Source organism: Pseudorasbora parva, chromosome 3 (genome assembly GCF_024679245.1).
Source record: "Pseudorasbora parva isolate DD20220531a chromosome 3, ASM2467924v1, whole genome shotgun sequence".
Classification (NCBI taxonomy): domain Eukaryota; kingdom Metazoa; phylum Chordata; class Actinopteri; order Cypriniformes; family Gobionidae; genus Pseudorasbora; species Pseudorasbora parva.
In genome coordinates this window covers 7176003-7320181 of record NC_090174.1, presented here as the reverse complement: position 1 = coordinate 7320181, position 144179 = coordinate 7176003, and the positions used below count along the sequence as shown (strand labels likewise).

Below are 144179 nucleotides of genomic sequence, written 5' to 3'. Positions count from 1 at the left end.
ATCGTTTGCCGTAATATGCGCTTTGTAATGGCATCTTTTAATGATTTAGCTTCACCAGCAAGTAACATTATATTTAGGCTATAGTTCATCACCACAGCAACCTTGAGTGGGTCCATGATGAACGCAATTGTCGCGTGTGAAAAGTATCTGTCTGTATTACGCAGAGGCGGCAATCGAAAGAAAGATTGATGCATGTAACAAATTATTTAAGATCATTTTCTAATTCTGTTGTAGTTTCCCCTGTAGCAAGTCTGCAGTGTGCACTTTTTACACTGTCCGAGCGCGACTCTGTCGTCATTTTATTTATTTATTTATTTTCTAAAACAACCAGCTGTGAACATCACCTTACCTTAGAACAATGATTAGACTTTAGAAGATGAAAACGCGAGTGAATCGCAGCAAACACAATTACATTCAGGAAAAGCAGAATTGTTTTACCGTGATGGAAGCGGTCGAAATGGCTTAGAATTCTGTAACGAAAATTTTTAGCATTGTAGAATTGTTTCAAGCTGTTTGAGCGATCTATACTAGTGGGCGGGCGAGGCGACCAGCCTGAAAAGCCATCCATGCTAAAATGAAAATGGTCAATGAAAGAAGGTAAATCAGCCTGTATTTATACACCCCTCTTATCGTTGATTAGCTTGATGTGCTCCACTTGTGTTTAATTAGGTTTAATTATATGAGCGTGCTCCTCTTGTGTTTAGTCAGGTTTAATTATCTGCACGTGCTCCTCCCGAAATTTTGTTAATAAAAACTTCACTTAAATATCAAATATTTTAATTTAGCACTGCACTTCGTAAGCAAAAGAAGATACTTGAAGATGATTTGCATTTCCTGCAAATAAAAGCTATGTCACGTTGTACAATGTAACTTGCATTAACTTGTGACTTAAAGTAATTTGATTGTCACATGGTAAGGTTTGGTTTACAATAACATAGTGTAAAGCAACATTTCCATATCTGATACAACAGTTACCTAGCCTGACGTGGTCATACTCAATTCTAGTCAGAATATGAGTCTGAAACTGCTCCATTGGGCTGTGATTATGGGGCGTGTTTCAAACCGAACCAGGAAAGACATCAATTGGATAGACCTACAACCAATCAGAGCAACGAAGCAACGCATTGTCAAATGAAAACAGAACTCAACTACACTGTGTTGCCAAGGCTGCGTTTTCCCCCGCAAATTGTTTTCTATGTCCGCCGGTTGAAGCGACTATGTGAAATATAGACCCATAAGTGTGTGAATTTTAGTAGGCAACCTTGCCAAAATAACACACATTTTACCCCCCAAACACCATTTTTTTCTGGAGAACCCCCCGAGAAGCTATTGTTTAGGGCTAGTAGTTGGCGGGTTTGTTGTAAAAATTTGGCAACCCTGTCACACGCGCTGGAATAAACGATCTTAGCCGGTGTTGTAAAAAAAAAAAGAATTTAATGATACACAGAGTATTTACCCAACATGATCATCATTTTTTGAGAGAAATATAGTGAAGGTGAATGCATATACAAACAAGCTCTCCGTTCAGGATTCGAACAAATATAATCCAAGCCCCTTTGATGACGTAACTGTTGATCATCTGTCCGTCATCGTCTAAAGCCCGCCCTGATGATTTCATTGGTCCGAACAGTTTCTGTTCGGGGATAATTACTCCTCTATGGTTCAAGTCCAGACCGAACCCCCTGACCTAAACATTTTGTGGGCGGGGCTAAGTTCAGCTGGCATCCAGGCTAAAGGTTACCTGTTATCTGTCTCTCCCTCCTTCTGATGCATCTCTGATCAATCTGTCCCCATACTATCCCCTACCCATCACAGAAAACTCTCTGTATTTTTACATTTTCAAAAGACACTTATTAAGAGCTGAAAATATTTGGAATATATTATTTAATTTGTCCTCTGGGAAACCAGTTTTATCACTGTTCTATTTTGTCCTTTTTAACATGATCTCAAAAGTCTGCTGACCTCATTAGAAAGTAGCGATCGCACAATACAAATTTACACAGTCGAAAATTTGTCCTTGCTAATGCTATTTTTCCATGCTTAATTAGCTGCTTTGAAATTCACTAATCAAATGAAATAATACATTATAATTCAATCCCCTCTCTTAATAAGATTTGCAAGGTAAGTAAATGCTGTGTCCTGCTCTCTCGCTCTCTCTGATGCTCCATTTTGTTTTTTTCAACCTTGCACATGGCTGTGGGCAATTCAGCCACGCTTACGGTTGTGAGATAAAAAGGAAAATGGGATTGATTGATTGATTTATAAGAGTCAAATGAAGGACAAAGAGTCAGAAAAGAGCGGCTGAATGAATGAACAGTTGGATGGAAGATCGGGAAACGGAGGGAGCATGGCGAGACAGAGACAAATGGAGGTCAATGAACAAGAAGATGAGGGAAAAAGTCAAATGTGTAGCCAGTGACCTCTCCCTTTTTCTGGGATAATCAATAACAGAGAGACAGACAGTGACAGAGACAGAACGGGAGAACACAATAACAAAACCGTTTTTTTTTTCCTTTTTATATTCCTTGCAGTCAATTCAACCTCTGTGGAATTCTTAACCAAAGTCTTTTTTAAGGATGTCAGTACACTCGATGACCATCCTGGTAACGCCCCTGGGCTTCTAGCTATGTATGCTTGAATTGAAATGCAGGGCTTTCTGCAGCTGGCATGTTAGGCCCATTTCGCACGTGTAAGCAGCAATGTACTGTAACTGCATCGGTAGACTTGCATTGTTCTTTCACACTAAGAGCCTTTACATGCACTTTAAAAGTACGATTTCAGACGGACAAGAAAGGGGCATGCACAAAGTTGTTATATAATCACCATCTACCATCATGTGGAAAAGAGTAAGAGCTTGTGAAAAAGAAGTGTGCTTAATTGCATTGAATGTACACTTTTAGTGTAATGTATATTTTAAAAAGCTGTATTAGCAAATACTATAATATTACTTAAATAAACACATTTTAAGAGAGCACACTTAATATTTCATGTAACACACTTATTAAAAGTGTACTTTGTAATTATGTCAAAAACGTTTAAAGGGTTACATCAGCGATTAGCATATGGCTTTGTATCAGTAAAAACCCTGAAGTATATTCAAATGATTGTGCTTTCCCCCCTCATATCCCCCTGAGACAAGAGATTATTTCTGGAAAAATTCCTCCTATGATGCAAATTGACGATATTTGCATCATAGGAGGAATGTTTGGCCAAAGGCTAAAGACTACAGCCAGCAGAGGGAGCCATTTCCACATGTTTTGAACCCGCGCATGGGGGACGGAGATCACACTCAGAGCTCAGCTCGCAGCTACAGGCACTCATTTAAACGGAGCTATGGTGAGCAATGTAAGTCTTTTAACTTCTCAAATTAATTTCTGTGAAAGTTAAGCTTGCAAAGGCATGAACTGAAACGCGCCAGACTGAACGTGAATGTATGCCGCGAGTGTAGTCGCGATTAGCTCAGCTCTCATCACGAGAGCTCATCAGCTCATTTATCTGACTCCTGCAGTTAGTGCTCAGTGCTGTGATACTCGCACGGTCACTCAATCATTATATTGAACAGACACGTTTAGTTTTTAATTGTAGTGTCTTCTCCAACTCAGTCACAGTAATCCAGTAGGTGGCTTTGGAAGTGGCCTCACAGGGCAGTGAAGCATTCTGGGAATTGTAGTCTTTCATCCCCATGAGACAAAAATACATTTTCTGTCTTTTCTCAGTCTAGAAGGCACCAAATTCAAAAATAATTTCACATTTCTACTACATTGATGACCCAGTTTAAATACAGATTCATCATCCCAGTGCTGAAGTACCCCTTTAAAGTACATTTTAAATTATATTTTGATAATCTTTTGTCATTCTTTTAATTTTGATGTGCCGACTAACTAAAGCATGTTATTCATCTGTTTGTCTTATTTGATATTGCATTTATAGTTAATATATTTAAAACTTACTAAATTGCAACTTCATTAAAATCATGTAATTGTAGATATATTCAAATACATAACATACCAATTTTTAATTAATCCCACCCATGTTTCTTGTTCATTTGCTCCCACTGGTATTCAAGCCCTTAGTTTCCTCCATTCTTGGTTCGGTCTGGTTTGTGTTATTGCTTTTCTGATTCTCCTGCTTATTCTCCTTTTTGTTAAAAGACTCTTGATTCTATTTGAATTTGTGCATGTTTAACTGAACCTAAACATAAACCAAAACTGTAGCTACAATCTGTCCACATGAGCAGCGGTTACAACAAACATTAGAAACTTTATTTCCACTTCAAATTTGTTCTTAATTTTTACTGAAAATAAACACCTTTCTGATCTGATATATGATGAGAAAAGGAAGACATCAAATTCGGCAAAAGACGGATTCGAATTGCTTCAAAACTAAGCGCACCTTACCCCTAGACTATCACGGCTGATAAAAACTGATGGCGTGTTCCCGGCTTTACAGAATGCTTGGAATTTAAGTCTTAACGTTACTTGATGTTACAGACTGTGGCTCCTCCCTTCCTCGTCTCCACCTTGGACCATCGTCCTTATGGCTCTACTTGGCTCCCTCGTCTCTCTGGCTTCGCCTTGGTTAAATGTCGCTCTGCCTAAGCCACAGCCTTCCAGGCCTTCAGCTGAGCTTCGTCCCTCCACCCTTTCAGCTCCATCGGGTGCTGACTTCTCTCCAGCTTAGCCTTGGTCCTCAGTCCCACCGGCTTCGCCTCACTCCTCTGGCACCCAGATTCTACCTCGGACACTCATCGCTGTGTCAGAGTTATGCTTTGGTTGTGTTTAGTTTCAGTGTGGTTTAGTTTAGTTTTCCCTGTGTCTGTGTCTCTTTTCACCATGTGTTTCAGTGGGCATTCCCTGTATCTCTTTTACCCGGGTTCCTGCTCATTAGTTTCCATAGTTTCAAATTAATCCCACATCGGTTTCTGTTCTAGTTCATTAGCTCTCCCTTGTATTTAAGCCCTTAGTTTCCTTGAAATAATAAGTCATCAATCCGTCTTCCAAAATGTGCTTTACTGTGCTTTACCCTAATTCACTGTTAAGCCTGATATAAGTATTTATATTTTAGGATGCTTTCTTAGGGAAATTGTGTACGTCACGTATCTCTCTCTCTCTCTCTCTCTCTCTCTCTCTCTCTCTCTCTCTCTGTGTGTGTCTCTCTCTCTCTCTCTCTCTCTCTCTCTCTCTCTCTCTCTCTCTCTCTCTCTCTCTCTCTCTCTCTCTCTCTGGTGCATGCTGGGAAGTGGGGAGTAAGTGCATGGGAGGGTGAGCGTGCTGGTGAGAGGGAAATATAAAAAGCTGTTTTCCTGTCTTTATTTTCTTACTTACTGTTTCATTAGAGTTCATTTTTTTGATAACATTTTAATAGTGCACAATTGGTTTATAGTAAATTTCTTAAATTACTGTGAACTTGGAAGCCTGACCTCGTGTTTGGGAGGGATGGCGTCTCACCTGAGTGTGGGAACGTCATCCTTGTCACTCAAGCACGGGGTTAGATGTGTTAGTGATGCGGGAGTTCCGGTGGAAGATGTACTGTTGGATATAGGAGAACGAGTGGGACATGAGAATATTATATCAGCGTCACGGATGAATAAGGCTTTAGTGGTGTTTTTGAAAGACGAGCAACTGGTTAACCGATTGGTTGAAAGTGGAATCACGGTAAGTGGCAATTTTGTTCCAGTTCAGCCGTTGGTTTCGCCGACAACTAAAGTTACGATTTCTAATGTTCCGCCGTTCATTCCAGACGCGGATTTAGAAAGAGAACTGTCTCGTTATGGGAAGTTCGCAAGTGGCATTAAAACGGTCCCGCTCGGGTGCAAGAATGCGGCTTTGAAACATGTGTTGTCGTTTCGACGACAGGTGTTTATGTTTCTGAACTCACCGAATCTGAATGTTTCGTTTAGGTGTGTTTTTGATGGAAAGTCGTATATGGTGTATGCTAGCGCTGGAGAAATGCGTTGTTTTGAATGTGGCTCATTGGGTCATGTAAAGTTGTCGTGTCCCTTTAGAAGTGAAGTCAGTGAGGCTGGTCCAAGTAATAAATTGGACGAGAGAGCGGAGCAGCCAGTGATAGAAAATACGAGTAACGTTAGTGAAGCTAAGTTGCTAAATAGTGAGAATCGCGTTGAAAAAAGTTTGAAACGATCTCAAGAGGACAGTGTTACCGGTGCTCAGCTGTGTACCAGTGAAGGGCAGAAGGAAAACAGTTCTGGCAATGTTCAAAAGCAGAATAGTGCTGAGAATGGTTGTGACAAAGGAGTTGCAAAAAGGCTCGGGAACAAATTGTAGCTGAAGAAAATATGGTCACTGAAAGTAGAGGGGCAGAGGAATCTAAGGCTGAAGGTATTGTTTTTCAGTCTCCCAAGGTAGTGTTGGATACTGATAAGGAAATGGTCAATGAGGATGATGATGATGATGGCAGTGTTCAGTCTGATTTTTCAGATATATCTGATGTTTCACAAATTACGTGTGATCAAGTGTATTCATTGGAAGAAATAAATGAGTTTATGGATGAGACTTTTGGTAAACCTGTTGATGTAAGGAATTTCTTTTCTGATTTAAATAAGTTTGAAACTTCAGTTCTGTATTGGCAGAAGAGGGTTGGGGAAGATGGCTTGAGTCAGAGAAAAAGATTCCGGTTAAAAAAGATACTTTCAAAGATGAGAAAAGGAAAAAGTCATACAAAACGTAAATTAAATCGTGCCAAATGAGGTGCACTTCACATAAGGTGACTTTGCTGTCTTTCTTTTTCAGTCTGTCTCTTCTTACTTTTAGCCTTCTTATGGAGAGTATAAGAGTGGGTTCCTTAAATATCAATGGGGGAAGAGACAGGAGCAAGAGAGCATTGGTCGCTGAAATCATACATTTAAAAAATATAAATGTCACGTTTCTACAAGAAACCCATACTGATTATAAAAATGAGATTGAATGGTATAGATGGTGGGAGGGAAAATGCTTTATTAGTCATGGTTCAAACATTAGTGCGGGTGTGGCTATCCTGTTTTCAAAACAATTGGATGTGAAAGTTCTGTCAACAATGGAATTAGAAAAAGGAAGGGTTTTAATAGTTCAAGTAGAAATTAAGGGGTTTGTGTTTTTGTTCATTAATGTATATGCGCCTAACAAAGGGCCAGATCGTGTAGAACTTTTTAGGAAATTACAAAATACATTGAGACAACAAAATGATGACGCTTGTGTGATAATGGGTGGAGACTGGAATTGTACTACTAATTTTTTATTAGATAGAAATGGAGATGAGTCTCACCCGCAATCAAGTCATGAACTTCTTAACTTAACTAAAGAGTTTGAATTAATGGATGTGTGGAGGGATAGAAATCAGATGATTAGGCAGTATACATGGATTAAGATGTTGGATTTAACAATTACTGGTGCAAGACTAGATAGAGTATATGTTAGTAAAAAAGAAAACAACAGAATTATGAATGCAAACATTTTTCCGAATTGTTTCTCTGACCATCATTTGGTAACTATTGATTTTAATATTATGAAAATGTCACGTCCTAATTATTATTGCCATTTTAATGTGAAATTATTGCAGGATATTTCGTTCTATGAAAAGTTTAGTTTCTTTTGGGAAATGTGGAAACTGAATAAGAACAACTTTGAAAATTTGACTCAATGGTGGGAGATTGGGAAAACACAGATCAGGGTTTTTTGTCAAGAGTATTCTTGTAATTCTACAGTCTATATAAAAAAGAAAATATTACAGCTAGAGAAAGACATTCATGACATTGAAAATAAGATTGTTGCGAATGATGTAAGCACGATGAAGGGTTTAAATGATAAGAGAATGGATCTGAGGGCCCTTTTAGAGGAAAGGGTCAAGGGTGCTTTGATTAGAGCAAGGGTAATGTCTATTAAAGAAACTGATGCTCCTACTTCTTACTTTTTTAATTTGGAGCGCAAAGCTGTGCAACAGAAAGTTTTACATTGTTTGCGTCGTGAGAATGGGACATTGACTTCAAATCCATTGGAAATGAGGAAAATGACTATCGACTTTTATTCAGAACTATTTGGATCCACTGAATGTGACTCTGAAGGAATGGATGAACTGTTACAAGGGCTACCAAAACTGGATCAGGTGGACAAAGAAAAACTTGAGAAGATGATTACGTTTAACGAACTTTCTGAAGCAGTTCAACAACTATCTACTGGTCGAGTGCCAGGAATGGACGGTCTGCCTGCAGAATTTTATAAGACTTTCTGGTGTATTTTAGGAAGGGATTTTTATGATGTGATCTGTGAATGTTTTGAAAGAGGAGTACTTCCAACAAGTTGTCAAAGAGCTGTGTTATCCCTACTTCCAAAAAAAGGAGACTTGGGTTTGTTGAAAAATTGGAGGCCAGTGTCTTTAATGTGTTCAGATTATAAAATAATATCCAAATGTTTAGCCAATAGGCTTAAGAAATATTTACATATTGTGGTGAAGAAGGAACAAACATATTGTATTCCAGGGCGAACAATTATGGACAATTTGTTTTTAATAAGAGACATTATTGATGTTTCAGCTATTGATAACTGTGACATCGGGTTTCTATCAATTGACCAAGAAAAAGCCTTTGATCGGGTTGGGCATGCATATCTTTTTAAGGTTCTAGAAGCATTTGGTTTTGGAAAAAAAATGATTTCTTGGATAAGGTTGTTGTATAATAAGGCCTCCATATTGATCAAAATAGGGGGTGGTTTGAGCAGCCCAGTATTTGTTAAAAGAGGCATTAGGCAGGGGTGTCCTCTTTCAGGGCAACTGTATAGCTTAGTAATTGAGCCACTTTTGGGTGATTTAAGAAGTAAATTGAATGGTGTTTTTGTTTCAAAACAGTTAAGATGTTCTGTATCAGCATATGCAGATGATGTAACTGTTTTTATAACTGGGCAGGAAGACGTTCATACTCTCTGTAAGAGCTTAGACCTGTTTGAAAAAGCTTCCTCTGCAAAGGTTAACTGGGGAAAGAGTGAGGGGTTCATTATGGGGGATTGGAGTAATGGTGGGTTACCAAAAATTCCAGGAGGTCTAAAGTGGGGAAAAGAAGGTATTAAAATTTTAGGAGTTTACTTTGGGTCTAAGAATTATAGGAAAAAGAATTGGGAAGGCATGCTGGATAGGGTGTTAGCCAAGTTGTCTAAATGGAAATGGCTATTACCTGAACTATCCTACAGGGGTAGAGTCTTGGTCATAAATAATTTGGCTGCCTCCATGTTATGGCACAGGCTGAATGTGCTAGAGCCACCTGATGGACTGATTAAAGATATCCAGAGGAAGTTGGTGGATTTTTTCTGGTCGGGCCAACACTGGCTGCCTGGGCCTGTTTTGTATTTGTCAGTTCAGGAAGGTGGACAAGGCCTTGTGGACATTAGAAGTCGGATCAACACATTTCGTTTACAAGCGGCACAGAGGTTGCTGTATGCGGAGGAGACAGAGTGGAGCAATGTGGCGTGTGCTTTGCTGAGAAGGACATCAAGTCTTAAATATGATAAGCAATTGTTTTTAATAAAAACGAATGAGCTGGACTTGAAAAATATGACTCCATTTTATAATTCCATGCTACGAACGTGGAACAGGACTTTTTCTGTAAGCAGAGAAATTGATCAACCACAGGGCTGGATTATGGGGGAACCTCTGTTTCACAATTCACTTATCCAGACAAAATGTCTGTCTTCAGGAGGATTGAGGAACTGTCTGATTAGAGCTGGTTGTACAAAAGTAGAGAACCTCAGAGATGACAAAGGGTGGAAAACCGCAGAATCATAACAGGAAGAGACTGGAATAAACTCTTTAAGACTCTTGTCTCAGCTTCTGAAGGAAGTGATTGCAGTTTTACCAGGAGTCTGCCGAGAAGCTTTAGAATTTCAGCAAGGACAAGACAGAGGGAAAGTCTACGAGTTTCCATTGATTTCAGTGTCTGCTGCACCAAAGGAGGAGTACCAAGAAGACAGTGGATCAATATTGACTTTTAAAACACCAGAATTGGGAGATTTTCAGGACATTAGCAAAAAAGCCATATATTCTGCGTGTGTCAAGGTGTCCCATTGGCTTGTTTTGAAGAAAGTCAGGGCATGGAGGTGGTCAGATTTATTTGGGCCAGACTTCAGGGGTTGCTGGAGATCACTGTACAAGCCTCCTATAGAGAAACGTACAGCTGATCTACAGTGGAGACTCATTCATGGTATCATAGCAACGAACAGACACGTGGCGCACCTGAATCCAGAAGTACCGAAATCTTGTCCCTTTTGTGGAATGGATGAAACTGTAGATCATTTGTTCATTCACTGTGAGAGGTTAGGAGGTCTCTTTGATTTTTTAAGAAGTTGGTATGAAGGTTTTGGAGTGAATTTTTCTCATAAAGATTTTATTAGTGGTCTGAAATATAACACTCAGGAACGGAAAAAAGTGTGTTTAGTAAATTATCTATTAGGATCAGCAAAGATGGCAATATGGATAACCAGGAGGAATAAAATATTAGGTACTGGATCACTTGATGTAGAGATGGTATTGAAAGGGTTGGTTGCTGCTCGAGTTAAAGTTGAATTTTCATATTTTAATATGGTTAATAATGTATTAGAATTTTCAAACATTTGGGCTGTTGGAAATGTTTTGTGTGAAGTTGATGATGGAGTGTTAATTTTACATTTTTAAATATTTTATTTTTATTTTTTTAAGTGTAGTTAAATTGAGGTTATGTTGAAGTGAAAGTGTAATGAATGGTTTTGTGATACAATAAAGTTTTGTTAAACCTCTCTCTCTCTCTCTCTCTCTCTCTCTCTCTCTCTCTCTCTCTCTCTCTCTCTCTCTCTGTGTGTGTGTGTGTGTGTGTGTGTTGTCATATCCATAAATAGAGAAAAGTTCATAAAAGGTGAGATGAATACATGACATGGCCACAAAGTTTTGTACTAGAACAGTTTGCTGCCAATATTTTTCACTGTACCGTATGACTATACTATAGTTGACCCTTTCAAGGTGAGATACAGTAATTTGGCAGTATCTACTATGGTAAGTCCTCTTTTTACAATATCACGTGGCATACTGTAATGAAAAAAGCCTATATTTGATGCCATCTGTCTCCCTACCTCTGATTAATCTGATGGTTACACTGTCAAAGATTGTTTCATCTGTCTTGTACTCAATCTTGTACTGCTCTATTCACAAACAAATCTCTCTCTCTCTCTCTAGCCCCTTTCACACTGCACGTCGGACCCGCAATATTCCCGGAACATTGCCGGGTCGCCTTCTGTGTGAAAGCAACCACGTCCCGGCATTGATTACCGAATTGAACCCGGGTCGGGGACCTAGTTACATTGCGGTATTCGACCCGGGACGAGCGCTGTGAGAACAAAAGCCGAAACTAATGCCGCAACGTGTACGTAGTTATCGTGCGACTCCTCGAGCTTGTTTTTTCAATAATACAACCCTGCAGTGCCAGAAGAGCTAGTCGGTGTTTTAAACGCAGAGAGTGTTCGTATACAAAAGAAACTAAAATTAAACAAGCAGAAATATGCGCAAACTGGACACAAGTCGAGACCACGGAGCTCCTTACTATCCGCGCTGAAGCTGAAATCGCTCGCCATTATACGTCACATCAGGATGTCACGTGTCAACTCGTTCCGGGACCGTTACGAGTTGTGTGTGAAAGCGCACATATTACAGTATTTCACTGGCAGTGTGAATGGACCAAATCTAGCGGCCCGGGAACAAATGCCGGGTCGCATTATCCGTGTATTTGCCGGAATCGCAGTGTGAAAGGGGCTTCTCTCTCTCTCTCTCTCTCTCTCTCTCTCTCTCTCTCTCTCTCTCTCTCTCTCTCTCTCTCTCACACACACACACACACACACACACACACACATACTTTGAACATTGTGGTTATTATCTGAGATCAGTCGAGAAGCAAAAAACACTTTGAAAGAAGTGTTTGAAAGATAGCATTTTGAAACTGTACCACTTGCTAGAGAGAATTACACTAAAGCAATTGTAAAAAAATTTAAATAAAAAAAATAACTAAGTATATTTTAAGTAACACGTAGGCTCTAGAACGGCAGGGGTAGTAAGGAGTATGAATGAGGAGAGGGAGTGAGAGAAATGGATGGACGGTAAGATTGTGTCCTCTGGTGCAGTATGGGTTCTCCAGAGAGGCCATCTGTCATGTTTGACTGCACAGCCTCCGGCCCTCTGTCACTTCACCCTGTTACCCAAGCCTACACCGACCCAACATGCCTTTCCCAGTCATCATTTACCTATAGCAGCTGAGTGGAAGGAAGTATGTCTTGCTCCAGCTCTTGTCATCAAGTATGTGACCAGCAGCACAGTATGTCTTTGAATGCCACAATATGAGGGACAGTTGGGGATCTGCTCTATGAGCCTCTATCACTAAACTTTGATCTATCACTATTTAGCATATTTAATCTTATGCTTGGTCTTTTGTTTACTTTTATTTTACATTTGAATCATTGTATATTCACAGAAAACTAGAAAATTAGGTAATTCTAATTGATATACATTTTTCTATGCTCAGCTCTAAAATAATTCTGAATGCAATTTACAAGATTTTTCGTAATTAATGACGCAACTGGCATGTCCGAGATCACATAATGTCTAAGAAGGTACTACATTTGATTTTACTTTTGTTACTGTCACTTGACCTACCAGCGTCAGTTGTGTCACTTCACTTCCATTCACAAATCCTCTCCTGTGGCCTCGTGTGATAGTAAAAGTGTCCATCATTCTGAATCAGACCCAGATGAAGTCTTTGACAAAAATGCTCAGCTTTTTGTCTTACAAATATTTAAACTTACATCTAAGTGCTGATATAAAATAAAACTAAATGAAGCAGTGATGAATTGAGAAATCAACTTTCCCTTGAGCTTTTGATATATAAGGTCATGGTAATATAAGATTATCCTGTAAATTTCAGAGTTGTGAACTTCCTTGTTAGTCAAAGAAAAGCTTTTATAGACACCAGGCCCAGAAAACTATCATGTGCTTCATCCTTACGTCATCGTGCAATGAAACACCGCCTCGCCCCACCCACCGATCATAATATTAATATTTAATATATTAAATAATATTCCAAACAATAGCAGGTGGATAAGAAATAAATCATTGTGTTTGTTTGATAAAGAATCATTTCGGTTGTCGCTTTCAAAACAATCCCTCCCTCATGTGAACTGAACTGACAGTGGAGCTGAAGCTCATTAAATATGCAAATCTTATCCAATCCTAGCCGTGGGCGTTTACTTCCAAGTCTCCAGTGCGTCACGCCCATCAAAACCCAGCGTTCAGAAGAGAGCCTCAAAACCAGTGTAGAAAATAACCTATTACTGATTAGTTATGATGTTTTTGAATGTAAAAAACACACAAACGTCATTAGTTGACCTTAGACAACAGTATAAAAAAATAACCTTATGACCACCTTTCAATATTTTGTTGTCCCCCTTTTGCTGCTAAAACAGCCCTGACCCTTTGAGGGTCCACTAGAGCCCTGAAGGTGTGCTGTGGTAAGATGTTAGCAGTAAGACATGGATCGGACTTGTTTGTTCAGCCGATCCCACAGATTCTCGATTGGATTAAGATCTGGGGAATTTTGAGGTTTCACCCTTCCAAGGTTTCACCCTGGCTGGTCTGTAGCCCCATACGCAACAAACGGCGGTGCACTGTGTATTCTGACACCTTTCTATCAGAACCAGCATTAACTTATTGAGCAATTTGAGCTACAGTAGCTCATTTTTTGAATTGACCACATGGGCCAGCCTCCCCACGTGCATCAATGAGCCTTGGCTGCCCATGACCAGTTGCCGGTTCACCACTGGTCTTTCCTTGGATCACTTTTGATAGACACTGACCACTGCAGACCGAGAACACCCCACAAGAGCTGCAGCTTTGGAGATGCCTTGACCTAGTCATCTAACCATCACAATTTGACCCTTGACAAACTCACTCCAATCCTTTTTAAGTAAATTATGGCAGGGAAAAAGTTAAAATGGTGTGTGAAAATAAATATATATAAATATATGAAAATAAATTTATATATTATGTGTATTGTTTTATTTATAAACAAACCCAACAGTTAGCTCTGGTCTTCTAATCTGATATGACAATCATTGTTACAATGAACAGCAAAGCTTGATGATTTGGCCTTTTTTTGTAGAGGGTGAACAATTTAGCTTATTTCATGTCAATACCTAAATTAAAAGTAGAGAAATTTTGATATTGCTGTTTCATTGCAGGTGGGAGATAGATAAATGTGAAGATAGTAGAAAGTACAGAGAGAGACTGGTATACTATTACCTTTGGACTGTCTGTCTGTTGTGGAAATGACAAACAAAGCCGTTTCTGGTAAGATGAGGAAGGCCATTCATAGCCACATGTGTCGACTAAAAAGAGTAATTTTCAGCAGATTCTTTCCCCACGGACAAGAGGGATGTTGATTCAGAATAATCATTTCAGCATTTCTCTCACCTTTCTCTTATTTTCTCTCCTTCTGTTCAGAGAGGGCCCAGGTGCAGGGATAGACAGAATCGTAGCTCTTCTCTATAGGACTGATGCACTTCTCAACCTGGCTTCACATGCATCCACAGCATCTCTTTGCATTTTTCATGTTTAGGGATTTGAAATATATTGTCAGTCAACAAAATACAAAAATAAAGAAAAGCATTAATTCTGCAAAGGAAAGCTAAGACAGAGTTTTCCCACTAAACGTACACTCTAAAAAATGCTGGGTTAAAAACAACCCAAGTTGGGTTGAAAATGCACCGACCCAACAATTGAGTTGTTTTAACCCAATGGTTGAGTTGTTTTAACCCAATGGTTGAGTTGTTTTAACCCAGTGGTTGGGTTAAATGTTGCTTAGGACAACCCAATTGCTGGGTAAGAACAACTCAACCATTGGGTTAAAACAACCCAATTGTTGGGTCGGTGCATTTTCAACCCAGCTTGGGTTGTTTTTAACCCAGCATTTTTTAGAGTGTAACCAGTAGGGCTATGAATCTTTGGGTAGGCAGCGAATCGATTCGATTCACGATTCATTGTTTTTCGATTCGATTCAAGACGATTCTCATTCAAATTCGATACGATTCGATTAATTAAATTCGATTATGCATTTTCTTATATGATTATTAAAATACTTTCCCTAATGTGTCTTAGTAAGGGTGTGAATAACATTAAATACATGAATACATGAATTAGCGGCCTTCAGAGGCCAGAGAGTGAGGAACAAACCCAGTAACACTTTACAATAAGGTTCATTAGTAAACATGAACTAAAAATGAACTACACTTATAAAGCCTTTATTTATCTTTGTTAAAGGACAACTCCGGTGAGAAATGAACCTAGGAGTAATTAACAGATGGTTACCGAGTAGATCGTTCTCTGGGATAAGTTTTCATGGAAATCGAATGTAAATTAGCTTATAACAGATTAGCTTATAACGCTTGTCTATGGGGCACATGGTAAGTTAAATTAAATCCAACCCAGGCTCATTGGAAATACGTTACTCTGCCTACATTTTTGCAACACCCTAATTATGTACCTCCAGGTACGTTTACCTGCACTTTTTGGGTGAAGCGTCCACCGGAGGCGCTAAGTGGTAATATTTTTTCTCCATTCCCAGACTGATCTCATGAAATGGCATATATATGACACGCCAATTGGTATGCCATTTTGGCGTGCTATCAAGACGCATAATCGCTTTTTAGCGTTTTTATCAATGCCGTTTCATTCTATCCCCTTACACTGCCCCTAGCCCTAAACCTACCCAACACACACACGCACGCACACACACACACACAGCCCCTAAACCTACCCATCACAAGAAACATTCTGCATTTTTACATTTTCAAAAAAACATAATTTAGTATGTTTATAAATCCATTTACCTTGTGGACACACACACACACACACATATTCAGACACATTTTGAACGCGTAGCTCAAACCCTTCCCTAAACCTACCCATTCGAGTATTATAAAAAACAGGATATAACAGGCAGATACGACTGCATACATAATTTATTCAGAAAGTACAAACATTCCAAGTGTTCCGAGGCCAAACGATTGATTTGTGTGAAGAAAATCCCCAAAAGCGATCAGTAACGTCGAATCCATCCGCCAAAGATTAATAATAAATTTCAAATATTGCCGCAGGAAGAAACGTCACGTCAGCTTTGACAGCATTGGCTGTCGTGTGTCTTGTGACCAATTGCGTCATTACATCAGCTTCGATTGTAAAATGCCATTGGCTCTCGTGTGTGTCTCGTAAACGATGGCGTCATTCAACTTGTTGTGTATCATTTGAATCAGAAATATGAATGAACGAGACGAGTGCATGTGTGTTCTGTTCGCAAAGGAGCGCGATCATCATTTCAACGACTAAAACATTAAGATCATCTCTGTTCTTCACATGAAGATATCGTATGACTTCAGAAGACTTGGAATGCAACATGAGTTAATACTTTTATACTGTTTTTTGGTCAGTTTTTGCAATAAATACATGTGACTGTACATTTATTTGCCTGTTACTGTTATGTGTTTTATATTGTTGAGAGTTGGTAGGTTTAGGGTAGGAGTGGAGTTAGTTACTCCAAAATATAAAATTATGCTATAAATATTCATTCTGTGAGATCAGTCATGGTGTCATGTTGTGCATCTGGAATGGAGAAAAAAATATTACCACTTAGCTCCTCCGGTGGACATTTTACCCCAAAAGTGCAGGTAAACGTACCTGGAGGTACATAATTAGGGTGTTGCAAAAATGTAGGCAGAGTAACATACTTCCAATGAGCCTGGGTTGATTAAATCACTAGTTAATACCACTAACAAGGCCCAAAATAGCCTCACACTAACACGGTAGCATAATGAGGGTCCCTACATGCAACTAATTGATTTGTTTTCTATTTTAAAGTTTGTATCTCCACTGAAAATATCATACGAATATTTACCTTGAAATCAATTTCAAAAAAGTATTTACATGGCTTGCCTGTGGCAAGTAGGGCAGCGCTGAGTGCCTTGAGAACAGAGTGAGGCCTGTGGCACAAGTCTTCATGAACGTCACCTGCATGCCACACCAGACTTGAGTTCCATAGAGGAGCTCTGGAAGAATAAAAGGAGGATTAACGAGGAGGAATGCAAGCGTGAGAGGACCAGGCCTGGACTTTATGTTGATTCTTTATTTTAGTTAATGCGGCAGTTGTCCACGAGGGGTTGCCGCTTTACAGTAATTTGGTTCTTTATGTTTATTTGGTGATTACAATTTACATTGGCAGCTGCCAATGATGAGGGGATGGAGTTGTCATCGCTATTCACAGGAGGCCAGACTTGCTGCCTTCTGCCATGATGGGCGAGTAGGCAGAGTGAGGGCACGGGGGGGCTCGCTGATGGGTACCTATTTGAGTGGGCGGCCTGTTCTAGGAAGAGTCCTGGTGGTTCCAAACTTCTTCCATTAATTGATGTTGGAGGCCACTGTGCTCATTGGAACCTTCAATGCTGCAGAAATGTTTCTGTACCCTTCCCCAAATCTGTGCCTCGATTAAATCCTGTGTTGGAGGTTTACAGACAATTCCTTAGACTTCATGGCTTAGTTTGTGCTCTGACAGGCACTGTTAACGGTTGGTCCTTATATAGACAGATGTGTGCCTTTCCAAATCGTTTCCAATGAACTGAATTTACCACAGGTGAACTCCAAGCAAGTTGTAGAAACATGTCAAGGATGATCAGTGGAAACAGGAGCACCTGAGCTCAGTTTTGAGTGTCATGACAAAGGCTGTGAATACTAATGTAGATGTGATTTTTGTATCCCCATTTTTTTTTTTTATTATTATAAATTTGATTTCAGACAAACTTCTTTCACATTGTAATTATGGGGTATTGCTTGTAGAATTGAGGAGGTAAATGAATTGAATCCATTTTGGAACAAGGCTGTAATGTAACAAAATGTTGAAAAAGTGAAGTGCTGTGAATACTTTCCAGACCTAGTACATCCCTAGTTGATCATCTTCCTCCTGCATACTTAAGCTCTCTTTTCTTCTCCATCGTGTTGATGTTACACTGTCCTGTGTAGAGTTTATTATATCTTTGAGTGTATGAAGTATTAATGTAACAATGTTCTTTATTATGGGAAGGAGGCACAAGGAGCGAGAAAGGGGAGAGAAGGAAAAAAAATGTTTTGGTCCAGTTCCCAGACACACTACCGCTTGGTCTTCAGCCAGCCGAGAGACTCTTCCTCATGGTGTACGGCTCGATCCTCCTGTGCCCCCATGGCTCCTCCAGCTGAGGGCAGCTGGCAGCGAGTTCCCCATTTCCTGCTCCTCCTCCTCATCATGGTGGATGGAAGCAGGCTTCACCCCATGGCAAACGCCGGTGAATCCTCCATTCCCTCTCGGACGACAGCCACCACAGGTCAACCCAGGAGTACAGCAGCTAGGGCTTTCTGACAGCATGTCCCTCTTTCCTCCTGGGTTTCGGCACCAATGTAACAATGTTCTTTGTTAGATGAAGAAGGAGGCAGGAACCAGCAAACGTTTAAACACTTTACAGTTTTTGCCCGTTGCTTGAACACTATAGACCCATGCTTCGACTAAAGTAACACAATTTGAAGCTTTTGTTATCATACCTCAAACACTTGTACCCATACCTTAAACAAAAGCGCTGATTTACACTCTAGTTGCAATTCTGCAACACACTTACGCCTTTACACTTGGTCCTGCATACTACACTCTTTTTCATACATAAGACATTTCGTTCCAAAATGAAATCTCAGGGTGCCATTTGGAAAACGCATGTATCCAAAATACAACACACATCGTGCAATTGCAACCACTTAAATACATAACTGAAGGCACTTACTTGCAAAACTGGGGGTCAAATAGGCTATACACAGAACAATATTTCAGATGATATTAGAGCAACTTTGGTGGATCATGTGGTAAGTCATGGCCTGACAGTGAGGGAAGCTGGGCAGAGAGTCCACCCACATCTAAGCCGGTTTACAGTGGCATCCATCATACGGACATTCAGATTGGAAAACAGTAACTCTCCATTCCAGACTGTATCTACAGTATTTACAGTACTGTACCTTATCACTTACTGTATTGCAAGTTGGCTAGTGCACATTTAGTAACACAATTTTTTATTTTTGCGTAACATACTGTACAGTACATAGCACTGAACCATTGAGATTGTATTGTAGTGTGAAGTATAGTACTGTGATGTACAGTATTTGTCATTTGTAACATCACTTTAATTTTTGGTTGTTGTGAAAACCTTTTTTGGAAAAAAGAACAGAAACTGTAAGTGTTGCATTGCTTCACAGAATTCTAAATGATGAACTGAATAAAAACAGTGAAAATGAAAGACTACAGTGTTTTACATAAAGTAGACTAATGTGTTCCCTCTGATCTGAAAGTATATTCATATGATGCAAGTGTGTATCATTTTGTCATCAGAGTTACATTTTGACAAAGCAATGTTAGGTTTTGATAGCAGAGTTAAGGTTTCGATAGTAGAGTTTCAATCTGACACAGATGTGAATGGTATATTTCCCAGTGTTGTGTCACGTTTACTTTTGTGTAGAGGTTTGGCACAAAGTAAGTAGGGGGAGTAGTTCTGAAGTAGAGGGATCACTCCTTCGAGGATTAAACAAGGGACATTCTTGATTTGGTGTGCCAAACTCACGACCAGTCAAAGGCATGATTGCTTGTGCAAAGTCTTTGAGGGAGCTTCGTCGAGTTTGTGGAGTTGGTGACTCACCATTTACTGTTTAAATGACTAATGAGGACTTTGCCACTCCCAATCTTAACCCAGAGCACAACAGTGTTAATTTTGTCAGCCATTTTTTATTAAGTCTCACAGTCTTAGTCCTGTGTTTGTTTGTTTTTTTAGCGAGTTTGTGCTCGGAACAACTTGAAATGTGGTAGTGCGTGATCTTTAATAATTTCTCTTTAACCATTTATAAATTTGGCATGTGTATGATGTTTAGTTTTTAAAAATCTTATTATTCAAGCCCTAGAGTGCATGAAAAAGGTCTGCAAAATCACAAAGCACAATATCACTGCCACATTGAAGACTTGGGAGCAGCACTGCTATGACTGGATAACAGTTTTGCATATTATAATGACCTTAGGGCTCCCTTACTTGTGAGGAATTGTTTTGAAAACCTTCAATGTGGAGAAACGGCAACCGAAATGATTCACCTACAGGACTTGCAAAATGTCTTTACCAAATAAACACAATAACACACACATGTGCGTGCAGCTGTGTGCATCCTTAAGCCAGTACATGCATCAGCAAAACTTCACCTCAGACAAATCAGCATGTTCAAAACTCCTGCGATTGTATTTATCTTTCAGATCACCAGTCAAGACAGTGAACAACGCACATACAGAAAGGAATGTTATTGTGGCAAGCAGCGATGCGAGGGACCGTGAGAGCGGGCCGGTGATGAGTGCTAATTAGTGCCAGCTGCGTGCCACACCGGTCTTGTCTCACGGTGGAGTGATGGAAACATAAAAGGAGGAGCGAAGACAGTGGAAGACGAGAGAGGACCAGGCCTGGATCTATGTTATGTTTTGTTTACGTTTTGTTGTGTGTGTGCGGGCAGTTGTCCGTGAGGGGCTGCCCGCGTTACTTTCATTTAGTTTATTTTTATTTGATTAAAAGTCTTTGAATGTTTGCCGGTTCCCGCCTTCTTCCTTCAATCAACGAACCTTGTTACAGTTATTTTCGCTATTTAAAAGCCCTGGGCCATTCGTGACTGAGTCTGATCCCGAATCGCAGGACAATGAACCAACCAACAACACCCAATAGAAACGATACTCCAGCCTGTGACAGAGTGGAAGATATGTTTAGTTAGACACACACATTTTTAGTAGATTTCGAACATAACAATATATACTTTCACATGTATGTCACAAAAAAATGTACTCACATAATTAAGTTGCATCATTCCTGTCAGATCCAGAATCCAGATCCACTACAGCATTGTTTTTTAATCTCATCCTGTCTGCAAATCCAGTCTTTTGTTTACAAACAAATCCACAGTGCATGTTTCAATGTTTGAAATATGCCATAAGCTTTATTGCTTGGAAGTTCGATCCGGTTTAGCTCCACGTAGGCCTATGTTATTTACCTAATATGTCATGTTACATGCATGGGTCAGTGGGTGGGGCTACATAATTAGGCATTGGCCTTTGAGGCGGCGTTTCATTGCACTCTGACCTCAGTGGGATTCACATTCGCAAATTGATCGTTTGCTGGGCCTGGTGTCAATAAAAGCTTTTCTTTGACTAACAAGGATGTTTTCAGCTCTGAAACTTAGTATATTCTTATATTAACATAACCTTTTATATATCAGAAGATGATTTCCCAATTTAGGACCCCTTTAATACTTATGACCCCTTTAAGATTTTTCAGTAATGATTGCCCACACCAAACACTGATTCCTAAACCTATGTTTTTTGATAGACTTTATTGCCTTTCAAACTTTGAACTTTAAAAAAAAACTTTAAATTTTTTTATGGATGGCTTCCTCAAGCCAACTTAAAATTGGTCTTGACAAACTTTTAAAACTAAATCTGTAATTAATTTCTGTAATTACAACTATAATTACACTGTTGACCTTTCCTCTAACTCTTAACCCATCCTTAAACCTATCCATACCACCAACCTTAACTGTATCTCACTTAAGTAGCAGCAAAAGTGCTTTGCAATACAACATAAATACAAGTGCATATGTTTTGATGTAAATACATAGTATTTAAAGACACCTTATATAAAGTTTGAACAATTATTCTTTTAAAACTTGGGAACAACAAAGGCTAATGTGCATATAACAGATAAAACATACAAGTTAACACATTCACATTGTTTAAAGAACTCAGTCCCAGAGGCAGTTTCAGTACATTTGTCTTTAATCACATAGAAAAAAGAAAGAAAAAAAAACATACTTTATACAAAATAGTTTTTTTTTTTTTTTGTCTCTGAGTTTTCATCAGTTCGACAGAGGAAGTCCTATTTTCAAAAGTGGCAACCTACAAAAAAGACATTCATAAAACAGTTTTTCTCTCGCTGGGTGAGACGACAAATAAACAATCAATAAACAGTCAGTGACCTCATACCTTCTACTTTTAGAAACTAAAACATAACAATGTGATTCACTTGGGCTTTCAGATTTTTTTTTTTTTTTAAATAGTGATAACAGCATTTGTTTGCTCTGATGACATTATCCAACAACAGTTCATTGAATTAAATATGCATCAAACATGAATAACAGTATAAGTTTACTTATAAGGAAAAATATGGTATATGGAATTAATTAAAAATTAATTTGATGTATTTGTGTGCATGGTGTTTGTGGTTTATTGCCAACTTTAATAATCATTAAGGGTTTAGTTCTTTGTAAATCAAATTTAATATATTTGCAAAAATAAATAAATAAATAGCCTATATAATAAATATAGTGGTGTGTGTGTGTGTGTGTGTGTGTGTGTGTGTGTGTGTGTGTGTGTGTGTGTGTGTGTGTGTGTGTGTGTGTGTGTGTGTGTGTGTGTGTGTGTGTGTGTGTGTGTGTGTGTGTGTGTGTGTGTGTGTGTGTGTGTGTGTGTGTGTGTGTGTTAAATTCAGAAAGTTCCAATATGATAACATAATAAAACTGTTATCTAATTAACTGGACTGAATATTATACAAACCCGATTCCAAAAAAAATTGGGACTCTGTACAAATTGTGAAATTGTGGGGGAAAAAAAAGGAATGAAATCATTTACAAATCTCATAAACTTATATTTTATTCACAATAAAATATAAATGACATATCAGATCTTGAAAGTGAGACATTTTGAAACGTCATACTAAATATTGGCTCATTGTTGATTTCATGAAAGCTACACATTCCAAAAAAGTTGGGACAGGTAGCAATAAGAGGCCAGAAAAGTTAAATGTACATATAAGGAACAGCTGGAGGACCAATTTGTAACTTATTGTGTCAATTGGCAACATGATTGGGTATAAAAAGAGCCTCTCAGAGTGGCAGTGTCTTTCAGAAGTCAATATGGGCAGAGGATCACCAATGTTCCCAATGCTGTGGCGAAAAATAGTGGAGCAATATCAGAAAGGAGATTCTCAGAGAAAAATTGCAAAGAGTTTGAAGTTCCACAACGCATAATATCATCAATAGATTCAGAGAATCTGGAACAATCTGGAGAGGGAACAAAGGGTCCCTCTCCAGAGTGGCAGAATATTTCACCCCCGGAAAGATTTGGAACCTTTGGGTCTGGCTCCTGAGGGGGCCAGGTACCTAGAGGCTGGCCTGTCGGCAGAGGTGGTAGAGACCTTACTCAGTTCCAGGGCTCTGTCTACAAGGAGACTGTACAGCCTCAAGTGGAATGTCTTTTCCACTTTTTGTAGGAAGCGTGAGGTGGACCCAGTTAACTGTCCAGTGGCTTCAGGGCTGGAGTTCCTCCAAGATCGCTTCTCTGCGGGTCTAACCCCGTCCACACTCAAGGTGTACGTAGCTGTCATTGCGGCTTTCCACACTCCTTTGGGTAATGGGCCTTTGGGTAGGCACCAGCTGATTGTACAGTTCCTATGTGGGGCTCGGAGGATGAGGCCTGCGGCTTGGTCCAGAGTTCCAACCTGGGATCTGGCAGTGGTTCTCGGAGGGCCGGCTGAGACCCCCTTGGAGCCATTGGAGTTGGCAGAACCGAAGAACCTGACCCTTAAGGTTTCTTGTCTCCTCGCCATTACCTCTCTTAGGAGAGTGGGAGATCTCTAGGCCTTGGCGGTAACGCCAACTTGCCTGGAGTTTGCCCCGGGTGGAGTAAAAGCCATCTTGCATCCTAGGCCAGGCTATGTACCTAAGGTCCCATCAAGGGTGGTCAGGTCGTTGGTTCTGCAGGCATTTCATCCTCCGCCTCACGTGACGGCGGAAGAAGGGAGGCTTCACCTACTCTGCCCGGTTAGGGCGCTTAGAGTGTATTTGGAGAAGTCTGCAATGTGGAGGATATCTCAACAGCTTTTGGTGTGTTTCGGCTCACCCAAGAAAGGGTTGCCTGCATCTACTCAGACAATCAGTAACTGGATTGTCCAGGCGATAACCATGGCCTATCAGGTACGCAGTTTGCCTTCACCTATGGCCGTGAGGGCTCATTCCACTAGAGGCATGGCCTCTTCGGTGGCCTTGCTTTCTGGGGTCCCCTTGCAGGATATCTGCGAGGCAGCTGGGTGGGACACCCCACACACCTTTATCAGGTTTTATCGCCTGCATCTCCCTACGACGCCTGGCGCTAGGGTGCTCAAGTCCTAGTTGTGCTCGGTTTCCGGCTTCACACTAGGGCAGGCGCTACCCTCTGTGTGGCCTAGTGGGTACTCGTTCCCCAATTCGTCGTTCCGACGCAGTGGGAAGTTCCCTCGATAAGGGAACGGCTCGGGTTATGTATATAACCCCTAGCACTGCATCGCGCCGCCACACCTCGGCACGCCTGGAGCGCATGCTTCTGAGCAATAGCTGCCGACATTATGCGCCGGCTCCCCTTTTATACTTCCGGGTATGCCCCTTTTATACTTCCGGGTATTGGACTAGTGTCTATTCGGTCTTCAGATTCGCTGATGCTTAGGGAGCATCCCCATTTTGTCGTTCCGACGCAGTGCTCGTTCCCTCTCAGGGAACAAGGGTTATATACATAACCCGAGCCGTTATTATACTCACCTGGGGTCTCATTCATAAAGCGTGCATACGCACAAAACGGGGCTGGAACCGTACGCCAGTTCCTACGCAACGGTTGTGATCTATAAAAAACAAACTTGATGGGAGAATGTGTGCACTTTTAAGCAATTTTTGAGCTGTGCACACATTCTGGAGACAAAGAGAATTGGTGACATAAGAATTATAAGAATTAATGACATTTAATTTTCACTCCATTCATACGTTGTATCCACATTATCATGAAGACTAAATCCAACAGTGTTGTTTGTGCCGATTCTTTTAGGCTATATTCATCTAGTAAAATCCAAATGTAATTCAAAATGTATTATGAATAAATAAATAAACATAATAATCAGCGCTGCCTTACAGTCACATTGTCCACAACAGGAGCGCATGAGATGGCACGACTACATGTGATACAGAATAGCATGAAATACCCTTTTATTAGAGAACTGCAGAACACAGTGTAAAAACGAAATATTTTCCTTAATGTATATATCATAAAATGTCAAAGTCTGCAAATACAGTCATAAAGCACAATCGCTTCTCATCATCAGTCCTAACTATTACGGTGTTCATTACAAAACCATCATGAAGAAGCATGTGTTCCGTTGCAGCCACACTTTTCTCTTTGTCTCAACCTTGAATGAATGAGAATCTTTATTTCACATATTTTACATACTGTAAGCACATGTAAATAAAACGTTTTGAAAATCAATATTGCTATATATATATATATATATATATATATATATATATATATATATATATATATATATATATATATATATATATATATATAGCCTAATAAAACACAAATGTAAAATGTTGGTAAAAAATTAGTAAATCTTCAGGTCGGACCATTTTTTCTTTAATTTTGCAACTGTCCGTTCTGTCCCACATTGACGGCAGAAGCAACACTTTACCCCTCGCACTGCTTCTTTTTATTTGTGACCCCACTGCTGTGGCCACCATAACACAGTCGTCCGAGCCTCCACCTCCCCTGAATTATTTATCTTTTCTCACCTGTCGCCATTATTCAGAGTAACAGAAATACACGTTTTCACTTTCTTGGAATAATTAATTGGCGGGTCGCATTCCAGTTTTCCAGGTATATATGGGATTCCACTCTCATTTACATGCCGATCAGCATTCATGAGGTGATTTGCATTGACTATTTATGGTTAAAAAGGGGCGTGTACAGGGCAGGATAGGAGGCTGGCTTACTTATGCAAATCTGTGGGTTATCTGTGATTTATAAAGGGAACATTACTTACAGGTGTGCATATGCACGGTTTTATAAATCGGAATATTTTGGGCTTTTGGGCGCATGTAAAATTTTATAGTAGGGATCCTACGCACAGTATTATAAATGAGGCCCCTGGTGAGTATGGTATTTTATTGAATAAATTGTATTATAGCATAGTTCTAACATTTCATTTTAAAGCATTATCTGTTGTGTAGGGTCATTTCATTTAGGTTTGTTTAGTGCTGATGGAATTTGTTCTGACGGAAGTACCGTCTATTAATGGGTATGCTACAGTAACGACTTCAGCCAGTCAGCTTGAGATCCTTTTCATTTAAACTTGTTGTATCTTTTAAGCCTACTAATGAATGTTTTTTAAACAGTAGGATAATCTCCCTCTCTTTTTTAATTATGACAAAGAACCATATTCACCCGCACAGTTATGTACAACCAAAGCACAACCCAAACAATGTTCTTCCGCAAAATGCACACAGTTCTTCTTTTTTTAATCACCAGAGAGCCAAGGTTACACAGTGTTCTTTTAAGCTTAAATCCAACAAATTATTGTTAGAGTTATGCTGAATTTGTTTACAGTTATAATCCTGTTACTATCTGATACCTTTGGTGTTCTGCAACAAAACTTATTATGAGGGGGGTTCTGCTATAATTTCCCCATAACTTCCATAATTTCCACTGCATAAGGCAATGAAATCAATTTTTGAAATCCGTTGAAGCCTTGTACGGGGAATGTTTTCCTATTGTTGCACACAACTGAACTCTATACGCCAGGGGTCATTAACTGCTTGCATACTGTACATCACTTAGACAGCATAAAAGAGTCATATTACACCATTAGCAGATGACTGGTATGACAGCGAGGAAGGCCATAGAGATGAGATGAGATCAGATGAGATGAGAGTGCCCCAGTGACATATAACAGATAGAGTGAGAGGAAGCCTTCAGATGATATTGTTGAGTGACAGGCTCTCACTTTCAAGGCATCAACTACTGCCAAGTTCAAGTGGAAAATGATACCCCAAAATATTATCATTCCGAATTCTTCTAAAAACAGAAGCAGCTGATAAAAGGCCAGATTTGCTAAACAGGGAAATTAGCATGTGGACACAATCTAATAAAGGTGGGAGTTGAAAGATCTGCGGATGATCTACTGAGAATGTAAAAAACGTTTTTTGGCCGCTAAATAATAGTACAGACAACCGCACACTAATACTCTCCTCTCTTAAATTTAGCGGCCTGACAGGACAGGGAAACTCCTACAAATGTATATTCAGTAAGGTCAACCTCTAAAATAATCATGCCCACACAAATTTTCAACGCTGCATGTTTTTTTCGAGCCAAAAGAGCTTACAGTAAATCTGGGTTTAAATGCTCAAAAATACTAATACAGATTTCTTTTGAAATCTGGAACATCATAAGGGTGCTTTCATACTAATACTTCCATTTGACATTAGAGTTTGGTTCATTTGCATGATGTGAATGTTGTTCTCTGAACTCGGTTGCGCACCTGCAAACTGTAAGTCCTTTTTAAAAAGGTGGTCTGGGGTACGGTTCATGTGAACTTCAGTACGGGTCACTGCTGATATAATCATACTAAATCATAGGAGTGAAGCATTATTGATGCTGATGAACTGATGCAAACTGCAAGAATATAGCTTGCATTTAATGCTTGCATCAATATAATGCTTGCCTTTAGCAGAAACTAATATGTAATTTCATAACTCTGTTAAAGTGTACTGCTGAATGCACCGAATTATGGTAAACTAAAATGTTTGTATGTCAAAACAAATGTTTGTATGCTAAAACTTGTATGTCACACATATTTGTAATTACACATTTGTAATGATGAAGTTGTAATATAGTACATATAATATTATTTCATTGTCAAATAACATGTTATTAGCCTGACAAGCCAGACCCACATCAAGATGTTTGGTCTGGAAACTCACCATAGACAGGGCTCAATCCGAGGGGCGGGATAAACGGTTGTCTTTCAAACTCCCTCTGCACGCAATTGGATAGCGCTACAACCAACCAGAGCAGCGAAGGTGAAGCAGAGCTAGTTGAAAGATTAAACTTTCGCCGTATCCGGTTGGCAAAACTCCGAACACATCTTCCCTTCTTAAGAATGACTTCAGGGCTGTTCTTTTGTTCTTTTCTCAGAGAAAAGCTTAACTCCAAGTCTTCCAGAGTCGCGGTCAAAGCTGATTCGAAAGACCGCCGTTCGCCAGTTTCTGTGTTTACTAGAAGCACGCAAGCGCAACTCAGTCGTCATTATGTTAAGCCCCGCCCACTGACTCTATACACAATGTGATTGAAGTGTATTAAGAGTTGCCAGACGACACTCGAGCCAGATTAGATTTGCCTCCGCTAGGGTGCGTCTAGATTTCTAGGCTACCTTGATGGTGGATCTGGTGAAGAAGCTTTCAGCGATCAAAATATTAATTTTGAAGTAATTAAAAAACGATAATTTTGAGAATATGGTTGAAATTGTGAGCATGAGCCGATGCTAACTCTAACAATGACAGTGATGACAGTATATATATATATATATATATATATATATACAGTATATATATATATATATATATATATATATATATATATATATATATATATATATATATATATATATATATATATATATATATACTGTATATATATATATATATATATAATTATGTCTCGCGGCCCTCTCTCTCTCTCATAAAAGCAATGAAAATGCATTTAATAAAAAAATATGACTTTTTTGTTTGTTTGTTTACTTGCATATCATGTGACCAATCTCAATGGGTATTTCATGTAAAATATTTCACATCTAAGGGGTTCGGCTGACAAAAGGTACAAAAGTGAGGCCAGCCACGCTTCACATTTTGCCGCATTCTCCTGAGTCATTCTTACCACGCAATAGGAGTAAACAAAAGCTGCTTTGATAATGTACAAATATCGTGGTTCGGGGAAAAAACTGTGTGAATACAATTTAGTGCAGGATGGGGGGAGAAATCGAAATCGGGCAAGGCCCAAGCAAACTGATCCAAGTATAAAAGCACCCAAAGTTAAAGGTTTTTTCCTGAAAGCAGTGGGGTTAATGGCCAAATTGCTATAAAGGCACTAAGGGACACCTTTATCATCTGTGTAGTGACATGAAAAACTCGAGCAGCAGTATTTGATGCCTTGGGAGTGAGAATGGGTTGTGTGTGAGGGGAAAAGTATTGCTGTTATTGTACAGAATGAGTATGCAGGTTGAGCTTCTGTCTCAGGGGTGACAACAGAAGGAGTGCGTGTATGTTTGTGTATGCGTGTGTGTATATAGTGGAGCGTGTGTGTGTGCGTGCAAAGAGACATCTGCGTTAATGGGGTGCAGGTGGAACAACTGCTGGTCAGAGTCGGCAGGAGATCCTGAATTTGCAGATGGTTTAAATAAAACAGACAGGAAAAATTGCAACAGAAAATACTTTTAATGTACGCCTCCATAGTTTTGAACCCCTAAAGAACATCATCATCACACACGCAAGGACACACACTGACTCTGTAATCCTTCTTCGCACATGCTGCAAATTCAAAGGAAAACAATGTCGGCGGATCAAAGAGGTTTCTCAAGATGGGAGGGGAACGTGAAGACAGCAAAAGAACGCCTGAACATTTCAGCTGCAAGCTGAGATAAAAAAAAAAAAAATGACCTATAGGTGAAATTTGAAAGATCTAGACCCCAAAACTCGCAATCTCATTGCCTTCGTGGGAGCTGCGTGAATTTGCATTACAGTAAGCATGTGGTTATAAAATAACAGTTTATTTAACAGGTTTTAAGTGCTCTTGAGATGCAGTGAATATTTTCTTGAAAGCAGATGCAAATTATACCTGAGATGAATGCAAACAGTTCAGCCAAAAATGAGCTAAGCCTTATCAACCCTCATTCAGTTCAGTTTGGCTACTTTTGATGGGTTATGACACACACAAGAACTCATGGCATCTGGTGTCATTCCTTTCATATACAGTATGAGAACTATTCCGATAAGTGGTATTCCTTCATGTTTGAATGAGCGAAGGCATGAAATAGTTATCATTTATTTGATAACTATTTTAATTGTCATATCTATTCCTCTGAGTCACACATACTGCTTTTTGTGCTTTTATGGTGCCTTTTTGGAGCTTTTGATCTGAAGACAGTTTTCATTTTATAAACATTCTGCTTCACCAATCTGCTAAATTTCAAAGTAAGTCCATTGCTTGTCAATTTCATGTGGAATTTTGAATCACATGAGAGTGAGAAAACAAACAATGACATAATTTCCCTTTTTCAGGGAACTAGTTGTTGGACTTGGACTACATCCAAAAAAAAAAAAAAAAAAAAAAGCAAAAACAAAAAATAATACCAAAAAAGTGCTATCCCAGCAAGAAATTTTACATTTAAAAGATGTCTAATAGCTGTCCAAACACAGCCCTAATGTCTAGGCTAAAATAAGGCAAAATCTGGACTATCAGTACAAATGTAATAGTCATCTACCCAGAACATGATAATGCCAAAGAAATGAAAACAGACACCTTGTAATCACTGTTGACTTTGCTTATATGAAGGAATATCATACATCTTTGCAAGTTAATTTGGCAAAAACTACATGTAACCAAATTCAAGGTTATTTTGGCTAGATGGGTTACTCATAGCCGGACTATAACGGAACGGGTCTATAGTTAACCGAGATAATGAAATGATGGCTATTTCTTGCTGGGATGTTGTCACAGCAATGGCAACAGTGGCTCATTTTCTCAACTTGCCTATAAATAAAAGGCAGAAAACCGCACAGATGAAATGTAAAAAGGCTCATTAAAAGCAAAATGATGTTTTTGCTTTAAAAAGAAAAACGTACTGTGTGATTGTAAAAACCAATTTGTACCGAAATGCCATGAAGTCTTGATTCATTTCCATCTCTGAAGTTAGTAGTAGTCCTTTGTGCAGAGGGAAACGAGGAAGACCAAACGCCAGCACAACAGCAAGGAGATGACAAAACATTTCATGCACAGTTCAACACCACACATTCCCTTTCAGTTAGGCCCCTGCTTCAATATCAAATCCATGTTTCATCTGTATAATATCTTGGTCTTTTTCAGTGCAGAAAATTTCTCTCTCTCTCTCTCTCTCTCTCTCTCTCTCTCTCTCTCTCTCTCTCTCTCTCTCTCTCTCTCTCTCTCTCTCTCTCTCTCTCTCTCTCTCTCTCTCTCTCTCTCCATCCGTCCTTTCCTATTTTTGACAAGTACAGTACATTGCCAAATAGCACATAAAATACAAGGCAGTGTAAGCTGTCTTAAATTCTCCACAAATCCTCAAATACATAAATACAAATACAGCAGAGCAGAACAGAAATGTCCAGAGACTTAGGGTAAGTCTTTCGTGCAATGCACACATACCTTTTCTCGCCGTCTACCTTAGTACCATTGTGTAAATTGACTGATAAGAGGTCCTTAGTTAGCATTCTCTCCTGCTGTTGGCTTAAATTAATGGGTTGAAGACATTGACAAACGGATCATTTCTACACAAGGAAATAAGTGAAAATAATTTTCAGCAAAAATGTATTCACCATACAAAATTATACAACATTCTGATGCGCCCTCTATCTCCCACAGTGATGGTCCACAGTGTTATGGTTCAAAATCCTGGTTTCCCTCTAACACCCTCCCTCTTCTTCCTAAGACTCGTAGCAGTACAACCGCTGTGGTTAGCAGCGAGACCATATCCTTTTCGTCAGTGACATTTCAAGATGTAAATAAACAATTTAAAGAATGCAATACTGTGCTAAGAATGTGGCTAAGCAACCTACAAACCATGGTCCACCTTGACAGAACATTGGTTTACTCTCTGTGTAAAACATTATAGAGGTCAATTTATTGAAAACAAACAAGTTTTTACAGACATATTCCAAAAATGTTTTAAGTGTGAGACCTTCATGTTGCTGTAAAACAGGATACTTTGTTTAAATAGTGGGAGATCTGGCTGCTGTAGTTCTGATTGGTTGTTTGGGTATAATGGATAAGTGATAACACACTGATCTCATTTATTGAGGAAAACCTTTGTTCAATAATTTCATTGAAACTATCCGCAGGGCTTTATAACTTAAATTAAAGTGAAACAAATTTGTAACAAACAACAACAAAAATCAAACAACAGAGTCATGAAAATGTCCAACATCTAACTTGGGTTTTGTGTCTTTCAACACACCAGGGTTCAGTTGCCATTTTAAAAATTGAAAGTCCTTGAGACACAAAAACCCATTTAATCATCCTCTCAACTTTACACCAGTCTGAAAGTAAAACAGTCAGCGTAACACTTGTTGGACGTTATCATAGTAGCATCAGGCAGCTTTCAAGTGTATAAGATTTCAAATGAATCGAGTTTTGAGGCATTTCAAACCTTGCTGTAGTTTTTCAGGGCCATGACGTTGCTTGGTCCAGACACTCCTTCTTTATTAGGAATAGTAGTCGTGTTCCGCATCTCATATCTCCAAAAAAAAAAATATATATATATATGCATGTGAACCCATGCAATTTCCAGAAGCATCACTTCCAGAAGCATCACATTTCTAGTTTCTCTTAGCAAAGAGGTTATCTTGCTTTATGCAGGACTCACAAATCCAGGTTCAAATCCTTCAATCAGAGACCTCCATCTCATAGACAACTATTAAAATGTATAGCAGGTTGGTTATTTCCAATGAGAAGGCTGCCTGTCTCCCATATAAGCATTGAGCTCTATGGACAGTCTGAATGCAGCGGAATGCAGTGTGGGCTGCCCTTGAATCCACCTCAGCCAGGGATAAAACAGCAATGTCAGGGACACTGATCATTACACCGTGAGGTGAAAATAGCATTTGGTATCACCACCTGAAATGGCATCATTGCCTCCTGGCACCACGTTTATAATGCTTCCTATAAGCATCTGGGCCAATTAAAAGTTTTATAGTCTCATGAACAGCAGGCTACATTGTAATGGAGACCAGAAGGCACAAAGGGATTCTGCCGAGCCCATGTTGATTAAAAACTGTGTATCTATGAAGTACATGACTCCTAATTATGGTTTCTAAATCAAAGCTATCATGTGTAAGAGTAATCTATATCTGGAATGCCTCCTTCTCTATAGCCACGGTTGGTACCATAGCCAGAGTTGGTCATGTTTTGGGATGGCTTGTATAGACCTGTGCCATTCGAGGGGAAGATGGTGTGTATAATGTAATCCTCTCGTGCTGGTTTGGGTTGAAGGGTCTGCCTTGTTGCCATTGGTGTCATCTGAAATCCAGGACTTCTGATCTCTAAGATAGTATTGTCTTTCTTTGTGCCTGACTCAATGTAGTCATCATAGTGTTTACTCTTGCGAGAGCCACTATGGCTGTAATGGTCTCGTGATGTGATGTGCCCTGCACGGTGCCCATACCAGCAGAAAATTGCAATAATAAGAGCGAGGGAAAACTATTGCCGAAGCACCTCCAATAATTCCCGCAAGTGGAAGGGAAGTCATTGATCAGAGCTCTGGTCTTCACCTTGTTCCTCATCAGGCTGCCCGGGATCTGACGTCTTCTGTTCTGGCACAAACTGGAACATCATTTGATTCTGTGTCCCCTCCAGGCAAACTACTCTTCTGCTTCCACTGTTAGACACTAGAGGCACCATGCAGATGATGTAGCTGGAAGCAGGTTGCAGGGAAGTGAGAAGGTACTCCCGCCGGTCACCCCTAACCAAAGTTTCTGTGATGGACCCCATGGCAGAGCTAGTTCCCAGGCGAAGCCAGCTTAATCGAAAGGAAGAGGATGTTTTGCGCTAACACTCCAAGTAACACGGATGCTGTCATGGGATAGGGGTTTCACATTCAGGGCTAGGTTCTTGCCCACACCACTGCTGCTTAATGTGTAGTCCAACCCTGTTTCTGGAAATCCCAGGCCTGGTCGCTTGGACCTGAGAGTGAACAGGGATCCTTGAGGGGGAGAAAGAGTGGTAGAAATGACTCCCACCGCTCCTCCACTCACCCTGTTACCACCAACACCAACTCCTGTACCTACTCCTCCACCACCCTGCACCGGCAGCAGCAGCAGCAGATAATTCGCATTCATCCATCTGATTTGTGAGGTCTCTAAGTGCCATGTCTCGGACTCGCTCTGGTGTCTGGCAGATAAAGCCTCTCACGGTAATTGTGTTCCCCTTTGCCTCAAGCCAGTCATGCAGCCAGCGCAAGTTGCACCCACAGTGCCATGGGTTTCCTCGCACAAGCAGCTGCCCCAGGTTCTCCAAGTCCCTGAACAATCCTCTGGGAAGGGTAGTCAGATTGTTTCCAGAAAGATCTAAGCGTTGTAGTCTGCGCATTCCATCAAGTGAGCCTCGAGGCATGTGTATAATATTATTGTCCTGAAGGGAGAGGTCTCTGCAGATGGGCACTGGGCAAGTTAAGTGGAGGTGTTTGAAGTGAATTACGAACCAGAGAGAGTTCTGTTAAGTTTGCCAGGCGTGAAAAGGTATCATCAGCTATGCGTTGGTTAGCTAAAAGATTACCGTCCAAAACCAGGCGGCGTAAAGAGGACAAACCTCGGAAGGCATGAGTGGGAATAGTAGAGATTCGGTTGTCATCTAAACGGAGTTCTTCAAGCGAGGCAGGAAGACCAGATGGGATGCTGGAAAGGTGGTTTCTGGAAAGGAAGAGGAGACGTAATCGAGGGTTGTCCACAAAGGCCTGGTCCTCAATACTCACTGTAGAAACCGAGTTGTCGTCCAGATGCAACTTTTCAAGGAGCGGAAGTCTAGCAAGTGCAGCCCTTGGCAACACTCTAATGTTGTTGTCCTGGAGGTGGAGCTCTCTTAATGAAGGTGGCAAATGCATTGGAAAGTCATCAAGCTCGTTATCATAGAGATATATAACGCGCACTGTAGTGTGATGTTCCAAGGACCTAGGAAGCCCTGCATTGTCAATGTGATTGTTCTGAAGATAAAGGACAGTTGAAGATGGTGGTAGAGGTGGGATTGCGCTCAATCCCGCGGTCATTGCAGTAAATAAAGTCCTCGTCACAGCGACACACAGAAGGGCACACTATATCATCTTCACCAGCCAATCCCAGCGAAGAAGCTGCAGTCATCTCCAATAGCTCAGTCAATAGTGTGAAGCACAGCAGCAGAAAGAAGAGCAAGTCTCGAAGCTCCCCTATACCTTCAGGAGCCATCATGCAACCAGCAAGCTCTCCTCGCCTCTGCTTGCCTTTTATAGCACAATTCAATAATGGTTCTTTACAGAAGAAGATTCAGAAGTCCATTTGGATTTCTTTTGTTTTCTTTCACCCTGGAGAGAGAGAGAGAGAGAGAGAGAGAGAGAGAGAGAGAGAGAGAGAGAGAGAGAGAGAGAGAGAGAAGAGAGAGAGAGAGAGAGAGAGAGAGAGAGAGAGAGAGAGAGAAACACACACTAGTTAGCAAGTTAATACCTTGTATAGATGTTTATAATTTTCCAATAAAAGTCAGTGAAAGGCTAACATCATATACATGGCAGCACATGTTAATTGAATCATGTCCAATTGCTTAGTCATGCTGACGATTTAAGCCCTTTTAGTTGCAGTTCAATTGATATTTGAACTGCTGGCCTCATTTACTGATGCACTAATCATCAAGTATTAGAATTTTTTAATGAGAAAGACTGACATGTCTTCCTCTTCAATAAAAAGTGAATTTATGACAAGTGTTGTAACTAAAAGTTGTAATGCTACTAACTTAGCTAAATTTAGTTTAGCGAGAGTTTTCCAGTAACAAGATACTTCCCACCATGTGGCATGTGTTAAAAGCTTCTTATATTTTAAAAACATTCAGTTGAGCTACTATTTTGATAACTACACTACAAAAAATAAAAGGCAATAGGCAAGCTATTTAGTTAAAAATGTATTTTTAAAGGAACACTCCACCGTTTTTAGAAAGAGGGCTTATTCAACTTCTTTCCTACATTAAGATATGTGGGCAAATGCATTGTTGTCTCCGTGCAGGCATTGTTTTAGTTCGACAGGGTCGCCGCTAGCTTACCTTAGCATAATGAATGGAATCCTATGTTGCCAGCTAGCATGTCCCGAGTAAAAGTGATCCCAAAAAAAAACAAAAAAAAAACACCCACCCACCTAATTACTTCGTGTGGCCTGCGTATTTACAAAGAGTACAAATAGTGATGCAGATTAATCTAGATATCACGCAACACATTGCGATCGCTCAACAGCCAGAGGACGTAAGGATGAGATCTGTGATATCTCTGTGCCCAAGTAGCAGTGCTTCGCTTGTGCTTCCCCATAATATAGTCCCAAACCAATATCTGCCTTGGAAATCGCCTAGTCATATTCTGCATCACTATTTGTACTCGTTGTGAATACGTAGGCCACAAGAAGTAATTAAGTGGGTGTTTTTTTTTTGTGATCACTTTTACTCGGGACATGCTAGCTGGCAACATATGATTCCATTCATTATGCTAAACTCTTCAGAGCGGGGTGGAAATGGTGTTCGCGGGGGCACTGTGGTGCAATAGAAAAGGGCACTTTGACTTTCAAAGGGGCAGGGGCTCAAGCATCAAAAGCATCGTAAGCCTAAGTTGATTGTAGAGACCTTTGGTGACAATTGTTCTACGATCAACTTTAGCTTACGATGCTTTTGGGAAACGCAGCCCACGGCAATTAGCGTGAATTCTGAATTAGAAGTTCTGCATGTGATCTACTGATCTACTGCAAATGAACGAACACAGCAGGATTATTCCCATAATTACCAACACAATCTACCAAAAGCAGTGCGAATTAGCATCTGGGTTAAGACATTTTTGGATGGTAAATAATGGTGCAAATACCAGTAAATTGTCAAGTGCAAATCACCTTGCATGATCATTTAAATACTCTCCTCCCATACATCTTGTATCTGAAAGTGAAACTCCTACAAATGCAATAAGGTCAGGTGCAAAAATAATTTTGTCCACACCTTTTTTTAGTGCTAATTTTTCTCTGTCTGTCTTAAGTAAATCCTGACAGTAGTTTTTAATGTCAAAAGAGGGTTTGCATTGACGCAAGCTGTAAGTAAATCTGGCCAAAAATCTCCTTAACAATTAAATGTATCTAAAATCTTTTGTTGGCTTTTTGTCAGGAGTATCCCTAGAAAGTGCATATACAATTGTGTGCAAATTGAACGAACAGCTTAGTAAAGGTTTGAAGAAAAAAAAAAACCAAAACAAAAGAAAAAAAAAAAACTTTTTATGTGGAAATATATATATATATATATATATATATATATATATATTTTCCGCAAGTATAACTAATTACCCAAGAGAAGACTCAGAAAAAAAAAGAATAACTGGCATATACAATAATGGAGCTAAAAGCAATGCATGTCTCTTTGCACCCATATGTTTTGACTGCTGACCAATATTGGGTATTCAGGTCACTGCATAGAGGACACAGATGAAGGATTGACAGAACCAAGGAGAGAGCCTTGTATGCAGAGAGAGTGGGAGGGATGAGTAAACATGTGTTTGTGACTGTCTGGATTAAGCAGGTATTTAAGCTTACAAGGTTCACACTCTTTTATATTCAGCCTCACCTAGCAGCAGAGACAATCCACAATCCTCACATGTGTATTTTCTAGAGCAGGGATTCCAGCCGGGGGCTTTAGCAGGGGAACATTATTTTTAATCATTATTGTTTGGTGGCATTTTGCATGCAACTAAACACACACACACACACACACACACACACACACACACAAACAATTGTACTGCTTTTTCAAATTGCTTAATTAAAATGAGCTAAAGCAACAATTGCTATAAATTTGCTTTTGTCCTAACAATCCACTTAAATATGTCAAATTGAAGTTTACTTAATCCGTTTGTGTTTTGTTACATGAATGATTTGTGTTGCATTAACTGAAACTGAACGGGCTTGTAAGCTCCCAGCATTTTTTGCATATGGCTAAATCAAGAGATATTAAATGTTGTTATTTTATATTTAAAAGTGAAATATGTATTTTTGAGCAAGATGAGAAAGGGTGAGATTCGATTTTATGTAATAGAGTTTAATATGGACTGCATTTATACATCGCTTTACATTTTTGCCTCACATTCACCCATTCATACACCGACGGCGATATCAGCCATGTGCCATCCAGCTCGTCGGGAGCAGCTGGGGTTAGGTGTCTTGCTCATGGACACCTCGACACTTGGTCAAGTGAAACCGGGGATTGAACCACCAACCTTCTGGTTTGTAGACAACCTACATGAACCACTGAACCACTGCCACCCCTTATATATTTAATTATGTTGGAATTATTAGAACAATTTAAATTACAGTGCATGGGTTACCATTGTGGAGAAGAGCAGCTTCTGATTAAGCTGTGGACTAAAACAACTATTGTCATAATGGCTTTGTTGAAGGTGCTTTAAATGCTTAGAAGTTTGCTATTGCTAGCTAAATGTTTGTTAACTAACTAGTGCAGTATTACAACAGTTGTATAACATTAAATTATATGATACTGAAGGGGACAAATTAATATATGAACTGGAATGTCTGAATCATGTCAGGGAGCCATATAAAATTAACTTTGAGACGACTTAACTGAGTCATTTAAAATGTATTAATTCCATGATGTTGAAGTTACATGAAAGAATTATGTAAATTGTTTGTTTTTTTAAAGGGGGGGGGGGTGAAATGCATACTGAGCTTTTTACACTGTTAAAGACTTGGATTCCCATCCTTAACATAGACAAAGTTTCAAAAACTAATGTTGGACGTTTGATGGAGTATTTCTTTGTCAAAAATACTCCTTCCGGTTTCTCACAAGTTTCGGAGAGTTTTTTTCGAGTATGGCTCGGTTTGACGTTAATAGAGCGGAAGGTCCTTGTATGGGCCGTACGGGCTCTTCTCCCGGTAGGGTGCGTGCGCGCATGACTAGAGCGAGAGAGGAAATGCACGCCCGTAAACACTCTCTCAAGCTGCAGATCCAGTCGTCCGTGAACACTAATGACGCGCCGCGCTACCGCTCCACTTTATTCCTATGGGTGATATCAACGCTCCAGCACAGCATTCCCGGAAGGCAGCGCTGTATTTGAACGCAGAAATGACGTAAGCTTCACAACATCGCGGATTTCCAAGGTCAATGCTGTCACAGGACTTCACCAAATCATACCAAAGAAGTGTGTTTTTGACGGAGCGGTCCCAGCGATAAAGGTTCGGTCCTGCTCTGGAAGCAGCCGGTGAGTAAAACTGCTTCAAATGTCTGAGCTGTTGGCTCGTCGCGTGAGTAAACATCAGTAAACGACACGATAGCGTGCTTCGTCATTCAAATGCGCTAAAGGTTAACGTCACTCCATTGTTGTTCTATGTAACATTACACTAGTCTGACGTGCAAAACCGTTTTGCTTGCTACTGCTAAGGTTTAGTCGCATACAATAGTTCATAAACCAAATCATGTCCTCATAAATTGCGAGTAAAGACACACAAATGTTGACAGGCCACTAAACACAGTACATACCACAGAGACGGACGGTCCTGCTGTTGCTGTTTCTCCTGTTCAATTTATTTCAGCCTGATTCTGGATCACGTATTAGCTGAATCCGATCGATAGCATACATGGGTTTCTCCACACTTGAGGACGCTTTGGGTGTACTCGTCATTCTTTAGCTCCGCCCACACGATACGCCTCCAGGCGTTTTTTCCGGAAAGACTCGGTACAGCCTATATTTCTTTTATAAATATAATAAAACGAAAGACTTTTCGAATACATGAAGGATGCAATACTACTCTATAGGTACTCAAGATTGACATGAGATTGACTGAAACTGAGTGTTTCACCCGCCCTTTAATTGATTCACGTGGGACCGATGTACTCAATTAAATCATGTAAATCCAACACTTTTTTCAGTATACTCACATTTTTTTGAAAAAATATAAAATAAAGCTAAAAAAGCTAAACTATTCTTATTTTGCTAAAAGTTGATAGATGTTACTTTAAATTTCAGATATTTCAAATAAATCATTAAATCATATTTTCAGCCCCTGTTGTCGTATTTTTCATTCTTGCACGTTTTTCCAAGGAACTTAGCATTCGACACAAAGTGTGTGAGGTGACATTTCTGCAAAATAATATTTTTTTTTTGCTTTTTTTTTTGATTTCACAACTAAATTAAAGAAATTAAATTAAAGAAATAAATTAAATTAAAGTAAATTAAAGTTTTAAAGTAAAATGTCCAGTGAGTAGCGATAAAAGCTTGTTCAGTTTTCTTCAAAACTGATGAATGAGGAACTTGCACCATTTTAGTGTGAGAGTTATACTACATATCCCAGCAGTTTGGATATGAACTCACTCATGATCCGGTAAGTGGCTCCTAAAACTACTTATAGAGAGCTGCGGGGTTGATGTATTTTTGTGTAACAAAGGCCAGAAACTAGTTACATTTTTAGCACCTCTGTTTCCTTTATCTCAAATATCAAAACAATTTTTTTTTTTTTTGGGGGGGGGGGGGGGGTTAAATGCCTGGAATAAGGTCTGAGGTGAACACAAGCTCAGTGAATTTTCATGTTTAATTCTATGACAAAATTGGCATTGGTGATGGTGATGTTGAAGCCAAGCAACCTTAGTGTAGTTTGATTATAGCTTTGAGATAAAAAGTTTTTGTGAAGTATTGGATAATAATGACACAAGTGATACTACATCCTTCAGAAGGAACTAATTATTTGGATCAGTATCCTAAAGTGAAAATCATGGTAACCCACTATTGACTCAAGTGTTACCAAATCCATCAGAAGGAATTACCATCCAAAACCTTACAAAAAACTCAAAAGCTTACAATGACTTCAGTCATTACAGCCAGAATGATCATGTTTTTAACTTTAGTATACTGATCCAAATGATTAGTAATTCCTTCTGAAGAATTTGGTTACTAGTGGGTTATCATGACCTTCACTTTAGATTTAATTATGCCTTATGCATTATTCATGAACCTGTAGTAGTTCTTAGTAGTACCCTGAGATATGAAATAAAATTTGCTGGTGTTTTACTGCCTCTAGGGTTCATTTTAGCTGGAAACTGCAGTGAATTATATATGGTACATTTCTGTTGTTTTTGTTGTACTCATTTTGCAAAAATCTAGGCAGAGGGATGTTTTTCCAATGAGCCTGCGTTGATGTGTTTGTGTCAGACATGGACACCACTGTCTCCACTACAGCTTTCAAACATGGAGACTGACTGTAATTGAACCATCCACACAGCTGGTGTCATTATATATGTGCACATTCTGCATGCCGGTATATGGATGGCATTTGTATATGCATGCAGTGTGTACAGTATATGAGATGTTTAGGTGCACGTGTGTGGAGGCGAGTAGGAGTGTGGCAAAGTCACAAGGGGAATTGTAAAAATGGGGCTGTCCAGACAGACTGTCGCCTTGGGGTGTCCTGCTCTCGATCCTTTCCAATATTCCTTCCAGTGGGAGGGCAGGACAAGACTATATCAATTTACATCCAGGGACTCTGGGGCGGACCAGAGGAACATCTGAATGACTGCGTGTGCATCGCTTCAGTGCTGTGTCTACCACTACAACACAGTGAAATAAAATGATTTTTAGATCATCCCTACTGCCACTTGGTAACTTGTAGTAAAACTGTATTTAAAAAAAAAAAAGAACAATACACTGGCCATATTTTGGAGGCTAATGTCACAAGAGCCATACTATAACTATAAGGTTTGGAGTCGCAAGTCCAAAAGTTTTCTCAAGCTATAATGTATTTAAAAACACTAACTCCAAATGTTTAGACTGGCAGTGTTACAAACAGTTAAAAAATACTGCAATATTACATACACAATTGTATGGTGAGTTTAAACAAAAACAGTAAATGTCACATTTTTCTTGCAAAATTTTTAACACATTCATTTACAATCAACTACAATTAATTCAGAAAGTATTCTGAGAGCCCGTCCATCCATCCATCCATCCATCCATCCATCCATCCATCCATCCATCCATCCATCCATCCATCCATCCATTGTTTGTAGGTCACTGTTGCCTAACACCATTTTCATAATTTTGGTATTATATATTTTGCAGTTTTGCAGTTTAATGAATTGTTTTGCATCTCTTGATAATTAAAATTTAGCTAAAAAAGGGATTAAATAGCTTATAGATTTTAAATACAGATATAATGTGAAAGATATTTTAATACACAAGATAGTATTTCATATTTAAACAAAGCTATCCTTCTCAAATTATTATCAATACACAGGAGGTTCCTGTTGTATCAGTTTAGCCCATATAGTATGACAACATACCCGGTATAGATCCACATGTGTTCAAAGCAATATATCTTTTTTTTTTCTAACAAAAGGTAGAAATGTTCAATGGAAATTGAAAAAATAACCTCACACTGAGAAACATTTACTATAGACTTGCTCTAATACTCTAAGCGCATCAAGTTCATTTAAAAGTATTTGATATTTTTGCATCTATGCAAAATTGTTTAAACTAATTTAATAATTTAGAATATTTGTTTTCCCCTGTTTGATTTATATTACAGAATATACCGAGGCCACATAGCCGTCAAACTGTGTGGATGTGTTCTCTCAGAGTTTTGAGCAAGCCTGCTGATTGTAATGATTAATGTATATTTGTATTTTATTTCCTTTAAACTGAAACGTTGTCAACATGTCACTTCAAATTTCTATTACTTCTTTCTGTTATTATGAAAAATAAGCAAATGCATGTGGTCTTCAAACTATGACAGATCATGTCTATATTTTATAAATATGCTTATGTTTCAATACATCTTGAAGTTTATATTTTTGCTTTTTGACAAATGTACTGCAAACGCGGTTAAAACAAAAATTTATGACATCACGTGTCGACTGCAGCGTCCCCCGTGGAAAGTCGTTACACGCCATTACAGCTCATCTGACAGCCAATGCATTGCTGTAAATATTTTGAGAACTGAAAATGTCAGATGAATGAGAGAGAGAGAGAGATCGGCAAGATGATGGAGGACAAGTAACTGAGGAAACAGAGCGATTAAAGGTTGAATGAAAGCTGCGAGGGAGATGGAGGGACAGGGGTGAGAGACACTGTTAAGTCAGCGAGCTCTTGGATTGATGTTTTGGGATGAGATGTCTCTTTACACAGGCCCCACTGTGGATTTCAAATAGCGCAAAAAGATTTGCCTAATCCATCCATCCATCAATTTACTAAGACAGGCAGCGTGCCAGTCAAACCTATTCATAAATCTACTATTAAGTTACTAACAATCCATCCATTTATTTCTACAACAGCCTGTTTGTAAAGTAAAACATTTACATATTGCCAAATTTTTGGGACATCCCATTCTTAATCCGCATGGTTTAATATGGAGTTGGCCCACCTTTTGCAGCTATAACAGCTTCAACTCTTCTGGAAGAGAGTCTTATCCTTCTGCTCGGCATGGAAACCCATTCCATGAAGCTCTCTATGCACTGTTCTTGAGCTAATCTGAAGGCCACATACAGTTTGGAGCTCTGCAGAAAGTTGGCGACTTCTGCACCCTGTGCACCTCAGCATGCACTGACCCCGCTCTGTGATTTTATGTGGCCTACCACTTTGTGACTGAGTTGCTGTTGTTCCCAATTGCTTCCACTTTATTATAATGCCACTAACATTTGACCATGGAATATTTAGCAGTGAGTAAATTTTACAGGTGGCAACCTATCACAGTACCACGCTTGAATTCACTGAGCTCCTGAGAACGACCCATTCTTTCACAAATGTTTGTAGAAGCATCAGCATGCCTAGTGCTTGATCTGTTGCCATGGACGTGACTGGAACACCTGAATTCAATCATTTGGAGGGGTGTCTTAATAATACTTTTGGCTATATAGTGATTTCAGATTTTCAGATCAGACACCTAATGGTGATTTCTCAAGAAGCAAACTTAATATGTTAAAAGTCAATATTTTAACAATAAAAACAAAACATTTGATACATTAACACAATGAACTACTCTTCAGAGAGATAATACAACTCTTTATCTTAGCTAGCAGCCGAAATAAACTCATCATGTTTGCATCATGACTTGACTTTGTTGTTCATGGTACAGATATATTGGCTATTTTACAAGGTCTGAATGGGACTCATCCAATCTAATTTCAGAATCCAGTCGTAACTATTGTAAACGTGGCAGTGTAGAGCGCAACAGCTGAGTTCCGGACGTAATAACTCCATAGGGAAATAGATTTTTAATGATAACTTATAAACCTTTAAAGACAGATCTACATGTTCCCGAGGTAGTTAATCGATGGTATCGATGTTTTTTTTTGTTTTTTGAAGCCATATGTGTGCTTTTTTCCAACTTTTTTTTTTTTTTTAAATAATAATGTTTAACAGCTAAATTTGTGGTGAAAAATGGTCCTAACCCATGATGTGGTACAGAAAATTCCACCAATCAGACAGTCAAACTTTGCCCAAAAAGTTTGTCAGGAACATCGACTCCCATGAAGCAGGAACAACGCTGTTGAAAAAGTGGATGAGCATTGTTGCACTCTATAACAGTACAGACTCATGTCATTCTCTGCCTATTAATCTCCTCGGTTATAAATGGTTTGAGTAAGTTTTCACAAAATGTTTCCCGTTTTCTTTATTGTTCTGTCTATTAAACACCCTGTGTGTTTACAGTTCATTGTCAGTTCTATGTTGTGCTAATTTGGTTGTTTTGTTCCTGTTCTTGAGTATTATGTGAAGATTTGAGTTTGTTTCGGGATAAAGACTGCTGAATTTAGATCCTGCTTCATCTCTGCTGCAACCAACGTGACACTAGCGACCTGAGGTATGCAGTAGTGTAAGTATATATATTTTTTTCTGCACAACAATATTCAAATCTCTGATGACTCAACAAGTGCAATTCCACTTACATCCTCATTGTAGCAATGTCTGATACACAGTCTGATGTTTCACGCATAACTAGCGCAGGAATAAAACAAAAAAACATATACACAAGTATCATCAACAAAACTTGAAATGGCTCAGCGATTTACTGCAGAGCATGTTCTCTACACAATCATATAGTGTCACTGTTATTTGATGATGGATCTGGTAAAAAAAAAAAAAAAAAAAAAAAAAAATTATATATATATATATATATATATATATATATATATATATATATATATATATATATATATATATATATATATATATATAATTTATTTATTTATTTATTTGACATTTGGAAATCATTTTTATATTGCTTGTCTCCGGTAGTGTTGTGTGTGTGTTTTATAGTAAAGTAGACACAATAAATCATATTTGGTGGTGGTCTCATGGTAAATTTTCTGTATTCATAGTACATTTTTCTTTTTGTTTTTTGCAGTAACAATATACAATGCTCTGCCAAGTTGCTCGGTATCTTTAGTTTCATAGTTGTAGCAGCGACATGTATGCTAATGTCCGACAAATACGTGAATGGGCCACTTCTTTACTGATCACAGTTAATTGTTGTCGTATGTAAAAGAAGGGCCTGCATTTTTTTTAGCATTCTCCACAGAAAACAGTAACAGCTTTCAGGTTTGGAACAGGTTTTGGAGTCAACTATTGCTGTTAAGTGGAAAAGGATAAAGTATTTTACACAGAAAAAATTACAGACTTTACCAAGATATTGTGGTTCCAACCTCCGTATTTTCTCTGACACAATGTACACAAGCCACAAATCCTAACAAGACCTGAGGAAGAGGGAGAAATAATGGTTTTCATATTCTCCTTGTGTCAGCAGTCTGCTGTCAGTGGAGCTACATTTTACTGACAATCAAGCCTTCATATCTCTATCTCTCTCTCCCTCCCGCCTCTCTTTTAGAGTGACGTTAAATAAGTACATATTCGAGATCCCTGTTGGATGCTGAAGGAGCCGTTCCACCATCAAAACCTGTTGCCATCTAATTAATTTGGCTCAATGACTGTCCGAACAGAATCTCTGATTAAAAATAAATCCTGGAAGTATTAGCACAGAGGCTGTGTTCGCCTCCACAACGAAATGGCAGGGGACTGAACAAAAAGGCCACACCACCATGTGAGTAAAACTGGAGGAGAAAAGAATATTCAAATGTCAATAAATCTTGCGCTGTCATGTCACGAAGGGTATGCTTTGCTTTATAAAGTAATTTAATCTAATTAAAAACATTTTCTGCCATAAAATATGCAGTTTCTTCTTTTAATTTGTATTTATGACCATTTCTGTACACAGAGAAAAGAAAATCACAAAGAAATCACTTTAATATTTCAGCTGTTTCTCACGAGTGCCAATGAGATGAAAGACTTTTCTCAAATCTGATTTTAAAGTTGAAAAACGCAGAGAATCTCACATGAGTCTCCAGGAGATCTTGACAAAGTCCTAAACTGTGCTCTGATTTGCCAAGATCCCCAAGAGGAATCATTATGAACGCAAATATATTTCTTATCAAACTCTCTGAGCTATTCCATTTACATTGATTTTACCAGCTCTGTTCTTTGGCTGTATACACTGTCAGTTATTGTTTGTTTTTTAAGGGACCTTTTTCAGAAGATTTAAAGGGGTACTTCACCGCTGGGAAGATGAATCTGTATTTAAAATGGGTCATTAATGTAGTAGAAATGTGAAATTATTTTTTGAATTTGCCTTCTATACTGAGAAAAGACACAAAATGTATTTTTGTCTCATGGGGATGAAAGACTACAATTCCCAGAATGCTTCGCTGCCCTGTGAGGCCATTCCCAAAGCCACCGCTACTGAATCACTTTCACTTTCTCACCACCACTTTCATTTTCATAAAATCAGTTCAGTTAGAGAACAGACACTACAATTAAAAACTAAATGTGGCTGTTCAATATATTGTAATTTAGTCACTGAGTGAGTGTCAGAAGGAGTCAGATTACAGGTAAGAGCTCTCATAATGAGAGCTGAGGTAAAAGCGTTCACGTTCGCGGCAGTAGTTCACAGACCATGTTCAGTCTGGCACGTTTTCAGTTCATGCCTTAATAGGAATTAATTTGAGAAGTTAACACACTCACTTTGCTCCGCCGGCCGCTCCATTTACATGAATGCCTGAAGCTGCAGCTGCGAACTGTGCTGTGAGTTTGATCTCCCATCTCCCATGTGTGGGTTGAAAACATGCGGAAGAGGGGTTGGGTTGGGGGGGCATGTTTTGAAAACCACTATTTGGGTGGCAGCAAAAACACAGTGTTTGTGTGTCTCACACAGCATTCACAAAGATGGATAAATACCAACTGTTTGATCAACTTCATTTTCAGAACATGCAAATACTGCACCTTATATTTAATGAATGCACGCAAATCACCTTTGTAAATGTGCTTGGTTAGGATGCTATACAGGTGGCTAAAGTTAACATTGTCTCTGTATTCACAGAGATCAGAGCTATGTCATTAGGAGAAGTAATACAATTGTGCTTCTGAATTGTACAGGAGTTGAGCATTTTCAGGTTAAAAATAACAAAATCTGGTCTCTGTGAATACAGTAATAGACAATGGTAGCTTTCGCCATATTATCACATTCAGAAAGTCGATTTGCAAACACACATTTTAAAGTGCAGTACTCGTGTGTTCTGGATATGAAGGATTATGAAGAGTTGGATTTGATCCATCTTTGAGAAGCAACTTCTGTCCAAATCCTGCATTTACTGACCCTCATTTGCAAAGCAATGCAGTGTACAATGATTCACACAAACGTACATGGATTTAGCTCATTTCTTGGATGCATTCCCTTCACAAATCCTTAGTGGCTGTCACCATTCTGTTTAGTTTTGTTTATGGACTTTCAGTTTGTTTTCATGTCACGTTTCTTAGTTCAGTTTCCTGCCACTCATCTGTCTCCCTGGTTACCGTCATCATGAGTTCATTTAGTTCAGCTGTGTGTGTTTAATCATCTCGTTTGTGTTCACCATTTAAGTTGTTCCTTCTCCTGCACTCCTTGTCCGGTCATCGTCATGTTAAGTTGTGTTGTGCTGGTGGCTGTCTTGAGATTATTTTTAATTAAACTATGTTTTGATCTTGATTCACCTGTATTCGTCTCCCTGCCTGTAGTGATGGCGAAGCGATGCTTTTTTGAACCAGTGAAGCTTTCAGCACAATTGAGTCAGAAAAAGGTTCATTACTTGAAGCTTTTCAAATCAGAGCTTGATGAGGACCTCTTCTGGTGAAAGTGAGGGAAAATGCTGTGTCATAAAATGTTTTGCAACCATTGTCTTATAAGTTAAAAAAATAAACAATAAATGAATGGGAAGATGTAACGTATAAATTAATTAATCAATATGTTAAATACATGACGACAATCTGTTCCATTGCATACTCCTAGACACTAAATTTTGTATTGTGAATGTGAACATTTTTCCTGTTTGTAAACAAATAAAACATAATATAGAATAAAGCAAACACACACACACACACACACACACACACACACACACACACACACACACACACACAATAAACAAGCACAATGCAACAGTTCTAACCATAGATATGTATACATTTCTATGGTTCTAACCACCCGTGTCGTGCTTTTTGAATCAGAGTATGAAGCAGTCATGTGGGCGTGTGTAAAATGAAGCTTCGGATGTCCTAGGCCACATGATTTTAATAGAACAAATCAAGCATCGATACAAAGCTTCACTTAAAATCGTTTAATTTTTTTGACACGAGCTTTGGGCTACATTTACACTAATCCGGATAAATTTAAAAACGGAGTTTTCGTCTAAAAAAGCTCCGCGTCCACACTATCATTTTCAATTGTTTTCTAAAAAATGTTCATCTGCACTGAAACATCTGAAAACGCTTACATTCCTGTACTGCGCATGAGCAAATCCAAGACGCTTTGACTTGCATCACTACCTTTTTGCGGCAATGTCGAGAAAAGGCACTGAGTTCTTTAAATGGGTCGACAGTGAGGTGGAGTTGTTGCTGCGAGTAACACATGAATATAAAGTGCTAAAAGCAAGTGAAAATGTAGACTGGGAGATGTGCCAAAATAAATACGGCGTGAATTGGTCATATGACTGCATCACATGGCTAAGAATGCATCATCGTATTAAAAAGCCTCCGTTTTCACAGTCCACACTACGATGCGAAGACGGCGTTTTCAAATGTATCTGCTTTGGAGAGCGTTTTCAAAGCGATACGTTTTCATTGACTTAAAACGCTGTCTCAGTGTGGACGGAAGGCCAAAACGGAGAGAAAAATATACATTTTCAAATGAAAACGTATTAGTGTGGACATGGCCTTGGTATCACTGTGAACATCATTACCTGCCTGCACACACCTGTGACAGATTACCAAATTAACATCACCATGTTGGCCTCCCAGACACCACCACTGAACTGGAAAGAAGCGCTCATCCTGTGTCTGGAGAGCGTCCCAGAACACTGCCAGACCCAGAGCCCGTTTCAGTGAGCCAGAGCCCATGGACCAGAGGACAGTGCTTACCATTGGGGAAGTGGAGCCTCAGCATGGATCTGACGGAGTGTGAGCCCGTGACACCAGAGGCCGAGGGAAGGGAAGCGGAGAACTGGTTGATAGAGTTCGATGGGGGACTCCGACCCTATCCCCATTATCTAAATCATCTTAATTGTTCAAAGAGAACTGTTACTCCCACCTTCAGCACCGCCGAGACTCTCAACCTAGTTCCCTCTTCTGGGTTCCCTCATCCCACCGGCTCCCCCATGGTCAGTTGTCACAACACTTCCACAATTATTTTACAGTCCATCTGCTGTGCTCCATCCCTCCACCCCTTTGGCTGCAGCAGGTTTCTCTTTCCCATCGGCATCACCTCTGTTCTCGGGTACTCTGGCTCCACCTACAGCGCTCATCGCCTGGGTCTCCTGGTCTGCATCCACTGATTCACCGGCTCTGTCTCTGTCGGTCATCTCTCAGATGTCATCAGCCAAGCTAGGAACATATTGGCTCCTCTCTCCTTCGTCTCTGCTGTGGGCCAGCCATCACGTTTCTACTTCACGTTTCACGTTAACTACGTTTCCCAACTACACGTGCGATGTGACAAGTAAACAATGTGAGATCACACGTGCGTCAGACCGGAGTTCTTGCACGAGACTTAAAAAAGTTTGCTTCAAATTATATGTGCGCTGATTTGTGGAGAAAAAGAAAAAAGATTATGGCAAAGGATATTGTTGGAGAGACAGAGGGAGCCAGGATTGTGTTCTGCAAACACAGTTTGAGGTAAATAAATAATTTTTGTAAAATAATGATTGTCACTCGCGTGCATGAGCACCAATTTGCCTATAATCTCAGGCATTTGTCGGCGATTTCACAAAACCTGTCGGTGACTCAAAATCGGGGCAAAAATCGGGCAGTGTGAACTAGGCTTAAGTTGTTCCTTCTCCTGCACTCCTTGTCCGATCACACCCTCGACATTGGCTCAGATGCCAGGAGTTTATTATTACAAAAACAGAATGGTTATAATGTTTAAATAGATTAGACATTTTATGACTAGCTGTACTAGTCTACTTTTGCTATGGTGTTAGAACTGGTACAGAGGTGTCGCTTACAAAAACAAAATAATAATTAGTTACATTTATATACCGCTTTACATATCGAAGGGGGAATCTCCTCAACCACCACCAATGTGTATCCACCTGGATGATATGATGGCAGTCATATTGCGCCAGAATGCCCACCGCAATATGATGGCAGTCATATTGCACCAGAATGCCCACCGCACACCAGCTGATTGGTGGAGAGAGTGATGAAGCCAATCAGGATAGGAGGATGATTAGGAGGCCATGATGGACCGAGGCCAATGGGCAAATTTGACCAGGATGCCAGGGTTGCACCCCTACTCTTTTTCCAGAGGACATCCTGGGATTTTTAATGACCACATCTCATCCGAAGGACAGTGCTCTTTGACTGTACAGTGTCCCCATCACTATTCTGGGGCATTAGGACCCACACAGACAACAGGGTGAGCACCCTCTGATGGCCTCACTAACACCTCTACCAGCAGCTACCTGGTTTTTCCCAGTTGGTCTCCCATCCAGGTACTGACCAGGCTCAGCCCTGCTTAGCTTCAGTGGGAAACCAGTCTTGGGCTACAGGGTGATATGGCCTCTGGTAAATAGTGGAGCTGTGGAATGTGTAGAATAATGGGCAGTAATATTAAGAACACCTTCCTACGTAACAACTAGGGGAGCGGCTCGTATTTTTCCTCATGCTTGCAGAGAAAGGCTTACCACAGTGGTCGGCAACTGGTGGCCCGCGGGCCAAAATCTGCAAATCTGGCAGATTGTTTTGATAGAGGCTGGTTATGAAATATATCTGTCAGTGTAACGGAGGCGAGCTAATGAGAACTGTGTAGGTAAACTCCCGTCATTTCAAGAGACGCTCAGTTCGTCTAGTGGCAAGTGGAACATTTTGAGCATTAAGCCTCATCGTTAGAGCGTCAGACTGCCGTGCAGAAAAGACCCGAGTTCGAGCCCCGCTCAGAGCGGGCAGTGCGAATCTAGTTATATCAACATTCAATCAATTTTGTCTTTAGTGATGTTGCCTTAAAAAAAAAATACAGTAACGTTTTAGTAGCAATGTTTTATTTTGGGACAAATTCAGAGCTTTCAATTTGAAAAGCTTTGAAAGACATTCAAGAGTCTGTGGAATAGATCGCTAGACACGCCTCTAAAAGAGCCGTCATGAAATGTCTGGTTATGATGATAAAACGAACAGTGAAATATTGAAACGTTTGCCTATATCGCGGGGCATCAGCACCAACATGTGAACAATAACAACTCAAATTCAGCTTCCTTTTTATCAAAAAATATTGACAAGAACCAGCAAAAAAGTGCCATGCTTCGACTCGTGGTGCCGTCTGATATTATATTCTTTGGGACAGCTTCGTTGCAGATTAGACGCACCAACTTTGCATTCACAAAACCAGGTAGGATGCATGCACAGATGTCTTCCCATTCTTCTTTGTATGCCCTGTTTTTGCTGTTAACTTTCCTCTTTAGGCTCTTAGATAGTGTTATCTTCAATGTTAGCATCACTGCACTCGATGTAATAATAATCGTTTAGCCTACCTCCAACACAAACGAGAACTTTTACAAACTACGTGAGTATGCCTAGGAATAATTCTGAGCATAGAAGTATGAAACATGACGTCAAATAATTATTACAATAGGTTCCATGTGTACCAAGCAAATTAAAATACATTTATAATTCACAATATGGAAAGTGGAAATAATAAAACAACGTTCGCTGAGAGCACTCAAACATGCCAATAATGGGCTCATTCAAATTCTCTTTTATTTTTTGAGTTATTTTTATTTATTTATTTATCAAATTATTATCCCTTGACTATATTCTGGCCCGCCATCTAGTGGCAAAAAAATGTTTTGGCTCATGGCCATACTTGGCGACCCCTGGCTTACCAAAACAAAGTTACTGGGTTGTACTTTTTCATGGTTTCTGGGACCTAATTATAGCACTTAAATGCATTCAGATTTTCATGATCTGTACTGAGCAAAAGAGTGCAACATCTGAGCACCACAATTATCACCTGAGTAAGCGTTTTATGTTTTATTATAGAAAAGTGCAACTTGAAAGACATAGTGACTGTGTAGTGCCAACTAAAAGTGACTATACAATATTACAACTGGTGCTATCACCATGTTACTAAAGACTTTGCATTCATAACATGCATATATTTAGTGTCAGATGCAACAAAAGCTTCTAGCTGCTTGGCAGTGGCTTGAAATGTGTCAGTAGCAGCAAAAGAAACGGGCATGATTAATTTGTCACTTTCTTGTAGAACCCTCATGGATTTTTTTTTTTTTTTTAATGTCTGAATATTAAACATGTCTATTATTTGCTCTATGTCTTTTCATGTCAGCCTTCTCTTTACCATACATTTTAACATTTTATTATAGCTTCATAGCATGAAAGTGGATTTGGATGGAAGGTATTTAATATTAAAAAGTTGTTCACAGAATAATAAGCGACCTATGCATGTCAGGTCATGTCTATTTGAAAGAATGACTTCTGATTGCTGTGTTGCTTCTGTGAAACACTATCAGTGTAAATGCTCTTTTACAGTATAGTTCAGAATTTTCTCTTTGCACAATTGCATAAGATTTAAAATCATTCTAAGAGCTAATTAGTACCAGCTTAACTGTGAACAAATTAAAAATTACAGCAGTTTTACTACCTAGGCTATGTTCGAAATAGAATAGGCCTACATTATGTGGAAAATATCAAGCTGTTCTGTGTCTGACAATGTTTCCTGCAGTATCTCACTCTTGTCATATTTTATCAAATTACCCCACTAAAATATGTTGCATGTTTAATTCAGTGAGTAATTCAATGCCTTTTTATTCTGATTTTGTCTTTGTGCAGTCTGATCAAATATTTAAGAAAGACTGAAAGGTTGATATTGCTTTGGTGGTTAATTCATCACATTAAAAGTAGAAGGCCATGTCAAGGGCACTACATTGTAGGATATGTGTAGGATATGTAATCCACGCAGTGTGCTTGTTATATAAGATTACTGAAGATATAACACATCATCGGCATTGCTGGATTATGGACTGAGATGATGAGGCGTCCCAAAGGAAGCTGAACAGCAGGATTGATGCAAAGAGCATAAACTGACATCTGACTTTTTTGTTCACCAGCCACTGTAGCCAGTGGTTTTCCAAAGATACCAGCCACATTTTCACTGTCCACATTTACATCGATACCATAGAAAAAGCCATATAGATATTTTTTGTAGTCTCATAATTTGGAAGTGGGTTTATTAGGCTGCTGTCATTTTAAGATCTAATGCACGGATCCATTATACTATTACACATGCGTTTTCTTTCTCAACTGTTTACGTTCACTTTAAACATTGTGATTGTGTTTTTGTGAATACTCGCCAAAGACAGACATTTTTATATTATTTTGTGTGCATTTGACTTGCAATTGGGAGTGCAAATTGAGAGGAGGCTTAATATGCCTGGAAAGTGTGGGTGTGAGCAAAATCTACAGGAATGAGTACAATTAAGGCTGTTACATACTCCACAAGAACAGAGAAAAAAGTTCTCGCTGTTTTCACAGCCCTGGTTTGGAAGTTCTCACAGCTTGTTCTCGACACATCGCCTGAGCAGAACTTTTTTCTTGCGGGTGTCTGAGAACCATTGTGTGATTGGTTAGAAATGTTAAGTGGGCGGGATTAATCCAGAGAAACTGACATGTTTGGCACCTGCTTTTCTCGTGACGTATGGAATGTCCTGGCCAGTACGAACTTTGGTTTTTGTTCTCGGCACCTCAAGAAAACAAAAACAAAATCTTAAGAAAAACATCTCTCTCAAGACTCCATTATTGGAACATTTATTTCTCAGAGGTTGCGCTTTCTAGACTTATGAGTTCAAGATATTTTTCTGGAGCTTTGTTTTCCTTTAAAGGACAAGACCGTAAAGGAAAAGAGACAGTAAACAAGTCCCGAAGAGAGGAACAGGACCGGGAAAGGACCTTCAGTCAGGATACTAAGTGGTTATTCTCTTAAACGTCTTTAGGTATCAACTTTGTGTTCATATGTTTCTTCTAATATTCCTGAGGAGTATGCACTGTATGTAATGTGCTTGATTTAAATATTGTGGGTGAATAAGATAGAGACTAATTAAAACATACTAAATAAAACAAAGCAAAAAAGCATATTTCTAGTCTATTCTATTGCAAAAAGGATCATATATATCATATATATATTTATCATATAAAAGAAATCATATCTCTTCACAAGACTTGAGTTAAACGGCTTGATTCATTTTACGACATCTTGAACCTTTTAGGATTTTTTAACTTTTGCTTACCTTTACTTAAACGAGGGACAGAAACCTCTCAGGTTTCATTAAAAATATCTTAATTTGTGTAACTAAAGTCTAATGGGTTTGGAATGACATAAAGGTGAATAAATGATGAGTGTATGTGCGCATCGCATTTGTTTCCATTCAACTCGCTCCGTGTCCAATAAAAACAATCCACAATCCGTTTCTCCATGAACATCTTCCTTTTAATCTTGAAACGTCAATAAATCAAGCAATAAAAGAAAAGAAACAAATATGATCTTACATTCTTAGTATCACGGATGCGGTAAAGAAAACTGTGCGACTCCACTCTATTTCCTACAACGAAACCCAACCGCATCTCTTACCATCGCAATTCTTAAAGGGCCAGTGTAGAATTTTAACATGTTACATGTTTCAATGTAAAATTTGAGAATAAACATCCAAATAGTATACACAAATAAAGAATGTTTACAATCTAAACTGCACAACATTTGTCAGTAAAAAATAAGCAAATAAGGCTCCTACATTACCGGCCCCTAATTGTTCTCAAACTCTTTGAAACAATTACTTACATTTAAACTGAAGGAGCTGTATTATTTTAATATCTTTAGTAAATTCTTAATGTCCAAGTAACACAAATGTGAGTTCTTCTAGCTTGCACTATACTCCTTCTGCCTCCTGCAACAGGCAAAGTTTTGTTATGGGTCTTTCCAAAATGTTAGTTTTTGTCTTAATGCGGACTTGCCGGACGAGACCCTTCTTATCTGGCATGGTATCGATGACCCTTGCTAACATCCATGAATTCCTAGGCGCGGAGTCATCAACTACCAGAACAATATCTCCAACAGATAAGTTTCTTGTTGCGTTATTCCACTTCTGTCTCTGTTGTAACTGCGGCAAGTATTCCCGACACCAACGTTTCCAGAACAGATCAGAAATGTACTGAACCTGTTTCCATCTGCATCGAGAATACAGATCATCTTTGTCAAACAGACCTGGAGGCAGTGATGGCTTTGTCTTGAGTAACAACAAGTGGTTTGGAGTCAAAGCTTCCAAGTCATTCACATCACTTGATGCTGATGTGATTGGACGACTGTTGATTATGGCCTCTGCTTCACAGAAAAATGTTTGAAGACATTCCTCATCCAGAACTTGTTCTTTGATTGTTGCATTGAGGATTTTTCTTATAGAGAGAAACAATCTCTCCCAAACCCCGCCATGGTGAGATCCAGTGGGAGGATTGAAAACCCACTTAATTCCTTGCTGACTAAGATGGTCCTCAATCCGCTGGTTATTCCAATTTCCAATGGATTGCCTTAACTCACACTCAGCAGCCACAAAATTGGTCCCATTGTCTGACCTGAGAACTTTCACTTGCCTCCTTCTTGCTACAAACCGACGTATGGCATTTAAACAGGAGTCTGTGTCCAGTGAAGACGCAACTTCAATGTGCACTGCACGTATTGCTAAGCAAGTGAAGATAACGGCATATCTTTTGACAAGGGTTCTTCCACGTTTAACCATGAATGGTCCAAAGTAATCTACACCTACTCTTGTGAAAGGTGGATCATCTGGCAACACCCTGTCTGATGGTAAGTCTGCCATGAATTGTTTTCCTGTTGAGGAATGTAAGCGGCGACAAATAACACATCTTGCAAGCCTTTTTCTGATTGCAGATTTGGCACCAGGAATCCAGTATTTCTTTTGCAGTGTTGAAATCATGTGATTTCTTCCACTGTGTCCTGTTTGCTCATGAACATTCTGGAGAATTAAGTTGGTGACATGAAGATCCTTCGGAATGATCATAGGCCACTTGCTTTCTTCTGGCATAGCAGCATTGCTAAGTCTTCCACCGACATGCAAAACTCCATTGTTCAACTCAGGGTTTAATCTGTAGATCGAACTGCCTCTCTTTATTGCTTGGCCACTTTGCAGAGCTGAAATCTCCTCAGTGAACTTCTCTCTTTGACAATATTTCACAATTTCAAGCTCAGCCTCCTTCATATCATCAGCAGAAACGTTGCTTCCTTTCCATTTAGCTTTGATGTCCAGCATCCTTTGGTTCACAATCTGCTTGACTTTACTTGAGTTGGCTAGTGTATCTGCAGCAGTAAGAGTCTTCCTCTTTCGCACAAGTTCCAACAGCAAAGTTTTAAACTTCAGAATCCACGCTACAATTCGCTGAAGCTTTGTCCAGGAGGAGAAATGATTCATCAGTTGTCTAACTGAAGTGTTATTGGGTTGGGCTTGTATTGAATTAACCAATACTGACCTCTTGATCTCTGGATCATCTGCAGATATCACTGCTATCAGTTGGTCCATGTTCTTTGGCCCCTCATCTATGAATTGGTGTAGAAATTTTGGGCCTGAGATCCATGTTTCATTTTGCAAGAAAGTGTTAACCTTCTGCCCTCTTGAAGCACAATCTGCTGGATTAGAGGCAGTATCAACATGGTTCCATTGTTCAATCTTTGACTCTTTTAGAATAGTTGTAACTCGGTTTGATACGAATGTTCTGAATCTTGTGCTCTCATTTCTGAGATATTTAAGCACAGTTGTGCTATCTGTCCAGTAGACTGAAGGTTCAAGTTTCAGCTGTAGTTCTCTTTGTAACAACAGATCCATCTTTGTGGCAACTGTCGCAGCTGTCAGTTCCATTCGTGGAATGGTAGGCCTTTTTAGAGGAGCAACTCTGGCTTTCCCCATCATCAATGCACAGTGCACCTGACCCTTTTGATTACGTAATAGAAGATAGCTTGCCGTACCATACGCATCCTCACTCGCATCTGCAAAGTGATGAAGCTGTGCCACTACAGCTTCTCCAAACCCTGCTGGTCTAATGCATCTGCTAACCTTGAAGTCTTCAAGTTGATGAAGTCCACTGAGCCAGTCTGTCCACCTTTGCTTTACTTGTGCTGGAAGATCATCATCCCATCCTATCTTCAGCCTGCATAAGTCCTGCAGGATTATTTTTGCTGGTAAAACTACAGGTGCAAGAAAGCCCAATGGGTCATAGATAGAACTGACAATCGAGAGCAGCCCTCTTCGAGTGAGTGGACGATCTTTAATGACTATTTTGAATTGAAATGTGTCTGACTCAACATTCCAATGGATGCCCAATGCTCTTTCCATTGGCAGTGTTTCTTGGTCAAGATCCAAGCTTTTCACTCCATCAGCCCGTTCATTCTCAGGGATAGCTGCTAAAACAGCACGACTGTTGCTTGTCCACTTAACCAGACGAAAACCTCCTTTGGAACATATTGCTCGTAAACCATGATACAGCTCTATGGCATGTGTCTCAGTGGCTGTGGACTTTAAACAGTCATCTACATAAAAGTTTCGATGAACCGCATCAACAACGTCAGCACTGAATAATGTGCTGTGATCGTCAGCACACTTCCTCAAAGCAAAGCAGGCACAGCTGGGCGAAGAAGTAGCGCCAAACAAGTGAACAGCCATTTTGTGTTCCATCAAGTCGCCATTATAATCTCCGTGAGGCCACCACAGGAACCTTAGAAGATCTGAATCCTCTTCATGGACTCGAACCTGGTGGAACATAGCTTCCACATCTGCCATAACAGCGATACTTTCCTGTCGGAATCTTGCAACAACACCAACGAGATTACTTGTGAGGTTAGGGCCTTGTAGAAGTTGTTGGTTCAATGACACCCCTTGATAAGATGCCCCACAATCGAAAACAACTCTCAGCTTTTGTTTGACGGGATGGTGCACCCCATGATGAGGTATGTACCATATCTTGGCATCTGTTTGCTTGTGATTTTCTTCTGTCAGCTTAACAGCATAGTCATTTCGAATGAGGCTGTTCATGAAAGATGTGTACTCAGCATGGAACTCAGGATTTTTTATGAATTTTCATTTCAAATTCAGAGCCCGTTGTTCAGCCACCACACGATTATTTGGCATCTGAATATCCTTGTTCTTCAAAGGCAGACACAAGCTGTAATGGCCATTTACAAGTTTAGCTGACTCAGATATCATTTTCATAAATTGGTGGTCTTCCTTGGACATTTCCACTTGATCATCATTTCCTGTTTCTGGAAAATCCTGTTTGAATTGCTGTTGCCACAATTCATCTAACCTGGCTACTGATATGCGATTCACAGACACTTGAACATGCCTTCCTTTTCTTGTTACATTGTTACTGTTCCTGAGGGGTCCATTAACTGTCCAGCCCAACTTGGTTTTTACAGCAAAAGGTCCATTGTCTTTACTACTAATAACGTGCCACGGCTCCATGACTTCAGGCACATTAGCTCCTATTAGCAATCCGATTTCTGCTTCGATGCTAGGGAGACAAACCTCTTTAAGATGCGGCCATCTTTCCAAATCCTTTTGCTGTGGAATGTTGCCTTTGTGAACCGGAATTGTTCTCTGTGTGAAAGCATCAGGAAGTTGAATGAATTCATCACCTTCTAGACTACTAATCTCCAGCCCAGAAACAATGTGAGTTTTGATTTGTTTTTCATCCCCCATTGTTCTCAGAAGTATATCGGTCTTTCTTCCATTCACATTTAGTTCAGACATCAAAGCTTCTGTACAGAAAGTGTCCGAACTCCCTGGGTCGAGAAAAGCATAAGTTTTGACCAGATGAGTACCTTTCGTAGTTTTGACATGTACAGGAACAATTGACAAAGTACAGTCATTTTCACGCGAATCTGCGACTCCACAGTTGTCCTTTTCTGCATAGACTAAAGCACTTGTAACAGACTGTCTATCACCGTTATCCATTTTGTCTTCCTGAAGACGTGCAGTTTCCTTTGGTTTCATATGCAATATGGTTGGATGAGGCAAAGAACATTCACTGCAGCTTAGTCTTTCTTTGCATTGTTTACTCATATGGCCATGCTTCAAACAGCCAAAACACAACCCCTTGCTTCGCAAAAAGTCAATTTTCTCCTGATGTGTATTACTTCTCAAACTTTTACAGAACTCCAGGTTGTGATGCAGTCCTTTACAAAAGAGACATGATTTCTTCTGGGTGGCTGTATGGTTATGTTGTGATCTCTGAACTGAAAGTTTCTCTTCTTCAAACCTTCTGTCTATTGGTACAGCACTAGTTGTGAAGACCCTCTTAGTTACAGCCCGTTTGTAAGCGCTTGCTTCTGGATGTAATTTAGCTTGTCCTTTAGTTGTTGAACTATCTTTTATGTCTCCAAACACTGGATGAAGAGAAATCTTTGCTTGCTTGTTAATGAAATCAACTAAATCTTTGAACTTTACTCTTTTTTGCTTCTCTTGAATTTCACATGCAACAGATCGCCATTTTTCTCTTAATTTGTATGGAAGCTTCACCACAATAGCTCTCAAATTTGCTGCATTATCCATCTCTTCCATGTAACTTATATCTGACATAGCATTACAGCATCCTGACAGAAACAATGAAAAGGAGTGAAGTTCTTCTCCATCTTCAGGTTTGATAGAAGGCCAATATAGAGCTTTGTTCATGTATGCGACTGCAATCTGATACTCATTTCCAAAATGCTCTCTCAGAAGCTGCTTTGCCTTAAGATAGCCTTCAGCTGGGTTCATATGTAGACAGCTACGAATCAGTTCCTTAGGCTTTCCAGTTGTGTACTGTTCCATGAAGTACAAACTGTCCTTGTCATTATCAGTACGATCTTCAACTCCATGTTCGAACGCCCGAATGAACAGCTTATAGTCAAGAGGATCTCCTTTGAAAATGGGTATGTCAATTGAAGGAAGCATGGACATTTTTTGATGCTTCACTAAGCACTCACTGATATTGGCTTGCCGCTCCATGGCATTGCATAATGTATCTACTACGTCTACCTCTCTACCTGAAGAAGGCTCTCTTTGAATGGTGTTGTTAGTTGACTGTGGCCATAGAGGTTGAAACATGTTATCCAGCAGACTTTCCTGTATCGGTTCATCTTCATGAGCCATTATACCTGACTCCAGGTTTATTTCTTTGTGACCTACTGACGAAGACCGATTGCTTTCATATTGCTTAATAACTTGAATCTTTGCATCTGATGCGGCAAGAGCAACTTCCAGCTCAAATTCCTCTCTTTTTGCCTTTAGTTCAGCTTCTTGTCGTTCAATAGCTTGTTTCTTCTTCAATGCAGCCTGTTTAACAAGTAGTGCAGCTCTTTCTACTTCAGCAGATACACGTGCAGAAGAAGTTGTAGAAGCTGTAGATCTGTTATCTACTGATCCATGTTTCTTACGCTTCTTACTTGATGTCACTGACACAGAAGAAATGCTGTCTTCAGGATTCACTTCTAGATCACACTGTATTGCTTGCTCAGCATTTTCTGCAACCTGTTTCATCCATTTGTTGACTGTAGTAATGAATCTTTCACATGAGGAGGATCTTGGTTCAAACCATGTATGTTGGTCCTTTGCATAATCTTCATCAGGCATAAATTCCTCAATAGCATGATTCAGCTGACAGAAATCTTTATACAAATCTTTGTATTCAGTTTCCAGTTTAGTTCGAACAGTGTCAACATGTGCAGCATCATCCATAAGTTGTTCAATTTCTTTAGATTTACTTGTTAGCTGAGCTAATTTTGTCTTTCTTGATTGCACAAGTCTTTGAAACCTTTCTTCCTTTGCTTTCTCAGTCATTTTTACTGTCCTTTTAGTACTATTGTAATCCTCATTTTTCACTTTAAACTCCAGCATCCACAAGTAATTGTCCTTGTATTATTTATTTATTTTTACCTCAGAAATCTTTGCGCCGTTTGACCGCATGTTGATTGTGTACATCTGAGGTAATCCTGGAACATCCTTTTCCAACAAACTCCATCTGTCATTCGCTTCAAGATCCATTAATCCTTATAACATCCACATATCTTCGTGTCAAACACGTCTTTATCCATATGGAGATAGTTTTCTTTACTAATGTATGTGCGCATCGCATTTGTTTCCATTCAACTCGCTCCGTGTCCAATAAAAACAATCCACAATCCGTTTCTCCATGAACATCTTCCTTTTAATCTTGAAACGTCAATAAATCAAGCAATAAAAGAAAAGAAACAAATATGATCTTACATTCTTAGTATCACGGATGCGGTAAAGAAAACTGTGCGACTCCACTCTATTTCCTACAACGAAACCCAACCGCATCTCTTACCATCGCAATTCTTAAAGGGCCAGTGTAGAATTTTAACATGTTACATGTTTCAATGTAAAATTTGAGAATAAACATCCAAATAGTATACACAAATAAAGAATGTTTACAATCTAAACTGCACAACATTTGTCAGTAAAAAATAAGCAAATAAGGCTCCTACAATGAGGAAATTTTAGTTTTTTTTAACACTAACTTAAACTACAGAACACACTGCCCTCCCACCCTCTCTTCCTTCTGTATGATTCATCATTCTAAGGTGCGGTTCCCAGAGGCAAGGCATCTCCTTCTCCACACGTGGACATCTCTATTCACTGCTTTGATCTTAAATAGAGCAGAAATGAAATTCCAGGGAATGCCCATTAATAAATAATGAGGCAGCAATAGAGGTTGTTTAATTTCAGCCTGCATGTATATTTTAGATGAATAAAAGTTCAAACAAATGGCCTTGGTATTGCCCTTGTCCTTCATTATATGTGCATGTATTTTGTGCCTGGTTCGACATAAATGAATGTACTATTGAGTTTCTAGCTTCTGTGGAAACCCTCCATGTTTTTATGTGACTTTCACAGCCTCATTTTTGCTATTCATTATGTGTGTGTGTGTGTGTGTGGGGGGGGGGGGGGTATTTTATTTATTTATTTATTTCCCATTCTCTTGTCAATTAGTCCATCCATCATCCATCCATTCAGAGAAAAAGTTAATGCCAACATAAACCATAACTAAGAACATTAAATCTGATGGATAAAGCTCTAAGATAACACTTTAGAATGGTCATTAGTTAACATTAGTTAATGTATGAACTAACATGATCAGCAGTACGTGTGTTACTGTATTAGTTAATCTTTGTTAACATTAGTTAATACAAAATCCAGCTGTTCATGGTTTGTTCATGTTAGTTCACGGTGTATTATCTAATGTTAACAAGATTTTAATAATGCATTAGTAGATGTTGAAATTAACATTAACAAAGATAATAATAATAAAAAAGCTTTATAAGTGCAGTTCATTATTAGTTCATGTTAACTAATGTAGTAATCTAATGTTAACTAATGAGCATTAGTTAAAGTGTTACCTAATTTTCTTTTCACTTTTTCCCCCCCTTTTTTATGATGGTCAAATGATCTTTAATGAAAGTGTATTATATAAAAAACTTGTTTACAGAGTAAACGGATCCTCTATTATGAGCTAGATTTAATATGTAGCTTATATGTTCTGCTTTGGTTGGACATAAAATGATTCAATATCTGTTTTATGAAGACAGTCGTCTGACTTTTATATTGCAGCTTCCCCTGGTAATATACTGACCATTTTGAAAGGAAGTGAGTATCTAACCAACATGTAAAGTCAGCAAACACAAATCTGAAATCAGATCTAAATCACACACTGCCACATGACAACAGCCTAAACAGAAAAATTACAATTGACAATAATAACCACAACTGACCCTTTGCTAAGCTCTATGTTTACTACATGTATAACATGGAATTTGACAGACTTTGTATAATTTTTGATAAATAAATTAAAAGCAGGTCAGCACACTTAAATCAAATCACAATATAGAATTGTGTCTGTGAATGTTAAACGGCAAAAAAGACTATTTAAATATTAATTCTGCATGTTCTGCGTGTCTCTGTATGAAAGAATGGCATAGATGCATGGCTTTGTTAACCACACACACTGAAGCATGCGATTTTAGCCTCTGCCGCCTCACTACATGAGGAAATGAATGCATTAATGTCATCTCCAGAGCCGCTTTGAGATTGACTTGAGACTTGAGAAACTGGTCACATCCAGTGGTGCCATGAAGAGTTTTTAGGTATGCTCCCTTATTCCAGAAGATGCATGTTTTCTCTTTTGAAGTTTAATAAGAAATGTAAATCATTTATTATTTAACATCTATATTATTTCAAGTAATTAAAATTTCAGTTCGTCCATCCTCCACCCCCAAAACAAGATTGATTTTAACCCACTGATGCATCCAAACACACCGATGTGTGATTAGAACGTCACCGATATTCAAATATTATCAGATATTTACCAGTGTTCAAAGTGTTTTATCCATATCAGATACACAATGAGTATGAAGCAATAAACATATACTCTATTCTTCTCCTAGTTCACAGGCCACCTACGTTTATGTATTTCATTAAAATCCGACAGATCCTCTGAATTCCATTGTAAACTCATGGCGCGTTATCAACTAACAAAGCATTTAAATGACAAAATGCTTTATATTCGTTAATTCGTTATATAAACTCATTAATACATTTTTCAAAAAAATAAAAACACTTCTAGGGTTTACAAAGAATGGTGTGAAAAGGGAAAATCATCCAGTATGCGGCAGTCCTGTGGGCGAAAATGCCTTGTTGATGCTAGAGAAAGAGAATGGGCCGACTGATTCAAGCTGATAGAAGAGCAACTTTGACTGAAATAACCACTCGTTACAATCGAGGTATGCAGCAAAGCATTTGTGAAGCCACAACATGGACAACCTTGAGGCGGATGGGCTACAACAGCAGAAGAGCCCACCGGGTACCACTCATCTCCACTACAAATAGGAAAAAGAGGCTACAATTTGCACAAGCTCACCAAAATTGGGCAGTTGAAGACCGGAAAAATGTTGCCTGGTCTGATGAGTCTCGATTTCTGAGACATTCAGATGGTAGAGTCAGAATTTGGCGTAAACAGAATGAGAACATGGATCCATTATGCCTTGTTACCACTCTGCAGGCTGGTGGTGGTGGTGTAATGGTGTGGGGGATGTTTTCTTGGCACACTTTGGCCCCTTAGTGCCAATTGAGCATCATTTAAAAACCTGAGCAGTGTTTCTGACCATGTCCATCCCTTTATGACCACCATGTACCCATCCTCTGATGGCTACTTCCAGCAGGATAATGCACCATGTCACAGAGCTCAAATAATTTCAAATTGGTTTCTTGAACATGACAATGAGTTCACTGTACTAAAATGGCCCCCACAGTCACCAGATCTCAACCCAATAGAGCATCTTTGGGATGTGGTGGAACGGGAGCTTCGTGCCCTGGATGTGCATCCCACAAATCTCCATCAACTGCAAGATGCGATACTATCAATATGGGCCAACATTTCTAAAGAATGCTTTCAGCACCTTGTTGAATCAATGTTCTGCAGTTCTGAAGACGAAAGGGGGTCAAACACAGTATTATTATGGTGTTCCTAATAATCCTTTAGGTGAGTATTTATCTGCCGTTTCTCTTTTAAACACTTGAAATTGCACAATAACATGACATACAAATGCTTCTCACAGTCAAACTGTGTCAGAAGTCAGAAGGCTCAATTAAAAGCAATTAGTTAATTATTGTTCCTAGCATTTAAACTCACCTTTACTAGACATGACAATGATGAACTGAAATTAAATTAAATAATATACCTAAATCAAATCCTGGTACCATAAGAACTATAGTAAAAATGGGAAGGAAATGCTGTTTTTGGTAAAATAAGAAATACAATCTTACCCTTTTCATCAACTTGTCATCCAGTAACAACATTTTAAATTAGCTTTTTTCTCCCCCATTCTTTGCACTGCCATTTGCAATCTATGCTAAACGTAATTATATAACTTCTGTGTTTTGCAAACTGAAACCATTGGTTGTTTCAATTAATTTGAGGGTATTTAGCCTCAGTATCTATAGCCATTAATTGTAAATGAATACATGTTGTCTCCATTATAGAAGACCAAAAGCAATTAGAAATTTAGACTGTTTCTTGGCCAGGTGCGTTATTGCATCATTAGCTTCTACACCAAACGCTTCAGAGCAGATTTTAAGCGTGACATTTGCATTTGCAGTCTGTCGTTGTTGTCTCTCAGCTGTAGATTTGGGGATGACGCATTCACAAGAATGTCGCCTTTCAATTTGTGCGTTTGTCTGGTCGAGTCAGAAGGTGTGCATTTATCCAGCAGGAGAACTGCATTTGTATTCAATTCATCATTCTTTGTAAAATGGCAGTGTGTTTAAATCCAGGCCGAACAATCTCAATCCCCTCGCCACATCTCCCTCCCTCTCTCACCCCCGCCATCTCTCTCTCCTTTTCCAAACGTGTCCTGCATGAGAAGTGAGGCAGACGATTGACTCGCTCTCGTGCCCTCCTGTTTCATCACGGCACTATTTTTCACTGTTCTTTTCAAATTTCAGCTTCGTTTTTCCCAGCGACGCTTGCATTTGAGCCGCAACATTTTATAATCTTCCTCTCAATTCATCGTCATATGATTCTCTTTTCATTTGTCAGTTCCTGCGAACCACAATCCCGACTTCCTCTAACTCGGTAATCCCAAATCATTCCTTTATCTGACACAATCCTCTGATATTCTTGCATGCAAATACAAAAAAATTATAAATAAACAAATAGTAAATGCAGTGATAATCTGCTTTCTGACCGCCGATGTCTAATACTATCAGTGACCTCTGTCACATCCCTCAGCCTGATCGGATTCTGATGGTGTCACGTCACAGACAAGGGAAAAGGGTGCGAGGACTCAAGTGCAGAAAAAAGATGATTTATTTACAAAAACAAAACATAAACTCAAAACAACAACCCACAAGGGGGAAAAACACATAATAGAATAATATAAATACAAACTTAAACAAACCAACAGAATCACGGGGAGGACGGAAGACGCAGACATTACACACACAAGGATCCAACACAGACTGACAAACACAAGGAGATTATAAAGGGAACAAACAAGGCAGATAATGAGGGAGAACAGGTGGGGCAAATTAACCAATAATCAGATAACAAGGGGGAGGGAACTGACAGGGACACGAGCACATGCTCAACATAACAAAACCCACAAGTGCACACAAGACAGGACAGGCATGTGACAGATGGTTGGAGTCCAACTGTAAGGGTTAGGGATGTAATGATTCATTTGTGTTCCTGATAAGTTGTTTTAAAATTCTCACACAACTGCATTGATCTGTTCCCACCAGTTTGGCTTGGCTGATTTTGTCACCACCACTTTATGAAATAGCTTGCTTCAGAGATGCATGTAACATAGTAGTCTTAGTATTACAGCACACTGTATAGTAGCACTATATGTTACTTTCCTCTGGGAACAGATAGAACACTTGGACCCTGAAACTGTGACACAAGAGGTCAGACTTATAGGGCCTTATCATAAACCCTGCGCAATGGAACGTCAGGCACGATGCAAGTTTTTTTTTTTTTTTTGCTAGTTTCAGGCGTTCAGTCATTTTCAGTTTTAATGCGCATTGTTGGAGTGTTGCTATTTTGAGGAACTGAAAATGATTGCACCATCGACCAACAAAAACCTGGTCTAAAGTCAATAGCGCAGTATTTTTTGTGGTATTTAAAGGGCATGTTAGTACACTCTGCTTATTACACACACAGGGCAGCACACAAACATACCAAATATAAAAAATAAGGGTGTACTCACCAGAGGTGGGGGACTCGTGTCACATGACTTGACTCGAGTCAGACTCAAGTCGCACTTTTTAGGACTTGAGACTTGCTTGACAATTATTAATAAAAAACTCGACTTGACTTGATATTCATAACTTGAGACTTGACTCGGACTTGACTTAAATGACTTGAAATAACTTGTTTTTGTAAATAAATATAGTTTTTTGAATGCACCGCATCTAACCACGTGATGCAGCAGGCATGCAGAGAGAGCTAACGGAGACAGTCGTGAATGAACATGGAGGGCGCTGCCTATGCAAAGTCATTAGTATGTGAGGGGAAAAATAGATTTTAACTGTCGGGCTCGGAAATAAATATGTTAATGCCTGTCGGGCTCGGGTCGGGTTCGGTTATTGCTCTGTCGGACGCAGGCCGGGCTCGGACAAAAAAACGTGGCCCGATCCGCACTTTACTCCCCACTCCCCTGCTGGTGTGCACTCACATTGCACTTAACTTACCGGGCCACAACCCGCTTACGTAATTCACGACGCAACTTTTTGTTTTGAAGATGACGCTTAAAAAAAAAAGCGATTTCGTTAATAGACTGCCTAGATTTGGGCAAGATGGTGCCGATGTTTCTGGCATGCCGTCAGTCTGAGACTTCCAAAGCTGATTGTACTATGTGTTTTTAAAGCTGCTGTCCGTAAATTTTTTTGTGTTCAAGATTTACAAAAATGATATAATGAATATAATTTTTCCAACTGTGTTTTTGTCTTACCCTGAATCATTATGGTACACTTATAATAAGTATTTATATTGGGACTATTTCAGGCCAGACTGGTAGGTACCGCTGCGGAGGAGCACAGTCCCTGCGTGACTCGCCATAGACATAAACAGAGAGAAGTATCTCCGGCTGCAATGTTCTTCCGCAAGATGCATGCAGTTCTGTGTATTAACCACTAGAGTGCAAAAAGTTACGGACTGCAGCTTTAATTACCTTTTTAAACCATGGAATTTTTAATTCACCTGTTGTCTTAAGCCAAAGCGTGTCTCCTGGATTAGTTTATGACCGGCAAACTCTGCTGAATACTGGATTTGTGGCAGATGGACAAACTCAGTTAGTGCCGAGTACTGGCGGGACTCCTCCGCCACTGTCAGCGTCTGTGCCGCACTTCCTTCGTTGAGCGCAATGTTTGCCGCTGGAAAAGAAACGACGGAAGCGTAGAGGGAAAAGAGGTGGTTTCGCGGTTTAACTTAAACTTTCCCTTGGAAGTAACTAGAGGAGATACGGGTTTCGAGCTCTGGTTGTTGACGGAAAGGACTGCTCTCGCTTTGTGAGATGGCGCTTCATGGAATCGTCATATAACTGGAATGTCCCGATTTTCCCTACTTTTACTGGATCAAAACAAGTGCTTCGCTCATCACGTCTTTGCCTCGGCGGGGTAAGATTATGTAATATTAAACCACTGCCTCAGACAACAACTTGCACTGATGATGATACAATAAAGCTGAAGATTGGTTTGATCAACGCGAGGTCAGTGATGAATACGACATTCTTGTTAAATTACTTTTTTAATGCACAAGGCTTAGACTTTATGTTCATTACATGGATTACAATTGGGGACATGAGTCCTTTTTCTGAGCTCACACCACGGGGCTGCAATTTCTATGGTACACCTCGCTCATTGAGGCGAGGAGGAGGACTTGCATCTATATTTAAAGATAAGTTTAAGTGCAGACTAATTCCAACTGAAGAATGTGCATCTTTTGAATGAAGAAGGCCTCCAAAAGCATGGAAACACTTTATTAGTGAATTTGGGGATTTTTGAACCTGTTCACACCCATGACTCAATACCCTTTTGGACCATGTGCCTGGAAAGCTCCCCAGACCATTAGTCTGGGGAGTCTGCTCTGTAAGTTCTACTCCACTCGAGGTGTGATCAACTGCCATTTTTCGAATAACTGTTCGCAATTGGATAGTCCTTCAACCAATCAGACCACAAGAGGCGTGATCAACGAGCAACGACCCATCCTTCTCTATCTGTCATCGTGTTAAACCCGTCAATAGCACGACAGGTGGATAAGCCAGTCTGTGATTGGTTCCCGCAAAAGTGTAACATAAGCAGTAGAAATGAATGTACAGGTTTCCAGGCTGAGTTGCAAAATCAAATCACCAGCAGATTAGGCTGAGATTGCACAAATTAAAATTAAATTAAAATTAAAAAATTGCAATTAAAAATGCAGCATTTATTATAAATGATTTATCCATGCACATCTTTAAATAAAAAACAATGGATCAAACAACCAGCAAAACATACAAAAAAAATACTGAGTGCACCTTTCAATTCAAATTCATTCTTCATCTGGGTGTTCTCAGCAAATATCGCTGACTAATTAATCAACAAATCATGTAATTAATTGGATATGTTTAATCAGCCTACAGCCGTATTTTAAATATATATGGTCGATTTTGTCCCCACCACTTGAAATAGCTTGCAGCAAGTATATGACTAAAACAGGAACATCTCTAGTTGAGCAGGATTTTCATTTTGGAAATGTGTATTATAATAAGAGGAAATCCAGCAGTATAATTTGTTATCAGCTGTGGAAAGTGACAGAGGCAATGTTCTTCCTGCAGCTCTAAGACGTGTGTTCTAATCTATTGTCTGTTCCGTGGCTCGCTATATGTTCTAGTGAAATCAAAATACAGCGTCTGCCCAAATCATCAGGATATACCCACAAATTACAGAAGCAATTTATAAAAGTAAAATGTAGGGCTGTGAATCAGTGTTTTTTTTTTTTTTTTTTTTTTTTTAACGAATGAATTGCTCATAGCTTCTGTGATTCATCATGATTAATTGCACCTAACATATAAATATATTTAAACTGCATCTGTATCTTATGATGAATTTAAACTTCAATCATCCTATAAAGCTATAATAATAATACACGTCTCGTTTACTGTACCTTTGGTTTATTATTTATGAGAAGTAACTCCAGATGGTGTTTCTCTGTCTCTGTCATCTGCTCTCTTCTGTTTGAATGAAATGTCTGTTCATTTTTACTTCAAAACTGATTCCACATATTCATGTGAAGTACTTAAATGTTTTATTTAGTAAAAAAAAAAATGTCCTAACATGTAAATTATTCATTTGATACATTGCACTTATTGTGTATATATATATATTGTTACATTGTACTTACATTCTAAAAAATGTGTTATTTCATCTGTAATTAATTTCTGTAGTTCTGTAGATTTATGATTACACTGTTGACCCTTCCCTTACACCTAACCCCAACCTTAAACTTACCCATACCACCACACCTGTCCCTAACTTTTATCCACCTCAATATCAGCAAAAGTGTTTTAAAATACAATATGAACACAATAGGTACATTTTACTTATTTTTGACCTAAGTACATAGTAGTTAAGGTCACCTAATATAAAGTGGGACCATTTAAATGACTAAAACCTTTAGTGAGAATGTGAGAATTGATCCCCTCTTTCAAGAAGTATTAGTTTTATGAAAAGAGTCCTGTATGCACTTAAAGGCATGAAGCATTATTTCAAAAATATATTGCTGCTCTAAGCAAGATGATTCATGGTAAAAGACTGGATTTTAATGCAATGTTGAACAATATAGTATTAGAGGCTTGGAATTTGCTCGTAATCATAGCCCCAGGATGTAAAAAAACAAAAATGATGAAGCATTAAATATATATATATACCAGTTTCCAGCTGAAATGAATACTAATTCACACATATTTTACATGAACTACAGATAGGTTACTGATTAATAAAAGCTTATGTTATGTATAGTTACTATGACCTCAAAACACCTTTACTAGTGCCTGATTTGTAAATAATAATTACATTTTGACATTACTATCACATAACCAGCTCTATATATATGTTTTTTCTGATGTAAACCTGCTTTGTAGCTCAAGCAGTACAACACTGAACTTGAGTCATGATAACTAAGCTCAGTGACTTGCAGTAGCAAGCTAAAATGGCTTCTTCAGCAAATTAATTTTATTTGATGCTTGCTTTTGGTAACACTATAGGTTAGTTTTAGTAGGGTAGGGTAGTACGGTAGGGTTTAGTGTATGTGGTATGTTATTTTCAAACACGGTAAAGCATTAATCTTTTAGGTTTATAGGTTTAATTTATCTGTTTCGAATAAAACTGAACAGGTTTTTTGCACCACTTTGAACTTTAAAAGAGCAAGAAGGAACATATAACATTTCGTAGAAATGTCATGATAGACATGTTTTTCCAATGAGGGGTTGAAAATAATACCACTAGACCAACATCTCATATGTAATGTTCATGTTCTGTTATTGCAATTTTCTCATTCTGAATTTGCACAAAAAAACAAACAAAAAAAGTATATATATATATATATATATATATATATATATATATATATATATATATATATATATATATATATATATATATATATATATATATATATATATATATATACAGCACTCACGCAATGCTGGTCAATTTGGCCAAAACATGTTTTCTCCGATCAAATTTTAACTGGTCCAATCAGCGAACAGAGGGAGTGGTTTAGAACGATGGCGTTGATGTCATGCGCTACAATTTTTGAGATGACATGTCACAACCAAACGTTAGCGATTGGTTATGGCAGATCCAATAGTTTAAAAATTTAACAGAGTACTCGCTTTCAAGGAAGTTAATGCTTGTCAATGGAGAGGGGCCAGACTCTCTGTACAAAAGAAATGTAAGAGACTCTGGTAGGATCCGGCTAAAACACCACTCTTATATTTTTGAAAAACTGTTGCTTTAATTAGCTTGAACAAAACAGAAAATTATTAAGAAGAGTTTTGTCTCAAAATATATTCAATCAGTTTAGCGATTCTCATTTGCTACTTAAATCTACAACATTTATAAAAAAACATCAAATATTAGCTCAAATTAGCTCAGAATCAACTTTGTGCTGCTACTCGTGATCAAGTCAAGGATCAGACAAATTTCCATGTGCATCTTTTTGCGCAGATGTTTTTGTGCCATATAGTGGATAAGAGGAAAATAAAATCAATGGAGCCTTTTCCTCCGGGGTGCCTTTAGCCCTGCTTTACCCTACACTAAATTATTTGTCAATAACTGCTTATTTAATTTGGACCTTAACCACATACTGTTCAAATCAATTGACAATTCTGGTGGCAAAAAAGTACAGGATAACAAAGACTAACGTACCCTTTTAAGTTTGACTTGGACATCAGATCTGTCAATAGCAGGATCAGGATAAGCTAGCCGGAGTGAGTGGGATAGCAGGAGATAACACAGGGAGAGCTCTTACTTCTGACACCAAAGCTGAGTAGGTGCTGTTTCAGCTCTGAGGGAGATCTGGCAGTGAAAGCTAATGGACTCCACATCGACTCACTGGATGTCTTTCTTGCTGTTTGCCTATGCTGTTTGCCAGACTGTGAGTATGCTTCTTCTCATTGGGTTGATGTTTGAGAGTCAGTGAGATGCAACGGTGTACATCCTGAGCGGTTTTATTCCAGAGCAATGGTGGTCCATGCAGAATGTCAAGGGAAGTTGAGATCCGTAAGGACTATCCAATCAGTAAAAAGATGGCGGGACAAAGAAGCAATAATATGCTCACCTTTTGTCAGTTAAATGGCCCTCAGAATGGAAAAACTATAGGATATCTTACCCACGTTCCTCATGAATTGCAACAAACAGTTCGGTTGAAAGCCAGAACTTCAAATCCTCTTTTTTTACGGCGCACACTCACAAAAATATCTGACTTCTCTTCCTCACTCAGAACGAAAAGCCACAAAACAGAGTTATTTGTAATTATGTGCCATTCTTCACTGTCATTGTTCAGTTCTGGCTTTAGGAAAGAAGCGTCCTCAGATGTCCTCACTAATTGAAGTGGAGCCCCATCTGCAGTGCCGGCCAGTCAAGGAAAGAGCACATTCATCATTGTTTGTTCAGTCCAAAGAGAGGTTGTTCTGTAGACAAAGCAAAAGGGAATATTCAATAATCAGATATGAGCTAGCGTTGCTAACAGTTTTCTGTGATGGCAGCTTTAAAGATACATCACACTGACAGTATAATCCTGTTGATGTTTTGTATGAAAGGAAATGGGTCATTTGAAAGGAATGGATTCAAAGAAACCAGGGCTGTGTTTCCCAAAAGCATTGTGAGCCCAAGTTGATTGAGGAGACCATTGGCACCAATGTTCTCTATGATCAACTTAACTCACAATGCTTTTGGGAAACACAGCCCAGAACAGTAAAACAAAAAATCAGGTCATAAATGTGCTCTACAGCTCTAACCAGCCTGACCAAGATGTAACATCTACAGCATGCCACCATGATCATAACTTAGGGTGTGTCACACTTGCAGTCTGGTTTGGTCCAGACCAGACCAAAAAAGTCCTGGTCCACTTAGCGTTCAGATTGGCATTTTTAACACTTTTAACCTAAAGACACTGTACCTAAAGGCATAGGAATGCGTACAAAACCTGATTGTCAGCTTTTATGGCGTATAGCTAACCTAGAAATCTAGAATTTTAATTTGCCCGCAAGTGTGGTCTAGCAACTCTCAATTCCCATCTGAGCTGTATTCCTCAGAATCTGGACGGCCCAATCACATCGTGTATAGAGTCGGCGGGCGGGGCCATAATGACGACGGCTGAGTTGCGTTTGCGTGCTTCTAGTAAACATAGAAACTGGCGAACGGCGGCGGTCTTTCGAATCAGCTCTGCCCGCGCCTCCGGAAGACTTGGAGTTAAGCTTTCCTCTGAGAAAAGAACAAAGAGCGGCACTGAAGTCATTCTTAAAAAGGGAAGATGTGTTCGGAGTTTAGCCGACCGGATACGGCGAATGTTTAATCAGTCAGCGAGCTCCCCTTCACCGTCGTTGCTCTGGTTGGTGTACCGCTATCCTATCGCGTGCAGAGGGAGTTTGAAAGACAACCGTTTATCCCGCCCCTCGGATTGAGCCCTGTCTATGGTGAGTTTCCAGACCAAACATCTTGATGTGGGTCTGGCTTGTCAGGCTAGCGTATAGCCTGTTTTTCTGCAGAACTTACCAAACATCCAAAACAATGCTGTGTGGCTAAAGGTGCTCATTATATGTGCGAAGCTACATATGATGGTGTTTTGACCAGCTGAGAACTCGTGAAGAGCTTATAAAATGTGTAAAAGCGAGGACACGCGGCTCTCACGCCCGTACCAAACTGTGATGGGCAACGTCACGATTATGTTGACAATAACTTGTGTCATCGTATGCAAGCAACATAAAAGGACACGTGAGACAAAAAGGCAATTTACTGATAGCACTGCACTCAAGTGTCACTGTTTAGTCAAATGGTGAAATGAATCAAAATCAGCTCACTGGCACAAAAACTCTTAAACAAACAAAAAACACTGACCAACAAGAACAAGAACACGTTACCGGGTTGACATCAGGATCGATTAGAATGCACACAATGCTCATTAGAATGCAGCCCGTCATCCGCAGCGGCCATAGCTCATTTCATATAGATCGCTCACAACCCGCGAAAAGTTCAAACGGCTGATGACATCAGCAGGGGGTAGCGCACCGACACATCACTGGGCCTCTGGGGCGGGCTATCACTACACATCAAAATTTGATTGGCTGATAACCCACGTCAGGCAAAGTTATGATCCAATAGAAAATAGCAGCTTTAATGGAAGGCTAGCTATTCTACTAGTGCTGGTCCTCGGAGCTGTGATGCATTTAGATGATGACATGAAAAATACAGCCCAGCCTCACAAAAAATAACCACTTTTTTTCTGGAATTATAATTGTAGTGTCCTGAAATATACAGTAATTGCATTTAGACACGTTCAGACACACATTAATTTAATTTATTTAATTATAAAAAAATATTTATTTTTTATTTTTTATTTTGACAGGGCCAGCAGAGAAGGTCCTGATGGCCCGGACAGCCCGCCACTTGTATTGACTATTTCTCGACGTAACTTACCAAAAATCCAAAACAATGCCGTGTGTGGCTAAATGAGCTAATTGTATGTGCGTAGCTTCATATGATGGTATTTTGACCAGCTGAGAACTTGTGAAGAGCTTATAAAATTTGTAAAGGCGGGGATATACGGCGTGTGTGAGCATTCTGTCATTTTTACAGTCTCATCTTTCTGGTTGTGGTTTGTTACATGTCTTGGGACTGTGTTGCGTTAATATATCATTCGATCTGCACCAGATTTCATTTGGAAGCGGACTGAGACCCATCTTTTCAGCGGTCTCGGCCCACTTGTTTGGTGTGCAGTGCACCAGGGTTCAGATGGCAGCAGATGTTGCTGATCCCAGTGTTGGTTAGGCTATATTGCTGCTGCCTACACTGTCAGAAAATATTCTTCAATGTTGTAACAGATTATTGGAGTATGTTTTATGAAAAAAATGCACATTTAGTTGAATTTGGTTTCTTTAGTAATTATTCGAATTTTACTAGCAATTTTGGAGTGAAAATTGTTTTAAAGTAAATCTACCTTGTGTGTGTGTGTGTGTGTGTGTGTGTGTGTGTGTGTGTGTGTGTGTGTGTGTGTGTGTGTGTGTGTGTGTGTGTGAGCCTGTTTATGTGGTTTATGAGGACACAAATTTGTATATCTACATGGGTATTACACTGGTATTACACTATAAATGTGGTTTATGAGGACATATCAAATGTCCTTATAATTCAAATGGCCTTAAAAACATACTAAATGATGTTTTTTTGAGAAAGTAAAAATGCAGAATGTTTCCTGTGATGGGTAGGTTTAGGGGCAGGGGTAGTGTAAGGGGATAGAAAATACGGTTTGTACTGTATAAAAACCATTACGCCTATGGAGAGTCCCTGTAAACCACTTAGACCATTGGCACCAATGTTCTCTATGATCAACTTAACTCACAATGCTTTTGGGAAACACAGCCCAGAACAGTAAAACAAAAAATCAGGTCATAAATGTGCTCTACAGCTCTAACCAGCCTGACCAAGATGTAACATCTACAGCATACCACCATGATCATAACTTAGGGTGTGTCACACTTGCAGTCTGGTTTGGTCAAGACAAAACCAAAAAAGTCCTGGTCCACTTAGCGTTCAGATTGGCATTTTTAACATGTGTGTGTGTGTGCTGTTTATAGTGTAGGTACAGAGAACATTGGAACAGAGCTACTGTATCTGCATGCTTGTGTTACAGGCTTGTATACCATATTCTGATCAGAAAGTGTGAATGTTAATTAAATTACTGCCTGTTTTAGAACTACTTGTTTCATCAATATACACCCACAAGCAAAAATAAAAACAACTCTTGACACAGACACTGTACCAATATATGCAATGCAGAAAGAATATTTGAATTAAACAGCATACAGTATATTCATAATGCCATTATTAATTCATTTTAAAGACGTGAATATTGGCAAGTGATCAGTTACAATGTAAAGAGGGATTGCTAGATGTGTCACTGGGCCTTTTAGCGACAGAAGATTTTCAAGTCCGTCAGTCATTCTTAATACTGACAGTCGCTCTCAATAGAGTTCAAAATCTGCCAATAAAACGTATCCATTCGGCCTGATGCCAGACTCCTGAATGGCAATAAAAATGCTAAATTTAATCTAGTAAAATTGAATCCTTTGACCTCTATGTAAAATGCGAAGGGTAAGAAAAACTCTCTCGTACGGTACAAATGCAGAAATGTCAATATACAGTGTTTAATCCGTTCATAGTCTTCCAAAAGGGTTAAACTAACCCAGAGGAAATAGGTTGCTCTTTTACCTGGAGTTCTCAGGTCTTGTTTCTTCTGTATGTAATTAAATTGTTCATTTAAATGTGTTCCATGTATTCTCCCTAAAATGCCTTAAGAGAAATTAAAATAGAAACAAAGACAAACCAAAGAAAATACAATATATATATATATATATATATATATATATATATATATATATATATATATATATATATATATATATATATATATATATATATATATATATATATATATATACACACATTAGTTCATAGACATGTCATGGACTATGAAAAAGTATGAGCCCTATTTTAATGATCTAAGATCATGGTCTAAAGCACATGACGCAGGTGAATCTATGAATCTGAATAGCGAGGAAATGGATCTGCTCATCCAATAAAGCCTGCTTGCTCATCATTACTGCAAATAGGTAATTCTAATTCATGCAATGACTACATGTAGATCTGGCAACCCGGATGCCGAAACACTACTGACTTCATGATTGGTCGATAGGTGGAGGGCGGAGGGCGGAGCTTCAGGCCAAAACACAACATGTCAACATCAGTTGAGAGCTGCTGTTGAGAACTTTTAAATGACAATATCCTGGCCGGACTACTGTTGTCAGTGATATAAGTATTTGAAATGAACATGATTTATTCATGTCTAGTGACATATCAGGGTCATTTTATGATTAACTGAAATATATTTCGTACATACAGTTCCTTTAAATATCACAAAAATACTTTAGACCAGGTTTTTTGTTGGTCAATGTTGTAGTCGGTTTCAGTTCCTCAAAATAGCAACACGCCATCGATGTGCCTGAACACACCTTGTTTTCAGACCAGCACGCTCATGGACGAACAGATGGGCACGAGTGCATTTCTATTAAAACAACATGGCACTGGACGGAAAATGATAACTGCGTCCGGCTGAAACTAGCAAAAAACACCTGCTGCTGCATTGCGCTGGCCGCTGGGTGTATGATAGGGCTCTATATGTCTATATCTTTTCCGGTTAACACAAGCGTCTAAAAAAATCCAGTCAGGAACCCTGGTAAAAAATATAGAGCTCTAAAATGAATAGCACAAATATTTTAGTCATGGAATAATGTTTTGAGTTCAGGCTAAAGTCTCTGTCTTTGGTGTCCTGGCAAATCAAGGCAGTTTGTGACATTGTTCTTCTGATCTCAAGAGACAAAAGCGTGAGATTATAATTTTTTTTTTTTTTTATTGTTTTTATGAGGCTTAAGCAAAGGCATTTAGCAAATGCATTTAATCTCACTGCTGTCTAGTAGAAATAATTAAGATAATAATCATCTCATTATTTCATCATCTCATTATTTTTTATTTCCATTGGGAAAGTGTGCCCTTTCAACACAGTGGTAGACGGAAAATTGGGGTTAGCTAAAATTTGTGATGTGTAGTAAATTTGTGTAGGTACTTTAGCTCAGCAAATGAGTCTGTCGACTCTCTACACATGCATTTATCTGTCAACACATTTATCTGTCAGAAACTAATCCATGCATGTACTTGTGGCAGTTAGAGAGTTAACCAGGGTTGTGTTTCCCAAAAGCATTAAGTAGATCATAGAACCATTGCCACCAATGGTCTCTATGATCAATGTGCTCATGATGCAGTCTTGTGGGGGTGTTTTTGTGTGTTTTTTTAAAAAGCAGCCCTGGTCTATGCATGTCAACTGCACTATGTAAATCCAGCGATACTGTCAGAAGATGGAGATGATAGAAAATAGCATTTTCATTTATACAGAACTCGGCATGTGGTCTCAACAATCTGCATCCACGATGAAAATCTTGAAGTGAATTTCACATCTGGATACTGTTTCACACTCATTTCAAGTTAAAACAAAAATGTTTATTTGTTAGAAGGAAGCCTTTTTAAAAAGCGATGTTATTTGCATGACATTTAAGCAAAATTTCCAGCAGATTTTTTTAATTAGGATTTTGTTTGTTCTCATTGATTATTCTCATTAGGTTTTATTACAGTACACTCTAAAAAAAATCATACAGTCTGGACCAAATTATATTTTAAATTAAAATGAGCATATTGAAGGCAGTACAGTAATTACTATCATGAACTATATATGTTGTTTAATATTACATTACAGCATTATAGTAATGAGAATTCAGAGAATGAGTTTAAATGTCATGAAAATAATGCCGCAAGGCAAAAGATTTAATGGTTCTAGTCCTTATTTCTCTCTCTCCCTCTGTCTGTGCGTGTATGTGTGTGAGTGTGTTGTCCTGGTAAAGCATATGCTATGGGGACAAAATGTCCCTACAAAGATAGCAATATCCAAAATCCTTGTCCTTGTGAAGACATTTTTTGGTCCCCATGAGGTAAACAGCTTATAAATCATGCTAAGCTTTCTGTGATGACAGGGTTAGGGGATAGAATATGTAGTTTACACAGTATAAAAATCATTATGTCTATGGAAAGATTACTGTTACTACTATCGTTGTGAGAACATTTGGTCCCCATATAGGGAATACCTGAACCACACACACACACACACACACACACACACACACACACACACACACACACACACACACACACACACACGCGCGTCAATTCTCAATTATCGTTTAAAGAGATGAGAAAATGAACAGGAATGATGAAGACTGAGTGGGAGATGGCTGTGAACTTTGAATACATTGGAGGCTGGAATTACTGTCAGGCGGAGGAACGTTTGGAATAATTGGACACAGAACTCGTATACTGACAAGAAACAGCGTAAAAACCTGAGAGAACCCATTTCACAGTGTGTGCGCGTACGTGTTGAAACCATAAAAAAACTGTGTGAGCAGTAGAGCGGTAATAAACCTCCAGCTTTATGTGTACAGTAGGTATGGCTCTTGATGTGTGAATGCAAAGCTGTTCTCAGAACAGAGCTTCTAATGAGCAGTAAAATGTGAAGGGAGGCATGTATGCGGTGTTTATTATTATTAAAACAATCTCTCTTTTTCTTCTACTAATAGCCACAGCCCATCAGGCTCAAATATCTGAATCATATTCTCTACACATAGCACTGAAAAGCAGAAATGCTTATAACAAGCATTTTAGATACACAAAAATCTACATCTTGCAAAAATTCAACAAAGATAGTGTTTCATTATAAAGAGATCAATTATAAAGCAGTCCTAATTTTGCACAAATAAAGTGAAGCATATTTTAGGACCATTCAGATTTTTAAAAAAATTGAATCACAAAATCTACCCTATATACTTTCTTAATATGCATCACTGGTGTTGTTGTGAATAATTCATAAGTGCCTGTTGTTCCAAGCAATAAGACATTTGTCTCTGCAATCTTTCAAAATGTAATTTGTAAGTTGCTCCTTCTCTGAAATGACTTTCCAGCTAACGTCACAAATCCCTCTTACATATTAAAAGTGTACTTACAATAAGTAGTATTTTGTTATACTAAATTTAATTTAGGATGATGTCTGTGTGATTCGTTCCATTTTTTTCTATTATAACAACCTTAATTTGTTTTATGCAATATATAACTTATTTTAAAGTGCCCCTATTATGCTATTTTAAAGGTTCCTAATTTAGTTTCGGAGGTCTCCAACAACAAGTTTACATGCATCAAAGTAAAAAAAAAACTTTAATTTTCACATCCTCAAACGACTGGTTAGATGATTCAGTCTCTAAATCCCTTCTTTCTGCGAGTCTACTCTGCTCTGATTGGTCAGATTGGCCAATCTTGTCTACTGCTGTTTGGGAAGCTAAACACTCATTACCATAACTGAACTTCAGCTCCAGAAGCTTCCTAAAGCTCAGTGATTGTACACACCGTAAAAACAATAACTATGACGTTGATTTTACCATATCAATCCTAGCGCAAATCCAATGATGAAACATTGGAAGAACTAGTTATTTAACAGAATCTCCACAAGGACAACTTGAGCAGGACGTTTCTTATTTTGACACATTATGAGATGTTGCCACTGTAATTCCTCATCATCAGAGATAACAAGGGTACGTCCATCAAAAAACCCAGGTGTATATTTCTACTGTATTGTGGTGTACATGGAGGAACTGTAGAAACAGCTGCGCATATGTTGGACCAACACTAAAATGAATGATTGATGTAACATGTTTGTAAAACAAACCCATCCTTTATTTTTACTCAAAGTATTAAGAATGACAGTCCATCTGCATTAATAGACACAGTTTAAGGTAATAGTGGCTCACAGCTGAAGCAGAAGTATTTCAGTAAGACAGTAATAACGAGTTAGCCAGTTAGCCAGAACTTATACAATATAAAGCACAAAACTATGTATTTTTGAACACCGGGTAAAAAATATGCAGCTCAAAAAAATGTAAGGAACACTTTGAAAACACATCAGATCTCAATGGGGAAAAATATCATGCTGGATATCTATACTAATATGGACTAGGTAATGTGTTATGAATGAAAGAATGCCACATTGTTTGATGAAAATGATCAACCTACAGAGGTTCAAAGATTTTGATTTCAAAGACACCCTGAAAATCAAAGTGAAAAAAATGTGCAGCAGACTATTTTGCTGAAAATTTCATTGTAGCAACTCAAAATGGTATTCAATAGTTTGTATGGCCCCCACATGGTTGTATACTTGCCTGACAATGTCGGGGCTAACTCCTAATGAGACAATGGATGGTGTCCTGGGGTATTTCCTCCCGGGCGGCAATGGCTCAGTGGTTCATGTAGGTTGTCTACAAACCAGAAGGTTGGTGGTTCAATCCCCGGTTCCACCTGACCAAGTGTCGAAATGTCCATGAGCAAGACACCGACGAGCTGGATGGCGCCTTACATGGCTGACATCGCTGTCGGTGTATGAATGGGTGAATGTGAGGCAAAATTTAAAGCGCTTTGGATAAAAGCGCTATATTAATGCAGTCCATCCTCCCAGGGCATCACTGAGCTCCTGGACAGTCTGAGGTGCAACCTAGTGCCGTCGGATGGATAGGAACACAATGTCCCAGAGGTGTTCTTTTGTATTTAGGTCAGGAGAACGTGGTGGCTATTTGATGTTTTCAATACCTTCATCCTTCAGGAACTGCTTGCATTCTCTTGCCACATGAGGCCGGGCACTGTTGTGCACCAGGAGGAACCCAGGACCCACTCTACCAGCGTAGGGTCTGACAATGGGTCCAAGGATTTCATCCCGATGCCTAATGGCTGTCAGAGTATCATTGTCTAGCCTGCAGAGGTATGTGCATCCCTCCATGGATATGCCTCCCCAGACCATCACTGACCAACCACCAAACCGGTCATGCTGAATGATGTTATAGGCAGCTTATGTATTGGAACAGCATTGGTTATGCAGGCATCTCCTTTCTCCACGGCTTCTCCAGTGCACCAATGGTGGACCTGCCATTTCTGGTGTTCAATGGCAAATGCCAATCAACCTCTGCGGTGCCAGGAGGTGAGCACAGGGCCCACTAGAGCAGGGGTTTTCAAACTGGGGTCCGGGGACCCCCAGGGGTCCTCCAGAAGGATTTAAGGGGTCCCCAGAAAATTTCAGAGAATAAAAAGACATGAAAAAAATGCATAAGTCTACCGAATATTCTAATTGTTTCATTTCTAAATGTTTCTCTCCTTTCTTGCCATATACATTTTAGAATTGTATGTTTGCTGCATACACTTATTGTGAAAGTTGTATACAAATAATTTTAATTAAAAATGTTCTTCTTCAGGTTTATACATCCAGCATTAATAGCTAATTTAAGATGGGAAACACTATAGTGTATTTATATTGTCACACTTACTATTTATCTAATCGTGTAAATGTTTTTTTTGTACATAAAAATAGATGGATTTAAAGAAGGGGGTCCCTCATAAAGGTTCATCATATTTGGGGGTCCTTGGCATCACAAAGTTTGAAAACCCCTGCACTAGAGGACGTCAGGCCCTCAGGCCACCCTCATGAAGTCTGTTTCTGATTGTTTGGTCAGAGACATTCACACCAGTGGCCTGCTCGAGGTCATTTTGTAGGGCTCTGGCAGTACTCATCTTGTTCCTTCTTGCACAAAGAAGCAGATACTGGTCCTGCTGATGGGCTAAGGACCTTCTACAGCCCTGTCCAGCTCTCCTAGAGTACAGTAGAGACTCTCCTAGAGACAGTTGTCTGTCTCCTGGATTCTCCTCCATGCTCTTGAGGCTGTGCTGGGAGACACAGAAAACCTTCTCAAAATGGCACGTATTAACATGCAATCCTCTGTAGGGTCCAGGTATCGCCTCATGATACCAGTAGTGACACTGAACCTAGCCAAATGCAAAACTTCTGAAAAACAGTCCGAAAAGATGAGTAGGGGAAAAATTGTCCACCTGTAAAACCATTCCTGTTTTGTGGGTCGTCTCATTGTTGCCCCTCTAGTGAACCTGTTGTTAGTTTTATTAAAGGACAACACTGTGAATTTTTAAGTTTATCTTGATCGTTATATCTTTATGAGTACAGTCTATATATATATATATATATATATATATATATATATATATATATATATATATATATATATATATATATGCCGTGTATATACACACACGGCTTGAAGAAAAGATATGCAGTAAAAAAAAAAATCATGCTTTACACACACGATGCTCTTCCCAACTGGACTATTTACCTTTTTTCCGGCTACAACTGCGTTCCCACAAGACTTCGGCGTGAGATACAGCTAGCCGTCTAAAAACTGTTTAGGTGAATTTAAACAATGTCTAAGTGGCTAAAGTCATCTCGTTGTCATGTAAGGGACCTGTTCATGTTGGACAGACATTTTAATTGAATTTTGTGTCTGTTAAGAGGCACAAAGACACCCTTTACGTTTATGCCCCCAAAGCTGCTGTTTTAGTTGGGGGGTGCTCTGGGCATTAACTGTAACAGCTCCGTGTTGCAAGCACCAATCTGTTTTTTTTCTTCTTCTTTTTTTCTATAGACTGTACTCACAAAGATATAACGATCAAAATAAACTTAAAAATTCCCTGGAGTTGTCCTTTAACACCAAAGCAGCTGAAACTGATTAACAACCCTCTCTGCTACATAACTGACAATATCAATATCCCGGGAGTTTAAATGACTTGATGCTATTCTGTGATTAAAAAGTGTTCCTTAAATTTTTTTGAGCAGTATATATACATCAATAATTATTCATACTTACAGGTCGTGATTTTGAGGTGAAAGCTGGTCCAAATAAACTGAGTACTGACCCATCTTTCAAGAACAAGCGTTTATGAATCCCGCATTGAACAGAGAAGCAGTCAGTCAGTAAAATGAAGCAGTCAGTAAAATGACGTCAGTAAAATGATTTCACCTAAATTTACAAAACAATAACAAATACGATAGCACAAGAATTCCTTGGATTATTACTCTTTAATCCAGACCGAACACTTCCATGTGTATGTACACCTCTCCTTTCTTTTCCGTTACCTCTCTCCCTAGTGTTCATAATTTGTAATAACAGTCTATATATAGTCAAAAATACAACAAAGGCAGGCATTATGCAAATGTATTTTCAAGTGACGTAGAACTGTAGCGCAGTGGGATTTGAAGACGTATCGTTTAGGCGGTTCAGAGTAGATACTTTCTTCTGGGAGAAAATAACTTTATTTATCGTGCACTTTTGACTTTACAACTTTGGAGAGCATTTACATTCACAAACAGCAATGTTGCACACTGCATGAAAAGAAATATTCGGAAAAACATAACAGGGTTACTTTCATTTCCGTGTCAATAATTTCATAAAAATTCCAAGAAAAACTAATTTCTTCACCCGCCCACATGCACACAGGTAAACCTGAGCTGTGTCGCCGTTACTGGAATGCAGTTTGATATTAATTAGCCGTGGGAGTAACTGAAAGTGCAGTAACCTGAAATGATTGGACGCCACACACATAAACACATACAGGAAGACGTGACCAGCCTCCTAATGCGCTGAGGCATAATAGTCATTCAGAAAGAGGTAGAGCGAGATCTGAGGAGAACAGCACAACACAGCACAGAGAAGAGCGAGATGAGACAGCACACTTCTGTTTAAAGAGCTCTGCTCAAGCACCTCGACGCGACACGTGAAAAAACGGCCAAATGAGACCGAATAAAAGGCAAATACAGACAGGGAGGAGGAGGGTTGGATTCATCATCTGTGAATCCTCTTTCTATTCCATTTCTCTTTATTCCCTTTGTTAATAATGGTGTCATTTTGAGCCTTCTACATTTATTTCTGAGTTCTGTCTGTCTCTCTTCTTTACAGATGCTGTAGGAGACGAGCTCCGGTGAGCTTCATTTAGAGAACGGAGAAAAAAAGGTCAAAGACAATATGAAAAGAAATTTGAAAGGGGAACGTGTAAAAGAATACGAGAGGTTTTCATGATACCATTATTTCTGAATGAAAAAGAAAAATAGGCAGAAAGAGGTGGGCTCTAGTTCTGTTGGAAAGGAAAAAAACACAAATGATATGCTTTTAAAGGTGGAGTGTGTAATTTTGTTGATGTGTATAATGTGTTCTTTCTATCCCATTTTAATATGCAGATGCAGCTTGAATTAAGTCATTCGTAGGTTGATTCCCATGAAACGTGTAAACACTAGCTCTGAGGCTCAGACTCTGCTCAGATTTGCAATCAAATGTCGGAGGTCGCAATATGAACTCAAGTATTTCTCATCAAATTATTTTAGCATGGCAGTGCTGTTAAGGATCTAAATTGGTAGGTCATAAAGACATGAGATCCGTCTTCGTACCTCGCTTAATACATCTGAGATGATTTGACATATGCTGGATCTCGGAGATAAACTTGCCACATTTCTGGACCATTGTAAGGAAACAGCCAAGCAACCAAAATGTCATAAAAGTTATAATAGATACATGAATTCCAAATCATTTATGTTCGCAATTTCTAGTATTTCTACAGGCTTCAGGCGTTTTTATTTCAATGTTGTAATTAGAAATGAATTTGACCTTTGAAGCAAATTTAGGTAAAACTTTAGAATAATGGTCATTAGTTAACATTAGTTAATGTACGAACTAACCATGAGCAGTTACTGTATTAGTTCATCTTTGTTAACATTAGCTCATGAAAATAAAGCTGTTCATGGTTTGTTCATGTTAGTTCACACTGCATTATCTAATGTTAACAAGATTTTAATAATGCATTAGTAGATGTTGAAATTAACATTAACAAAGATAATTAAATGCTTTATAAGTGCAGTTAATAATTAGTTCATGCTAACTAACTAATGACCATATTCTAATGTTACCCAAATCTGTTACCCAGATTTGTTGTGTGACAAGATTAATATGCTAAAAACATATATCTATTTACTAAAGTTTCTTAAGGGTCAAACATTTCAGGTTTTATTATCTGGGACATTTGTTCTCTACACACACACACACACACACACACACACACACACACACACACACACACACACACACACACACACACACACACACACACACACACACACACACACACACACACACACACACACACACACACACACACACACACACACACACACACACACACACATACACGCGTGCGTTTGTTTTTGTGACATGTCGGGACAATCCATAGGTGTAAGGGTTTTTATACAGTACAAACCGTACTTTCTATCCCCTTACACTACCCCTGCCCCTAAACCTACCCATCACAGGAAACATTCTGCATTTTTACTTTCTCAAAAAAACGCATCCTGTATGATTTATAAGCCTTTTGAAAAGTGGGGACCGCTGGCTGGTCCTCACAATATAGGATATCTCAGGTTTTACTATCCTTATGGGGACATTTGACACCAAAAATGGTGTCATATTAAACAAAGACACACACACACACACACACACACACACACACACACACACACACACACACACACACACACACACACACACACACACACACACACACACACACACACACAAACAGTCATTTTCATCATGCTTCAATGCTTTCCAGCCTTTTTTGTCAGATCTTTCCAACTGTTAAAAAACACTCCGCTTAATCAAACCCCCTCATCCCCCTTCCAAAAAAAAAAAAAAAAAAAGACCCCACACACTTTCACTCGACTGCACACACTGCCAGCTATCACTTCCCAGTGGAAATGATGAGGTGGCTAGAAATAAACAGGCAATTTAAGTGCTGGACACTTCAGTGATCCATCTTAACACACACACACACACATACACAATTTAAAGTGTGAGACTGCACCCCCCACCCACCCACCCAACCCACCACACACACACACACACACACACATTTGCTGTCAAGGTGAGAAGCCAGCAAGGTCAATTCATCAATGGAAAAGAGATGAAAGAGAAATAGAAAGAGTGAACATGTTAAAGATGACAGTAGTTACAGCTGAGTTGCTCTGAATTACTGAACACGATCATGTCCAGGAGGCTGAAAAAAAAAAAAAATCAGCTAAGGCCAGAAAAGTCTTTTTATAGGTCTATGGCCAATCTATTTTCATATTAATAATATTAATAAATCATCTTTTTTTTCTTTTTATTACATATTCTGTACTTAACCCTCATATGTGGTATTCACCTTAACGTGTAAAAGGGACAAAGGATAGTCCTATGCTTAAATCTCTAAAATATAAATAATTAAGTTATGAAAATAATCAAAATAAAACTAAAATGTTTTTATTTGTTTACTTGCATGTCATATGACTATTAACTGAAACTAAAATTTTATTTTAAACTAAAATATTTATTACTCAAATTAAAATTAACATTAACTTAAATAAAATAAAATAAAATAAAGTATTATTTTATTTCAGCTACTAGCAAAGGCTAATTTTCGTTTTGTTTAATTTAGAGTTCTAAAAAGTAACTAAAATGAAATAAACTAAAACTTAGGAAAACCTAGATGACTAAAACTTTAACTAAAATTAAAATGAAAAGGGAAACTATAAAAATCATTTATATATTATATCCAAAAAACTGATATTATATAAATTATACTAAAATTGAACTGCATCATAGAACTTTAAATATGCAATTGGGTTGTTAAATTACTGAAATATTAGGAAGTACTCCGAGAAAATATTAAGGTTATCGATTGAGTTTGTGACAAAAATCTTGCGAATCTCTGTCTTAAAGCAATAAGCCACTGAAGCTACTATAATATAACATATAATGTTATTCATGTAAAAACTTGTTACTTTTTGCTCTAACAAAATAATGTATTATAAAAAGTGTGGTGTGGATTAAAACATATGTGTATATATAAAACACACTGGATATAATATGTAATAAGACATAAAAGCCTGTTCACAGAAAACAACCTTTTTAGTTGTTTATCATATAAACAAACAGGAAACATTAAAAAGCAAACTGAACTATTACAAAAAATATTTTGATATATAAACAATATGCATTAAACTATACGAGAACAACATTAATACTTCAGATGTATTATGTTCTCCATTCTGCCCTTAGGACAGAATTATTTTTTCTGTTCTCTCTGTGCTTGAAACCGTAAAATCTATCTCATACTGAAAATGAGACTGAATTGATCTGTTGAGAAATCTATATTTGTGTATGTACTGCATATTTGGTAGGACTAGTCTAAGGGGGAAATGCCATACAATAATCAAAAACCCAGCTTTAATTTAAAATGCAATGTAATGAATAACAACATATTTATTTTACAGAGTTAGTTTAACCAAAAAGAAAATGCCCGCAGCCTCGTGGTTTGAAACATTTATGATAATTTTCTTCCATCAAACCCAAAAAGAGATTTTAAAAGTTATCAATCATTAAATAATGTATTTTATGCTTCTGTAAATTGCTTGTTCACAATACACATAGCTGCCAACAAGATATCTAATAGTTTCTAATCCCAACTCACTACAGTATACTGAAAAGAGCAGCCTGGAGAGCAGTTTTTCTACATATATCCATTTCTGTTTTAAGGGAGCAAGCTCATATAGGTTTTAACTGTCAGCTGTGAATTTTACTTACAATATTTGCAGAATTTCGCAAAAAAAAAAAAAAAAAAAAAAAACACTGTTGCGAACAAAGCACTGTTTACTGTTTCATTCAATGTGTTCAAGAGAATAAAATCAATCTTTTCCAGCAAATTGGCGCAAAATATCTGTGAGAAAAATGGAACATTATAAATCGTCTCAAGTGCCTCAGATCACACAGACGCAAAACAATAAAACACTTTCATGTTGTCTTGCATTCAGATGCCTGGTGTTTGAGAACACTCATGAGAGACACTTCTGGGAGGTCATTATACCAAATCATTCTGATGACCAAACCAACATTTGAGATGCTGGTCGAGTTCACTGGTTAGTCCAGTCAGTCATCCAATCACATCCTCTGTGCACTTCGAGGGATTTATTTTGTGAATGTGTTTCCATTGTAGTTTACATGTTTTCTTAAAGGTGGGGTAAGTGTTATTTCAAAGCCGTTTTAGAAAAAGGACTCGGCCGAGTGGAATAACAAACTTGTAGCCAATCAGCAGTTAAGGGGCGTGTCTACTATTGACGGTGAGAAGAGAGGCTCGCTCTCGCTCTGTGCACGTCATTATTCAAAACACACGAGTCACACATGACGGACATTAGCCGAGAACTAGCCTAATATGCCAGCTTTTGCTTGAATATGCTCGTGTGTCATGTTCGCTTGTTAGTCCATTTGCGATCGTATTGTGTCTCACTTCAGCGATGATAAAGACCCGTTCATTTCCACACCGCATGGAGCATCTAAATCTCATCACTGTGTGCTTCAAGCATCAGCTCACAAAATGTGTCCTACAGGTAAGATTCTATACTCCTAATATATGTTTGTTTCCTCTTTTCATGATCTATATAATCCTAATCTGGTCATAATTGTAATATGTTGTTAGCTGGACTGTGGTGCTCGTGTACTATCGAGTTGTTCATGAGAACGGTTTGTGTTTTTGTGATGAAAGGCGTGTGGCGTGTTTGTTTTGGTGATTTGAAATATCAACAACGGTTACCAGAAAGCACTTACCCCACCTTTAAAGGATACTTAAAAAAATCCGCCTCAGTTAACATTTTTTATTCACATTTTCACATGTGCATCTTGGCTTTTTCATCCAGCATTTTTATGTGATGTCCCAAAATCGCATGCAAATTAAACTTCTAAACTTGACATAAACTCTAAACTGTAAATCTGATTGGTGCTGGATCTGGAAAAACATTTATGCGTCTATTGAGCATAAATGTACTCATACATGTTCTCACACCCAAAGTGCGCACACATAAAGCCCCCACTCTAATGAAGTTTTTGCTGCTTATTGCACTTAAATGGCCAAATACACACAAAATAATGTCTTGGTGAGTATTCACGTAAAATACAGTCAATTATGCTTTAAGTGAACGTAAACAGTTGGGAAAGAAAATGCATGTGTAACCATATATTGGATCCATGTGTCAGGTCTTAAAGTGACAGCAGCCTAATATACCTTCTGCAAAATTATGAGATAATATTCAGGGCTTGACATTAAGCATGTTCATGTGCTTCATTCAATTGTCAACAATAAAACAATAAACAATAAAATTAAATAATTTACAGTGAAAAACTACAACTGCATTAAATAATGTTTTGAGATTTGTAGTTTTGAATAGACAAAAAATAAATGTTGGAAAGTATGTTTAAACATGAAACCAAACCTCCAGTGGCAGCAGGTGGCCCTCTTAATGAGTCAGCCATTGAGTCGTTCATTCAAACGATTCATTCGAACAACGAATTGTTCAGTAACACACTTGTTGCTGTGAGACGCAGTTCTGCTGTGTATGAACGATTTTCGCTGCTGAAATCCGACAAAAGCACTCAATATTGCATCTAAAATGTAAGTGACGTTGAGTGAATGTTAGTGAATGTTAATTAACTGTTTATGAAACTGTCATATGAAAGCAGTGTCATTTTCAGTCGTGATGGTATTCGGGAAACAGCTTAAACGCCCTAGAGTTGTAATTTCTCCTCGAGAGGATGCACGACTGTCAACAGTGCGACCTTGTTATCGTCAGTTCATCATATATTATTATCCACCACTATCGATTGCCAATTACACTTAATTAATGCACAATCATTCTTGCATTTTGGTGATTCGCTAGTTATTTTTTTGTCCATCGGGCAAGTACAATTCTTTTTCACTTGTCCCTTCAAAAAATCCACTTGTCCCGGACAAGCGGACAAACGTTAATGTCGAGCCCTGATATTAAAAATATCTATATGGCAGTTGTTGTTTTTTTCCTATGGTATCAATGTCAAAATGGTGGCCAGTGACTAACAATTTTGGAAAACCGCTATAGCCACAGTGACTGGTGAGCAAAAAAGTTAATGTCAAGCCTTGGAAGTAACCCTTTGAAAACATAATGCATACAATAGTGTAACTAATGAAATGAAAACTACATTCATTTTAAAAAATGCCATTGACAATAAACCCCATTCACTGTATAACATATTTAAGAGAAATTACAACTTTAATCTATGTATGATACCCTATACACTAACACACTCAGCCTGATCAATAACTGAAGAAGCGTGAGAAACTCAGCAATCTAAGCAGCAGACTAATGGCATGTCAAGTTCAATCAATGGAGCGGATGGAGGTGTGTATGTGTGCACTGAGAACGCTTATAACCCTTTTCAATCTGCGACGTGTAGACACTCTCAGACTGACAGCTTCCGCTAGTGTAGAGCTCTCACTTCTCTCCCCAATGAATGTGTGCGCGAGTGTGTTCTGTAATGACAGATCTAGAGGAGCAGACCTAATCAAGCCTTGCTTCACTTTGCACCTTGCCACTAGAACCGAATGCTGCATAGTATGTGCAACTCTCTGCAGATTGCCAGAGAAAGGCAGCTAGCATTAGTTCGCCGCTCAGACTCGCAGCGTGAATATTAAATGACTGCAGGTGTGGTTGGTTTTGGAGTGGAGTGGAAGCTGGGCTTAATAATAAACTGATTAATTTAATAGTGGTGCTTGCTGGGCAGAGTTATTATTACTATTTTTCTATTTCTGGTTTAGGGAACAAACTCCTTACCTGAATTATCATATTTTGATATGCCCATTTATGCTTCATTTGTGTTACAATAATGTGGCTTTTTGAGGAGAGGTGTGGTATTATTATTTTTTTAAAATTCAGATGACAATCACTTGACCAAATAAAACGAGATTAGAATAAATCTGTTATATCAATGGACCAGGATATCAAAGAGACTCTTTTTTCTTAGGCTATAAGAAACCACTCAGATCACCCTAGAAAAAGCAAAGTACACCCTAGCAACCGCATAGCAATGCCCTGGCAACCGTTCAGGACTCTGCTGGAAAGATGTGGAAATGTGGGTCTGTGACATCATCAGCCAAATGTAAATTCACAAAACCTCCAGGACTTATGATTTGTTTAAAAGTAATGCATTTATGCAGCTAGAAACCTTCTATCGCCATATTCTGTCTTGTTTTTTTTCCATAAATATTACTATTGGTCATCCTTTACATCTGTCTATGGGTTTTGGAAATATTTAAACAATGATAGGTATTTAAAAAAAGCATGTGGCTAAACCTTGCACACTGCCTTCAATATGTTATATGAAATAGGCAATAGGTGACTAGTAAATCCCTAGTGAAAAAAAAGTATACTTTATTGTATTTTGAATATATTCTCTTTTCCGATAGTATATTAATATACTTACAAAAAATGTACCATTTCTAAATATATAAAAAATATATTAGCATCATATTTCACAATACAACTTTTAACACACTTTAAAATAATTGTATTCTAGTATATTTTCTAAAAATATATTGTAGAAAAATATACTTTAAATGAAAGTTCAGTGCACTTTTGTAAAGTGTACTTATTTGAACATTACTTTAAAATATATTTTTATATATTTTAAACTTATGCTCAAAATTGTCATTGTTAACAATGCACTAAAAGCATATTTTAAAAATACATAATTAATATCATTAAGCTGTATAAAAAGTTATAAATACTGTTTAAGGTTATTTATTCATGCTTAACTGTTCAAGCTTAAGCATGAATAAATAAGTGATAATAAATTATTATTATTATATAAATCAATTATTATGGACTAAACGCCCCATTTTTAAATATATGCAGTGTATGCTATAAGCCCTACTTTAGTTGTGATTTAAGTGTAAATATGTTTAATACGTTTACACTGGCAAAGAAGAATCCAACAGCACACTTAAAATACAACGCAAGAAAATATGAGTTAAATAGTTGTTTCTTATCGGAATTCAAATGTCTCTTCATTGGTCTGTGACCAATCAGATTGTGTTGCTCGATGACTGCAGCCAATCAGAGGTAGAGCTGCTGACAGTACTCGTCTGTATGACGCTCGCTCACTCGCGGGAGGTTTGCAGCCTTGCAGGTGAAGTACAATGTTGCGTTACATTATTTATTTAATAAAACACTGAGAGCGGAAAGTACATTGCTCATTCTTCGGACCAGTTCAAATACGTCACATCGCTGCCTGACCTTGATGGTGACGATAAACTGTTTTGGAATTAAATGGCCAAACGTTACGCGATCCCGAGAAGAACCGGAAAAAGTGCTTATGTTTGGAGGTAAGTAAGTTAATATGTAATGTCACTAAACGTGAATAAAAAGTTGAATGAACATGCACCTGACCTTATTTCTTGTATATTCTGTTAACAGATTGCGTTCTTCACGAGTGTTTGCTGTCAAGTGTTTGCTGTTTGTGTCCCTGTGTAAGCGGCCATCAGACGCAAGTGTAATGAGCAGCTCACCAGAAAATTGAATATAGGCTCTGTAATTTAATATTCATGTATAGAGATGGTCAGTGGAATTAGTTCAATTATATGTTTTCCAACATCTTCCAGTGTTTATTTAATGAAAAACATAGTAAGTTCATTTTGTTTAGCTTTGCTGAAACCATGTGAAACCATTTATAAAAATCGTTGGGCTTGTTTAATGAAATGTCTCTTCATTAGTTATGTGTGTTAGATTTGATTTAATTTATTGTAATGTCCTTGAAAACAAATGCATTCAACATTGGGAAAGTGAGTAAGTAATTCATTAAAATGTAATGTAGCACATTTAAAATACTGTATTGTGTGACATTATGTAATTCAAAGTATATACAATGTATAGCTAAGTAATAACACATTGTATTGTTATTGACTACAAAGTGTATATTTTTAGTAATTTGAATGAGTCAAGGTAAATAAAATATATATTATATTCATAGTACATTGCTTGTGTGTTCTGAATATACTGGTAATTAATTTGTAATTTATTAAAACACAAATAAAGTATACTATAACACAAAGTGTACTTATAATACAAATAAAGTGTACTATAACATGAATAAAGTATACTTATAATACAAATAAAATATACTTAACACAAATAAAATATACTTATAATACAAATAAAGCACATTTAATATCACTAAGCATGTAATTAGTCATTATACTTAAAGTGTACTAAGTATACTTAAAGTTGTTCCAATTTAGCACATAAAAGTATACTAAATACACTTAAAGTTGTGCTTTAACACAATTTAATTACAACTTAAATATACTTAGTACAAAATTAGTTGTGTCAAAATAGCACACTTCAAGTTAACTAGTCATTAACACACTTTAAGTATACTGAAAATGAGTCTGGCCGCAAGTATACTTAGTATACTTTTTTTTCACTAGGGATGTTATAACCTTAAGTTGATGTAAGTTGATGAAATAAGTTGATGAATATGTAATGTGACGCACTTATGCCTTAGATACGGCCGATCTAATGATGGACAAAACACTTACCCATACAGTCCCAGTTTCTCCAAAATACACTGGACAAAAACCCTGTAACTCCCCGTTTGATTTCAGTGTTTTCATTTCCTGAAAAGTAGTGTTTTTTTTGGAGATACATGGTTTCTGCCCAACAGTATATGATTTTTTTGAAGTATAAAATATCTATAATGCTTTTTTTTTCTCAAATTTCTTTAGTATGAAATGTTGCTGTTTGAGCATGAAAGCTGTGCAAAGATACAAGCAAAAATTCTCTCAAAAGGGAGTTATTCTCCATATCAGTGCACCACGTTGAACTCCCTAAAACACCTCCACTGTAGTCTTGAGTTTTCTTCAGGGAACGTACATCACAATATTCCTCATTTAAATAATTCCTGCCCGAGGCATATGCAAAAATCAGGGCCAGGCCTGGTTGAGTTGCGTTATTAGTGTGTTAAAACTCAGTATCGCTGTGTTTCGAAATCAACCCTAATGTTTAATGAACTGGTTCGACTTATGTCAAACCAATTAGTTCAATCTATAACTACTTAGAACTTTGAGTTCACAAAACGGACACTTTTTGAAGAAATCTTTCTTGTTTAAGTTTTATGAACTTGTTTATTTTCATTTAGACAAACCTAAATTTAACTGAAACCGGGCTGGGATTTCTATTTCCCTTTCTATTGCAGCTTTTGCATTGAGAGCGTCTGAAAGCTGTGCCATCCTCGAGCGTGGAAAAGAAAACGTTACCCTAATAAACCATGGCTATCAATCAGATTCAACCATACATATATGATCCAGAATCAGATCCGGAGGCTGAAATTGAACAGGAGAAACAGCAACAGCAGGACGTCTCTGAGGTATTGTTACCATATTTAGCAGCTTGTCAACATTTCCGTGTGTTTACTCATGGTTTATGAGGACATTGTTTGGTTTATGGACTATTGTATGCAACTAAACGGTAGCAGTAGCAAGCGAAACGGTTTTGCATGTCAAACTAGTGCGTACATAGAAAACAATGGAATAGTAGCGCATTTGAATGAAGAAGTGTGCTGTGTGTAAACAGTGTTTACACACAGTGTGCAATAAACTAAGTGTGCAATAAACAAACAGACACCTATAGTGGTCAGCTAAACAAATGTATTTCAACACACACCATACATCGATTTTGCAATGGATACATCGCTCCATTGATAAATTAACTATACACGATCGTGTTGTTTCCTAATGTTTACTTATGCGACGGATAGCCAACAACAGACATTTGAAGCAGTTTTACTCACCCCTTGCTTCCAAAGCACGACTGTGAACCTTTATCGTTGGGACCGCTCCATCAAAAACAGACTTTGGTGACATTGTTGATTTCGTGAAGTCCTGTGACAGCAGTGAGAGCAGCGTTTATGGGCATGCATTTGCTCTCTCTCTCTGGTTGCGTGCGCACCCTTCCAGGAGAAGAGCCCGTATGGCCCATACATAGCCCATTCCTATACAAGGAAATTCCGCCCTGTTGACGTCAAGCGGACCCATACTCGAAAACCGGAAGGAGTATGAGGTTGCCTGGTAGTTCACCATTAGTAATACATTAACTCATTATTATCTGTGCATTAATTAAGCATGAATTAATGCATATTAGTGCACCCGTATTGTAAATTGTTACCGAAAGCTAATTGAAGCGGAGAGGACGATGGAAGATATTTCTTTTAAAGTGCCCCTATTATGGTTTTTTGAATATTCCCTTTCATGCAGTGTGTAATTATGCTGTCTGTGAATATAAAGTCGAACAATAAATACAGTTATTTTCTCCCAAAAGAAAGAATCGAATCCTAATCAGTTACGGCTACACATCACTGGCCAACACATTTAAATAATGTTCTACGTTGTCCACTGGCAAACAACTTGACCTTCCATTCAACGCGGGATTCACAAAGTGCTTGCTCTTGAAAGATGGGTCAGCTTGCTACTCAGAATAACAACCTGTAAGTATGAATAATTATCAGGGCTTGACATTAAGCATGTTCATGTGCTTGTCCTTCGGACAAGTAAATCGTTAATTTACTTGTCCGAGTAAAAAATTTGCTTGTCCAGGAAAAAAGTTCTATTTTTTATTTTATTTTATTTTGTGTGTGTGTGTGTGTGTGTGTGTGTGTGCGTGTGTGTGTGTGTGTGTGTGTGTGTGTGTGTGTGTGTGTGTGTGTGTGTGTGTGTGTGTGTGTGTGTGTGTGTGTGTGTGTGTGTGTGTGTGTGTGTTGTAACTATAATTTATTCTGAAGCTAAAGATAAATAATAAAATAAAATAAAAATTAGTTAATAAAAATAAAAATATATATAAATTATATTTAACCACATTAGCACACCTCAGTTCCCACCCCATGAAGGTAGTTGATCACTGATTCGATTAAACCCATAAAAATAATACTAATGATAATATAAATAATGATGATGATGATGAAGAAAAGAAAGAAAAGAGAGGGGGAAAAGAAGGAAAAACAGAAGGAAGAAAAAAAGTAGATTATAGAATAAAAAGGTGTCTCATACTTCAGGCAATACTTTAAGATTCTCTAAATATGTCACAAATGGCTGCAATTTTAAGTACAATTTCTGGACTGACCCTTTCAACGTAAATTTAACCTTTTCTAGTTTAAGAAAAGATAAAAACATCCCTTAACCATTCGGCCACTGCTGGTGGGGTAGCGGATGTCCAAACTAATAAGAGTCTACGACGAGCAAGAAGTGATGTAAAAGCGACGATGTCCGATTGGTCTCGGGTTAAAGTTAAGCTCTCATTTGGGATACCAAATATTGCAATCAGGGGACAGGGCTTAATCTGAATTTGTATGACTTCAGACAAAGTTTGAAAAACAGATGACCAGTATTGATTTAGACGGGGGCACAACCAGAAAGTGTGTTTGCGTCAAAATTTAATGACATACGTCTTACCCCTACTCTACAGCCACTGTAGAGAATTTGGTGATTTCCATAATTTTGTCTGGCCCAATCAATCTTTAAGTAAACCACAGCATATTTGTGTTTAAAGTAAATAATATGGCATCTATCGTTACTCCAGTAAAAAAAACACACAAAAAAAAAAAAAACAGAGAGGCCCCCCTTTGTATTTGCTTCCGACGCCCATGTAGAGCGTTTGTACTTTTCATAACTACCATGCATACGTTATCCCTATTTATAACAAACTGGACTTTTGATATTTAAATGACATCCATGTAGGTTATTGTAGATTATTGTCAGTGAAGTTATGTTTGCAATACGTAGTAATACGTAGAAAACTAGCAAGTGATAGCTTAGTGACAATATTAATTATATTAATATTAGTTGATAATATTGATAATACTAAGTACATTTATTTAGTTTGACAACTTATTGGCTGAGATAAGAAGACTAACATCTATACTGGGCTTTCTTTTGATTTTCTTCCTCTCTTTTTCCGTCCCTGTGCATCCGCGGGGTTTAGACGTCTCATTTTTGATGAACGCGCAAGATGAGCACTGACCTAACGCCTGAACCAATAATCAATAATCACCATCAATTCAATCTAATAATCAGGTTGATAAGTAATTAAACGTGTGGCTGAGGGGGCGCCCTATGATGATCACGTTTAATAAACATTATGTTGTATTTCGCTTGTTCCGATTCTATGCTTAATGGGAAGTGATGGGCGGCACTAGAGCGCGCTCGCGCCCCTAACACAATTGTCGCCCTAGGCAACCGCCTAGCTCGCCTATAGCAAACGCCGGCCCTACAGTTTCTGCATGTGGACTGCCATTAATTAGAAATATACACCAGGGTTTGTTGATGGAAACACACTTGTTAATGCTGATGGTGAGGAATTAGAGCTGCAACATCTCATAATGTACCTCAAAATGAATAGCGTATCACTGAGAAATATCCCGCTCAAATCGAACTTGTGATGGAAGTTCTGGTTGAATAACAAGTTCTTCCAATGTTTCATTATTGGACTCTTTATAGTGTGTACAATCACTGAGCTTTAGGAAGCCTCCGGAGCTGAAGTTCAGTTATGGTAATGAGTATTTAGCTTCCGAAACAGCAGTAGACCACTCACAACAGATTGGCCCATCTGACCAATCAGCAAAGTAGGCTGAATAATACAACAATTTGTTTGAGAGTCTTTGAAAAATGTGGTGATGTGCAATGTAAATTATGAGAAAATTACATTTGATGCATGTAAACCTGTTGTAGGAGACTTCCAAAACTAAATTAGGAACCTTTAAAGTAGCATAATAGGGGCACTTTAAAACTGGAGGTTATTGTCAAAATCTGTTCTCTCTCACACAAATCACTGACGTGGGGATCGACGAGCAGGAACTGAAAAAGCCAGAATGGCTCTTGAGAGGATTAATTAAAACACTTTAATCCTGTCAATTCTCTATAATTCGCAGTTTATTCCCGACTTTCAGTATTTATTATAGGCTTTCAGTCCGTGTGTTTCTTGGCGGTGCTCAAAGCCCTAGGATCAGCCCTAGTGGGACTCTTTTTGGTGGTGGAAGTCTTTAAAAGGAAAATTTGGTCTTAAGTGTAAGTTATTCAATAATGTTCATTGAACTTGTAAAAAGCAACTTCGTTTTACTGTATAAGATGTATAACAGGTTTTTTTGTTTGCACTTGTATCTTGTATCACATACACCTGTACTGCCTGTGTTGTTACTGTAGTCATTATGTTAAAGTGATTTTAATTTAATATGCCTATTTTTACAAGATGTAAAATAAGTATCTTATGTCCCCAGACTGTGTATGTGAAGTTTTAGCTTAAAATACCCCCACAGGTCATGTTTTATAGCCTGTTAAAATTGCCACTTTTTTGGCGTGAGCAAAAACGCACCCTTTTTTTGTATGTCCCTTTAAATGCAAATAAACTGCTGCTACTTGCCTGTTTTTTCAAAAAGATGGCAGAGCTTCAATAGTACAACAATAATGTCTACAGAGCCTAATATTATCTGCTGCATGGAGAAAGAACAGGTATAGTTTAGTTTAATTCTGGTTTTAACTTTTGTTGCCATCTTGCTTTAATCCACTATTAGTACAAGCCTGTTTTAACGGACCCTGTCTGAATGATGGTAAAAAATATACTGATGAAGTTTTTGTTCATCACACAAAAGATGAAGTATCTGTTTTTATTCCAAAGAATCACTGTAAGAACTCAATCAAACACAGTACAAGAAGTGCGTATTAAAGTCTTATCCATAAACTCTAATCCATCTCTCCCTTGCATTATTATCAGCATACACAGCAAATTATACAATAACACTCGTTACTAACAATAAACAAATACACTAACAATACACAACTAACAATAAACAAATATATACAGACCTTATGCCTTTTCAGTGGGTGCTTAATAAACTGGCAAACGTTATATCGGTAAAACAACTTCGATGAATTGTAATAAAGTGTACGCTCTTCCTTTCATTACTGTCGTGAGCAGTGTTACTCTGGAAACTATAAACTGGATCACAAAAAACTGGTACTGATTCATCCTTAAAGGGGTCATAGAATGCTACATGCACTTTTACAAGCTGATTATATAGAAATGTGTGTTGGCAGTGTCTGTACACAACAATTCTATAATGATAAAAATCCATCAAGTGTTTTTTTTTAAATCTCTTTATATGTTTTCCCCTGTCTCAAATCGAGCCGTTCGACCATGTGGCATCACACGATAGGACACCCCTCCCACGACTGTTGATTGACAAGCAGCGTTTTGCCTCAGACCTGCCCTGAGTGAGCTCAAGCTGTCGTCGTCATAGTCCGCCACGCTGGAGCAGAATGGCGTCTAAGCGATTGTGGTGTTCTTGGGTGTAATAATGAACACAGCAGTAATTCTAAAGTTTCCTAAACCGGAACTGCTGAAGACGCAGCGGCTGAGTTTTGTTTTTGTCAATGCTTTTATGTCTGCGCGAACTGCGAAGCATTTCTCACAAGACTGCTTTATAACCTATGGTCAGTATAAAGCAGGTTTTGCTAAGAAGCTGCTTCTGAATAAAGGATCTGTACAAACTATTCATGTTTCTGCTGCACCTCCAGAAGAAGTGAGTGTAGCTTGATACGCTTGCACACTTCACGTGGGTAAGTTAAATTACGGCATGCTTTCTATGCATGACGTTCTCAATATAATACATAATCCCACATTTATAATGAACAACACGGTCTGGTTATTGTGTTATTACAAACTGTGTACACTAGTTTTAAAGTTAACGTGAACGTGGTAACACTAAGCTTAATTATGTAATTATGTATGGTTTATAACGGTGTATGTTACTGTCAAAAAAATCATGTTGTAACAGTTAAGATAACGTTACGCATCACTGACAAACCAACATTAACAGAAAAAAAGTTTTTATTGGCATTAGGTGTAACATCAATAATTGCATTATATGACCCCCTTTAAGCTTTACATGTGTCATGAACTGGCTTTTTAATTTTTTTATACTGTTGTCTGAGGTCAACTAATGACGTTTGTTTAGTTTTTACATTCAAAAACATCATAACTAATAAGTAATAGGCTATTTTCTACACTGGTTTTGAGGCTCTCTCCTGAACGCTGGGTTCAGATGGGCATGATGCACTGGAGACTTGGAAGTAAACGGCCACGGCTAGGATTGGATAAGATTTGCATATTTAATGAGCTTCAGCTCCGCTGTCAGTCCACATGATGGAGAGGAGAGAATGAGAGAGAAGCGACAACCAGAATGATTCTCTCAATCACAGGGCTCGTAAACGTCTTTATCAAACAAACACAATGTTTTATTTCTCATCGACACGCGGTTGATTGGACTATTATTTGTATTTATTTTTATTACACATAGGCCGCAAGATCGGACGATATAAGCGCGAACCGCGTGCACACACACACGTTGGGCGCGAGAGAGATGTCAACGAGAGAGAGAGAGAGAGAGAGAGAGAGAGAGAGAGAGAGAGAGAGAGAGAGAGAGAGAGAGAGAGAGAGAGAGAGAGAGAGAGAGAGAGAGAGAGAGAGAGAATAGCAGAACAAGAACGGAATATAATGAGATTTTGAGCCCTGGACCATTCTTGTCTGAGTCCAGCGTGATAAAGTTATGCTCTGTTAGACACGTACACATAAGCAAAACAATCTATAACAATGCAGTACTATTACATATAAAAAAACACGTTTTACTCACATAAGTGTGTTGCACCATTCCTGTCGGATCCAAATCCAGCATCGACCAGAGATTTGTTTACAACGATCCCGCAGTGAGCTGAAGTGAACATGTCTTCCCCACGTGAGCTAGAACTTCATTTAAAAAAAAGTTCAACCACTCATTCCTAATATTAGGAGCAGAAGCTAGCTTATGCAGCGACTGTGTTCTTCCACAACCAGGACTAGCGCAATATCTTAATCTTCCTCGGCATGAAATTGTTGTTGACCAGCTAGCACAAGCCCTCCATGAGTCGATGGGTGAGGCTACTGGACTAGACGTGCTGTAGGCGGTGTTTCATCGCGCACTGACGTCAGTATAAAGCACAGGGCCTTTTTCTGGGCCCGGTGTCTATAAAAGCTTTTCTTTGACTAACAAGAAACTTTTCAGCTCTATATTCTTATATTACCATGACCTTTTATATATCAAAAGCTCAAGCGAAAGTTGATTCCTCAATTCATCACCCCTTTAACTTTTTAACAAAACCTGCCTTGAATTGCCCCGGTTCAGGCAATGCACATTGCTTACAAGACATTGTAGTCGCTACAGCTGCTCAAGTGCGGAGAAAATGGCGGATAACGGATTGAGGGTTGAAACTATGCTAATACAGAACAGTCTGTCAGCGCCGTGGGGGGGAAACGCGCAGACTGTAACGATCCCACTGAGACGGCAAGTTGATGAATCCAAAGGCAGTTTTATTAACAAAATCCAAAAACAATGAAACAAAGACTTGGCTTGGCATAAAACAAACAAAAGACTTGACTTGACTTAACATAAACTCACCAACAGCAGGGGCCTATTGCACAAAACTAGGATAAGGGATTAGGGATAAGGGAAGACTGTGAACATGAGAACCTAAAAACATGAAACATGACCCAACACCAAAACACCCTGTGACACGATTAAGGGGCAGTAATATTATAATAGATCCCCTTCCTATGTCAGAAGGGAAGAAAAATCTGAGCGCCTTTCACATGCGTGCAGGAAAAAGGATTTACCAAAACAAAGTTACTGGGTTGTCCTTTTTCATATTTTCTGGGTTGGTAGATGCAACGGGGACACAATTATAGCATTTAAACATGGGGAGAGTCAGATTTCCATGATATGTCCCTTTTAACCTAGCAGTATTTTTTTAAACAAATCAAATATTTTACCCAATCCAGCTGGGTTAAAGAAGCAGGTTTTTATCCCTTTTTGACCCAGCGTTGGGTTGCCAAAATGCCCCAAATTGGGTAGCTTTATATATAAAGGCAAATGTCGTAGTATATATATATATATATATATATATATATATATATATATATATATATATATATATATATATATATATATATATATATATATATATATTTATATATTGTATAAGATTTCCATAAATGTATCTTTAAATATATTCTCTAAAAACAAGTCCTGATATTTTTTTTATTTTTTTTTTGTGAAATGATCTTGGAAATATCCTCTTCAGAAAAGATCTTGGCCTTATAAGTTACTGTAAGTAAGACACAAATAAGACATGAACCAAAAGCATGAAAAAGAACAAAACTTAACCAAATATGATACTTAACAGCAGATTCATTTATGATGTTCAAGGAACGTCCAAAGACTAAACGTTTCTATGAAAAACTTGACTGCTCAAAAAAATCACTATATAGGTTGTTATTTAGTTTTCTTTTGCGCACAAAAAATATTATTGTCGCTTCATAAAGTTATTGTAGAGCCACTGTAGTGAGATGGGCTTTGTAACGACATCTTTAGTGCCTTTATGGGTCTTGAGAGAGGAAACGACATTGGTGTCAATGAAGGCCTTTCTGAGCCGTCGGATTTCAACACAAATATCTTCATTTGTGTTCCGAAGATGAACGGAGGTCTTACGGGTGTCGAACAACATGAGGGTATGTAATTAATCACAGAATTTTAATTTTTGAGTGAACTAACCCCTTAAGGTCTCAAAGGAAAAACAAATAGTAAAATCTCTCACTTAATGCACAAATAAATGTGAGCTTGTATTCTGTCTCAAAGTGATCCACTAATGCAAAATGACTTGAGTACAAATGCACCGTTCTTCATATGTATGTGCAAATAAATAATGACTTGCAATAAATAATGTACTGCATGTATTTGTGGATAACAAGGTGAGCTCACAAAACACTGTTTATTTTAACGCATGCATTCGAAAGAGATGTACATGTGAATCTTTTGTGTAAATATGTGATGTGCAAATATGAACTGATGTGTGCATTTGTTCAGAGGTTGTGATTATCTCCATATTGATGAGAGATTTCACCATATATCCAACTGGTTCATTGTATGTCTATGCAAATCTATATGCAAATCTCCCTGGAGGTGTTGATTCACCCTCAGCACCCCCGCTTCTCACCGCCTTACACCCCGTTTACACATGCCTTTGGTCGATCGGATCACAAGTAGATGAGGGAGACACATACCCGGTTACATGTTTACATCCGTCTCTTTTGTCCACTTTCAACCACTTCTGTCCAAATTTCTTCGAGGGGAGGGTCTATGGGAAAATGTATGGATTTTTGAGTGTTAGAAAGGAATGGTGAGGGCACATTGTGCTTGGTATGATTTTCATCTTCAAACTAAACTTGGGTCTACAGCCGACAAAGTTGATATCCCGTCCATTAGGTCAGTATAGGCGGAGAGTAGGTGATCTTTTGTGGCTGTTCAAATGCATTCATCCACATGAGCATTTACACCACAAAAGCAATCCAGTCTAATAAGTATTCGACCCCCTCTTAAATTGGATGAAAGTGGACAAGCTCAAAACTTCTTAGACCCCGTTATGATTCGATTGACCAAAATACATCTTAGTACCAGGTGTAAACAGGGCCTTAAAGCCGCACTTGGCTACTTTTGCTCTCTGGGTCCCCCTACAGTATGGAAAAAATAATGTCCTCAACTACTGTCGTAAGATCTGTCATCCTACAACAGGGGATGCCATCGCGCATGCATTTGTTGACATGACAACCCTGATAGCCCTGAACTAGTGATGCGTGGGTCGTCTCATAACCCGCGGACTCCGTATGTCTATTTAATGATCGCGGTTGGGGGGCAGGTTGTAAAAATATATACAGTGGTGCGGTGCGGGCCAAATAACTTCATAAAAGTGGCGCCGCGGGTCGGTGCAGCACTAACAGTTACACTGAACACTGCAAGAGGAGTTCAGAGGTCTTCTGGCGTCGCGTGTGAAATGTCTTCATCCCAGGTAACGTTACAGTCAGTGGCATGTTTCAGCATGTCATATGAATATCATTTCATGGGTTTTATTTTTTTCAAACGCCAAATAATCACGATGCTCACGTTTACAAGCCAGCGTCATTATAGTAGTCTATTGGTTACCGTTTTACAGAATCTATATGATACTTCAGTTCAATGTTTGAGTTGTAGCTCACCGTAACAAGCATGACAGCATCGGTCGGGCACGCCTCCTTCAGCTCACGCCAACGAGCAAACGCTGGTCACATGTTGATCCTCGTCCTGCCTTTAATCACATCACTTTCTCATTTCCTCTTATTGCTTTCCTCCAACAAAACCTTTTCTTTTTTATTTGTCTCTGCTGCTTCGGACATGACTATATTATCCGACGAACAAAGTTGGGCTCGCACGTCCGAATTTAAGGAAGTGTGGGTGTTGGTGGAAGTGACGTATATGCCGTAAAGCAGTCGAATTTTGTGGTTCTTTTTGTTCTCGGGTTACTACCCGAAACCCGAAGTTTAAAAGTACGATTAAAAACGTAAAAATACAGACCCCATCAGGCTATGGCAGATGTGTCATTCAACCTATTGTAAGTTGATTTATCATCACAAGAGTCTTAAAAAATATATTATGAAGGTTGAAAAGTTACCTAGTGCTGCTTTAAAGTCAGGCTGGTTATTCTTTAGACTAACTCGACTAACAAAGTAAAGCTTGTTGACCAAGACAGACTTCCTGGTTAAGCTAGTTACAGTAAGAAGCACAATTTGAGCTACTGAAGCTTGTTTGTTTGATCGGACCACTCGGGCCAGCCTTCGCTTCGCACTTACATCAATGAGCCTCGGCCATCCATGACCCTGTCACCGGTTTACCACTGTTCCTTCCTTTGATCACTTTTGACAGGTACTGACCACTGCAGGCCGGGAACACCCCACAAGAGCTGCAGTTTTGGAGATGCTCTGGACCAGTCGTCTAGCCATCACAATTTGGCCCTTGTCAAACTAGCGATTAATCGCAATTTAATCACACATTTTTATCAGTTTTAAATTTACCCTAAATTAAAATGTTTTAAAGTTTTTAATACTCTAATCAACATGGGTATGGACAAATACGCATGCTTTATGCAGATGTATGTTTATTATTAGTGAAACAATACTCGACATTTATCAAAGTCGACAGACTAGACATGTATCAAAGGTCACAGATGTTTTGAAAAGAACTAGTTCATGTTTCTTAAGCCTAAGCTTAAAAAAATCAGAATAAGCAGTGATTTCTCTCATTTTAAGAATATAAATTCTTAATTTATATTCTTAAGGGGCGGGGCAGTGGCTCTGTAGTTCATGTAGGTTGTCTACAAACCGAAAGGTTGGTGGTTCAATCCCCGGTTCCACCTGACCAAGTGTCGAAGTGTCCATGAGCAAGACACTTAACCCCAGCTGCTCCCGACGAGCTGGATGGCGCCTTACATGGCTGACATCGCCGTCGGTGTATGAATGGGTGAATGTGAGGCAAAAAGGTAAAGCGCTTTGGATAAAAGCGCTATATAAATGCAGTCCATTTATAAATAAAGGAAGCTTTTACACTGGCAGTTTAATTCAGAACAGGGCACAGTTCGTATGAAAAAATGGTAATGTGAAAGCTGTCATGCGGACCTGAGAGCGCACCAGAACCACACCACACCTGGAGGAGGTCCATTTTCTATATGTACAGCCAGAAGACGCACATGAGAACTCGCGCGCGCTGAGTAAAGATGTATCACTCAAGCGAGAGCGCAAACTTTCAGCATGCAAATATTGAGTTATCTTTCAAGTCTTGCACTTGAACGGACAAACTCACACAAAAAGTATGTCAACATGTCCATCTTGATAAGTATTCAAGCAGACATCGTCTGAATATGCCTTAAGTGAACTTTATAAAGTCAAGAAAGACGACGCATATCCCTGTATTAGGTCTTAAAGGGGCAGTAACCTTTACTCTGTTTAATGTCAAACAAAAGATAAGGACATCACTCACTGCTCTTGACTGAATAGCTTGTGTAAATTTAATAAGCATTAATCTTTAATTTAAACTGTTAAATATGCAATTATTTTACATTTGATTACTTTATTAAATTTCTCTACCTAAAAACTAATGTTAGACCCACCTGAAAACCCTGAAAAACATTGTTTATTTTATTAGTATCTTTGCTCAATAGTATTTTTTTTGTGCTGCTGCTTGTATTTAAGTTATTTGTTCTTATTTTCTCTATTTTTATTTGACAGTTGTCCTTTTTTCCCTGAACATAGTAAATACAGAACTGTAATGAAACTGTGAACCTAAAACCGTGATACAAATGAACCATGAGCAATCTGTACTCTTACACCCCTAGTGTAACGTATGTGAGAGGGTAGCACACACATTCTGAAAGCCTTCGACAGAATTCAGATGAGCCATTTTAATCTAGATTACTCTAGATTCATTTCAAAATGAATCTAGATTAATCTACATAAAAAATAAAAAAATCTATGACCACCTCTATATATATATATATATATATATATATATATATATATATATATATATATATATATATATGGCTGGTTTGGGTGGTTGCCAGTCTTTTCTATCATTAACAGCAGGGCAAAACTCCATTAGCTCGATTGTATTTTTTACTACAGTACATTCGAGTACAGACACAGAGTAAACCACACCCTAATCAATCTTAACAATGCAATGATGCAAACCATGAACTCCTATAGATTCCTGTCTGACATGGACCCTAAACACAGAACGAATCCTGAAGGCAGCACATCAATACCTCCAGATTCTACAGTCTTCCAGGAAATGGCACAAGAACCGCAGTGAAAAAGTGAAATGACGGTGCCATTTGTATATTGTTCTAATCAAAAATCATGGTTTCTGGATTAAACATATTTTGTTCAGTTTATCTCAAAGCAAATAACACTCCTCAAAAGAAAAATTAAAAGAAGCAATTGTGTTTAATTAGTAAGTTATTAAAGTGGTGAACCAGTGACAGGGTCTTGTGACAAAGGCACGGGGGGACCAATGTTATGGTCATTATATTAAATAATCTTGGTAACAATTATATCTAGTTTATTAACATTAACTAACAATGAGCAATATATCTTTATAGAATATCTGAACATTTGTTAATGTTAGTTAATTAATGTCAACATGTACAACTTTAGATCTTAAATAATCTATTTGTATATGTTTAGATTTACATTAATAAAGATTAATAAATGCTATAGAAGCTTTGGTAATTGTTAGTTCATGTTAACTAATGTAGTTAACTAATGTGTACAAATGAAACCCTTATTGTGAAGTGTTACGGTAATCATTTTACTTTATGTTTTCATGTATGAGAATATGAATATTATTGATTAATGAAAACTTAAGGTGTGAACCAAACCAAAAAAAGTATGTATTTTGTATTTTTAAATGTTGTTTCCCCTTTCATTAAACTGTATTCTGAATTATTTACTTTAAAATACATATTTGCTATGATATATTTAACCGTGTGATATTTCATGATGATTGATGATTTCACTATCCTATTCCCTTTCATATGGTTTTGCATTTCCTAAAAACGTCACCAGCCAACATTTTATTTACTTACAAAAGCCAATTTTCACTTGCAATTCGTTTTTGGCAAGTGTTCACTTGTACCCTGGCAGCATTATTGAAAGCATCCTGTTGTTGTGTTTTGGCAGTGTGGGAAGAGAAGATCGAGATTGGTGTGAAGACTGCTGAGAGGATCAGGCTTTGATAAGGCCATTTCTATTGTTCATACCTATAGGGTTAAGGATTTGAACAAACCAAGCTGGTGCTTGTTTGTTATTGCCTTTATATAACATCTGCTCTAGAGCTGACCCTATACATTTCAAAAGCATTTATTTTGTTCTGTAACAAGGCCTGAACCCTAGCAACCTCCTGTAATAGAAGTACTGTACACTTTAGCATACTTTTAAAAAGAGTACATTTTATGGAATTAATGTGCTGTGAAAGAATATACTTCAGTGTGGAATGAATGTAATGTTTTCAGACATTTAATGGCATGCTATTTACAATAAAATTAACATTTATTTTAAGTTAGATTTAATTTCAATTAGTTGCAATTAGAAAGTTTAAGTAGGACTTAAGTACATCTTTATATATAATTACATAACTACTTCTACTGTCATATTTGGTTAAAATGTACTGCAAAATATACTGACAAGCATGGTAAAGTAAAATATAGCTACTTTAATGCAATTTCTGATGAAACATTTAAATATATTTGTATTTGGCATGCAGATGCATTTTGGATAATTTAAAATATATTCACTTTAAATATAATATCAAAGTTAGTATGTTAGTCAACACATCAAAAAAAGTCACCTTTTACGTCTTCAAAGCGTGACAAAAGACTATTAGAACTATGATTTATAAAGTGATTTGATTTAAAACATTTAATATGACATTGCATTGTGTGTTAAGTTTGTTAAGAAATACTTTCAGTATGAAAGTTAACTATTAGTATATTTAAATTAATTATTTAATTAATATTATGGTTACACTTTATTTTACAGTACTTGCACTTACGTGTACATATAGTGCACTTACCTAAGAAAGCACTGGCTAATATAAGATACCAGGTATTGTAATTACTATTATAAGTACATAGTATGTAAATGGGGAAAAGATCTATAAAATAATTTAAATCCAATATAATTATTACCTAAACTACATTAATATATATATATATATATATATATATATATATATATATATATATATATATATATATATATATATATATATATATATATATATATATATATATATATATATATATATATATATATATTTGAAGAACACATTCAGTACAATAAAGCACACTTCTTTTTCACAAGAGGCCTTATGGACTAAAAATCATTCAAACCATCCATTTCTATTATGCATAGCCACTCTGACCTGATGCAGACTGTCGATTTCCATATGCTAGCTAGATGATATTGAGAAGTGTAGGTTCTTTATTCTAAATGCAGTTTATAATTTATTTGTATACTATGCAGTGTATAGAAATTGGAAAGCCTTGCAGCATCATTAAAGTTAATGCTCTGATTAGGTCTATTCACTACTAATATAATTTGGTCTTTCCCTCAGAATACTGCAGAAGAAACTGGCCTGCATCCATCTTATAAAGACCCTTTTCTCTTTGACACTCAGCAAAATTGAACTTAAAATTAAGTAGATTCAATTTTCAAAGAGATTGCTAAAGCAAATAAAATTGCAAAATATGTAAGGAAGCGTGTTCGTTGAGGGGTGTTTCCATGTACCCTGAATCAAAAGTGTTTGATAAATTCACTAAACAAAGGCTATAGGCTATTGTAACAATATACAATGTGTGTTTGTTTTGTACTTCTCCTAAACTGTTCCATTAGAGTACAGTCTATCCATCAATCCAGCCATCTGTTTTCCAAACCAATAGTCCTATCTAGGATGGGTTGTCAGAGCCTATCTGAGCTGTAGGCAGAAAAACACCTTATATGAATGACCAATACATTGCAGGGCAAACACACATACATTTATTATATATTATATTATACTATATTATATTATATTATATTATATTATATTATATTATATTATATTATATTATATTATATTATATTATATTATATTATATTATCATGATCCTAATTGAGATTATTTATTAAAATGTGCAGTTGGATACTGTGTCTACTCTCCTACAGTGTATATGTCCTTAATGTTACACCACACATTTTCTTATTAAAATAGGATAATGCAATCTCTGCGTCTGTGTCACTGAAGTAACGGTCAAGTGGCTGCTCGTAAGCCAATCATATAATTGCTCTGACATCATTGTAACCATTTGCTTAATACTTGCTAGTTTCATAAAATGAATCCTATCTGCCACAAACCCCTTTGAGCTTTCTCTTATAAATGGCTATTTTTGTAGCAGACTCCAAAAATACCTCAAAATGAATATCTAATGGCTAACACGTTGAAATGTATCACCCAGTCAGTTGATTTATGATGTGTTGCCACAAAAGGAGTTTATTGCACATACTCCAACACTGTTGCTAGCAATAGAAGCTTGACATCCAGATTGTCTTTAATGTGGTTGTATTACATTGTAATTACTACTAAATAAGGGTGTTTTGTCTAAATGTAGATCAGTAATGTTGGTAACACTTTAAGGTTCAGTTATTAACTATAAACTAGTTGCTTATTAGCATGCCAATTACTAGGATATTGTCTGTTTATTAGTACTTATAAAGCACATATTAATGCCTTATTCAGCATGACCTTATTCTACATCGCTTAAAGGGTTACTTCAGCGATTAGCATATTGCTTTGTATCAGTAGAAACCCTGGAGTATATTCAAATTATTGTGCTTTCCCCCCTCATATCTCCCTGAGACAAGAGATTTATGCATTTTATTTCTAGAAAAATTCCTCCTATGATGCAAATTGACGATTTTTGCATCATAGGAGGAATGTTTGCCCAAAGGCTAAAGACTACAGCCAGCAGAGGGAGCCATTTCCGCATGTTTTGAACTCACGCGTGGGGGATGGGAGATAACACTCAGCTTGCAGGGAGAGCTCAGCTGGCAGGCACTCATTTAAACGGAGCTATGGTGTGCAATGTAAGTCTTTTAACTTCTCAAATTAATTTCTATGAAAGTTAAGCTTGTAAAGGCATGAACTGAAACGCGCCAGACTGAACTCACGTTGTGAATGTATGCCGCGAGTGTAGTCGCGATTACCTCAGCTCTTATCACTCGTGCAGTTAGTGCTCAGTGCTGTGATACTCGCGCGGTGACTCACTCCTTATATTGAACACATTTTAATTGTAGTGTCTTCTCTAACTCAGTCACTGTAATCAAGTTGGTGGCGTTGGGGAATGGCACAGGGCAGCGAAGCATTCTGGGAATTGTAGTCTTTCATCCCCATGGGACAAAAATACATTTTCTGTCTTTTCTCAGTCTAGAAAGCACCAAATTCAAAAATAATTTCACATTTCTACTACATTGATGACCCAGTTCAAATACAGATTCATCTTCCCAGCGCTGAAGTACCCCTTTAATCCCACCCAATACCTAAACTTAAATGCTACAAAAACTACCTTACTAACTATTAATAAGCAGTAAATTAGGAGTTTAATGAGGCAAAAGACATAGTTAATAGTGAATATGTGTTCCCCATACTAAAGTGTTACCGTAATGTTACACTTCTGTTGTGATATTTTACAACAACCTTGATTTGAATCTTTAGTAATAAATAAGGGAGAAAAGTTCTAATCAAAATCTACAGTATATAATCTAGTGCTATTGCCTATAGGCAAGTTAATGTTATATGTTCCATCATGTCACATTACTAAGGCAAAATCCCTATCGGCTGAACAAACATCTGTGTGAGCTTGTGAGTGTCAATGCATAGACACAAAAACTAGAAAAGCTTCAATCCCAAATCACATACGATCTGCCCTAGATAGTATGAGATTAGAATGTTTGCGCCTCAGATATGTGCCTAGTATATTGGAAAATAGTTTGGCCTATTTACTAAATTATTCTGTTTGTTTCATATGTTTTATCATTAACTTAATTTAAATATTATGTTTTTAGACTTTAGAAGCCAATATATACAGTATAAGCCGATCAGCCACAACTTTATGACCTAACATTGTGTTGGTCCCCTTTTTCCTGCCAAAACAGCCCTGATTCGTTGAGGCATGGTCTCCACTAGACCCCCGAAGGTGTGCTGTGGTAAATCATGTTAGCAGTAGATCCTTTAAGTCCTGTAAATTGTGAGGTGGAGCCTCCATGGATTTGACTGGTTTGTTTAGCATGTTCCACAGATGCTCGATTGGATTGAGATCTGGGGAATTTGGAGGCCAAGTCAACACCTCAAACTCGTTTTTGTGTTCCACAAACCATTCCTGAAAATGTTTTGCTTTGTGGCAGGGCGCATTATAATAATAATAATAATAATAATAATAATAATAATAATAATAATAATAATAATAATAATAATAATAATGTGTTCGATTTATATAGCGCTTTTCAAGGTACTCAAAGCGCTTTACATTGAAGGGGGGAATCTCCTCAACCACCACCAATTTGCAGCATCCACCTGGATGATGCGACGGCAGCCATATTGCGCCAGAACGCTCACCACACACCAGCTGATTGGTGGAGAGGAGACCGAGTGATGAAGCCAATCAGGAGAGGGGGATGATTAGAAGGCCATGAAGGACAGAGGCCAATGGGAAAATTTGGCCAGGATGCCGGGGTTACACCCCTACTCTTTTTCCGAAGGACATCCTGGGATTTTTAACGATCACAGAGAGTCAGGACCTCGGTTTAACGTCTCATCTGAAAGACGGTGCTCTTTGACAGTATAGCGTCCCCATCACTATACTGGGGTGTTAGGACCCACACAGACCACAGGGTGAGCGCCCCCTGCTGGCCTCACTAACACATCTACCAGCAGCTACCTGGTTTTCCCAGTTGGTCTCCCATCCAGGTACTGACCAGGCTCAGCCCTGCTTATCATCAGGCTCATTATCCTGCTGAAAGAGGCCACAGCCACCAGGGAATATCGTTTCCATGAAAGGGTGTACATGATCTGCAACAATGCATAGGTAGTATGTGTCAGAGTATCATCCACATGGATGGCAGAAGAACATTGCCCAAAGCATCACACTGCTCTGATAGCTTGCCTTTTTCCCATAGTGCATCCTGGTGCCATCGGTTCCCCAGGTGAGCAACGGACACATCCCCGGCCATCCACGTGATGTAAAAGAAAACGTGATTCATCATACCAAGCCGCCTTCTTCCATTGCTCCGTGGTCCAGTTCTGACGCTCATGTGTCCACAGTTAGTGCTTTCGGCGGTGGACAGGGATCAGCATGGGCACCTTGACTGGTCTGTGATGCTATTCAACCCCATACGCAACAAACTGCGATACACTGTGTATTCTGGCACCTTTTTATCAGAACCAGCATTAACTCAGTAATTTGAGCTACAGCTCAAAGCTCGACTGTTTGATCGGGTCATACAGGCCAGCTTTTGGTCCCCACGTGTATCAATGAGCCTTGGCCGGCCAAGACCCTGTCGCCGGTTCACCACTGTTCCTTCCTTAGGGCACTTTTGACAGATACTGACCACTGCAGATCAGGAACACCCCACAAGAGCTGCAGTTTTGGAGATGCTCTGACCAAGTCATCTAGCCATCGCAATTTGGCCCATGTCAAACTCACTCAAATCCTTACTCTTGCCTATTTTTCGTGCTTGTAACACATCAACTTTGAGGACAAAATGTTCACTTGTTGCCTAATATATCCCACCCACTAACAGGTGCCGTGATGAAGAGATAATCAGTGTTAATCGCGTCACCTGTCAGTTGACATAATGTTATGCCTGATCGGTATATATAGCTATCCCCAAATATAGCTCACTCCAAAAGTGATCATGGCAAACATGTTAAGGATTAGCAGACAGGCTTGGTGATTTTCAGTCCTACAACTGCCAGATACTTTTCACTATCCATTGAATTTCTGGTGGATAAAATGAAATCCCATACAATATTCGTATTACCAAATTAAATAGGTTCCATGTTGATTTTAATTGTATATACATTTGGTAGCGTGCCAATTTATATTAATATTCACAGCCCTCGGCCAGCAGAATCAAATCATGAGTATGTACATGCATTATGTGTGCATGTACAGTATGTGTGCATTAGTTTGATTCTAATGTCATTTAGAGGTTCAGCCTTTCTCCCGCCTCCATTCGGCATTATGAATGTTAATGTAATCCAATTATGTCCACCACGTGCATGTTATCAAATTAAGAAAAGCCTATGTGACAGAGTGTAGCTCTTAAAGCACAATATCCAATAAAGCCCTGACTGATTGCAAACATGACTGGCACACTGACTGATTTCACTAACTCATGAAACAGATGGTCAACCAGTGTCAACCAATAACAAATTTTACAAAGAGTATTAGATTATATCTTCATTGGGGGGGGAAGCATTTTTGTCAAAGACTTGGTCCGGGTTGGATTTAGATTGATGATCAAAACATAGATCGAGTAGATCAAGTAAATCAACAACTTTCAAAGTCCTCTACCTCTACCGACAGTCGAGTCGACATTTCATTGGGTAACGCAAGCCAGTTTTGATCTGCTTTTGAATGTTTTATGATCCCGTTAGCTTACATAAGCAATTGTCTATCCTCTCCCTCTGGTTTATGCAGATTTTCTTCATCGCTTGTTTCCATAACAGTGCCCCTACCATATAACAGTGAAAATACAGATTGCCAGAAAAAAAATTCTTCGTTTTGTCATAAATGATGGATAATCTTGTCAATGGTGGGGTAAGCGTCAACTAATTATGGTTGTCAAATTCATATTCTGCCTGTATGAACACAGCCAGAGTCTGTTAAATGATATCCAGAAAATATTCTGACTTTCCATATAAACACAACCAAACAATAAAGAATGAACTAATTGGCTGGATGAGGGTATTTGTAAGTTATTTATTGGAAAAACAGTTCCTCATTATGAAGATCTACACCTGTTCTTCTTATATGTGTGCAGTCTGTCATTGCCACAAGCACAGCCTGGAAAGCTCAGCCTACGCAAACCAAATCAAGATCGCTTATCATTAATTAGTGTTTATTGCTAAATATAGCAGCAGATCTGATATTTATCTAATGAGTTTCTGTCACGCACTGACTTTAGCATTCTCCTCCAGTCATTATGTTTGTCTCTCCTTGTGTCTCCTGTCACGACTTTTGTACAGACCTACATTTGGTGTTAGAACTGCGATCTCTTTTGAAAGTAAACAAACCAACATTTTCATTACTTGAATCAACATTTTAAATGAAAATAATGTTAAAAATATTATTTCAGCTAGTTGCCAAAACAACATTTCTTATTTGAATTTAGTTTAATACAATGTACTAAAATAACTAAAACTGAACTAAATAAAATATTTAACAACAATTAATTCATATCAACTTTATATTACAAAACAAATGACACAAACAAAATAATAAGGCAGAAAATATAAAAATAAAAGCTATTTCAAAATTTTAAAAGCTACAATTGAGTCTTAAAGATGCAGTGAGTGATTTCTGAGAAACACTGTTGATATTTGAAATCAACCCAAATAAACACCTGAAGCGAAAGCTGAAGCTGAAGCGAAGCAAAATGATGCTTCGAAGATGATGAACAATCAACAAAGAAGAACATACATTACACAAAGGCTTGTTGTCAATCACCGACAGCACAGTAGCTCAAACTGTACTATTAATATACACTATATTGCCAAACGTATTGGCACACCCCTTCAGCTCAGTGAATTCAGGTGTTCCAATCCCCCTTCTATGGCCAATCAAATCAAGCACCTAGGCATGCAGGCGCTTCTACAAACATTTGTGAATGAAGGGATCGCTCTCAGGTAGCCTGGTTTTACCAGACTCTCGTACATTTCATTTGTACATAGAGTCTGGCCACTCTCCATTGACAAGGGTTTATTTCCGCGAAGGCGGGCACTCTGTTGAGGTTTAAAACTATTGGATCTGCCCTGAGCCACTCTGGATCTGCCATAACCAATCGCTAACGTTTGGTCGTGACGGATGTCATGCGCCCTTCGCCTGTTTCACTCATGGAAATCCGACAAAATAAAAGTGCACATGTGCATGCCACCTCAGTAATAAAACTATAGGATAAAACCTAAAACTTGTGCATTCGGATTGTGATTTATTTACGTCACGGTGGAGAGGAGAGTTTTGTGATCGGGAACGCGGCGCTCACGTGGTCCGTAACATCATTGTATGCTGTAAATAAAATGTCATATGCTTGGTATGATAATAAATGCTGCTATAAATAACGGACCAATTCAAATGTTTAAGTGCTTTTATTTTAATTTGTTTGAGCGGTGATGAAATATATTGCTCTTCTAAATACTTGCCAGCATTTTAAGGAAATACAAGTCTATAAATGCATCCTAATAACAGCAAAGCAACCGTATGGTGTTCTGCAGTGGCAATTTTGAAGTGATATATTGTTGAAAACTCAGAGATGTGGATTCGGACAGCTGTTACATCAACACGACCTTGCGTTTGTCAAAAGCAGTTGGTAACTCGGTAACTTTTTCCGCGGGTGGTGAGAGACGGACGGCAATAAAATAACTGACCAGTCCCTGTAACTTAAATGATGGCAATACCTTCCGACCCCACGAGAAACAGTTACCGTCCAAGTAGCTTCAGCCAACTCCTTCATCACTAACGCGAGCGATCTGGAAAATCAAACTTTTCCCAAATTTACCCTGTTGGAGGGCCACAACATCATGGCCACCAACAAACTCCAGCAAAGACTGTTATTGCTCCGGCTTTAACTTCTGGATATTCGGCAGCGGTGCCACAATGCAATGAATGGTTTAGTTTGCATCTTTCTCCGCCGCCATTACTGAACTACATCTCAAACTAGCGCTCGACATCAACGTCATCGTTCTCAGCCACTCCCTCTGTTCGCTGACTGGACCAGTAAAAATTTGTTCGGAGAAAACCTAAGACTACACAGCAGTCCCAGACGTAGTACTGAAGGAAAATGAAAATTGAGCGGAAGTACGTAGGAGGGCAGAGCCAGGCTAGCTCTCAGGAGCACAATTAATTTAAGTGTGGTGATGATTTAAGGATACACAGAGTATTTACTAACACAATCATCATTTTTGAGAGAAATAGTAAAGGTGAATTCAACCCGAGTGCTCTTTGGTGATGTGGATGATTACGTTGTGTTATCTGTCGATCATTGTGTAAAGCTCGTCCTGAAAAAAAATTGATAGGTCCAAACAGGATAGGTTTCTGTTCGGGCATAGTTACTCCACAACAGATCAAGTCCACAATGAACTTCCCGACCTCAAATGGGCTAAGTTCGGCTGGCATCCAGGCTACAGTCAATAGCGACAGACCTCCAAACTTCATGTGGAGGAACTTGACTGGCCTGCACAGAGTCCTGGCCTCAACCCAATAGATCACCTTTGGGAGACTGCGAGCCAGGCCTTCTTATCCAACATCAGTGCCTGACCTCACAAATGCGCTTCTAGAAGAATGGTCAAAAATTCCCATAAACACACTCCTAAACCTTGTGGAAAGCCTTCCCAGAAGAGTTAAAGCTGTTATAGTTGTAAAGGGTAGGCAAACTCCATATTAAACCCTACAGATTAAGAGTGGGATGTCATTAAAGTTCATGTGCATGTAAAGGCAGATGTCCCAAAGCTTTTGGCAATATAGTGTAGCTAACAACATTACAAAAACAGCATATCTTGTTTCTATGAAACATCAAAACCAATGTTACTCCAAACCTCTGCGTCCATTTTCAGGTCTTCCTGCTTAGGTCTCTCCAATATTTAACATGGGCCATAAAGCTCTAGCCTGATCATAACCCTTCTTTTTTCTGCTATTTTTCTGACCTTTTCTCTTTTGTAATGTCTCTAAGCCATCTCTTTTTCTACAATCGTTCTTCACATCTTCATCTGGCTCACTCTCTCTCCTCCCCATTATGAGTGAACGTGAGTGACGCTCTCTCCGATCCACTTTAAACAGCGTTTCTCAGAAATCTTTTTGGATGAATTTTCACAAAACCTGTGAAGAACATGTCCTTGTCATCTTGTTCTTGTAAGAAATTGTAGTTTGCACAAAAAAAGCCTAGTTCTAGGAACATTAAACAGTTCGCACTGTGATATTATTATGGCAAACCTATTATCTTACATAACTTTGCTAAATGCATCTTGTTTTAAAGATGTTTCTGGAAAACAAGACCAATTACTTATGGATTCATTCGCATTGCACAACTGGTTGTTCAAAACTTTAGGACTAACTGTTCACACTGTTTGGCAAGTGATTAAATCATGTCCATTTGTTTAGGCGGTGCAGTTTATTTTCAGTTTATATCTACATGGGTTGCTATAGTAATGATGTAGGAGTCAGCACAATGCCTAGTGATTTCTACAACAAGTGAAATTAGAAAGAATTCAGGATGCATAAAACAGAAGGAAAACTAAAGCCTCTGCTCACCTCCATCAAGGCATCCTGCTGTGGTTATGAGGCATAGCTATATTTTACAAACCCATGCCTAGACACTACTGAGCAGTCCCTTCCCAAGCTACAGCGAACACTGAATCCAAAGACAAAAACAAAAATTCTTACAAATTTGACCAGTTTTGTTCAGAATTAGATTTGTGTCAGATGCAAGTGACTAAAAATCTTATTTCAAAATCTGTCAGTGCTGAGCCGGAACCACCAGAGACAGTGATCTAAATAATTGACTGTGTGTGTGTGTTAAAGCAAACAGTTAGGTGCACGTTCCATGTTTGTGTGTATAATCTTTGCACAGCACCATTGTACATATCTTTAAAGTGTTATACTGTCCCAGCGGCTGAACACACAGTTCTTCCAATGCAGCTCTTAAAGGGACAGTGCATAGAAATTCTGTCATCAGTTTCACTCGGCTATTGTTGGGCTTTTTAGGACTAGGATGGACAATTTTAGTCTTAGAGCTCCGCTTTCCTGCAGAATCTAGCTCCTTCCATAATCAAACATGCCTGCCTGTAATCTTACAGCTGTTGATTACATTTTTCAGATGACCAGAATTGCCCTTCTGGTCATATTGATATATTTTTAATTGGGTGAAAAAGAAGCAGCTAGAACAATCTTCTACATATCTTCCTTTGTGTTCCAGAATATAACCGTGTCTTCATGTTAAATCAATATGAGGGGGAAGTACAGAATTTTTATTTTGTTTAAATGTCAGACATGCAGAAATTAAACCCAACAGGAACTCTAGTAAACTGTAACAGTAAAATCAACAATATTGTATATCTTATTCTGTAAAATAATATCCAAAATAATGATTCTCAACTGGCTTTGCTTCAGGGGACAGTTTTCATACTATGCACAAAAACAGTTTAACTATCTGTTCAAAATTACATGTTAAAGGAAAAGTTCACCAACAAATATAATTCATTCATTCATCTGCTTAGATTTACATTTAATCATTTAGCAGATGCTTTTATCCAAAGTGACTTACAAAAAGGGGAGAGCACTAGAAGCAACGAAACATGCAAGGGCAACTGAAAGTGCTGTAAGAAGTCTCAGTTAATCGAGTAACAGTACAATTTTTGGTAACACTTTATTTTGATAGTCCTCTTTAGATATTCTACTAACTAGAAGTAGAAGAACTGTCATTAGAGTATTTGTAGACTGTCTGATTAATATTTACTAAAACTTTATTTTGTTTGTCCCCCAACAGATATTCTACTGACTATAAGTAACTTGGCAACTACAATTCAACTTATTCTACTAACCCGAACCTAACACCTAACCATAACCTACCAGTCTACTAATACTCTAATGAGAGTTAGTGGACATGTAGTTGCAAAGTTACTTATAGTTAGTAGAATGTTTAAAGTGGACTATCGAAATAAAGTGTAACCCAATTTTTTTTTCCCCCTTGAAAATGGCTACAGACTCGGCTGCATGAATTGAGATTGGCAGGTCGTTCCACCAGGTGGAAAAAGTCTGTGAGAGAGCTAGATTTCATGCATTTTTGGGATGGAACCATGAGGCGTCATTCATTTGCAGAACGCAAGTTTCTGGAGGGTGTGTAAGTCTGAATAACCAAGTCTAGGTATATTGGTGCAGAGCCAGTGGATCTGCTCATGTTCATGTCACTTTTTCTTTTCCCACAGAACACAAAATGAGCTCTCTTTTCTATCAATGGAAATGGATGATAAATTGTTATAACTTATATTTCAAGCCTTCTCAAGCCATATGTAAGAAATAATTGATGACGGGCCATTGAATTATTCGAAAATAACGCATTTTGCAACACAATCATTCTACTTATACTACAGTTACCACACCTCAAGACATTATTCGGATGTTGTATTTCAAGACATTTGTCAGGTTTTTCTCCTTAAAAAGCTCTTGTGTGTATGTCAATTACTTACGCATCTCTCAGAGAGAGAGAGAGAGAGAGAGAGAGAGAGAGAGAGAGAGAGAGAGAGAGAGAGAGAGAGAGAGAGAGAGAGAGAGAGAGAGAGAGAGAGAGAGAGAAACTAAGTTTATCTGCTTCAAGAACAGTGTCGTTATTTCCTCGCTAGTGAGAAATGTCATGTAGCTTTTAAATTGCTAAACTATTTTACTGATAAAATCATCAGAACAACACACGACTGTGTCTGTACTCTATGTGTGTGTTTAAGTGGGAGAGAGAGCGGGAGAAAGAAAGTATGTGCTTTCCGTAAATTATAAAATGTCATTTTGAGGGTAAAAAAAAAAAGAAGAAAAACATGGAAATAATTAGTTTTTTAGTTGTTTTTTTTGTATCCCTTTTACCAAATGTATTTGTTTGGTCAGTGTCGTTGTGGGTTTTGGTTCTTTTGCTGTTGTAGCTGTAAGGACCTTTGAAACAGTTCCTTGCCTGGAACCAGCCGTGTGTTTCTCTGAAAATAATTCCACGCCTTAGAATGTTTTTTTTACGCACACACACAAAAAGATGCTTTTCTTACTTGGTATTTTGTCTTATTCCCAGTCTAAATAGCTGAACATTCTAAAATCAAGATGCATTTACAAGATGAGTTTTTGCTTGAAACAAGCTAAATTATCAGCCAATGGGATAAGAAAAATAATCTAAATTCAAACTGAAACTAGATAAATATTCTTACCCCCATTGGCTGATAATTGTACTCGTTTTAAGCAAAAACTCACATAATTTAGATTAGTTGTTGTTTTTTCTCCAGAAAACAAGACATAATATCTTAAGCCTTTTTACTACCATATACCAAATATCATAACTTCAAATGAATTCTGAGGTATCATGAAATGCATTAAATCTAAATGCTCCACACAAACAACCAACAATCAAATCAGAAAAAAAAGGCCAACTCTGGTTTGTCTATTTGGGACACACAAGACAAATAGATTTCCTGTACAACTGTTTCACCTTCCGCAGACTCTCACAGATAAATAGTCTGGACGGATTCCAACACATTTAAAGTAAAGAGAGTGGTAAGGATATGCCTTGTGTAGTGCAGTGTGAAACTGGGGCGGAATCCATTGATCCAAACACGTGAACTATGCCGCCGTGTGGTGTCGCATTAATCAAACAAGAAGCCTTAGCAGGGAAAGAGTAGGAAAGTCATTCCCTCCCATATTTAAAATGTTTTAGGTGGGTTTTGTTTCAGCAGGGTGGGCCTAATCCTGTTGCCATGGTTACCGGCGGGCGCGCTCTTGATTTGTATGTAAGAGCGTGTGCGCCTTGAGCTAGCAGCTGTACCGTTTCACAGTTTTCTACTAAATCCACTTTTATAATCTGGTCACACAATATGCTAACGTTTTACCCACTGCTGATGTGATGCAATATGCTCCATTTGTCAAGGTACAGGGGTAAAGTATGTGTGTGAATTCACCTGTGTGTCCTACAGTGCTCAACAGTGCGACGCAATTCTATGGGTTCAGTACATATAACATGCATAGAATTTGTCATTTGTAGCCTATAATGTGCTGGGCATGATGGAAAGCAGAAGCATAATGTTACTAGAATGTTATTTTATGCAATGTGTGCTACATGCATTAAATGTGTATAATGCGCTATGCATGATAGAAAGCATATTTATAGTGTTGCAGTTGTATGCGTTATACATGCATTAAATGGGTATAGGCTACAAAAGGCATATTTAGGATGTTAGAATTTAGCTTTCTATGAATAGTGTGTGCAGTATAAATGTGTATTGAACATGGTTGAAAACATTTATTATGAATTATTTTGCTTTATTACAAGCTACTGTTAAATACCTAGTATACCTAGTATATTCCATTGAGGTAAACCATTAGTCACAATTTTATGGTTTTTTGTACACTGTAAAAACAATATTGTTGGTTTAACCTTAAAAAAAGTAAGTAACCTGGTTGCCTTAAAATTTTGAGTTTATTGAAATTAAAAATTTGAGTTGATACAATGAAGGAAATTTGTTTAATAAATAGAAACTCAAAATATTATTGTATCTGAACCACATAAAACATTTGATAAATCATGAAAATAGCACTATTTGGCTTGTTTCACTGCGTCATCAGAAATAAGACACACACAATTACCCAATATGCTTACAAAATCTTTTAATAATATTTTAATAAAGGTTGTCGAAGCTCAAAAAATGTTCATTGTATTAACTCAAAATTTTAATTTCAATGAACTCAAGATTTTAAGGCAACCAGGTTACTTTTTTTCTAAATATTTTTTTACAGTGAAGAAACTCTTATACTAAAAATATTATTGTATCCACATCAAAAATGTGATGAATCATAAAAATAGACCAATTTGACATGTTTCACTGCATCTCCAATAAAACACACACAATTAACCAATATGCTTACAACATTATTATTATTATTATTATTATTATTATTATTATATTTGAATAAAGGTTGTTCTTTCTCAAAAAAGTTCATTGTATTAACTCAAAATTTTAAAGCAACCAGGTAACTTATTTTTTTAAATATTTTTACAGTGTAACATATATATAATATATTAACTTTGAAAACAAAACTGTCTCTATTCAATTTCAGTAAATCTCAGAAATAATTACAAAAAAGTAACACATTAAATGTGAAACGTTGATGTAGTATTTTCTTGTTAAACATACTCCAATAACCTACAATTTAAAAAAATAATAATTTTCATAGTGCACATATGGTATTAAAATAGTTTTTTGAAATAATACGAAAGTACACTCTAAAAATGTTTATATGCTGCACACAAATTATATCATAATAAATATGCTTTCTATCACACATTAATGCATTTATAGTGAATGCATAAAAATACAAGGTCCCACTTTATATCAGGTGACCTTAGTACAATGTCCTTATTGTGTTCATATTGTATTTTAAAACACTTTTGCTGATATTGAGGTGGATACGGGTAGAGTTAGGGACAGGTGTGGTGGTGTGGGTCAGTTTAAGGGTAGGCTTTAGGTGTAAGGGAAGGGTCAACAGTGTAATCATAAATGTAACTACAAAAAATAATTACAGATGTAATTACATGCAGATTTTTCTATGTAAGTACAATGTAACAACATTGTTTTGTTATTGTGTTTACACAATAAGTGCATTGTATCAAATGATTAATTTAAATGTTAGTACATCGTAGTTAAGGCCACCTTATATAAAGTGGGTCCAAATACGAAATTGCAACATTATAAATATGCTTTCTATCATGCATATTATACATTTATTCATATACATTTAACGCATGTAACACACACAACATACAAAATAACATTCTAGTAACAACTTGCAAATTCAAAGTTGGGTTTGTATTGTGGTTATGCTTGTTATTTTGGTTTGTTTTGTACACGCACAGAATATTGGATGTAAATCTGTGACTGTAAGACTGCCTTCCTTTGGCAATGCCACTGTATCCTACTGCTAGCCAGCTGTCACCCTGTGAATGAAAAAGGGTTGGAAGGGGACAAAGACACACACCCATGTCTCACTTCTGTAACTCAACCTGACTCTGTTATGGTTTCTTGGTCTCTCCTCAGTCCTTTTCTCTTTTCAATCCTTTTCTCTGATGACACAAGCAGCACGGCTATTTACAACAGCCTGGCATAGACAGACAGAGAGGGAGGGGCATCTGTGCGAGCAAGGCGAGAACAACGGAGAGAGATCAAAGAAACATCACAACATGAGGGAAAAAAATCACAGATGGAGAGAGGGAGATAACTATAAAAGGAGGGAAATTATATTCACCACGAGAAGCCCTCTTAAAAAAATAAACCTTATAAAATAAGCATTTATACAGCCAAATCTAACAAGAGATGCCTATTGAGAAATTATTGCATCTTTGTCCTTGTTTGTCCTTTGTCCTAAATGTGGACTTCCTGTCTGCTTGTGTTTAAAATATAACAAAACAATAGCAGAATGTTGGCTGATAGCTGATTATTTGTATTGTTTACTGCTAGTATTGCTCAAATGCATTGCATTTTGGCACATACAGTAACTCAAATCATGCAGTTTGTTGCTATTACTTTTTGTTCAGGTTTATGATTACCTGCTCACAATAAAATATAGGAAGGGAAATCCCATGTACTTACATTGTAAGAGAGATCTGAACCAAAACTAAGGGAAAAAGGTCTTGTTGTGGGTCAGTTAGCAACTACAGTGAGAAGAACCACTGAGAACAAAGGTAATGTCAGACAGCACAATATGTTAAAATCCCCTTCTAACCCCCTTCTGGCATCTACATAGCAATACTGGAAACCAACAACAACACCTGTGCAAAAAACTGTTTGATTTTAAAGGAATAATCTTAAGTTTTTCTTTTTTCTAGTAGAAATATCTAAACGTTTTTACATCAAAATACATTTACTTTACAAAGTGTCAGCATAAAAACGGAAGTCTTTTCTTCCTTATTGTCATATATCTGAGTCAAATGGCTTCTTCAACAAGAGAAAATGTAGGATGGGACTTGATTTTATCCATCAGTAATTGATTAGCCTGGTCTTACCAGACTCTCGTACATTTCATTTGTACATTGAGTCTGGCCACTCTCCATTGACAAGCGTTTATTTCCGTGAAGGCGGGCACTCTGTTGAAGTTTAAAACTATTGGATCTGCCCTGAGCCACTCTGGATCTGCCATAACCAATCGCTAACGTTTGGTCGTGACGTATGTCACGCGACATGCGCCCCCTTCCCCTGTTTCACACAAATCCGTCAAAATAAATATGCACTTTTGCAGGCCCCCTCAGTATTAAAACCATAGGATAAAACTTAAAACTTGTGCATTCGGATTGTGATTTATTCACGTTTTGTGATCGGTGATCTGTAACATGATTGTATGCTGTAAATAAAATTATAAATAACGGACCAATTCAAATGTTTAAGTGCTTTTATTTTAATTTGTTTGAACGGTGATTAAATATATTGCTCTTGTAAATACTTGCCAGCGTTTTAAAGAAATACAAGTCTAGAAATGCATCCAAATAACAGCAACGCAACAGTATGGTGCTCTGCAGTGGTCAAAATAACTATAAACTGTGAATTTTGAAGTGATATATTGTTGAAAACTCAGATGTGAATTCGGACAGCAATTTCCTCACCACAGGTGTTTGTCAAAAGCAGTAGGTAACTCGGCCAGTTTACGCAGGTGGTGGGAAACGGACGGCAATAAAATCACCGACTAGCCCCTGTAAATGATGGCAATACCTTCCGACCCCACAAGAAACAGTTACTGTCCGAATAGGGCTTCAGCCAACTCCTTCACCACTAACGGAGCGAGTTGGAAAATCAAACTTTTCCTGAATTCACCCTGTTGGAGGGCCACAACACCATGGCCACCAATAAATCCCAGCAAAGATTGTTACTGCTCCAGCTTTAACTTCTGGATATTCGGCAGTGGTGCCACAACGGAATGAAATGAATGAATGAATGGCAGAACTACAACTCAAACTAGCGCACAACATCAGCGTCATCGTTCTCAGCCACTACCTCTGTTCGCTGATTGGACTGGTAAAAATTTGTTCGGAGAAAACCTAAGAATGCACGCAGTCCAGGAAGTACGTAGGCATGTACGTGGATCATTGTGGTTTGCTATTGGACGATCTTATGTGAGTGACAGTTGTCCAACCCCGTGTTACGCATCACATTTGAGCTTCACTGTTCAGTGATCAATGTTTAGGCCTAAATGTGAATAAAAGCCTAAATTAAATCTGTTCATCATATAAAGCAATCAAGTCTTATGGGTTTGGAACGACATGAGGGTGAGTAATTAAAGACAAAATTGTAATTTTTGGTGAATTATCCCTTTAATATTTAAGTCATTTTGCTTCTCGTGTAGATTAATTCAATATTTTTTGATATTTGCACCCCCCCACACACACACACACACACACCCTACCCACGACAGCGTTGCACTGTGCTTTGCATGCTTTTAAATTAAGAAATAGAACAATAATATTAATAGTAATAAAAGGGCGATGCGCTGAATCCATATGGAGGCAATACAGCATTGACCTTTTAACCAGCTCATATTCTCGAACCATATATTCACAATGGGGCCTTCAAATGTCTAAAATCATTTGTGGTGAAGGGAAATACAGAGACCTTCGGTACCCATCAGAGAGACCATAAATGATGCACATACTCATCCACATCCACCCTGACAGTCAGGAAGACTGAGAGAGAACATGTTTACAGTCAGGATGGTCCCTTGGATCTGGAAGAGCAGAAAACATGATCCATTCCCCTATAATAATCACCCCGAGATAATCACGGAGGGAAGCAGAGAAGCTCCTCACAATGAAAAGCAAAAGCAACATCTGAATTCTCAACAAATTGCTCCAAGTGCCAACAACTGTTATTGAGATAAGAATATTTTTTAAATGATTGATGACACCATGTCCTAAAGGCAATACATGAAGCTGTTTCAATGCATGGTCATGCTTGAAAAAGAATGAAATGTTTATGACTAAAATATATCTGAGTTATTTCTGCAGCATGGAGATAGGGCTTCGATTGTCCACCTGGACTTATTGACCCCTGATTTGAATATAAAAGAAAATGATCCATGCACTGATCAATATCCTTGGAGCTCTGCATCTAGACTTCAGAGAAGAATTCAACTGAAGGGCAGCTGAATCAATCAATCATGCATTCAATCTACATCACTAAGTAGAAGCAAGCAGTAGCATTTGCTTGGTATTTCAAGGTCTGAGAACAGGCACTTGCTGGCATTAAAGTTATAAAGTTTGTGCAATACTCTGAACCTAATTTGTTAAAAAGGCAGATGGTCTGTGAGAAGTAATCTTATGGTTTGGAGGCATCAGTCATATGTGACCCTGGACCACAAAACCAGTCATACTGTAAGTCGCATGGGTATATTTGTGGCAATAGCCAACAATATTGTATGGGTCCAAATTATTGATTTTTCTTTTATGCTAAAAATCATTAGGATATTATGTAAAGATCATGTTCCATGAAGATACTTTGTGAATTTCCTACCGTGAATATATAAAAATATAGTATTAGTAGTAATATGCATTGCTAAGGACTTCATTTGGACAACTTTAAAGGTGATTTTCTCAATATTTAGATTTTTTCCACCCTCAGATTCCAGATATTCAAATAGCTGCATCTCAGCCAAATATTAACAAACAAATAACAAACCATCAATGGAAAGCTTATTATCAGCTTTCAGATGATGTATAAATCTCAATTTCAAAAAACTGACCCTTATGCCTGGTTTTGTGGTCCAGGGTCACATATGTGGAAATGAATCTGATATAAATCAGATACATGCATTTGTGTCCATGTAAGCAAGATTGGATATTCCCGTCAATGCGAGTCAAACGTCACTGAAAAAGCGGTGGTGGCGAATGATGGCAACACCAACTGCGATCACATGACTCTTTTCAGTGGTGCAATGGGGAACGAAGGCTCAACCCAACGGAGTCATGCTGAAGTTTTATGTCTTTAAAGCCTTTAGGGCGACCTTTAAAAATAGTGAGGTAAGCAAAAACTTGAGTTATCATTTAATCTGCGTCTATTGCATATTGAGGTGTTTTTACTTCCTTTTCCAATATAAGATTTTCCAGGTCAGTACATCTACATTGGGTTGTTTCACCAAGTGAATGCAAATGCAGATATTGAATATGGGTCACTTTTAAAAGAAAATGTAACCTGGCCATCAAAAAATCATCGGATATTATTGACAAATCAGAATTGGGCGTCATAGCATTCAGTGTAAATGCGGCTAAAGTCATGTATGACAGATTTTAAGTCGTTATTAACTGAATAGCCCTCAAATAATACTTGCATGTACAGTTTACAAATGGTAATTAAAAGGTTATTGGGTATTCAGTGCTTCCCAGCCTGGCACAATACTTGACACACCAAATTCAAATATGTAAAGTGTAAATGAGGTTTAAATAGGCGGAGAGACTGTAATTACATTTCCGCCTGCCTCTCACAGAAAGCTATTGTATTGCTTTAGAAGACTTGTCATATGAACTACTTTTATGGTGAATTATTGTTCTTTGCGATGGATAAAAGCCCCCATTTCATTCACTTTTATTGTGTATGTTCTTCAAAACGTCTCAATTTATGTTCCATTGACAGTTTTTGAATAAACTGAGGGTGAGTAAACACTGACAGAATTTCCATTTATAGGTGGACTGTTCCTTTAAATGTTAACTTGCTGATGTCAAGATGTAGCCCAAGATATTGAGATGCAATGAATTGTTATTTAACTGTGAACCGTCTTGTTAGCGCCCAGTGGGAGAGCCAGAGTGTTACGCATGCAGGCAGAATCCTCGTTTATTCAACCACTCCAAATTTCCTGAAGCTCAAGGCCAGGGGATTATTCATTCAACAACACAACATTAAAGCCGTTTTAACCCGGCTGTGCCTTAAGAGGATATTGCTAAGGTTTTCCTATTGAATCAAGTCACATCTTATGTGGCCAGTATTTTGCTTCTCTGATAACACAGGTATGTCAAACTTTCATCTGGAAAATGTCATTTATGGAGCTAATAGCCTACTGATCAACAGTCAAACACATTCCCTGAATGGCAATCAAACGATGTTCATAATTAAGAATATATGTGAATGTCTGTTTATCAGATGTTTGTATGCACAAATTAAATGCCTTCCAAATGATTTGCTCTTTAGCAGAAACAGCATATTGGGTTATTAATGAATGCCTTCCGTTATGGTTCAGCCAATCCAGTTTCCGTTATCAAACTAAATCTTTGGTGAGTTTGATGTAAATAAATGTGTTGAAAGTGGTTTTCCAAAACCCTCCCAAATTTGGCTAACTTCTATATTCTAAATTTGGCTAACTTCTATATTCTAGTATATTCTATACTACTTTGATGTAAATAAATGTGTTGAAAGTGGTTTTCCAAAACCCTCCCAAATTTGGCTAACTTCAACAACACGCCCTCTTCCCAAACCCCAGCCCTCCAAAGACATGTCAGCCTACCCAATGAAAATAAAAAATGATTGACAGGCAAAGGTCCCGATAGGCAAAAAATGCACGGGCCAATCCCCTGACTCCTTTTTGCCAATGTTATGGCTGTCACAGGTGTGATTTCTCACCACACCCTGTTTAATGATATCTACCAGTTAGAAGGCACATTTTAGTTTTGGTGTTCACAAATATGCTTAAAGCTCCTTGAAAATATGATATGGCTGGGTTTTCATCAAATTAAATCGAAGGGTTTGTCAATAGACACCGTCCCCAGTTTAATGACAGCACCCGTGAACGCATGAGCACAATGTACTGCACTAGTAGAAAATGATATTTGAAGGCAGTCTAAACGCCAAGTAGCCTACTACTTGTACTTTAACCTGGCCGTCAAATAGGCTACGCTTCCACATTATGAATGGTAATGCTTCGCGCCATTGCCTGGTATCGCGCCGGGTTTATCATGAGGTAATGAACATCAACACACGCACATTAATTCCTATTTAACTTGTAATTCCTTTTTTTTTTGCGATTAAAACACCCATTTGTAACCCCCTCACGGGTTGCAACATAATGTAATAGAACGTTTTGTTAAAGGTTGGATTGTTATTAACTTAAATGCGCCTCACAACGCGATGCCTCTGCCGAAAACACACATGTGTACACGGAGCAACAATTAAACGATTGCGCAGAAACACATAAACACGTGTCAACAGCTCTTATTTTGTGCTTGTCGACTGTCGAGGTCACAATTCCGCAAAAAAAAAACAGCAATGGTGAAAGTCTCTCAGCAGTTGCTTTGTATGCTGTGACAGTTGTGCTTAATTTGACTGCGCTAAACGCGTCTGTTGTATTCCACTGGATTCACATTCATTTACACAGCAGCGATTTCGTGATAGCCTATCAATGCATGAAAACTGCTCACACTCAGCAAATTAAAGAGCAAAATAGAACATTATGACAACTTACCTTTTCACCAGAGAGCCCTTTTGCCTGGTTCTCCATCCATCTCTCCTTTACCGAATACAACGCTTTTTTATCATTTCCTCAGAATTGCGAAGTTCCACGCTATTCAAGCTGTAGAATTCAAAAATTAAGTTACGGTCCGCTGTAGCCTGTAAGTCATCATTAAAATCATAAACCCCCTGACTCACTCACTCTCTCTTCCTTTCACCGACCATCCGATATCGGCTATCGTTTTTCCTTTGCAATAAAATCCACCCGTGTAGTAGCTGCGTACCAATAAAACACTATATTAAATTAATTATACGTGCGTATTTAACGCTGCGACGAGAAACCGCTTCACATAACTTCATCGCCCTTTAATGCATCTTCTCCGAGTCCTCTGTCCTCCTCTCTGAGCATCACTTTCCCTTGTTAGTCCGGATGCATAATTCAACGCTCGTTTCACAGCGTAGCGATGTCCGATTCCGAAACGAATCATTCAATTGAGTCGGTTCATTGATTCATTTAAACTGATTAAGCAGGGGTCCTCAAACTCAGGAAAGATTAACCTACAAAGTTGAGCTCCAACCCCAAACAAACACACCTGAACAAGGTTGGAGACCTCTGGTCTAAAGCCTTATATTGTAAAGTGTAGCCTAATAGCCTAGGCTACTTTATTCTTACATTATTTTTATTAGGAAAGCTTTTAACTGTTATGTGTTGGTTGATTGTATTATTCTATATTTTTACTTGTTTCTCTTTTTCTTTTCTTTTTTTGGTTATTTTTCTCTTTTCCATTGTTGCACTTTGATATTCTTTGGAATGAAAAGTGCTTTATAAATAAAATGTATTATTATTATTATTATTATTATTTATTTATTTATTTATTTATTTATTTATTTATTTATTTATTTATTTATTTATTTTACAGTGTCCTTGTATGTTACATGTATTTACCATAGTGATAACAGTACATTATGCTATACATGCAACAACAACCCTCAACCAAACCCTAACCCTACCCTAACCTTATAGGTGCATGTAGTTAATTAATATTACTCAGTAGCTTAGTTAAATATATAATTACACTGTATCAATGGCACCGTAAAGTGTTACCAAGAAGGCTAACAGGTGACAAGTTGAATCCATAATCAACGAAACTATTGAAAAAAAAAAAAAAGTTAAGCAAGGAGAATTTGCAGGCTTCAAGTAGGAACACATATTTCTGCAAAATTTGGCAAACATTTTTTTTTTTTTTTTTTTTTTTTTTGAAATCTTAGTAAATAAATACCAGTAGACTATAATTGACTAAATATTTCTCACTGGGACCACTTTTAAACGGTGACTCGGAATAATCGAATCACTGAAATGAATCGTCTGAACGAACCGACTCACTTAAGTGAATCAGATTTCCCATCGTTAGAGAGCTTGCTGTATTGTCTCATTCGTGTCAGCTTGATTCGCCTGCCATTTCTCACCGATGTCAAGCGCAGGATGTTTCAGCGCCCCTTCATAAACCCAGACAGAGCAGGAGAGAGGAATAATAGCTTTATGTGCTTAGGAAGTGCAGATATCACGTAGTGACGGACGCGGAGCAGCAGAGGGGAGCGAGTCCTCCACAGAGAGGGGTTTCTTTGTTATAGTATCTGTATCTGAGCTTTAATCTAGAGATGTTATCTCTAAAAGCGGCACAATTTAGCAGCATGTAATTATTTTTCTCTATCTCAGTACCACTTTTTTATTATAGCCTACTGTTTTAAGTCAGTATAATAATCATACTCATATTTACAATGTAGCCTACTATTTAATGTGTGTGTATATATATATATATATATATATATATATATATATATATATATATATATATATATATATATATATATATATATATATATATATATTTCCTATATCAAAAAATTAGTATATCATGAAAAGGTTCTCTAAACGAGCTGTTAACCTAATCATCTGAATCAACTACACTGACAAAAATTTGGAGTGACATTTACTTAAAAAAAGCTAGGCAACTTTTTCCACACAGAAAGTGCTTGTAATCTTTACTCCGGCTATTCTAAGTAATATTTACTTACTAGAACCACTTATTTTTTATGTAAAATACACAAGTAAATTGCACTGGCAATACTCACCTATAGATTGTAACTTTCACTCAGATTACCATTGCATCCAATTACAAAACCCAAGTGAATATTGCTGATATTTCTGAGTTTTGCATGATGCACCCAGAATGCATTGTGGCATGAAGCATGTCACCATTGTTGAGATTCTTAGGCTGAATCTTGATATCTGTGTGTGAGAAAAGCTGTGTACAGTGTACAGTCTGTTATAAAATGTATTCAACTTTTCTGGTTAAAACTGTGCTGGATCGTTCCTAGAATAAAAAAAGGTTAAAAGTATATTGCTCATACTCAGGTATAAGATTGGTAAATTAAGCCACTACACAATGATCATATTCTGATCATCAAAGGCATCTGATTGTGTTTTCTTTGCTTTTCTTGCCATAGCAAACTCAGTCACAGCAGTGAGAGAAACACTAACATTAAATTCATCAAACTGCCCAACTAAAGAAAACACTAATCGCCATAATGGTGACATAAAAAAAACTCTATTAATTCTCAATAAGAAATTATGTAGCTTTAGCTACTGTTATTGTGATTAAAACTGCACGTTCAGTTAAATGACAAAACTTATAGAGAATAAGTCAGCCACATAAAAGCAACATCCCAAAATGACCGTCTCTGCCACCACTGAACAAGTGTGTTTTTTTTGTAAAATAAATAAATAAATCTGCGCATTTTCAAATGCACTTAGCTTTTCAGATTAAAATTTACTTAATATTTTAGGTGAATGCTGTGACTATTAAACATTAAATATTATTTGTAAATATATGATAAAATTTACTCATTTTTTCTCAGTTAAGTTATTGCATGAATAGACTGTGTACATTTTACTTAAGATATATAGTTCCAACTTAAACTTGATTTTACAATGTAATAATTACATGAATTAATGTAATAGATTTTACCATACCACAAAGTCATTTTTTTCAGTGTAATTAACTCTAAACACCTGCAAAAGATTCCTGAGGCTTTTAAAAACTCCCAGCCTGGTTCATTACTCAAAACCGCAATCATGGGTAAGACTGCCGACCTGACTGCTGTCCAGAAGGCCATCATTGACACCCTCAAGCGAGTGGGTAAGACACAGAAAGGAATTTCTGAACGAATAGGCTGTTCCCAGAGTGCCGTATCAAGGCACCTCAGTGGGAAGTCTGTGGGAAGGAAAAAGTGTGGCAAAAAACGCTGCACAACGAGAAGAGGTGACCGGACCCTGAGGAAGATTGTGGAGAAGGACCGATTCCAGACCTTGAGGGACCTTGATAAAACACAGTTGGTCCACTGTGTTTTATCAAGGGCAGGGTCAATGCAGCTAGCTATCAGGAGATTTTGGAGCACTTCATGCTTCCATCTGCTGAAAAGCTTTATGTAGATGAAGATTTCGTTTTTCAGCACGACCTGGCACCTGCTCAGAGTGCCAAAACCACTAGTAAATGGTTTACTGACCATGGTATTACTGTGCTCAATTGGCCTGCCAACTCTCCTGACCTGAACCCCATAGAGAATCTATGGGAAATTGTGAAGAGAAAGTTGAGAGACGCAAGACCCAACACTCTGGATGAGCTTAAGGCCGCTATCAAAGCATCCTGGGCCTCCATAACACCTCAGCAGTGCCACAGGCTGATCACCTCCATGCCACGCCGCATTGAAGAAGTCATTTCTGCAAAAGGATTCTCGACCAAGTATTGAGTGCATAACTGAACATAATTATTTGAAGGTTGACTTTTTTTGTATTAAAAACACTTCCCTTTCGAAAGGGAACTCGAGCTGCGTCAGTTGACGCTACGGGGAACGCCTTCAGCGTGACAGGTGTCTGAAATCGCTATCAAATCACAATCCTACTGACCGTCGGCAGCTGGTGATGTCATCACTGTGCGACCAGGAAGTATAAAAGGGCACCATCCCAACATGACGCTATCCTTTTTGTCTTCAGGGACTGTTCTGTCTGGTTCGCTAGAAAGTCTGTCTAAAAGTTTGAAAATGAAATGCACACGTAGAAGTAAGGGGGCGTAAAGGAAATGCGCTGATCTGTGTCCCAGGTTTCTCACGCCTGAGGACACGCACACCCTTTATGTGCTCTGCCTGGGGGAAGAGCACGCGCGGGAGGTTCTCGAGGGGGCTTCCTGCGCAAACTGCGAGCGTTTTCGACGCTCCGCTCTCACTTGGCCTTCTTCTCGAGGGAAGAAGAGCCAGCATCTGGGAGCGTTCCCGCTCATGCCGAGGCTGAGCGGTGCCGTCTGTCCTGGGGCTCCCAGATGGATCTGGCTCGTCGTCTGGAGAGCACAGTGCTCGCAGACGATCAGCCAGGTCGGGAGGGCAGGCTGACGGAGGAGGAGTTGGATGGAGACTCCTCCTCTTCGTCAGCCCGTGCTTTTCCAGTCGATCAGAGGATGGCTGTGGATAAGGAGGAAAATGAGGCAGAGGCCGAATCCTCCCAGCCATCCTGCCCCGTGTATGGGGAGCTGCTGGATGTGATGGGGCGCGCGGCGCTGAGACTTCAGCTGCCGTGGCAGACAGCCAGGGGAGAGGACGCCCGCCCTGACAGATTGGGCAATCGGTTTCTCCCTGACCATAGCCGCCCAGCTCCCGGGAGCCTTCCATTCCTCCCCGACCTTCATGAGCAGGTCGTGGGGGCATGGAAGAAACCCTACTCGGCGCGAATCCAGCGACATCAGGATTTTAATTTCGCTGATGTTGAGGGATTGGCCAAGGCAGGGTATGTATGATGCCGCCCATCGACGAGACGTTCACGAACTATCTCGCGTCCGGGCGGCCATCGGCACTAAGAGCTCCAGCCCTGCCATCAAAACCATTGAAGACGACTTCGCGTCTTAATGGCAGGGCATACACGTCGGCGGGTCAGGCGGCAGCGGCCTTGCACACGATGTCTGTGTTGCAGGCTTATCAAGCTGACCTGCTGAGGGACCTCGATCAGGGGGAGGGCCTACCCCCTGATGCGATGGCTGAGTGGCGCCGCACCACAGATCTCTCTCTCCGGGCGGCCAAACAGACAGCAGTCGCCATCGGACGGTCGAAGGTGGCTATGGTCGCCACGGAGAGGCATCTGTGGCTGAACCTGGCGGACATCGGGGTGAAAGAAAAGGCTTTTCTCCTCAATGCCCCGGCCTCGCCCTCTGAACTTTTCGGCACCTCCGTCGAGGCGGTGGTGAGAAGGTTCAGAGAGGTGTGGGCGCGCTCGGCGGCTTATAGAACTTGTATTCCGCTGAGGTCCGGGGTGGCGCCCAGGCAGGAGGGTGTCCCTGGCCCATCGATATCTGAGGATCATCGGCTGGGCCAACGTAGTAGCGTGGCCTCTCGTGCGCCCCCTCCGTGGAGGAGTAGGATGCAGAAGAGGCGGGACACCCGCAACAGGAGGAGGGACATCGGGGAGAAGAACCGCTTCCAGCGCCGGAAGCGAGGCGGTGAGTCTCCACCCCCGAGGGCGCGGAGAACGTAATGTTTTTGTCCCTTCCTTTAGTTTCCTTCTCTCCCCGGGCGCGCTTTACACCAGGCCGGGCGGGCCTATGATGAGCGGATGTGAGACTCTGACAGTGTGTGAGAGCGCCCCACCCTCAGGTTAGTGCGCCGAAGCATGCATGTTACATGAAGCGATGAGGCACTGAAGACAGTGGGTGAGTCCCCTTGTAGGGCAAACATTCTTTCTTTTCAAAGCCGTATGTTTGGACTCTATGCTTCCCTGAGTGCTGTTTTTTCTGCGAAAAGTGTGTAAAAAAAGAGAACAATTGGAGGAGTTGGGCATGTAGCGGCGATGTAAACTGATGTACGTTCTCCTAGCGAACTTTTTTAGCCGTAGCCACCTCTGGGTAGCGTTAGCACCTCTGCTAGTGAAATATCTAGATGAATATGTGAGGTTAGGCTAGCGCATGAACTGCAGTAAGGTCTGTCCCAGCCCTGTTTAGGGCCTTTGTTGTGGGATTATCAGACCGATGCTAGTGCATCAAGTTGGCCTAGGCTGTTGGTGGGATGGCGGTGGCAGCTCGCGGTGGCATATCACCCTGGCGGTTGCCCCGGGCTCCTGTCGGTAGTCCCGCAGGAGCTTTTTATCCCTATCCGGCCTCCCCACAGTTAGGGTCGTCCGGCCAATGCCCACCCCTCTTCTGCATTTGGGGTTGTTATTAATGCAGAAAGGTGTGTAGCAGAATGGATCGCGACTCGGCCAGTGGTCGTGGGGACGGGGTAGGCGTATCTTCGCGATGCCCAGTGAGACTGGTTTTGCTAGCCTCGCCCCCCAGAGCTAGTGTGGCCGCCACTTCCGGGTGGCCCCCCGGCTTGGTTCAGGAGGCAGGTGGTGTAAGTTGTACTCCTCACGCTTTAGAGGGTCCAAAGCGTTTTATGCTGCGTGCACTGTTGTGGGCATTGTGTTTTAGGTCCACGCTGGTAGGCACTGCCTAGGAGACTGCGCCGTCACAGCAGGCTTCTACGGGCCGCTGGGGCGGACCATCTACAGAAGGCCGGCTGGCGGGGAGACGCCAGCCGAGGCAGTCCGGGCAGTTAACTCTGGGTCAGGTGGTAGGCCTCAATAGGCCTCCCTGCGGGTGAGTTCCGGGTGGGTTCTCCCCAACGATGTCGGCTGCAGCAGAAACCTCGTCATAAGTAGGCCCCTTACAGCCTCCCTGGGGATGAGTCCCCAGGTAGTGATTGGATATCCAGTCCTCATCAGCCAGCAGACAAGCCACTGTCAGCCCGACTTTGAGGGCTCACTGAGTTTCAGCACGCCTCAGATGGCGTCCCCTGATGGGGTGACCTAGGCTTCCGACCATTGGGTGACAGGATCTAGGCTGCTTTAGGCCTCCTGTAGGGTGAGCCCCGGTTCCCAGGTCTTGCAACAGTGTGCGTGGGTGCTAGCCAGGCGGCTAGCATGGTCTGCTATCAGGGGCAGGCCGCTTCAGGCCGTCCTAAGGTCGTTTCCCGGCCCTGCAGGGTTTCCGGTGGGATTTGCCATCGGATAAGCACCGTCTGTCACCAGTCTAATAGGGAACTGCCATTCGGCAATAGGCCTCTCCAGGCCGCCCTAGAAGACCGGACTATACGTGGGCATCAAACAGGCCTCCCTGGAGGCGAGCCCCGGGGACACAGCAACCTCCGACAGTTTGCACATTGGCTGACAGGTAGCAGGCCTCTTCAGGCCACCTGAGGGTGAGCCCCCGAGCCGGGACGCTCGGTAGGCCAGTGTATTATGCTGTCAGGCCTTTCTGGCCTCTTTGGAAAGGGATTCCCGGACCAGGTCTCGGTGACAAGCTAGCCATTAGCATGGGTGGCTTCTGGGGTTATGGCCTCATGGGCCCCCTGAGGAACCAGTAACGCCACCTTCCTGCGGCTCTTAACAGCTAGCACTAACGGTGCCAGGTAGAGGCGCCTCTTGGCCTCCCTGGGGGGGGGGGACGGTTCCCTTGAGCGGGAACGCATAACTGGCTTTGTGCTGACAGCTATCGACTGCCCGCCGGTGGGTCCCGGCCTTGGCCGGTATAACTCAAGGGCGGGCTCATGCCCTAGCACGACGAGACTCCGTTTCTGCTGCGCAGTCCCTTCAGGACAGGGACTGGCTAGCCTACAGCATGGTTTACCTACCAGGCTGGCTTAAGAGCTCCCCTCATTGAGGGTCGTCTGCAAGCTTACGGCCGCTTGAGTCTGATCAGACGGGCAGGCCCCCCTCGGGGCCTCCCGGTTAGATCAGTCCATAGGCCTTTTCAGGCCTCCTGAGCACCCCTGTAATAAATGTGTTCAGTAGATCCTAGGATTGAGCAGAAGAGACTCCACTTGCTGGCAAGGGTATGAAGCATTAAACTGAGTACTGCTCTCCAGGATTCCCTTCTCCGAGTTCCGGTCTGAGGAGGACATTGCCAGTTTGCAGTCCTTCAGTCTGGATGCTCACGAGTAAGAGCGATGTCCGGAGGCTCTGTTTTACAGACAGGGTTGGCCAAGCTGGGGTGTCCCACAGAAGTGATGCCAGGTGAGGCCTCCCTGGTGGCGTTCGGTGAAGGCTTCCCTGAATAAGTGACGGGCTGGGGCGCCCTCGGGTCCTCTAGCCACATTCCCTTAAGGGACTCCTTCCGTCGAAGTAGTAGGTCCCAGGCCTTTGAGCAAGCCGAGGATAGGAAACCTCAGTTAAAACTTAATAAGGTTCTCTCTTAGGCATATAGCTTGGGCTATGACCATAGTGAATGATGTCACTGGCAGTCTGTGTGGCTGGAGGGGGAGTGGTTCAGACTTTCTTCGAACTCTCGTCCAGGCAGTTCCCACTGCCCCTCAGCATGGTGGCGTGGGTATATCGTTCCCTGTAGCGTCAGCTGATGCAGCTCTAGTTCCCTTTCGAAAGGGATGTATGTAACCTTAGTTCCCTGAGAACAGGGAATGAGACGCTGCATCAGATGGCCATGTTTCAAGGTGTACCTGCCCACAGTCCCTTCAGACGAAACGGATAGCGTCATGTTGGCACGGTGCCCTTTTATACTTCCTGGTCGCACGGTGATGACATCACCAGCTGCCGACGGTCAGTAGGATTGTGATTTGATAGCGATTTCAGACAACTGTCACGCTGAAGGCGTTCCCCTTAGCGTCAGCTGACGCATCGTCTCGTTCCCTGTTTTCAGGGAACTAAGGTTACATTCGTAACGGGGGACGTTTTCTTTTATTGGTCGGATGAAATATGCTAATTTTTTTAGATTTATTAAAACAATAAAAGACCTGAAATATTTCAGTTGGTGTGCAATGAATCTATGTTTTAGTCGTGTTTATTACCGACAATAAATGTAATATATATATTTGTGAACTGAGCTTTTTATTATAAGTTGACTTTATAAATCTGTATAAATTAGAGTGAATTAAAACAACATGTTTAAATTTGACTTTGAATTATGTTATGTAACTAATAACCTGTATGCTGCTAGCAGAGAACAGGTAGAAATAACCTTGATATTGCACTAACAATAGCTAATTTATTGTTAATTAAAGAGAGCAACATATTTTATATTTATAATACATGCAGAAATTCACATCACAACCTGACCTCTACTCTTCTGCACAAAGCTTCAACATAACAGAAACTCTTTCAAATTTTAAACATAACTGAGCATTAAGCATTAATGCTTCCCATCACTTAAAACACATACAATAACACATCATTTCAATATTAATGCTCCATTTCCAGCCAGATGCAAAGCCTACTGGGAACTAACAAGTGAGCTAATTCTCTTAAAATAATAAGTAGCCTTTTCCCCTTAATTTTATAAGCAAAATTGCTTAAATTTAATTTTAAAATATGGGAAATGTATCTCTTGTTTTTATTAGAGAAATATTCTCAATATTCAAACACTTCTGAACCACACTTTCTTAAGAAAATATACACTATTTTTTATTATAAACTTAATATATTTAGGAAAATCACAAGACTCTGTTTTTACAGTGTAGCCTATAAATTCATCTGCAACCATTAAACTAACTGCTTGCCCATTAACCATACAAATGCAATAAATTATGTGCTCATGATAAAGACTTGATGGGATAATGTATGTGAGTATAAAGACTTGATGGGATAATGTATGTGAGTATACAGACTTGATAGGATAATGTAAGTAAATATAAAGACTTGATGGGGTAATGTATGTAAGTATAGTCTGGCTGTGGCTAATGCAACTGAGTTAACTTGAACTGTTCAGCTATTGTGATGCACAGGTCCGGGTTTACTTCATATTGTGACATAGGCACAAACATTTCAGACATACATGTTTTCTGTCATTAGAATGGCTGTTTCTGTATTTACTCAAAATACTCTGTTTTTTTTATATCCTTGCATTGCAAACAAGCAGAGATGGTCCACCAAAATGTGTCTGGCATTTCATTCATGATAAAGGCAAGGTGGAGTTATGACCTCGTTGACTGGCAGTTTGAGTAGCCAATGGAGTTATAAGGTTTAGTCACATGCTCTTTTTAAGAATCCCAGACAGACCTAAAGGGTGACCAATAGTTTATGAATTATGGGTGAATGGAAAAATCAAATTTAAAATATATTAATTTACTAATTGTCTTATAGTGTTTTACCATAAGAGTGAAATATGATTATTTCTCCTTATTGTAATTGCCCCCAAGGATGTGCGAGTACAGATGCATAAACCACAATGCAGTTATTCATATCTTCATATTTCCACAGTGGATTGTACCCATTTTCTTAGTGGTACAGTCGTCCTTGTGAGCGTGTGGGCATCATGCCCAAGAGGCGATTGTTATGATGTGAGTTTGAACTCCCAAAGAGGGTTAAATGTGCACACTCAAAGCCTCAACATAAGATAATGAAATAAACATATTTCAAATAAATATGAGAAGAATACAGAACACACCCTACAGCCAGTATGCCTTTTATATTTGCATATATCTATAGTCGTTTGAAGTAAAAATATGCTGAAAGAGCTGCTGTAAATGCACTAGCATATGATCTGGTGACCCTGTTTAAAAATGATAAATGGCTTGTCATTTTAAGGTTAATTGCATCTCTATTATGCTTTGTTAATATTACTGTCAGTAGGAATATTTGCTTCTCAGTGGAAGGAAATGAGAATTCTCTAATGGTGATCACTTTACATAGTAGATCAACTTGCTTTTCCGTCATAAATAATTTTATGTTGATTTTACAGCTGACTTTTTTTTCAGGTGTCCGACATCAATGGAGTATCAATGGAGGATGGGCGGGGGGTACCTTTCAAGCATCCAAGATGCCCTAACAACCATATAGCAACACACTAAAATAATAGTCAGAACACATTAACAACTAAATAGTAATACCCTGACAACTACACACAACGTTCTATGATTGTGGTTGCAAGTTTTCCAAGCAACACAATATTTTCAAGCAAATATCTTTGCAAATAATCACACGCTTCACCTTTAAAAAGGCTATTACAGTGTCTCCATTAATAAAGGTTGGTGTGGCTGATGTACTGTTAGTTTATGAGATTGAGGCCATGTTGTGTTCTCCACAGGAAGCACTGCTCCTTTGAGACGAGTCCATCTGTGGTGTTCTCCACACAGGTAAGCTTATTCCCAAAACACATTAATGATTTAATGTATGTATTTCATGAGCTGCAATATGTCATATGCAAGCCCTTGGAGAAAAACATATGCAATGTAGGTTTTGCTGCTCTCTATCTCTTCCTGTTCCTCTTTCACATAATATAATATTGACTATAGAGTGAAGGTGAGGTCACTGGCTGCTCATCTTTTTTCTTGTCCCTTTGTCCCCTACCATATGTTTCCTTGTCAAATTATCAAGATGCTGCTAAACTTTTATATTATACCAAAAATATGTGTTCTTTCTTCTGTGGAACACAAAAGGTTATTAACTGGAATTATTTAGTGGTATATGACAAATTTTTGTGAACTACTTCTTTGAAGAACTGAAGAACATTCTTTGTAGACTTCATAGTGGTTGAACAGCATTGACACCATTGGTCAGGTCCTGCCCCAGCATCACACAAATGCGTTGTGGTGCTCACATGAACAGCCTCTGCCAATGGTAAGCCGCCGTTCAGCAGTACAACTTGGAAGTGCTGCACTGTATTTACTATGTCAACTCCGTAGGAAAATCGCTTAATAACATAAAGGTTGAACCACTGGAGTCACATGGACTATTTAAAGGGGTGGTAAAACACAATTTCACTTTTCTAACTTTAGCTAGTATGTAATGTTGCTGTTTGAGCATAAACAACATCTGCAAAGTTGCAGCGTTCAGAGTTTAAAGCAAAGGGAGATATTTGCTTTTAAAGAAATCAATTTCTAAGGACTACAGCAAACGGCGATAGGGACTACAGACTTTTCCTCCAGGGTTGGTGACATCACCAGCTCCAATATTTACATAAACCCCTCTTCTGAGAATATAAAATAAGGGGGGTGAGGCCTTTTATTTATTTTTTGCTGTGGAATAGTAGGCTTGAGTGTTGGGCAACGCAGACGAAATGCTGTTATTTTCATCTGGATTGTTCAAAGGTCCACTTTGTTCAGCCTTCCTAGAGACGGGGGAGTAAGGCCTGCGACACACTGGAAGTGTGGTGTTTCTGTTGCGTGTCAGCTGCAGGGTGGCCGCGTGGCATTTTCTATACCTATGCACACCAACAAAAGTGTTTGACAGCTGCTGCTGCTAGGTGACATACAGGGAAGGCCTATCCTATGTATTTGTGTCAAAATTACATTTAAACATCTTTTCCTATTCTATTATGGAAACGCTTCCAACACGCTTGCATGTCTTGTGAATAATATGCGTCGGTTCTTCTACTAGCATGCATGCGTTTTTGGCACAGCTTGAGCCCAAGTGAGACAAACAGGTCACACAGGCTTTGTGCAAACTCTAACCCATTAACATGGAAGCCAAATTAATAATGGCCACGCCACACTTGCAGTGTGTCGCCAGCCTTAGGGATCGATAGTTAAAATATATTTTTAACTCTGTCCCTCATAACTATTACCCAAATCTCGCTCCCTGTGCTGCACATTTTACGGAGGAAAGCTTCCACAATCTTCGCGAGTTCAATGCAGGATTCGCACAAAGGCTTTTCCTGAAAGATGGAGCAATTAAAAATAGCAAGGAAGTAAACAAATGACAGTGCTGTTTGGCTCTGCAAGTTTGTTATGTTCATTCATACTTAAAGGGGGGGTGAAGCACTCAGTTTCAGTCAATCTCATGTCAATCTTGAGTACCTATAGAGTAGTATTGCATCCTTCATATCTCCGAAAAAGTCTTTAGTTTTATTATATTTATAAAAGAAATATGGGCTGTACCGAGTCTTTCTGGAAAAAAAACGAGCGGCTGGAGGCGTATTGTGTGGGCGGAGCTAAAGAATGACGATCGCGCACAAAGCGGTGACGTCCTC

At 38.8% G+C, this 144179-nt stretch overlaps 1 protein-coding gene across 1 annotated transcript; it reads right to left on the bottom strand.

Moving 5' to 3' along the window:
- Window positions 1–29400: 29400 nt before the first annotated feature.
- flrt1a (fibronectin leucine rich transmembrane protein 1a) lies at window positions 29401–131593 on the bottom strand. Its single transcript, XM_067437715.1, is given in 11 exon segments — window positions 29401–33406; window positions 33408–33460; window positions 33463–33514; window positions 33516–33575; window positions 33578–33754; window positions 33757–34023; window positions 34025–34351; window positions 34353–34961; window positions 34963–35261; window positions 72506–73269; window positions 131195–131593. Coding segments are annotated over 9 exon segments (2100 nt in total). The 5' UTR covers window positions 35149–35261; window positions 72506–73269; window positions 131195–131593; the 3' UTR covers window positions 29401–33037.
- Between the last annotated feature and the right edge of the window lie 12586 nt (window positions 131594–144179).